The sequence below is a fragment of the Cyprinus carpio genome, chromosome A3, assembly GCF_018340385.1.
Source record: "Cyprinus carpio isolate SPL01 chromosome A3, ASM1834038v1, whole genome shotgun sequence".
NCBI classification, from domain to species: domain Eukaryota; kingdom Metazoa; phylum Chordata; class Actinopteri; order Cypriniformes; family Cyprinidae; genus Cyprinus; species Cyprinus carpio.
In genome coordinates, this window is record NC_056574.1 from 26,413,870 (window position 1) to 26,527,763 (window position 113,894).

The 113,894-nt window shown below is 36.6% G+C and overlaps 9 protein-coding genes and 1 long non-coding RNA gene across 17 annotated transcripts; 4 read left to right on the forward strand and 6 right to left on the reverse strand.

Moving 5' to 3' along the window:
* Window positions 1-787: 787 nt before the first annotated feature.
* On the reverse strand, window positions 788-3,191 carry LOC109048083 (lysoplasmalogenase-like). The gene is made up of 3 exons (XM_042726666.1): window positions 3,034-3,191; window positions 2,385-2,628; window positions 788-1,540 (listed from the first exon to the last, which is right to left on the reverse strand). Exons 1-3 carry the CDS (start codon window positions 3,082-3,084, stop codon window positions 1,086-1,088), a joined length of 750 nt encoding a protein of 249 aa, XP_042582600.1. The 5' UTR covers window positions 3,085-3,191; the 3' UTR covers window positions 788-1,085.
* A 620-nt stretch (window positions 3,192-3,811) lies between these two features.
* Window positions 3,812-6,174, forward strand: LOC109048094. Its single transcript, XR_002010891.2, has 4 exons — window positions 3,812-4,451; window positions 4,736-4,786; window positions 5,171-5,270; window positions 6,007-6,174. It is a non-coding gene; the product is annotated as an uncharacterized LOC109048094 (long non-coding RNA).
* Window positions 6,175-6,497: 323 nt separating this feature from the next.
* LOC109113598 (glycogen [starch] synthase, muscle-like) lies at window positions 6,498-16,641 on the reverse strand. Of its 2 annotated transcripts, none has more exons than XM_042726688.1 (16): window positions 16,488-16,641; window positions 15,269-15,387; window positions 14,216-14,397; window positions 12,852-13,043; window positions 11,974-12,159; window positions 11,584-11,728; window positions 11,195-11,312; window positions 10,984-11,104; window positions 10,775-10,881; window positions 9,955-10,014; window positions 9,677-9,869; window positions 9,422-9,548; window positions 8,814-8,909; window positions 8,536-8,699; window positions 8,308-8,388; window positions 6,498-7,727 (listed from the first exon to the last, which is right to left on the reverse strand). In XM_042726688.1, the coding sequence occupies exons 2-16, from the start codon at window positions 15,384-15,386 to the stop codon at window positions 7,515-7,517; spliced, it is 2,103 nt and encodes a 700-aa protein (XP_042582622.1). In that variant the 5' UTR covers window position 15,387; window positions 16,488-16,641; the 3' UTR covers window positions 6,498-7,514. The 2 variants fall into 2 exon arrangements, with proteins under 2 accessions (XP_042582622.1, XP_042582613.1); XM_042726679.1 differs by lacking the exon at window positions 16,488-16,641 and adding an exon at window positions 15,906-15,924.
* Window positions 16,642-17,602: 961 nt separating this feature from the next.
* On the forward strand, window positions 17,603-27,907 carry LOC109113606 (DNA polymerase delta catalytic subunit-like). Of its 2 annotated transcripts, none has more exons than XM_042726709.1 (27): window positions 17,603-17,756; window positions 18,610-18,797; window positions 18,982-19,095; window positions 19,188-19,328; window positions 19,421-19,546; window positions 20,051-20,219; window positions 20,333-20,447; window positions 20,539-20,668; window positions 21,174-21,340; window positions 21,431-21,535; window positions 21,699-21,839; window positions 21,928-22,038; window positions 22,167-22,358; window positions 22,447-22,535; window positions 22,980-23,096; window positions 23,250-23,363; window positions 23,531-23,678; window positions 23,766-23,861; window positions 23,932-24,069; window positions 24,158-24,333; window positions 24,538-24,690; window positions 25,443-25,545; window positions 25,629-25,761; window positions 27,132-27,245; window positions 27,327-27,379; window positions 27,463-27,560; window positions 27,679-27,907. In XM_042726709.1, the coding sequence occupies exons 2-27, from the start codon at window positions 18,611-18,613 to the stop codon at window positions 27,764-27,766; spliced, it is 3,318 nt and encodes a 1,105-aa protein (XP_042582643.1). In that variant the 5' UTR covers window positions 17,603-17,756; window position 18,610; the 3' UTR covers window positions 27,767-27,907. The 2 variants fall into 2 exon arrangements, with proteins under 2 accessions (XP_042582643.1, XP_042582638.1); XM_042726704.1 differs by having other exon boundaries at window positions 17,605-17,756; window positions 18,599-18,797.
* Window positions 27,908-28,867: 960 nt separating this feature from the next.
* On the reverse strand, window positions 28,868-33,015 carry LOC109048105 (GTPase HRas-like). The gene is made up of 5 exons (XM_042726711.1): window positions 32,693-33,015; window positions 32,091-32,202; window positions 31,447-31,625; window positions 30,729-30,888; window positions 28,868-30,254 (listed from the first exon to the last, which is right to left on the reverse strand). The coding sequence occupies exons 2-5, from the start codon at window positions 32,199-32,201 to the stop codon at window positions 30,141-30,143; spliced, it is 564 nt and encodes a 187-aa protein (XP_042582645.1). The 5' UTR covers window position 32,202; window positions 32,693-33,015; the 3' UTR covers window positions 28,868-30,140.
* Window positions 33,016-34,070: 1,055 nt separating this feature from the next.
* On the reverse strand, window positions 34,071-49,110 carry LOC109048116 (vesicular glutamate transporter 1-like). Its single transcript, XM_019065802.2, has 13 exons — window positions 48,954-49,110; window positions 41,601-41,853; window positions 41,268-41,386; window positions 38,755-38,869; window positions 38,520-38,607; window positions 38,250-38,336; window positions 37,435-37,577; window positions 37,134-37,283; window positions 36,516-36,648; window positions 35,892-36,002; window positions 35,638-35,765; window positions 35,454-35,523; window positions 34,071-35,325 (listed from the first exon to the last, which is right to left on the reverse strand). The coding sequence occupies exons 1-13, from the start codon at window positions 49,013-49,015 to the stop codon at window positions 35,012-35,014; spliced, it is 1,773 nt and encodes a 590-aa protein (XP_018921347.1). The 5' UTR covers window positions 49,016-49,110; the 3' UTR covers window positions 34,071-35,011.
* Window positions 49,111-51,926: 2,816 nt separating this feature from the next.
* On the reverse strand, window positions 51,927-65,464 carry LOC109113612 (sodium-dependent neutral amino acid transporter B(0)AT2-like). The gene is made up of 12 exons (XM_042726712.1): window positions 64,364-65,464; window positions 57,085-57,316; window positions 56,851-57,008; window positions 56,438-56,564; window positions 55,518-55,693; window positions 55,092-55,202; window positions 54,745-54,986; window positions 53,776-53,956; window positions 53,426-53,627; window positions 53,177-53,336; window positions 52,898-53,060; window positions 51,927-52,646 (listed from the first exon to the last, which is right to left on the reverse strand). The coding sequence occupies exons 2-12, from the start codon at window positions 57,314-57,316 to the stop codon at window positions 52,305-52,307; spliced, it is 2,094 nt and encodes a 697-aa protein (XP_042582646.1). The 5' UTR covers window positions 64,364-65,464; the 3' UTR covers window positions 51,927-52,304.
* A 947-nt stretch (window positions 65,465-66,411) lies between these two features.
* On the forward strand, window positions 66,412-75,583 carry LOC109048129 (epidermal growth factor receptor kinase substrate 8-like protein 1). Its single transcript, XM_019065817.2, has 16 exons — window positions 66,412-66,509; window positions 66,845-66,892; window positions 69,720-69,807; window positions 69,933-69,985; window positions 70,186-70,333; window positions 70,432-70,520; window positions 70,707-70,781; window positions 71,025-71,173; window positions 72,312-72,456; window positions 72,548-72,579; window positions 72,724-72,832; window positions 72,948-73,085; window positions 73,170-73,299; window positions 74,379-74,544; window positions 74,630-74,762; window positions 75,278-75,583. Exons 3-16 carry the CDS (start codon window positions 69,720-69,722, stop codon window positions 75,362-75,364), a joined length of 1,542 nt encoding a protein of 513 aa, XP_018921362.1. The 5' UTR covers window positions 66,412-66,509; window positions 66,845-66,892; the 3' UTR covers window positions 75,365-75,583.
* A 1,494-nt stretch (window positions 75,584-77,077) lies between these two features.
* On the forward strand, window positions 77,078-89,668 carry LOC109048137 (myosin phosphatase Rho-interacting protein-like). 5 transcript variants are annotated; one of them, XM_042726732.1, is made up of 24 exons: window positions 77,078-77,594; window positions 77,683-77,760; window positions 77,868-77,933; window positions 78,194-78,351; window positions 78,926-79,010; window positions 80,291-80,633; window positions 81,540-81,633; window positions 82,466-82,586; window positions 82,918-83,019; window positions 83,170-83,226; window positions 83,324-83,392; window positions 83,488-83,577; window positions 83,657-83,766; window positions 83,944-84,000; window positions 84,079-84,556; window positions 84,678-87,059; window positions 87,145-87,292; window positions 87,894-87,999; window positions 88,114-88,273; window positions 88,361-88,468; window positions 88,672-88,758; window positions 88,901-89,006; window positions 89,105-89,178; window positions 89,267-89,668. In XM_042726732.1, exons 1-24 carry the CDS (start codon window positions 77,472-77,474, stop codon window positions 89,336-89,338), a joined length of 5,274 nt encoding a protein of 1,757 aa, XP_042582666.1. In that variant the 5' UTR covers window positions 77,078-77,471; the 3' UTR covers window positions 89,339-89,668. The 5 variants fall into 5 exon arrangements, with proteins under 5 accessions (XP_042582666.1, XP_042582647.1, XP_018921370.1 ...); XM_042726713.1 differs by having other exon boundaries at window positions 77,079-77,594; window positions 80,291-80,717; XM_019065825.2 differs by having other exon boundaries at window positions 77,079-77,594; window positions 80,294-80,717.
* A 3,043-nt stretch (window positions 89,669-92,711) lies between these two features.
* On the reverse strand, window positions 92,712-101,754 carry LOC109048157 (ATP-sensitive inward rectifier potassium channel 12-like). 2 transcript variants are annotated; one of them, XM_019065848.2, is made up of 2 exons: window positions 101,167-101,754; window positions 92,712-97,926 (listed from the first exon to the last, which is right to left on the reverse strand). In XM_019065848.2, the coding sequence occupies exon 2, from the start codon at window positions 97,850-97,852 to the stop codon at window positions 96,584-96,586; it is 1,269 nt and encodes a 422-aa protein (XP_018921393.2). In that variant the 5' UTR covers window positions 97,853-97,926; window positions 101,167-101,754; the 3' UTR covers window positions 92,712-96,583. The 2 variants fall into 2 exon arrangements, with proteins under 2 accessions (XP_018921393.2, XP_018921401.2); XM_019065856.2 differs by lacking the exon at window positions 101,167-101,754 and adding an exon at window positions 99,223-100,724.
* Between the last annotated feature and the right edge of the window lie 12,140 nt (window positions 101,755-113,894).

Below are 113,894 nucleotides of genomic sequence, written 5' to 3' on the forward strand. Positions count from 1 at the left end.
ATGCTGTTGAATGCTTTTTTAGCCTCTTTTAAACTTAAATTCAGTATTTGCTTGCATTCATTGTGTGTAATTCTGCGAGTCTCATTAAAAAAGGATGTAAGTTATTAACTTTTTTTAAATTTCTCATTTAAAAATCTGTTTAATCATGTCTAAATATTTATTCAAATTAACTTATAAAGAACTTAAAAATAAGTAAGCAGGTATGACCTGCAATATTCTAGATATATTTAGTAAAGAGCCATACAGGTACCTAGTGGTTAAACCATGTCATTACAAATGAAAATGATTTTTTTTCTGACCACAAAATTAATCTAATTTGCCTCTTTGCATTAGAATTTAAAACCCTTTTCTCTATTTTAACCTTAAATACACTAATTGTAATATAAGTAGCAAATAGAAATATTAGAAAAATATATTTAAAGTCATTAGGCTAATAATTATTGTACAAATAGTATTTAGTACCAAAAGATCTCCTTAAAATATTAAATAAATATTATTGAACTAAAATATACAACACTTATTTAACCGAAAAATAGATGTACTATACGGTCACATTATAAGCAATACCTGAGGGTGAAAGAAAACCATATTAATGTTGCATCTCCTTCACTCTCCAGAATAAAATGATACAGTAAATGTCATCGACGTAATAATCATGTATGCTGTAATGTTTACCAAAAATTGCTGCAAATACCTGTATACTGAAGCTGTCGTCTATTCTACTTAAAACAGATGTATTGTGTGCTGGTTTGGAGGCTCCAAAGTTGTAAAAATATGCAAAACTACATATAGTTGTTTTAAATTTAATCAAATCAAATCAGTTCAGCAAAGAGTCTGTTCATCTGCTTTAGTGAAGTTGGAATAAAGTCTAAGTTGATAGGTCAGACTGTGTAATATTTTTTATATTTAGGGATATAGGCTACAGTAAGTCATGTCCACACAGTAGTTGTGCATTTACTGTGAAACAGACACAGGTTTATCCAAAGTGGCCCCATTTTATACAGTGTTCAACTCTTCTCAGTGATGATGATACACAACGTAGTGTTTGTGTAGCATCACTGAACCAATGTCCATCAACAGCAGTCTTATGATCTCTTCCACTTGTGGATATCATCAGCTTCCTCCTCCAGCGCTGCCTTCACGTCACCCAGCGCAATCATCAGCTGTGCCAGGTAGTATGTTGTCATAATAATGTGCTTTTTGTATTCGACATCAAAGACATTGAACTTTGTCAGTGCAATCGTGAGGTCAGAAGCCATGAAGACCAGGCTGCCCAGCAGGATGAGAGGCCGCCGTGTACGAGCAGCCAGTGTGGCCATGATGACAATGAGCAGTATGTAACCCCCTATAGCTGGGACCAAAACGTCAGCTTCTGGATCAAGCCGTAGAAAGGGCACCAGGTAAGCATACATTCCAATGCCGAACAACCACAGGATGAGGTAGAGGATAAAGAATGAGACAGACGAAGATGTTGCAGAAAATCGAGAGGACAGGAAGGAAATAGAGTAAACCAAGTGGGCCAGAGCAAAACAGCCCATTCCTAAAAAAAAAAAAATACAGAGATAAGACTGTGAGGCAGAGTTATTATAGTTAACTAAGACTACAACCATAACAAAAACTATGTATGTATAAATGTATTTTATGTCAGATAGGTGCCAGTGAAACATTTCTCTTTTTTATTTGGTTTACCTTGATGTACAAAAATAACTAAAACTAAAATAAAAATTTATATATATTATATATATATATATATATATATATATATATATTATTTATATATATATACTATAATATATATATATATATATATATAATATATATATATAATACTATATCTATATATCTCATATATATCAAACAAAATTAAATTACAAAAACACGACAAAATTATCAAAACTAAAATTAAAATGGAAAATATAAAAATAAAAACTAATTCAGACTCAATAAAAACTACTACGACAAACAATGCTATGAAGAAATTTGTAATTAACAAGTAATCAGTTGTTATGTGAATATTAAAAAAAAATAAAGTAAACCAAAAAGAAAATATAACAAATATGAATATAAATTAATCTTATTATTTTTTTTATTATTAACAATTTTATGGCAAATTCCATTATTCTGAAAGATGATTCTCATTGTATTCTTATTACTGCAATACTGTACACACACACACAGGCTTAAAAAAAAATTAAAAGATAATAACAATAATAATATATTATTGTGCTTTATGGTCTTAAAATAGTTATAAAGTAAGAAAAGTAGGAAAGTTTTTTCCCCCTTGACTTTATAGTGAAATATGACCAGGAGGTTTTGGTAGGCTTTGTGTCAGTAACCCTGATAGTCTTAAATAAAGATATGGGACAGGAAAAAATAACCTTTACCATGGATAAAAAGTTCTGGCCAAATAAGGCAAAAGTCTCCGCCCGCTGAGAGCAGCAACCCTCCAGCCACGCCCACTAGACTCCGCCCTCCATTATAGCTGAGCACCAGAAGAACCAGACAGAGGATGGGAGCAGCCTTAATGCCTGCAGCCAGAAGAGAGGGGGTGGAGTCTGGGATCCACAGGTAGAAGTATATTGCACAGGATGTGAAAAAAGGGAGGAGATACAGAAACAGTACACAGGTCTGGAAATAAAGAAATGGAGAAAATAATGAAAACAATACAGGCATGATTTATATATATATATATATATATATATATATATATTACATACAATATATATATACATTATCTTTTATATATATATATATATTTTATATACATACATATATATATAAAATACACAGTCTGCACTCATTGCGCTCTAAACAAAATTCAACATTAAATGCAAATATCTTTATTATAAAAGAAAATCACACAGTATACAAGTGTGATGCCAAGCTAAAAAAATTACTTTGACTTAATTGTGACTAAATGTGGATCTAAATGAGTAAACTGGATGTGATAGAAGTGCACAGATAAGCCCACAAGAGCAGAACACAGGTGTCTGTATTTGTGCGCAGGTGTGTGTGTGCGTTTGCTGTGATTACCGTGTTCCTGCGTTGTCTGCGATCATAAGCACTTGTTTCTAGGATGTCCATCTCTCTCTTCTGGCCTAAACAGTCACACACGCAGCCTTCTCAGATGCGGGCCACCTATTCCACAGCTGGGTGATCTGTAATGCCTCTGTGAACTATGTGTGCCAGGGTGTTTCATTGGCTGGGGTAGGTCTGGACTTTGGCCCATTATGAGTGATGCGTTATCTGTCAGATTGTTCTGTCATAAACAACTTACACCCCTCACTCTCTCTCCCTGTTTCTGTGCCTGTCTCTCTCTCTCTCTGCCGGTTTCTCTCTGCATCATGGCCTGTTACCCTGAAGTGACATCATCGCTAAGAGCAAAGGTTTAATGATTGAGACACAAGGTCAGGGAGATAAAACTTTTTTTTTTTTTTTTTTTTTTATTAATTAATGATAGAAAATTATCTTTCTCAGTGTGTTTTACAGTTTGTCTTTTCAGCATCGTTTATTAACTTTATCAGCTTTTCTGATGTATGTGTAGGTGTCAGTAAGGATAGACAACACAAGCAACTTTTATGCAAGTTATATATATATATATATATATATATATTATATATATATATATATATATATAATTTAGGGCTGTCAAGTGATTATCATGATTAATCACATCCAAAATAAAAGTTTATGTATGTGTACTGTGTACATTTATTATGTATATATGCACACATACATATATATATAATTAATATTATATATAACGTGTGTGTACTTTCGATTAATCGTTCCAGCCCCAATTATTATAATTCCTATTTGTTTGAATTCCTATTGATCATTGGCTTCTCAGTGGTTTTAACAGCATGGTTGTACAAACTGTTGCAATTCTGGAGATATTTCCGTTATTCCCCCACTTGAGGGCACCACTGAGCTGCAGTATAATGATATGAAGGGGGGGAATTATTGTCATTGAATGTATAATATAATAATATAACATTCTTGTCATACATTTGTTAAGTGTGATTTGAGACTTGTAAATATGTAGATTTTTGTTACTGGAAATAAAGTAAACACCAACCAAAATTAATTAAAAAAACTTAATTTAAAACAATTTTACTAAACTTCTAAAAAAAAATTAAATGATAACAGAAAATATAAAAATTGAAAAGCTTATTCAAAAACCTATTAATAAAACCTATAATTGTATCTCAAAGATACTAAAATAGCTGTTTCAAGATCACTGTTTCCACCATGAATAATACTCCAGTACTCCTTTAAAATATCCAAAAGCCAGTGGACTCACACAGTCTCTAATCATTAACAATCCCGGCCGACATGCACTTTAACCTGCTCTATCCCAGTCTCTCAAGCTCAAACAGTGAAGGGAGAGATCGACGGACATCGAAAAGAAAAAGAGAGTGAGAAGTAGAGAAGAGGTGAGGAATTAGGAGGTAAGTGAAGGATGTGGGGACAGATAGTGTCAGTGAGATCAGTGGGACAGTGAGGTGGAGACATTGAAAAGGGGGAGGAGCCAATGATTGAACCATGAGCAAGTGTGGGGAATATAAAAGCAAATCTACTACATGCTGGTTTGATGTTATAGAGTTTACAAAAATATAGTTGTTGTTGTATAGATGTGTATAATAATAAGGTCTCTTGAACTACTTTAGCAGACCAACCAATTAAAAAAATTATTTCATGGTTCATCTGCTGAATCCCTTTTCTCACTTTGTAGATATGACTGATAGAGCCTTAAAGGTTGGAATTGTGGGATATGGACATTCAAGTGAGTTCTTCAACGAAAACCTGTTACAACTTTCTCTGCTTTGATTAAATTTGCACTTTATTACAACCTGTAATCCTGCCTGCTATAGTATTTACATTTATTTCATGATCATGTTTTCTCCTTCTTCAGGATTATAATTATTATTATTATTAATTATTATAATTATTTTTAAACACAAGAAATTAAAGCACTGTTCAAAATCTGACTGTCCATAAAAAATATTTGTCTCCAAGAGGTGGTCTGCCAAAATGAAAATACTAAATATTAAGTTAGCATAGCTAAAACTAAAGTTCAACATAAGTTTCATTGTCCCTGGCACATGAAAACATAAATTACATTTCAAATGTTTTCCATCCGAATGTCTCAACATCCCTCTTGCTCTAGGCTGACTGGTGGTCTGCTCTCTGATTGGACGGAGGGAGAGGGGAGGCGGGTCTTGTACCAAGGCTCAGTAGCAGAGCTCTGCCTCATCACCCCAAATAATGTGAGCACTATGGCAGCTGCAGCCATAGCAGCATCTAAACTAGGCTTCCATGCGGTTAGCGGAGAAATCATCTCAGACACTGCGTGAGACACAAACTAAACCTCAAAACTCTGACATTAACACTCAAAACCTTTCTTTTCCGTCACACACACACACGAACTCCAGAAAACTGCCTCCATACAGACCAGGCCACTTTTAAATTCAGCATAAAATTCAATTGTATGGATGATTCATTCATTAACGTTTCTTTTTCTTTTTCTAGTCAAATTAACTTTGCCCCTTTCTTACAATCAACTGCAAACTTGCATTCAGATCTGCCTCCATCCAGTCAACAAACATTGGATGGTACCAAGTCCCGACCCTATAATTTTTATTTTTTGTTGATCTTTCACTGATATATGTCACAATTCAGAAGAAAAGCTACTTCCGTTGGTTTTGATCTAGTTTCTGTGATGAAGCTGTAAATAAACCGACACTATGACAGGGTTATTTTTTTTTTGGGGGGGGGGTGTTGTTAGGGCGTTGCTATGTTCTGTAATTGCTAAGGGGTTCAGAGTGATTTTTAGCATGTTGCTAGGTGGTTGCTCACTTGCACAAGTAAAAAATGTAATGTGCCCGAGTCCCAGGTCTGGGTTTTCATTCAAACCCCTAACCGTTAATATAAGCTATAGGATTTGTAACTTGAGCATTAGCAATATAAGAACGATTATTGCAATCTCTTTCTCCTTCTCTCCAGATTATCAGACTACCATATTGTGGAGAGTAATGTAACTAGTCCAGATGGGTTCACAGTGAAAACGGTGTGACAAAAACCTGCCAAACTGAGAGCTGTAACAGGAAATGCCACATACAATTCCTTCTGGAGCGGCTTACTTGGTATGAGTGTGTAAGAAAGACTGACGGAGTGCATAGCCAAAAACCACAGTATGAACATCCTTAGCCAAATCTGGATTTACAGAGAATGCAGGCATAAACTGCTTTTGGAACTGTCCTCTTTGCTTCTGTCCTGCTAAAATTAAATGAAAAGTCCAAAAAATGGTACATGAATATGCTGTTACATATCCCTCTGTCTTATTATATATTTTATCTGAATTTCTGTTTGTCTTTTATCAGTCTGCAAGGGTCATGGAGGGAGGGTATATCAGTGTTGATAACAGTGGATTGCTGCAGAAAGTTAACCGAAGAAAAACACACAATGTAGCACATGAAGAATTAATAAAACAAGTGTCATGGTAACAATATTGTAGACTTTAATTTCAGTTTTACAGCCATGACAGACATGACAAACTCTAACAGTGCTGGTTTATATTTGTATTACAGTCCTAATGATGTTCCAGTGTATTAATTTGGCTGGTTAGCTTTACCTACATCACTTCCTTGTCATTTAAACCATTTTCGATGTATGATTTTTTTTTTTTGCTTTCGTGAAACACAAAAGGAAAAGTTTAGCTCTTTGAAATAAGCACAATGAAAATAATGACTATGACTGTCAAAACATTATTTAAAGTAAAGTATTTAAAGGGTGCTGTACTTCATACAAAGATATTGTATGACATTAAAAGACTTACAGTGCGAGTCTTAAGGATTATTTGTATGATATTTTTATTGTATTTCTTTTGGCCTTGACAGCCCCTGGTCACCCTCTGTGTTTATTTTGTATATAAAAATATAACATGAACATTCTTCAAAACCTCTTCTTTTGTGTTCCATGGAAGAACGAAAGTCATACAGCTTTGGAAAAAGTGCATAAATAATTTTTCTCTTAAACTATTCATGTAAAGAGTTTCTAATAAAATTCTCTTTAAAATAAATGTTTGTAACATTTCTTTTTATCGTCTCACTTTTAACAGTGGCCATTTGCATGTCAGCTTTAGATGGCACCACTGGTACACAGCTGGATATCAATTTCATATGAATCCGTATGAATTGTCATATGAATAACTCTAGCTGCAATTTAACCCTTTGCTCTCTGTTGTTGTTTTTTTTACTAGGCTTCGTATGGAAGACACCAGAGAAATCTTTCAAAATAAAGTCTTAAAATCACATACTTTGGCTCACCACATACTTAAATATCTTATTTATTTCTCTTCAGAAAACCAACATGCAGACATACTGTTTGCAGGCGTTACGTTCACTTTTAGGGGAGTGTTATATGTATAATGTGTGTAAAGTGTGTGTGTCACAGTGTATATAAGTGCCTTACAGTATAAGCAGTGTGTGTATGTATGCACGTAGGGGTGTGTTTTAGTTTTTCTCAGGAAGACCAACTGTATGATTCTTGTTTCGGTTCGGCAAGTTGAACGGTTGGCGGATGTTGACCCGGTCTTTCTCTGCCTCCAGATCTTCATCATACGGTTCCTCTTCATCTTCAGCCTCACTGTGATGAGGAGACGAGTGAAGCGAGTGGGCGGGAGACGGGGGAACTGAGGCGGGCCGCGGGTAACGGAAGCCTGTGGCCTGAATTATGTAAAAAAAAATAATAATAATAAATGTCAACAAATATTTACATCTAGTTTGAGACAGCTTTCTAGAGCTGTCAGAGATTCTCAAACTTTTTGACTTCAAGGCCCCACATTGTCCACAACGATATTCAAAGGCCCCATGACTTGTCAAAGTGTTTTTTTACTTTCAAAATATTTTAAAAGTATTTCACATTTTCTACCTGATAAATTAAGTAGAAAAATGTATATTGTAAATGTAAATATATTAAAATTACAATGGAAATTGAGACTTACTGTAAGTAATGTACATGACTATTCCTTGACTAGAAATCACATTTGTAAAATATTCATATTCATATTCAGGTTTTTCATTGAGGAGGTGAATTAAAACAAGCCATGTCTTGATTTATAGATTTTTTTTAGCTTAACTCGTTTTTTCGAATTTGAAAAAAATTTAAGTCATCTTGAGGCCCCCTTTGAGGTCTGATGAGGACCCTGGTTGAGAATCACTTTTCTAGATAATTAAACTTCAGATTTTTATTAAAATAAAACTAATAAACTCAATTTCAATAGCATGCGTCATCATTTTAACTTACGGAAGTGGGTTCTTGAGGTTCATAGATAAAGGTGTCCGGGAAAGCTTTCGCTAAAGCCATATGGCGGGCAGAAACATAATACTAAGAAACAGAAACATTCTATATTAGTTCATGAATAATAAGCTGCTAGCTTTGTTTTGATGCACATGAAGTTAATTGGACACATCTTGTGGCTGACAGTCCCGGATGATAATTCACTGTTCATTTTGTGTGTGTGTGTTATCTGACCCTGCCCAAATATCTCCAATCTAGCAAGTCACTGAGGCGCTCTGTTCGGTTCCTCTGAATGATCCTCTGCCTGCGGCTCTGCTGACAGAACTGAAACAGGAAAGACGTCAGCTGGTTACAGGACTCATCCACCCCACGATACCGCCGATCCAGAATATAGATACCTGAAAGAGAATGTGCGTTACACATAATGAAATGAAATAAATCTGATTCAAACAAAAATGAGAGAATTTCGTAGGTAATGTTCATCATTTCTATCATATATGTACAACTCTCACCGTAAGCTGATGGGTCGGCAATGTGCTCCTCCATGAAACAGCCAAACCCAGACAAGTTAGTGGAGATCGATGGGATGCCCATCACTGTACACTCAGCTGAGAAAAAGATGTGTGCATTGTGTTGAGTGGACGTTATTAATACATTATCATTCAAAAGTTCAGGGTCAGTATTCTTTTTTCACCAAACTGCATTTATTTTATATAAAAAAAATATTACTTTATAACTTTAAAATACTTTATTACAGTTTAAAATTTCACGTGATCCTTCAGCTCAAGAAACATTTCTTATTATCATCAATGTTGAAATACAGTTGTGCTGCTTAATATTTTTGCTGCTTTTTTATATTTTTGTGGAAACTGAGATACATTTTTTTTCCAGAGTTCTTTGATGAATAGGAAAAAAAAACTATAAAAAATGTATTTACTGTCACTTTTGGTAAATGTATTCATTCTGAATGAAAATTATCTCTTGTTACTATAACAGAATATATAATTTCTTGTTTATGTACTTAAAAAATGTTACAATATTACTGACCAAAGTTTTGAATGGATCATGTATTTACATAAATATGTACACCATGGTACACTGGTAGTGTGTGCAGTTTTACCTGGTGTGTATCCCCAGGGCTCATAGTAAGATGGAAATACTCCAAGATGGCAGCCTCTCACAAACTCTTCATAGTCCATCGGCAGGAGAGGAGAAGTTGAGGAGAGAAACTCTGGATGGAAGATCACCTAGTGAAGAATATGAGGCATTAAAGTGCATTCAGTGGTTTTTCTACATAATGAATAGGTGCACCTTTAATTACATTATCCATTTTAGTATAGTTATCTGAGTGTGTGTGTGCGCTACATGTACGTACCTTGACTCTGTCCTGAGCACTGTTGAAGAGGCCGATTCGGCGGATGCAGTTGAGGATGGGGTCACTGCTGTCCTCCAGCATGTTGTGAGAGCAGATGGGGGGCAGGCACTGGCGCTGGGTGGCGAAGATGGCACGTTTCATCATGGTGAAGTCCTCTTTATCTAACATCTTAGACACATCAGGCAGCTGCCCTCTAACAACAAGAAAGCAAGCAATGTCACTCCTCAGACGAGATTCATAAATTTTCTAAAAACAGTTAAACACAAAAACCAACTCACACTAAAAGTGATTCGTAGAGTTTCTTCCCAAAGCGCTCCTTCACAGTCTGTGCAGTGTCCCTGGCAATACAACAAAGACGGAATTTCACAACAAAATTCATTCACTTTTTCAACAGTCCCTGTGTCCAAGTAAAAATTTTGAAAAAAATGTATATGGGTTTTTGAAAAACATGAGTGTGAGTAAATAAAAACAGTTAGTTTTAATCATTTTAACTACTCTTTTTTTAATCAGGTGACTTAATGACTACTGTTTATTTTAAGTAAATCTATAAATAAACAAATATATTCCTTTCTACATCATCACACATCCATCACTGCAGAATGGCAACAGAAAACAGGAAGATGTGTTAGGATGCTCTAGACCATTGTTGTTATTGTTAAGTAAAACTAAAATGATTAAATATTGTTTTCATTAGTTTCATTAAAAAAAAAAAAAAAGCTGAAATACATCAAATATAAATATTACATGAGATGGTTAAACTTAAAAACATGGCAACTAACTGAAAAAAAAGTTGAAGCTTAAGTACTAAAATTACAAAAACTAAAATAGAGATAAACTGAATTTAAATAAAATAATTAAATTAAAGAACATTTTAAAAACAAACTAATAAAAATGACAAAAGCATATAGCAAAATTACTAAAACAAACTAAAATTAAAATGAATAATAAGAGCTAATGCAAAATATTAATAAATACAATAACAGCACTGTATATAAATAATACTAAAATAAAACTGCCTTCTAGACAACTTGGTTGTTTATATTAAGTCGGTTGAGCTAAACGAGTCATTCATGTTAGCAGTCCTCACAGTGCAGTTACCAGAGCTGTTTCCGTACGGCTTGGCCCTTCAGGGTCTCCACGTTGAAGTTGTTGGTACGAGCAGGCATGATGAAGAATGCTATTATGGTCACTTCGCTGTGATTCACCTGGACATCAAGATCAAATTTAAACCTTTTCTAACAAAGATTCTTCATCTTTATAACATTTTGTGTTTGAATGGACATACACCTTAAAACACAAATACTTACCCTCAACAGGTAATTAAGTCTAGCCAAAGCTTCAAGAAAGATATCAGCTCCTTTATTTGAGAATTCATAGCGTCCAGCAATGAAGAGAAACACTGTCTTGTCAAGGTTAAAATCTAAATGCCTGCACACAAAACAATAAGAGAAAACACGCATGACAGAGTGTTTTGCTTCCAGACACATGAATATGATTGCGTGTCTCATGAGCTCTGACCCGTAGAAATGTCCCCTGACAAACTCCTGGATGCGCGCTTTACTCTGAGCGTGGAGGTTCTGGAACTCGTGCATGGCTGAGAACTTCTTCACATTCAAGCCATTTGGAGTCACGATATCTGACAGAGAAAGATAAATGTGGATCTCTTTGGCAAATAGACCAAATAGGTTAAAAAAGCAGCAGCTTCCTGGCCAAAGTCCAGTTCTGAACTACAGGAAGCATCCACAGTGATGAAATGAAGCCAGAATCCTTTTCTAATATCAGATCAATCCGCACATGATGACATCTTACATGATGTCATCTGACTGATTCATGACTGCTTTTTGTTGCCATTAGGATGTTGTGTTACAATCTCTTGGGAAAACAGTACAAGCAGAAACTTAAGGCACCTGGTTTCCGCTTTAGTAAGTGCTCGGCTTCAATGGCGGTGATCTGAGAGACGGTGGTGAAGACGTGTGCACAGCGGGCTGCTGCGCGCTCCAGACAGTACCGGTGATAGATCTGCCTGTCACCTGCCTCTTTATCCACGTTGAACTACACATGGAGAAATAACCACAGACACTTCAGGAAGCTTTTTTAAATGAATTCCGTGAACTTCTCTCTCTCGCTATGTGTTTATCCATTTAGATCATCATCTTGGTCTCAAACCTTTATGTGCTTAAAAATAGGGAACATTTTCTAAAGAAATCTGATTAATTCTGGATATGAGGTGTGGCTTATAATAAACAGTAACAGAGGACGTATCATTTATCCACAACAACACATTCTCTCGCACAAACCTCAGCGAGTTTGTTGTAGAAGTCAACGTTCCCAGCACACAGGTATCGGCCGAGCAGCGTGGCGTGTGTGGTGAAGATGGTTGCTACGGGTAACTGCCGCTGCCTGCATAAGACGAGTCCTAAACCCGCCAGCCACTCGTGAAAATGCGCTACAATGTGAGGAGGTTCGTCACACTGAGCTGCAAACTGAAAAACACATATTCAAATTATAATTAATGAGAACTGTGTGTGTGTGTGGCGGGGGGGGGGAGGGATCGTGTCCAGGTTCCAATAAAAAAAAAAAAAAAAAAAAAGTGATGTATCTTTTATTAAAAATAAATAAATAAATAATTCACTGAATAACCAAAAACAGGAAATAGGCATATGAACATAGATATTTAATTTCTATTCAATAACTACTAACTATAACCCATTGAATTTTGTTGGGAACATACCAAGTGCATTTGCACTCACAAAATTAATATTAACATAGATATCATATAAAGACAGAATGACACACACCTCCTGTGTTGTTATAGTTAACTAAAATTAAAACTATTAAAAAGGTTTTGTAAATTAAAATAAAGCTCAGATAAAACACAACATAAATATTAGATCAGAAGTGTAAACTTAAAAAAAAAACTAGCAACTAACTGAAATAAATAACGTTGATGTTAAAGTACTAAAATTACTACAACTAAAACTCAATTAAAAATAAATTGAAGCTAAATAGAAATATAAAAAAACTATAATAACAAAAAGACATAAAAAATTACTAAAACTTAAACTAAAATTAAGATGAAACTGAAGATACCAAAATAAGATGAAGATTTCAAAATATTTATAAATACTATAATATAGTATGATTATATAAGTAATACTAAAACAACACTGCACACCTCTCCCAGTAGCCATGCAGTGAGGAAGCCAAAGAGAACAGCATCGTTAGCCTCTCTGTCGAACCAGGGCACACCAATACTGCAATTCTCCCACAATTCACTCTTCCAGCGGTCCAGAGACCAGGCGGTGAAGCCCACGTCTAGCAGAATCACATATGGAGAGCCTTCAATCAGCCATCGGCCAAAATATACCTAGAGTAGAAGGGAAAGGAAGGAAAGAAATTAAAAACTTTGTCACTTTGCTAGACATTAAAAATGATACCATTCAACAGAAATAGTATTCTGATAACAAAGATCTCACTTGTTCATAAGATCTTTATACAGTTTTGCCCCAAATTTTCAATGATCACAGCTCACACCATTCGGGAGGCAACTCCCGGTTTGTTAGTCTTAAGACATCATTGTGTATCAACAACAGATGAAGCCACATAGACAAGCTAGCAAACATTTTTAGTTAATACACACTATGAGATAGGGCTGCAGAATCAATTGAATTTCTAATCATGATTACAATTACGGATGCCACAATTATGTAATCATTCAAAGCAGCAATTAATCATTCAATCAAGTCCACTTAAATTATTCTGTGAGCTTAAGATGCTTTTTTTTCCTACATGTTATCTTAAGGGTTTTTCCATTGTTTTAATTTTAGTTTTAGTATAACACTATAAAACCATTCATATTTTTACTTTTTTATAATTTAAAGAAAAAACCAATCTGATGTATAGTTGACATTTGAGGCTTAACTCTATAGAAAAAGCACTAAAAGTTTTTCATTTAGAGGGTTTTCAGCTTGTTTATTTTCAAATAAAAATACGGCATGCAGTTGCATCAAACAATGGTATAAACATCATTCAATGTAAATTGTGATAATCGTAATTAATAATCGCAATTACAATTTCAAGGGAATAATCGACAATTATGATTTTTGTCATGATCGTGCAGTCCTACTATGAGAAACCTGGATGCTTGACTTCGATTTATACAAATTCATTTCTGTTCATACTGATGGCAAAGTGACTCTGCAATAACACTGATGCCAATTTACACTGTATCACTCAGGGGAACATTTCCTCAAAGAACTGAAATAGACCTCAGTCTGACTGTCATACACTGATATAGCCTTTAACCTTTAACGCACACACACACCAGAGAGATGTCACACAAACATTCTCCAGAATGAAGGTTTAGGGTTTCACTGTGGATAAGAGCAGATTAAAACGGGCTGCGTGGTGTGTGTGTGTGCACATATTAGTGTGGATAAACAGAGAGGTGAACAAACCTAAAGCTAGAAACTGCCTTCTTTTTCGATATCTATCGAATCACCTAACTAGCAAAGTATGAAAGTGTGTGAATGTGTATACCTTGCACCCACTGCTGTTCATTTTATCAATGGTTCTCCTGAGTGTCGCATTGCAGGGTTCGATCAGCTCCACTTGCGTCCTGACACTGGACTCCATATACGGGCCCACCAGAAAGTAGTTCTCACCCCATTCCTCGCAGGTCAGGCGCGCCTTGGTCTGGATCACTGTGTAAATGCCACCAACTGCCACAAAACATGGTTAGTGGTTAGTTAACCTTTAACAGATGTTTAGGTCCAGGAAAGAGAAGGCCACCCAACCCTTTGAACTCGATATTGTCGACAGGTCCCCTTGACCCCTCCTTGACCTTTATCTAATCTAGCTGTCAATCATATATAATATTCACTCACACAGTGCAGCAAATTCCAACACCAAAGTCACATGACTCTTGCGCACCTGAGTATGTGGATACAGTATCTGTGAACGCTTGGCAGTGGAGTCATGTGGCGTATAGGTTTTTGTGTTGTGAAAACAACAACAGTATCAGGTTTCTGGTAGATGACTGTCTCTCATAAAGTGCTTCAAAATAATTAGTGGACAAAACAAACTGGACATATACTTTCAATACAATCTTACATGTTATTCTTCCTATAGTCCTATTTGTTTTTTGTGACTCATGACATTTGAATGGAACAATGCGATAAATATCTTAAAACTAAATTTACACTACTGCTCAAAAGTTCAGGATCAGTAAGATTTTTTAAAGGAAATGAATACTTATATTCTTTTATTTAGCAAAAGAACATTAAATGGATCAAAAGTGACAGCAAAGGCATTTACAATGTTAGAGAAGAGATCCATTTCGAATAAATGCTGAACTCTATTTATCAAAGAATCCTTTTTTTTTTATCTAAGTTTACATTAAAACTAATCTAATTAACAAATCTAAGTTACCACTGACAATAATAATGAATGTTTCTTGAGCAGCAAATCAGCATACTAGAATGATTTCTGAAGGTTCATGTGACACTGAAGACTGGAGGAATGATGCGTGTAAATGTGTTCAATGATACATTTGCATTGAAATATCATATCCAAGAAAAGAAACATGCACACCTTTATTAGCGACCTCCCATGCGATCTCGAACAGGACTGCATCCTCCCGATCAAACTCTTCATCCCATTCCTCCAGACCGGACAGGGAGGTGACCGACAAACTGCGCGCCAGTGGCATGCTGGGTAATAAAATACAACAATAAAATCAATCAATCGATCCATGTTTTTAGATTAATCTAATTTGTACGGAACTCCTGACATTAAAAGTAATATGCAACTTATATCCATCATATAAATGTGAACCTTATATGACGTTCCAAAAGCTGTTGACATCAGTATATGACCTTCAAGCAAGCACCACACACACACACACACACACACACACACACACACATCCTCATTCTCTCCTGACACAAAATTATATCAACAGCAGTTCTTTAAAATGACTCATCTTCTAGCATGGCTCACTGGCTCTTCCTCTCTTGGATTTGCACACACAAACACATTTGAAAAAGCCTCTTTAGTACTATAAACAAGTGCGTGTTCAAATCATATCATATGTTGAGATGTCTACAAATAAATTATTGTGACACTGTGCCTTAATCTCAAGTCTAGGCATGACCTTTTATACGGTCTATGATTATAACACATTTAACCGTTCAGACCATTACTTACACACCCTCTACTTTCAACATACCTTGAGCAACATAGAAAGTGACTGAGAGATGGCATTTATAGTCCCTGTAAACCCAGACAGGCATCATGAAGGACATAACGGTACTTTAAGGTCCTCCATACAATATAAACACACCTTCACGCACTTGCTACATGGGTTCTGAAACCACTATGTAGTGTTCTTAAGTGTTACTGAAGTGTCATTCAAAACTGAGCCACAATTTTTAACTGTTTCGACGCAGACACGCGGGTGCGCGCGCGCGCGCTGACATGGTACGTGCGCTTTGACACAGTCGAACGCAGAACGTCACAGTCACCATAACAACAGAGCAAGTAAAGCGTTTCGTGGACATAAACATAAAAGTGCATAAAATACAATGTTGCACACGATCAAAATAAGTCGCAAGCTTCTCCTCTGCACGCTAGAGGAAGGACGGACTGGCCAGTCGAACGCGGGCTGTACGAGTGGGTTTGCCCCTGGTAAACGCGTGACAGGAATCACGGGCTTCGCAGATGGATGGTAACGTTCCTCTGCAGGTTTTAAAACACACGGACATCTAATTTCAGACTGACAACACATAAAAGCAGTTAGTTATGCCCTCACCCTGCGGTAACGTCTTCTCCTCGCTCAGCCGTGTAGACCTCACATCTGCTGGAGTCAATCACCAGAAGGATGTTTGACAGTGGGCGGGGTCTTCTGCGCAAATCATCCTTGTATTATACGGCAATTTGGCTGTCCGTCAGGGTGACAGCTTGCACGCGACAAGGTACGTCATCAAATATGGGCGTGCCTTATCTGACGCTGACTCCTCCTCCTCGATCTCTCAGTACACGGAGCAGCAGCGTCTCCTCGTCACCGCTCACTTCCCCAAAGATATAGGCGTTTACCTCTATGAAAAATTTGATTGGCTAAACATAATGTTGGGGGAAAATGTGCATCCCTGCTACTTTCCTCTGGCAACTCGCAAGGATAGTAAACCGCTGGCTTTTGCGTTTTGTGCGCACTTTAAGCTGCACACCCTCAAGAAACTAACTTCTGCCTTGATCATTATGTCATACGTACAGTACATTTACTACAGATTTTTTGTTTTAATAACTTGATAAATGTTTATTTATATGTAATGTATACAGATATTCTACTGTTTTTTTCTATTACTTATTTTATTCATGAATTAGCACTTATAGTATACAGTTTTATTGTTATTTTTGTTATTTTAATATTGTATATTTATCTTTCTTGTCATTGCTTGTTTTGTGAGTAGTGCTTTGGCAGTATTATATATGTAAACACAAGCATAAAAGTAAAGTACTTTAAAATTTAAAGTGACAACTATTGATGTATATAATAAAGTACTTTGGTTTAAAAATATGACTTGCATGTAAGAGTATTTTTTTATTTTTTTCACTTTTATGTATGACATATTATTTCTGTATTGCTCTTTATAAAATAGAATGTTACATTTAACCATATCCGAAATAAGTTATACATTTTCAAGTACTTATTTAAGTAAACATTTCAGTATAACAGTATACGTATAACAGCAGCATCAAGTATTTCAATAAATATCTAGATATGGGTAAAGTACAAAGAGATCTTTGACTGCAGTTATTTAAACTGTAAGCGCTAATTTGTGGCTTGTGATTTGTCTAATTCTGACACACATTCGATTATCTATTTATGTATTAAACCATTGTTTTTAATCGCTCTTCTCAAACACGACCCTCTCAACATGGCAGTAATCGTCACTTCCTACATTTCCCGGCAAATCGGATGTTGTTCTGGTTCTGTGGCAACTGACACTCAACACTGTGAAGTGGCGGGAGATTTGTCAAGCACATATGCGGAGTAACAGCGATCGAGCTGGAATAAAAGGTGAAAGACTATGAATTTATTCAGTGGCTAGAGTTCACCTCAATGTATAAGACTGCCCGATGCAGCTCGCGTGAGTTTGCTGCGCCTCTTCGTTGTTTTGCGTGTTGCTAGCATGTCATGCTAAGTTTCTTGTTTGTCCAGTTCGCCTACTGTAGTATTTAATAATACGCAGTGTGAACGTAAACATTATGAGCCTGAATCTTGTTTATGTGATCTTACTGTTGCTGAATAAATGTTTATTTTGTTTTCTGAATTACCGGTCAAGATTAATTGTACGTTAGTTGAAAGAATACTTGTGTGCAAAACGTAAACAATGTGTACGTTGTGTATGTTGCATGTTAAATGATATATTGCTAATTATGCACAGTACTTAATAACGATGTTGACCCAACCTAAAGACATCCAGATCATCAATAACAATAGCTTCTACATAGTTCTAAGTGGGATCAGTGAAAGAGTACGTTTTGCAAATCACTATAGTTTTATTCGTAACGTGTCTGTCCAACTCCAGAAAATTATGAACAATTAAGCAGCTTAATTTGAAAGACTCCTTTACTTATTTGTACGCCTGTTTCATAAGCCCCGCCCCTTTTATGCAAATGACGCTGAAGGGCAGTCATATCATTATTAATATTATTCCTCCAGGTTGTTTTGATGTTATTCTTTATTTTTGAGATGTTTAATCGTGTGACGTGCACTGTGTCTTCACTTTGTTATATCCTTTATGAATTGTATGCTTCGTTACTCATACCTGTGTTCAACACATATTCGGCTTGCAAGACAGAAGTGACAGTTTGTAAGTGTTTGATGTGCTCATAAAAAAGCGGACATTGTTTTTTCACGGCTGCTTTAGAATGGACTTTAAAAGGCGCAATGGAGGCCCTGCAATGGGCGGGACTTCACAGGCCAAGAAGGGGAAAATGAACACCGAATGGGAGGATAGTCCCTCCCAGTTTGAAGAGGAACTTGCTCTATTTGATGAAATGGAAATGGAGGCGGAGTCAGGGGAGGGGCAGGCAGGTCACGATGTCATTCCCGTGGGTAAGTATGTTTTGTCTGTTACTTTGTAATGCATTAAACTGCATTCATTATACTCACTAAAACTGTTTGTCTGCGAGATATTCAAAACAACTTGCCAACCCATGAATACAAAAAAATAAAAATTAAGCCAATCCCATAACAATCTTTAAAAACTTCCATACATGATCTACCCTCTTTTGCTCAGGTGACTTATTCTCTGCTGATCTTAATCCACGTTGGAAACGACCTCATGCACCTCCTCTTCAGCCAAACTCAGACACACTAATATTCCAGCAGATAGACCTGGATTACTACTTGGGTGAGAGACACATACTCTCTCACAAATGCACACATAAAAAAACATAATTTCATTTAGATGTTTTCCTCAATGGGTTGTTGTCTGGTGTTTAGGATCTGCGGTGGCGGGAATGCCCGGGCAGGTACAGGGTAAAGTGCCCATAGTGCGCATGTTTGGTGTGACAGACAGCGGTAATAGCGTGTGCTGCCATATTCATGGATTTGCCCCGTATTTCTATGTTCCTGCTCCCAACGGTGAGCTGGCAATTACAGCAAACTGCTCAGTGTCATTGAGACAAATTAAACACATCTTTCATGAGTTCACGGTATGTCTGTGTCTTTCTCAGGTTTTACAAGTGCACACTTGGCTGAGTTTCAGAGAGAGCTGAACTCTGCTGTGTTGAAGGATATGCGGTCCAATAAAGACAACATAGCGGTCACTGTGCTGGCAGTGGACATCACTAGGAAGGAAAGTAAGTCATTTTAGTGTAAGTTTGTGTGTGTATACACTACCATTCAAAAGTTTGAGGTCGTTACGTTTTTTTTTCTTAAGAGTAAAAATTGTAATATTGTGATATATTATTATTAGTTAAAATAACTGTTTTTTATTTTAATTCATTACTCCAGTCTTCAGTGTCACTTGATCCTTAAGAAATCACTCTAGTATGATGATTTGCTGAAACATTTCTTATTATGATCAATGTTGAAAAAAGTTATGCCGCTTAATATTTTTATAGTTAATTTTCACATTATTAAAACATTAAAAATTAGTCTAATTCTGGATCAAAAGAACAGCATTTTATTAAAACATTAGAAATGTGTTTACTGTTGCTTTTTATCCATTTAATGCATCCTCTTAATTCATTTTTACATTTATTTCTTTCAAACTAAGATTACTGACCTCAGCTAACAATATTGTACGTGGAACTGTTTTTATCATGTATTATAGTTGACTGACTTTTCCCTATCTGTGCTAGGTATGTATAATTACCATGGAAACAAACCTCATGACTTCCTGCGCATCACTATGGCAATGCCACGTCTGATTGCCCCAGCGAAGCGTCTTCTTGAGCAGGGCTTTAAATTTGCAAACTTCGCCACCCAGAGCTACCAGGCTTATGAAGCCAACATTGACTTTGAGATCAGGTGTGTGTTCTGTGTACTTGAAAGTTTCTGAAACCGGTGGTGGTGTGTGGTGGACATTGTTTGCTTGACCCGACAAAGCATGTGAGATTTGCTGTATGTACGTGTGATGGCAGGTTCATGGTGGACAGTGATGTGGTCGGTTGCTGCTGGATTGAGCTTCCTAAAGGGAAGTACAGGCTGAGGGAGGAGAGAAGTGAAGGACAGACAGACTCAAAATATCCAGGAAAGGTAAAAAAACAACAACTGTCACATAAGGCATTAGAGTGATGTATTAAACTGACACAATAACTGATGTGTCTTTAATCTCTCTCTCTGTCAGGTGTCCCTGTGTCAGTACGAGGTGGATGTGGCGTGGAATGACTTGGTCAGTCATCCAGCTGAAGGAGAATGGCAGAGGATCGCTCCACTCCGAGTGCTGAGCTTTGATATTGAGTGTGCTGGCAGAAAAGGTGTGTGTGTGTGTGTGTTTAACTTGTTTAGGCTGTTTTAGTTAACTTATTCTGGTTTCAGTGGCAGCCCATAAAACCATCTGGAGGAACGTTGGGCATCTGACACACTGATTGTGTTTGACCTCAATATTTCTGGTGGAAATTTTTAGAAAAACTTTTTAATGCATATTTATTGTTCAATTATTTAATGTTACAAGTACTTTTTTCCCCCGAATCAAATAATCTAAACACTCATTTCATACCATTGAAAATTTTACACCACTGATTTATAGTTTCCAGCCAACTACTTTTCTACCAAATTGGGTTTTTATCACTCTTTTTTTTTTTTTTAACAGCTTTTTATTTTTTACATATACCAACTCATCTGTCGATGTAACACATTACTGAGCTAGCATTAACAAGTAGCTTAATTCTAAGTAGTAAGTAGTAGCCACAATGTGCCGCTTGTGCTTTTGTATTATATCCTGGTGTGTAAATAACTGAACTGTTTGTGTGTGTGTTACAGGCGTGTTTCCAGAGCCAGAGATTGATCCTGTGATTCAGATTGCCTCTATGGTGCAGCGTCAGGGAGAGAAGGAGCCGTTTATCCGGACGGTCTTCACCTTACAGAGCTGTGCCAGTATAGTGGGCTCCCAGATTCTCTGCTTTACTCAAGAGAAACAGCTACTGCAGGTTCATACTCACAGGTTCTCAGAACTATACTTCAAATGTAAATGTACATGGTGCAATAATAATAAAAATGAATATGTGTGATTATCTCAGAGTTGGGCTGAGTTTGTAAGGACAGTGGATCCTGACATCATCACTGGCTACAATATCCAGAACTTTGACCTTCCGTACCTCCTCAACAGAGCTGCAACCTTAAAGGCAACTTGTTTTTATATGTTTTCATTTTTACTGTTTTTTGTCTTTTGTGATGGGAAGTGAACACGAACCCAGATGGATTAGTTGTGGCACATGTCAGAAAGGCTTTTTATTTTAATTCAGGCAGGGGTGATGATATATTTGAGTCAATCATCTCTCTCCGTAGGTGAATTTGTTCCCATATCTGGGCCGTGTGTGGGGCAGTAAATCAGTCCTGAAAGACTCCAGCTTCCAGAGCAAGCAGATGGGCCGCAGAGAGAACAAAACTGTCAATATGGAGGGACGTGTGCAGTTTGACCTACTACAGGTACGCACACTTAAACTCTCAAATTGTGCCATCATATTGATTCATGACTGCACGTGCTGTGACTCACCCAATTTTTTCTGTGTTGCAGGTGTTGCTGAGGGATTATAAACTGCGCTCTTACACACTAAACGCTGTCAGTTTCCATTTTCTGCAGGAGCAGAAGGAGGATGTGCAGCATTCTATCATCACAGACCTACAGGTGCAGCCAATCAGATCTCTGTCCCATTCTTATAGCCAATCAGATCCCTCACCTCCATCTAAAACATTTGGTGTCCACTAAACCATCAAAAAACTGTCTTTCCTCTCTCTTATTTTTTTTTCGATTAGAATGGGAATGAGCAGACACGGAGGCGTTTGGCTGTGTACTGTCTGAAGGATGCGTATCTGCCCCTGCGCTTGCTGCAGAAGTTAATGTGCGTCATTAATTACATGGAAATGGCCAGAGTTACCGGGGTGCCCCTGACATACCTGCTCTCTCGTGGACAGCAGATTAAAGTGGTTTCACAGCTCCTGAGACAGGTCTGTGCATGTCTCTATGTAACATGTTAATTTAACAAACCTAGCAAACGTTATGCTTAAATGGTTTTTTTCAATGTCTTAATTCTAGGCTATGAAGCAGGATCTGGTGATGCCAGTGGTGAGGACAGAGGGTGGGGAGGACTACACTGGAGCCACTGTCATAGAACCAGAGAAAGGGTTTGTACCTGCTTCCCTTGTGATCATATTTCCTACGTACTAAAATAAAAACTGGTCATATAAAAGCACATAAATTCACTACCGTTTAAAAGTATGGTAACGGTAAATGGATAAAAAGTGACAGACATAAAAAGACATTAATAAAGTAACATTTTGTATGTTGAATTTTTTATTCATCAAAGAGTCCTGAAAAAATTGTATCACCATTTCCAAAAGTGCTTAAGAGAGACTGATTTATTTATTCCAAACACTTTCTAGTGTGTGACAACAGATTCTTGCAGTCTTTTCATTCTGATAGTTAAAAAAAAAAGACCTTAACTAATATTTTGAGTACTATGTAATGATGTGAAAATGCAGTAATTATGTGGGAAAGTTGAAGCAGATGATTTGCTTTGTAGATGATTCGCCAGAGTGGAAACTGTGTGTGTGTGTGTGTGTTTACAGGTATTACAGTGTTCCTATAACGACTCTGGATTTCTCCTCGCTGTATCCCTCCATCATGATGGCTCATAATTTATGTTACACTACCCTCCTGCAGAAAAACCAGGTGGAGAAACTCTGGTGAGAAGAGTGTGTGCGTATGTGTGTTATGTACTGTGAAATGTTAAAGTGATAGTTTCTTCAAATTGCCTTGATTTTTTAAAATTTATTTTAATTGTGATGTACTTCCTTTTGTGAATTATTAAAGTTTTGTAATTGTGTGTCTATTTTTAGTCTGTCTCCAGAAGATTTCATCAAGACCCCCACAGGTGATCTGTTTGTGAAGAGCTCTGTGAGGAAGGGCCTTCTCCCTGAGATCCTGGAAAACCTGCTGAGTGCCAGGAAAAGGTGATTTCAAGCATTAAAAGTAATAAAGAATGTTAAATAAACTATTCCCACCTGATGACAAATAGTTCAGTGTCATTAAAAATGTATTATTTTGCCCCCAATTATTTGCGTTCTGTATTTTTCGGTTATTCAAATCTTGACTCTTGTCTATTTTGATGTGCCTCTAGAGCAAAGGCAGAGCTGAAGAAAGAGACAGACCCCTTTAAAAAGCAGGTGCTGGATGGAAGGCAGTTGGCTTTGAAGATCAGTGCAAACTCTGTGTACGGCTTCACCGGGGCTCAGGTGGGCAAACTGCCCTGTCTGGAGATCTCACAGGTCCGTTTCAGCACTCACACATGGATGAATACCATCAGGTGGTTTTAAACAGAGATGCTTTAAGAGATGCATGTCTTTCGTCTGTAGAGCGTCACAGGTTTTGGTAGGCAGATGATTGAACAGACCAAACAGCTTGTGGAATCAACATACACGATCGCTAATGGTTACCAGGCAGATGCAAAGGTATTTAATCACATAAACATGTTTTTAATGCACTAAAACCATGCAGTGATGCAAGTCAAATGTGTTTCAGGTCATCTATGGAGACACAGACTCTGTGATGGTGAAACTAGGTGTGGCCACAGTGCAGGAAGCAATGAATCTGGGAAAGCAGGCAGCTGATTGGGTCTCCTCCCACTTCATTCCACCAATCAAATTAGAGTTTGAGAAGGTATAGAAAATACTCCAGGATTTCACAACAGAAGCCATTAAATATTATTCGTAATAAGCTTAATAATCTCTCTTTCACACTTTTTCAGGTGTATTACCCATATCTGCTGATCAATAAGAAGCGGTACGCCGGGTTGTATTTCTCTTCTAATGCTGAACATCATGATAAGATGGATTGCAAAGGAATTGAGACAGTCAGACGAGACAACTGCCCTCTAGTGGCAAACCTCATCAACACATGCCTCCAAAACATCCTCATTGACAGGTACCAACATTGCCACACTCAGAAAACTCCCATGTGCTCAGAAACGCAACAGTGACGCACAAACTAGCAAGTGTAAGAGTGAAGACATGACTCTACAAGCCTTAATAAAAGAAATTTTTTCATTATGTTCCAGTTGCAACACACCTTGCAAATACCAACACGCACATTCATTCACATGGCATGACGATGTGTTTTGTGTTTCAGAGACCCTGATGGGGCAGTAGCTCATGCTAAAGAGGTGATCTCTGACCTTCTGTGCAACCGCATTGACATCAGTCAGCTGGTCATTACTAAAGAGCTCACACGCACCGCACAGGAGTATGCCGGCAAACAGGCCCACGTCGAGCTAGCTGAGAGGTGTGTGTTTGGTTTTATTATCTTGACTATCTTGAATTTTGTAAAATATTATACACCACTGAAATCATTTTCATTTTCATTTTTGTTTTGTGTGTTACATTGTATTTCTGTAAACAGATTCTCAAAAATGTTACACACTGCACCTTTAACTAAAACTAAAACCAATTAAGAAAACAATTTTGTTTAAATAAAACAAGCATTAACTGAAATTAAATAATATATTTTTTAAAAGTACATTTATTTTTATTTCAGCTAGCTGCCAAGGCGACATTTCATTTTTAGTTTAACTAGAAGTACTAGAATAGCTAAAACTAAATTAATAAATAAAAACTATATTTATATATAAAAAAAATAATAAAAATGACAAAAAAAGCAAATTACTAAAAAAATGTCAAATTAAAGTGAAAACAGAAAATATAAAATAAAATTCAAAATATTAACAAAAACTTATAATATATCAATAATTTTAAAATAACACTGGTTTGTTTTTGTTTAAATTGTGAAGTTAAACTGTGAAGTTGTTTAAATCTTTTTAAAAGTTTTTATGGTGATTTTACACTTTAGGATGTTATCATAGACATTGGTGTTTTTTCAAATGAATGTTGTTACCTAGACAACATGTAGTTCTATTCTAATATGAAAATATTGCGAAATTATTTCATCTGCTTATTCCAAGAAATTTTAGAGCAAAAATCCAGAGTTTGCAGGTATGGATTTAGCATTTAATCACTTTCCGCAAACGTGGGTTTCAGGATGCGGAAGCGTGATGCAGGTAGTGCTCCAAACCTCGGAGACAGAGTCCCGTACGTCATCATCAAAGCAACAAAGGGAGTGGCGGCATATATGAAATCAGAGGTCAGTGTTGTGTGCTGTCTGTTTGTATGAGGCAGATTTTCTGTACTGTACTGTAGATGTTCATATTGAGTCATATCTCTCAGGACCCCATCTATGTGCTGGAGAACAACATCCCTATAGACACACAGTACTACCTGGAGCAGCAGCTGTCCAAACCTTTACTGCGCATCTTTGAACCCATACTGGGCGAGAGCAAAGCTGAGAGTGTGTTGCTGAGTGAGTATCGTCTATTCAGCTTGCAAACATAGCATGTTTAAAGTTGGCATGAAATGAAAGTGATCTGTTTTTTAATTGCATGTTATAGATCTTATTGTGAATGATTCTGTCATATATGTATTGTATATATTCATTTCATATATTTTATTTAAATTTTTTTACCTTATAATGTTTCAGATGTCTAGTGAAACGATAGACTTTTCCTTGTTGACTGATTTAAGTTCCACAAACCTTAAGTACACCAAACAGTTCTTGCTTCATTTCAAGTTAGACATCACTGAAAGTAATGGCTTGCAGTTTCATGAAAGATGTGTTTCATTCAGGTGAAATTTTGTGTGAAAAAAAAGGTCCATTGTTCATTGCCAGTAGTGTAGTAATGCTCACACAGAAGTCACTTTCAATCCAAGCAGCTTTCTTTGAACCACTTGAACCCACTGCAAAATCTGTTTCAGAAACTGTTTGCCCTTCGTTCGAAATTCTCAATCATATGGAATCCTATTGAAAGGACTGGACTTTGCCGGCAAAAATTCACCGAACAACAGTAAATGTGTGACCTCACTTTAATTCTGTTACCGCTCTGGGCAATTCAGCGAGTTTGTTTAGGGGCTGTTTACACGACAACGCTTTCAGCCAAAAACAGGAAACGTTTTATGCATTTTGCCTTTTCGTTTACGTGAAAACTGGGGACTGAAAAATGCAGATTTTTGAAAATGGCACCATTGTCGTTTCCATGTAAACAACCAAAACGGGAATCTTTGAAAACGGTGACGTCATGCGTGTTCGTAGTACGTGTTAGGTATGCAGACATGCGCAGTATGTGTCAATTTTAAAGGCAAGCGCGAACAAACATAACAACAATGGCGGAGTATATGGTACTGTTGTTGCTGCTTTAGAGTTTGCTTATACTTCTTCAGGAAAGTGTGGATTTACTGCACCAATATTACAACCAACAGCAGAGATGCATCATATACAACATATAATCATCACTTCCCTACAGGAACTGTTTACTAACATGGTGACAGCGCCAACTACTGGCCTGGCATACGTAAACAGCGTTTTTGGCTGTTTTCACAGATATGTGTAAATGCTAATTGTTTTAAAAACGTTGTGTATACGTGAAACTTTTTAAAAACGCTTTCAGTCTGATTCAAACTCTTCACTCTTCTGAGTCTTTATGAATGATTCATTGAAACAGCCAGCTCATAAGAGTATTTGTGAAACTACACTGTTCGTTCATATGTTTTTGAGTGCAGCCAACAAGAAACCCTTTTATCTCATCAAAATTCATTTCAAACTGCAAACTCTGATAAAATAGGATTTCTTTCAGAAATGAATCCGCTAATACATCTGCTTTTGCTGTGTTGTTTCAGAGGGCGATCACACACGCTGTAAGACGGTCTTGACATCTAGAGTTGGTGGTCTCATGGCTTTTGCTCAGAAACGAAGCACTTGCATTGGCTGCCGAGCTGTGCTCAAAACTGACGGTATGTATTAGGTGTGTGTAGGTCTCAGTACCGCAACAAATCACAAAACTGATGTACTTCTGATGGTTTACCTCTCAACAGGGGCTGTATGCGACTTCTGCAAAAAGAGAGAGTCGGAGCTTTATCAGAAGGAGGTGTGTTTTGTGTTTTTATATGAACAAATCTTGGCAAACTTGTCTTCATAAGTGGGGCTGAAGATTGTTTATCTGTCTTTTAGATCGCTTATCTGTCAACTCTAGAGGAGAAATTCTCTCGTCTGTGGACTCAGTGTCAGCGCTGTCAAGGTTCACTGCATGAAGACGTGCTGTGTACCAGGTATCTGCACACCAGGCCTGGACAGTTTATCAAATATTCACTACATATTTAATTACTTTGTTGGTGATAGTGAATATACCAGTGAATAGAACAAATTTTTGTTTTCTTTCTTTTTCAGTCGCGACTGCCCCATCTTTTACATGAGGAAGAAGGTGCAGAAGGATTTAGATGATCAGGAGAAGCTCATCTCCCGTTTCGCCTGGTGATGGACAATCTTTTCTTTTGCCATCAGTTTTCTCAACATTCATTCATCATCTTACCTCAGTGAAGGAGAGCCTGTCTCACTCCATTTTGTAAAGAATCATTTTCTAGTGGCTGAATAAATAAAAAAGTGAATTTTTATAAAATGGCCTTCTATTTTCTTCTGTTGGTTCATTATACATTATACTTAAATATATTTTGATCATAGTTTTTTTTTTTTCAAAATCCTTATACATTACAGGCTTAAAGTGTGAAATAAAGGTATAACAGCTGTTTCCATAGACATGAAAAAATACATTTAAGTTGTTTAAAGTCATGAACAATTATTATAATGCTATCATCAGATAGAAATTGATTTTTTATGAGTGAAATTTCTGATTTTTATTTCTGAGTTGCTTGTCCAGTAATCACAGTAATGGTGACCAGGTTGGGGCTTTAAGTAAATCGTAAATCTACAGTTCAGGAGTTAGCTGACATTCAACCCATAGCTTTTGTCTTAAAAGCGATCCTTTACCATTAAGCTACTTTTGTAATTTTATTTTTTTCAGTTCAACAGGGTTCAGAAAACAAAAAGAAAAAAATTCAAATGTCATAATAGGGAATATTTTATATATCCCACATATTGCATTCATGCATGGTTTGGTTTCGGTCACATCCAAGCTATATCAAGTGTTGCATATGGGTTTTTGAAATCCCACATGAATCATACTAAAACAAGAATCTTTCTCATGCAACCTGGAAAAATATTTTATATATACATATATGTATATTTCTTGTTCCTCGTTTTAAATTAAGCAACTGTATTTTAACAAAGCTACTTTTGGCCAAAAACTTGTATTACCCACTTACTATTGTATATGTGGCCATTTATAGCACATATCTGATTTTAATGAGATTTTGAGAATGACAAACTACACACAGGCTAAAATTATTATACTCACTGGATTAACTTTTCTGATAATATTCAGAAAAACTGATGCAACTACCCTGGTAATAGCATAACACATGATATACCTCTTGTAACACTTTATAAATCAGATATAATAACTGAAAAGTTAGTTTCAAATACAATTGGAGGTTTGAATATTGAGGAATTCACAGTCATCTAGCCAAAAATCTCTTTATTCACAAAACATAACTACAGTTATCAATGTGGCAAAGGGAATGCATCAATCACAAGCTTTGGTCACATGTTTACCCTTAACCAAAACTATTACCGTCTCTCCTGTCAATCTAAAAAAATTAATAATAATAAAAATAAAATAGAGAAACGAGAAAAAATATATTGCCCTCCCTAACCAAGCCTCATCGCAGGTAGGGACGACTGGCATTTTACACAATTCATCATAATACATGAAATGTTAATGTCCAATACGATGCTGGTATGTGTACTGAAACGGTTCAATATTAAAAATACAGGATTTTACCATAAAATACTGCTGGGAAAAATAAAAAAGCAAGCTTGATTTTTCAGAATTTTATAATTATAGAAGGGCTACATTAGGTGCAGGACAGCTAAGTTTAGTCCAAGCTATGAGAACAATAAAAACCTAGGGAGAAATGGATTCTGGGATGGTGACAAATGCTAAGAAAAACCGGGTGAAAACTACAGAAACCCCCTTTGATGGTCAAATTACATTTTTAGCAAGTACTAAAACAATTTTCTAGATAAATCCCACGAAGCATGAGGTGGAAACACTTCTTAAGGAGTACAAGACACCATATCAGTGGTTTTGAAAGAGGTGACCACTTGTTCTACTGTGCTTTCCCACAGGCCACAAAAACTTCAGGGGACTTCTGAGCTTCCTCATTCCCAACCACTGTTAACAGAACCAAGCAGATGTTCTGATTGGCTCACAAAGTTTTAAGCAGATGAGACATGATCAGGCTTATTTAAAAAGAGTTACCCATTACCAACTTAAAGTATATCCCTTCACCACCTCATTAATTTGTTATAAACATCAAAGTTCCTTGCTGCTGTGATTCTAAAGTAAGGCTGTAAAACTATGACACACACCAGGTCCTTTTAGCACAGAAGGGGAAGCAGCAGCATAAGGTCGATGAGTCCACTCGAGACTATTTTATCCATGTTTGATAGTCACATCAAGAAATGTCTTTTCCAAATCAATTCCACAGTTGCTCGATTCTCACTGAGGTCTCATGCTCACATCCATACAAACACATACAATAGCCAGTCAGGTTCCTATTCCTCAAAGGCTGGTGGCGTAAGAGAGAGTGGTAAGAAAAGGAAATGGGGTGTGTATGTGTGTGTAATGCTACAGTAGTGCGTGTGTGTGTGTGTGTGTGTGTGTGTGTGTGTGTGTCCTTGAGTGCATTGCTATCACGGGGGGTGCAGTGCGAGGCTGTACGCATGTATCGCTATAAAAGAGTGCAACGTCTCTGTGTGTGCTTTTTGCTCTTCTTATTGCTGCGGTTCGTCTCCTTGTATCTTCGGATCTCCCGCACGAGGGAGTAAAACGCCTCTTCAACTCCCTGCAGACAGAAAAAGACAAGACAGATTTAGAACTAATGGTGCTTTTTAGCAACATGCTGAAGAGAAATCACAAAAGTTTTGGTTTTCTCAAAAAGTTTAATGCACATTATGAAATCCCCCCCCCTAAGTTGTTCTGGATGACATGATGGTATTCAGACCAACAGCATGAACTGTAAGTGTGATATTGCTTTTATACACTAATTCAATATCAAGTTAAAGCCTCTCTGTCAATCACAACCTGCTTTCCGTAAGAATCCTGCATGGAACAGATGTCAAATGTCTAGGATAAACATGTTTTATGAACTTATTTTAACATGAGCACTGTTTTTAGAATGGTGCGTCATGTGCGAGATGCTGCAAAAGACCAAAAACATGAGTGCAATGGTCAAATACCCCCGTCTAGCAGAAGTTTACACAGAAAAGCAGAGCAGTGGAATGCAAAAATCTGTTTTGTGTAAATCAGTGCCAGCCACCTGTCGCGTCTTGGCAGATGTTTCGACAAACGGGACCCCGTAACTTCTGGCGAGCTCTTGGGCTTGACGCGTCTCTACAGTACGAGAGGCCAGGTCACTTTTGTTCCCCACCAGCACCATCGGGACATTGTCACTGTCTTTGACACGGTTTATTTGCTCCCTGCACAGAAACAAAACACAACACGGTTGATTTTTTTCACACAGACTGATTAGTGAATTTCTGCTAGGACTTTCTGTAATCACACACTGGTTTCCTTGCTCATCAATTTCAAATCACTGAGCTGACGTCTCATATTTAGCTCAAAATCAGTCTAGAAACTTTTCCATTTGATCACATTTGAATTTTTTAGGAAGTGAAAAGCTTTATTTGCCATTAGTCGACACAGACCCAACACACACATCTTGAGATCCACAAATCAAAACTATAATTTAAGGTTATTAAAAAGATAGTCCATCCCAAAATGTTTCCATTCCCATTGACTTCAATTGTATTTTTTGTCCATACAATGGAAGTCAAAGTGACCGGAAACTGTTTGGTTACCAGCACTCTTCAAAATCCACAGAAGAAAAGTCATGTGGTTTTGGAATGACACAAGGGTGAGTAAATAATGTCAATCTTCATTTTTGGGTGGATTATCCCTTCAAGTCTGGAAGAATATTTTTGATGGTGAATATCCTTTACATATATCGGTCTATTCTAATGTGTTTGGCTGTATACCTGTAAAGATGTACGTCCTCAAAGGACTTTGCGTTGTTGATGGCAAACACACACAGAAAGCCCTCTCCTGTCCTCATATACTGGTCTCTCATGGCACTGTACTCCTCCTGACCTGCAGTGTCCAGAATGTCCAGCAAACATGTCTCTCCGTCAATTACAACCTGCTTTCTGTAAGAATCCTGCACGGAATAGACGTAAAAAGAACACGAATCTGAGTTTTTATACACTAATCTGATCAACAAGGAATTCACATGTTAAACTCTGAATACATTATTCATTTTAAGAAAAACAATAACAACAACAAAAGACTATCTTGAAGGGATAGTCCACCCGTCATTATTTACTCCCCCCTCACGTCATTTCAAACCTGCATGCATTTATTTCTTCTGGGGTACATGAAAGAAGATATTTTGAAGAATGCTGATAATCAAACAGTTTTGGGTCCCTTTGACTCCCAAACTATTTTTGAAATGAAAGTCAATGGGACACAAAACTGTTTGATTACCAGCATTCTTGAAAATATCTTGTTTTGTGATCCACAGAAGAAAGGAATTCCTACATGTTTGAAACGAAATGAGAAGGAAGTAAATGATACAAATTTCATTTTGTGGTGGACCATCCCTTCAAAGAAGGTGACCTCGTACCTCAATAGTGGGGTCATACTCGTCCACAAAGTGGTTCTGAATAAGCTGGATGGTCAGTGCACTTTTCCCAACGCCACCAGCCCCAACAACTACCAGCTTGTATTCTGTCATTCTGGACGGAGGAGAGAGAGAAGGTGAATGAGGAGAGGGTTACAAACAAAACATTTAACAAGCTTCTTCCTCTGCCTCACACTATTTTGCCAGCGTTAAAAGACAAGTTCACGTTCACTGTAAGGGAAACAAATGCACTGAAAGTGAAAGGTGACCGAGGCTGTCATTCTTCATAACATTTCCTTTTGTGTTCCACGGAAGAAAGAAAAGTCATATGGGCTTGGATCAACATGAGGGTGGGTAAATGACGACACAATTTTCGCTTTCTGGGCGAACTGTCGCTTTAATAACCGGAAAAGAACATACATATTAAAAGTCAGCAAATCATATTTGAAGACATTTAAGACTAAGGTTTTTGATAAGGTTTACTCAGTTCCTATCACATTTACTTAGCCGGCAAGAAGCACACCGAAACAACAGCTCCTTGTCGCTTTATTTCAACTTATATCAACAGGTAAGAAGTTAGTTATGGGCTTATTTGTGGATTTTACCTCGCGTGTGGATGGTAAATCAGGTCGGCTCGCCCAAACGAAGCGCCTCGAGATGAATTAGTATTGAATGAAGTCCAAGGATTAGCCCCTGAGCCACATTACGATCGAGCAGACAAACTAAACTCTCCCGAGAGTCGAAGACAGGCTGGAAGTATTCGGGCTGATGATAATCCACCCGTAAAAAAACACACAGAAAAACTTCTTATTTTAACTGTTTTCTCTACGTTGTACAAATTTCACGATAACCCAAATAAATCCGCCCGTAGAGGCATTAGCTCCTCTCGGCTAAGACGCTCCCAGATTCATTGAGGGCGAGGAGGGGGCGGGATCAGTGGAGGAGATGACCAATGAGATTTAGCCGGCCCGTCGGATTTTTGAATTCTATTGGGCGAGGAATAAACGGAAGGAAGAATTGACCAATGGTAGTGCAATGCCTCTTTCCAATTTCTCTCTCATGTCCCGCCCCGTGAATATGGACCAATGGGATACTTTTTACATATTAAAAGGCCAGAGATGAACACCATCGAAGGTGGTCTCACTTCATACGTTTCACCTCCTAGCCCTTAAAAGAATACCTCAGAAAATACCTTTAGTGCTAGTTTCTTAAACCTAAATGCATTTACAAATAATGCATTTCGCAAATAATAATTTTTATTATTATTTAGTTGTTACTAAATGCAGTCTGCAGAGGGCTTACAGTGATTAAGGAATTAACCATGAAAGGGAATTGCTAAGGTCTAATAAATAATCTAAGAAATAATAATAAAAATGATCCCAATTAAAAAAAATTGTGTAGAGTATTTAACCAAATTGCGTAATGCTTTTGCCTTTTCCTTCTTCTTATTATACATTCTTATTATTTAATGTTTAGCATGTGTAAATGTGTATGTCTATAATTTAATGTTAAATGTGCTTTTGCAATGTAATGCCTTTGACCAAATCTACTTGAAGCTAAATCTGGTCAAATCTTAAACGCTATTATTTTAGTTTATTTTCATTTACTCCTTGTGTCCACTAGATGTCACTGACAACACAACAAAAACTCTCTGGCGCAAAGATGCTTTCTCTCTCTCTGAATGACAGATGGATAGAGGGATTATCTTGGTGATTTAAGGCAAAGATTAGAAGACAGCAGATGCCCTCTGTGGGTGGAGAGGAGCATTATGGAGGGCAGAATGGAGAGATGAATAAAGGTATAAGCAGAAAAAACTGACGCACGTGGGCAAGTACTCAGAGTGATGCTGGAAAAAAATGGAATTTGGCTTTTGTAATGCAGATTCATACAAACACCTCGCCTACCACACGTCTGCTGTCTCCAACAGTTTCTTGTGCCTGTTTGATCAGCTATTATTGCAGAGAATAAATGCTACACACTTAATACATTTAAGTAGTTTTATTATACACAGGGAATTTTCACATATACAATTTGTACAGTTTTTTTATTATTATTGTTATTATATTATTATTATTATTTAATTTTTTTCTCCAAAGGGAAACATTTTTAGTTTTTTTTTTTTTATATATAGTTTAGTTCATATTGTGCTGACAAGTCAAGTTACATTTAGGAAAACAAAATAAGAAAGAAACAAATTAAATGTTCTGGAAAGTAGTGCAAAAAAATTATAACACATGAAGCAGAATAACATCAAATTATGGGGCAGGACCAGACTGATTGGTTCCCTAAATTCATACTGCACTCATTGACTAAATGTACATGATGAGGAGAAATCTGCATATGCTGAGATTACAACCCATCAACTTCCCACACTGATCTAGAATCTCAGAATTTCGGCATTTACTCCTTGTAATTCACCTGGCATTTTATTTATTTCTGTGTTTGTGTGTGTAAGTGCACAAACTTATGATCAAATGAATATCTACACAGCCACAGATTTGCTTGAACCCTTTTAAACCATTTAAAGCACTGGATAAAACAAAAGGAACTGAGCATAGTACACACACACACACACTCACCATGAGCACACACACAAAAGCTCATATACTGTATACTCGTACACCACAACCATAAACATGTCTAACACCACTGTGTCGTTTTAAGTGCATTACAGTGATTTTGGCAGGAAGCCTATAATACTGAACATATAATTCACGGAGCACCACTGTATTCTCAATCTGACACACAAATGACTCACGTCTACACACACACACACACACACTTCAGCGTGTATGTTTATAGAACAATCATCACATAATCTGATCATCAGTTTGGAAACTCATTTGTATATTTACACACTCACATATTCGCTCACTCGCTGTGTCTATTTACTTACTCTGCATTGATCTTTATTCCTCTAACTCTTAAATATCGACTTTGTTTCTTCCCACTATGTGAGCTCTCTTTCTCTCTCCCTCTCCGGCATATAAATAACTATTTGTCCCGACTGGGTGAACATATTCTTCTGTTTTATCCCAGTCTGATACCCATCCTGCCCCAGAACCTCCTCCATTCGGACCACCAGCATGGGGATTGTTTATAGCTCCATACTGTCCACCAGTCCTGTACAGCTCTTCCGTTTCGTTGGCCAGTTCGTCCTCTCCCAGAATGCCACACTTCTCTTCACTGGTATTCTCAGCATCCGCCCATGGCTGCTTCTCACCGGATGCAAAGATCCCTGAGAACATATTCAAATCCAGCATTTCAGGAGCGAAATTACAAAAATCATTTAGAATATCCATTATTTGTGAAATAAAAAGAGATTTAAACATGTTTGCATGATTAGCTGAACACAACATAACATACCATAAAAGATCACACCCCCATAATGCACCAGTGCTGCAATGAGGAAGACATATTGCCACTCTTCACGTGTCTACAGGCAAAAAAAAATGAATAAGTAAATAAATAAAATCAATTAACAACAACAACAATAAACAATAGAAATCAATTATTTGACATGTGAAGTTTGTGTGCAGTTAGTATGTACCTTATGTTTGGTCATAGCTCCAACTATGAGAGGACACACCATTCCTGACAAAGTTCCCACTCCATTAGAGATTCCCATCAGGATACTGGCATAACGTGGAGCAATATCAAGATGATTCACATTAAACCCTGAAAGGGAAAGAATGTAAGAGGAATGTATTTGTCATACATGCATCCTACTGACCCCAAACTTTTGAATGGTAGTGTCCACAAAAGCTAAATTAACTCTTTAGTGTGTTCTTATCTTTTACTAACCTGATATTGCAAATCCACTGAAGCCAACAGCTAGTACAAGGAAGGAGATGGCTATTCCTTTGGTATGTGAGAAACCAACAACCAAGAGTAGAGTGGCTTCCATTCCAAACCCTAAAACACACACAACAGTACAGTCTCTTGGATAAAACATACAAGGTTTACTGTGGGTCAAGGTGTACCTGTGTCTGAATATACCAATGTCACCAATTTCCTGCATGCTCTTATTCATGTGTCTCTGTGTTGTGCGTGTTTGTATGTTGTGTGTGCAGATGATTGTTAGAGAGCGAGTGTGTCATGCATCAGTGGTTAATGCCCCAGCTGCCATTGCAGGACTAGACAGAGCAAAAATAGCCATATACTGTAATTGGACTTGCATCTCACACACATATGCAGTTTTTAACTCTGCACACCCTCTGTTAATTAAAACACTTTGTGTGCTGGCTTTCATATTTATGACCTTTATTAAAGGGGAAGTTTACCAAAAAAAAAATAATAATAATAATAATTATGTCATATTATGGGTATTTATTCAGGCTCATATCATTCTGTTGGTCCTATAATAGTGCTAAAAAAAAAACTTAAGGGTGAGTAAATAAAGACAGATTTGTTTTATCTACATCTTACCTCCACAGTTCATGAGTTTACGGACATTCGTTGTGGTCATTATATTATGTGTTCTCAGGTAGTCGGCAAGTTGTCCTCCGATTGGCACAATGATGGTCATCACTAAATGAGGAAGTGCAGACACCATCCCCACCTGAGTGACAGAAGGAACAAAAAATATCTTCATCCAGCTGCAGAATACTCCATTATATGTGTGCATACTGTGTTTCTCAACTGATTTGTTTTAGGATCAATTTAACTTATAAACACTTTACTGTCTATCAAAGGTAAATTAAATTTTCTTAAAATCAAACATTAAAATCTGTTAATATTACCTACATAGGTCCAACAGTATGCTACATTTTTATTAGCATGACACAGCAGCCATTCAACAGTTTTAGTTTATAAATGAACACAAAAACCATGTTTATTCTGATTATAAAATTTATATTTAATGTAGTCTAGGTTGTTTTCTTATATATGCAGTTGCATTTTATTGTTTTCCTGCTGTCTGGAACCCGTCATAACAGACCTGTAATTTATTTTTGGGTTGTAACCTGCCAGTTAAAAAGCACTGTTGCAGAGCATCATGAACACTTCGTTAATTTAAGTGTGTGTGTGTGTGTGTGTGTGTTTCACCTTGCTGATTTCAAAGCCAAACACCTCCTCAAAGTAAGCGGGCTGGCTGATGAGGAGCAGGTAGAATGTCCAGCTTCTGCAAAAGTTGGCCACAATGATGGCATACACCGGCATTGAGGTAAAGAAGTGTCGCCAGGGAGTGTTAAATTTCTGCAGGGTAGCAAAAAAGCAGAGGTCGAACATATCCAGAACATTGCAGCATGTAGCAATTGAAAAATGAGAGAAGATTTAGTGTGTGTGTATGACAGGGAGAGGGAAAACGTGTGAACGAGAGATTCAGAGAGAAAAATAATGCCTGTACCTGCAGAGGGTTGACCAGGCCAGTGCTTTCCCCGATGGCATCCTCAATATACTTCCTCTCCTCTGGTGAGATGGTTGGATGAGCAGCTGGACTCTCATAGGAAACCAAAATCCAGAAAAGATACCAGAATATCCCAACAGTCCCTGTGAAAAGAGAAAAAGACGATAAGAATTATTATATATAATGAAAATTATGCATTATATATACACTAAAGTATAAGTTTGGGGTTGTTGGATATTTTAAATATTTTTAAAAGATGTTTCTTACGCTCACCAAGGCTGCATTTATTTGATCAAAAACAGTCAAATCAATAATATTGTGAAATTTTGCTTTTTCAAAATATATTTTAAAATGTAATTTATTCAAAGCTGAATTTTCAGCCTCATTTCTCCAGTCTTCAGTGTTACATGATCCTTCAGAAATCATTCTAATAACATGCTGATTTGATATTATCGATTTTGCAAAAAGTTGTGCTACTTGATATTTTTGTGGAAATGGTGATAACTCTTTCAGGATTCTTTGATGAATATAAAGTGCAGTATAAAAGAGCAGCATTTATCTGAGAAAGAAATGTTTTTTATCATTATAAACATCTTTACTGTCATATTTGACCAATTTAATGCATACTTTCTGAATAAAAATATTAGAAAAATAAATCAAAATCTTACTGACCCTCAACCTTTGAGCGATAGTGTATATTATATATTATGTATTAAAATGTTTGGTTTTACTTGGTTTATTAAGCAAACAAACGTTTTATATTAAATAGTGTTGTATAGAATTAAAATAACATGCTGTATGTATATGCTACTTACCATACACATAAAACACTGAGGACCATCCGGTGTATTGGACTAAGACTCCAGCCAAAGGCATTGCAACAACAGCTCCGGCATATGAACCTATAACATACAGTTTCTTAGTATGCTTCCTCTTACTAGTGCTATCCACTAACATTATCATTAATTTCAGTGTTTTACAAAATCATTGATTCAAGGTTCCAATAATGACAAAAACTCAATTCTATTGATTATATCAGCAGGTGTATATAATTTATGGATTAAAATGATTGACAGATATCTTACCACAGAATGCTGTTGTTGCCAATCGACTTCTTTCAAGAGGCGGAGCCCATTTGGCCCAGATGCCGTGACATGCAGGATATGACACGCCTCCAGTAGAGAAATAAACTGATTTAATGTGTATGCAACCATGATGGTAACCAAAGATTGTGATCCTATGCATTTGGATGAATAAAACATTAATATTTCAGACTACTTCAGATCCACACAAATCCACGCATGCACACAGATGGCATACCTCCACAAGCCCCTGGCAAACCCTGACCATGATAACACACCCATAGTGAACTCTTGCTGCTGCTGGGATCAGCATATTCAGCGTTGACGTGGCCACAATGGCAAAGCCAAACACCCTGAGACCAAACACACATGCAGTGCAGTCAACTGAGGCGAAATCCCAATATAATACCATGCTAATATCTCAGCAATTGGGGCTGGTTGTCTTTTTCAGTTCATTGAATATTTATCAGGTTTATTTCTGAAAGTCAATCTCTGTATATTAGCAAACCTTAAAGTCCACCAGAGTCAAAAATGTTGCATTTTTGGCTTTTGCTAAACGCACACTGACATTTTTTACAACCCCAATTCCAGAAAAGTTTGGACATTTTGTGAAATACCATAAAATCAAGAATATGTTATTTGTTCATTCTCTTCAACCTTTATTTAATTGACTAAAGTACAAAGAAAAAATTTCCAATTTTTCATCCAATCTCGCTTGATACAAGTCTTCAGATGCTCAGCAGTCTATGATCATTGTTGTCTAATTCCCCTTTTCATGATGGGTCATACACTTTTAATTGAAAACAGATCAGGGGTCTCATTTATAAAACTCGCCGTAGATTTTATCCTAAAAGTGTACATTGTGCACTAGATTTTATAGATTTCTAGATTTTGCATACACACAAAAGTTTTCAGTTTTATAAAACCATGCATATGCCAAAACCTGCGCAAAAATCCCTTTATAAATCCCTGCCAGGGGAAGATTGTGCGTACGTGCATCTCCTCCCCGACTCCTCCCCGAAATCACCATATATGGAGCTTTCAACACGTAGTTTTACTATGCATAACCTCATCTGCATATCATTTCCATGCGTATTGCCATTCATGTGACACCATGTTTAACACCATCAAAGGTACAAGACATTAAGAGAATATGAGATACGGACTACAAATGTCATTTGGCCCATACACAATTTTAATTGCTAAAAATCATCCAGTATGTTCCATCCTTGTTATGTTTTAGAATAAATATATCAAAATAGTTCTCAGATAGCCTAAATATTTTATAATATAACTGAGCTCATGACTCGCACGTCACTGACAAAGTATTTTAAAAAAAGGAAATGTGCAAATCTTACCATTTTCTTCAAGCTGTATCCTTCAAATACAGTGTTATTTTCATAATGTTGTGGAGATGCCTTCACACGCCATCATCACCTCTGTGCAGCTGTGGTTGTACAGTAAGCTATTATCATTGGACCTATTCAAACTGGACTGTTAGGCTGTCTAAATTCATATAATTTTGGTTTAACTTCTACGTAATGACTTTATGTAATTCCAGTGCTTATCTCCATTAATGAGAGTGGAATAATGTAAATGTGTATATCGACATGAAAACAGAGTTTAAAATAATTGTTTACTTCATTACTTTTCTCTCTCCAGTTAAAAAAGGTCAGCATGCATGGGTTAGAGTTTGTGTGCAGGTGCGCAAATTTTCCCGTCAAGCTTGTTTTTATAAATCCCAACTTTTGCATCTGTCACTAATGAAAGTCTGGATGGTCCCTTTGCTCTTTGGGACTGAGAACTCTACATCCGTTTTTCCCAGAAATAAAAGTTTCCACTGTCTTTTTGACTATCTGAGATGAGCTCTGGACCAGAGAACCCCGCGGCATCACTACAGAGATTCAAGTTGCATTCATTGATGCAGCGGCAGACTGTTAAGTGACAGTAGTTTTCCGAAGTTTTCCTGAGCCTATGTGGCTATATTTAGCACCGCAGCATGACGGTTTGTTATGAAATGCCATCTAAGGGCTCAAAGGTCATGCACATTCAACTGAGGTTTCCTTCCTTGCCCTGCACAGACTGAGATCTCTCTGGATTCCCTGAATATTTTCATAATATTATGTATGGCAGCTTGTGAAAAACCTAAACTCTTTGCGATTTTGCATCGAGAAATGTGATTCTTCTTATTGTTATTATTTGTTTGACAATTAAAAATTTGGCACAAAGTGATGAACCATAATCCAGCTTTGCTTGCAAAGATTGAGATGCTCCTTGATACCCAAACATGATACCCTCACCTATTACCAATCCAAAACCTACTTGTGAACTGTTTAAAAAAAAAAATAAATTATATTCTTTAACCTTTTCACTTTTATTTAGCCTCTGTCCCAACTTTTTTGGAGAGTGTTGCAGCCATCAAAACCAAAATTTGTTTATATTTACAAAATACATTTAAGTTGGTCAGTGAAAACTTTGGAAATATTTTCTTTGTACTTTTGTCAATTAAATGAAAGTCAAGGAATTTATTGCATTTTACAAAATGTCCCAACATTTCTGGAATTGGGGTTGTAATTATATATGGGGTGAGTTGCCACAATGCAACAACAGCCAGTGCAAAAGATAACACATATTTGCATAACTGGACGTTTAACTCAATCCGACTCCTCACACTTAAATAACAAATTTTCATTCATAAAACTCTTGAGGTAAAGAACACTTGAGAAAACATCAATTCGCTGATCACATTACCTGTTAGCGGCAAACTTTTGGCATATGAATCCCCCGGGGATTTGCGTAACGATGTAACCCCAGAAGAATGAGCCATGTATCATCCCTACTGTCTCGGGGTCCCATGTGAACTGAGCCTCCTGTCAGGGAAAAGACAGAGTCATACTCTTTGCATGATTGCATCCAACTTATATTTGACACCTTTCGGTTTGTGCCCATAATAGACCCAAAAATGCCCAAACAACTATTTCTTTGTTCTGTTTCCAAGTAACTTTTCTGACTCCTGTCCACCCTGTTTTTTACTCAAGTGAATGCACTTTATTGATGAAGTTGAATGCCAGCAGTGACACTGACCACTATGACAGGTTTCTTTCCGTAGTACACCGTGTGGTCGTTGACCATGCTGACGATGGCCACACCCAGGTTACAGCGGATGCCGAACGAGATGCAGAAGCCCAGGCCTGACAGGATGGCGATGATGTAACGACGAGGCATCCCGAAACACGTGCAGTCCACGATGGGAAGCTCCTTCTCCTCCACCAGCTCCGGACGGCCCTCAGCTGACAGCTCGATAGTCTCACCATTCTGCTGCCGTTTCTCGAGGAGTCTGGATGTGGACACAGAAAGTATAATGCCAACGTAAGTTGAGTACATATAAAGAGCATAACAGTGTGTAAAGATTTTCTCAATTCATGTAAAATATTAAGCCCTGTCACAGGGCTTAATATTTTACATGAATACAGGGCCCCTGTGTTTAAGTAAAGGATAATGTACATCCAGCCGGTTGTTTTATTTGAGATAACAACCAGCTGGATGTACATTATCCTGCTTATTACACGGCTACTTGCCACATAAGTTAATAATTAGACGCAAAATATTGAAACGAGAGCGAGTCCGCAATACCAGGATGACATAATTAAACAATTGTACACCATTTTGAATCTAGTTTTAATATTTTATTAGCTAAACAAATACAAAGCTTCCACCAAGAAAAAAAAATAGTTCAAGCAAGAGTACAGTGCCGTCTGCTGTTACCCGGATGAGCCTGTGTTATTAGCTATTACCGGTTGTTATCGAGGGATAACATACCTCAGAATCAAGTATTCCATAGAGCTGTGTAATAACCCCGGGTAAAGAACATTTCACGCTTGTAATTTAAAAGTGGAGTTAGCACCGATTTTTATACCAATTCCAAAGCAGGCTTAGAGCTGCTTAGCAGTTTAACCCCCACATTGTGTTGACCATCCTGTAGAGTTTGAAATGCAACAGACATCTAATCGCATCCCTCATATTGACATGCTGGACATGGGATATTCAGGGAAACACAGCGCATTGTATAAACAGTCGTTTCAGCATTTGAAGGGTAAATTGTCAAATTTTGAAGGGAAACACGTAAATTGGAGTGAAGAAGACACTGTACAGGTTGCAAAATACCACAAATATGCAAGTAAGAACATGAAACCAGGGTCTAGGAATGTACGGTGTGAAACGTCAGATTATGAATATGAATACCCTTTACCCAGGGTTTAGAATGACCCATTGTTAAATATTTAAAGTGAGAAAAGCCCTTTAAAGGGTCAAAAGGTCAAAAATACTTTAATCCAGAGCAACCTTTAGGCCACATACTATGAGGAGAGTCTTGGATTAATCTGAGGTTAAGTGTCTTGCTCCTTGTGGGGTCAAACCAGGTCAATTTTTGTTACCAGTCCTGAGAGAGATGTACTCTACATCTCCCCCTGAAAGTTACTGATAGGAAAAATGTTCCCACCAGTTTAGGTGTTTATGCACCATATGCTTAGCTTTTGTAAATTAAAATATTTTATGAGCCAGATGACCTATACACTTAACATGTATGGAGCTAGGATATGAAGTCACATACACTAGGGAACCCTCATAGGTCATAAAACTACATCACAAACACACCTAAAAGCAGGTGGGATGCAGAGGGAAGACACAGAGGGAGAGAGGACATGGAACAAGAATGAGGCGTCTCACTGGATAGCAGAACATGGGAGTCCAGCAGAGACCTAAAGAGAGACCATCTGGGTATGCAACCTGTCTGCAGCGTTTACAGCCAATAAAAACATGCTTACATAGAAGCACGCAAGCAAACATTTTTACAGACATATGCTCTGAAGCTTACAATAAGTATATGATTTTAATGTGCAGACAAAATGGACGCAGATCTTATCTAATGCTTACCATTAAATCTGTCCTATATATATATGTATGTGTGTGTGATCTTCAAAAGTTTGAGATCAGTAAGACATTTTTTTAAAAGAAATGAATACTTTTATTCAACAAGAATGCAATTAATTGATCAAAAGTCAAATTTTTGATTTCTATTTCAAATTAATGTTGCATGGTTTTCAGATAAAGTAATAAAACAGCTTTACTTCACAGGAATAAATTACATTTTAAAACATATGAAAAAGTGTTTAGAAAGTGTTATTTTGAATTATAATAATATTTGGCAATAATACAGATTTTATTGTATTTATTATCAAATAAATGCAGCCTTAGAATGTAATATATTATATAAAAAATAGAGAGAGACTGAAAGTGACTTTCACTTTTTCAGTTTCACTTTCATATATATATATATATATATATATATATATATACGTATATATATATATATATATATATATATATATATATATATATATACATATATATATATATATATATATATATATATCATTCTGTCACAGTTCCTACAAAAGCAGATCTCTTTATAATCTCCTCAACCTCAAACAACACACAATCAGACACAAGTGAAGAGAAATGAGAGGGAGATGATTGCGCGTGTGCTTGTATGTTGAGGAGCAGATTAATTCTGCAGCAATGACACTAAAAAGGCGTCTCATGGACATTAGAAAATAGCAATGCATTTCAATTATAACTAAAACCTCTGCCTCCCATGACTCATGTATGTCCCTCCCCTTCACTTTCCCCATTCTACATCTTATCCACTGATAATCTGTGGCCCCACCCCCAGATCAGGATTAAAGAAATTAAAGACTTCCAGAGATAAATAAAAAAAATGACTGAGTGGAATGAGAGAGAAATAGAGAAAGAAAGGAGAAAAGTGAGTGTTTGTCTGCAATATAACACACGCATTCACTTAGGAAGATGTTTAATTAAGGTTAAAGCTAGTTAAAAACAGATTGCTGCCAACAGCAGCACATATGCTACCTACTAATGAGAATGACTGTTGGCTGTAATTAATATTTATTTTACAGTGTATTTTACCTCTTTAAACCATGTGAATATTGCAAAAATAAATATAAATCTAGGATTACAGATCATGCACTTCTGCATCTTGTTCCATGGTTCATGACGCACCCGCTGACCTGTAAATGTCTGTGTGTGTGTGTGTGTGTGTGTGTGTGTGTGTGTGTGTGTGTGTGTGTGTGTGTGTGTGTGTGTGTGTGTGTGTGTGTGTGTGTGTGTGTGTGTGTGTGTGTGTGTGTGTGTTTAGCCTAGGCTATCTAATAAGAGACAGGTGTACCGCAGAAGAAGGTGGTATGAGGACCTTGCCATGACAAACACTTTATATTGCCAAAAGACATGCTGACAGAATCCTGTCCAATAGCATCTACATCTATGTCAGCATATTATAAATACATGTACCAAAGTTGGATCAGATACAAACACATCTGCATACTCATTATAACAGCACTATTCAGCAAATGGACAATAGTTTTTATTGATCTCATATGCATATTGTAGATTCATCAAATGTCAGTATCAAGGCCAACATGCTCAGTCATACAATTCCCAAATACACATGCATCTCTTTCTCTTTCTTATCAGCATTGCCACTTTTTTTTTCATAATAAAGAATGTTCTATGGTTATTTTTAACTAAAACTAAAATGTATCTATTTATTTATTTTACTTAAACTATTTGCCAAAGGAACATTTCTCATTTTTGTTTAGTTAAAATTAGTTAACTAAAGAAAATAATTAGTTTGTACTAAAACAAACTAAATCAATTAAAACTAAGAAATTAATTTTTTACAAATATATTGACATTTTGTCCCCCCAAAAAATATAATAATAATATTAATGATAATTACAAATACACACAACAAAACTAACAAATAAAAATTAAACTATAAATAAATGTGAAAACAGAAAATATAAAGATTAAATTAAATTCAAAATATTAACAAAAACGAAGTACAACGACTACTCTCCCACTCTCCCAATCTCAGCAAAAGTAGTATATCATCAACAACAACTATACAAGATTTTATTTATTTACTTTATTTTTAACTACTTTACATTTAAATGTTTTAAGTAATATCGTAGCATCTTAATAAATTGGCTATAATTACAATTATTACAAGAATTATTCATTATTAAATATAATAATTATAAAAAATAATAATTTTAAAAATGATCATAATTAAAGTTTTATCATCTTTTATTATCTTTTGTGCAGCATGTTCACCTTGCAAAATATACATAATTTTCAACAAAAAAAAAAAAAGTCCATGACAATTTTACAATATTTGCATGTTGGAGGACAGCATTATGATTATTCACGATGAACATGTATTACACCATGTGACCATCACAGAAAAAAAAAAAAAAAAAAACACAATCCAAAATTGCAAATCATGCTCTACTGCATCTCATATCATGCAAGATCACGTTCCATGGTTCATTACTGTTGCAAAATTGTATTTAAGTTCAGAGGTGAGATGTGTAAGGTCTTCTACCCACACAAACACATCAAACATACATTGACACACATGCACTCTTTCTCATTTAATCTTGCTGTAAGAGGATGAAGGCACAACAGCAAAAAAAATTACATAATCCTACACTTCTCTCTGCAACCCCCCCCCCCCCCCTCTCTCTCTGACCATCACTTCATCTATGTTCTGTTCAGCCTTTTATCATCTTAGCTCACTATTCTCCAGCCGTTTCTTGTACAGAGAGAGGTGTTCTGAATCTATTCGCCTCTCCTTGTTTGGTTAATTTCATGAAAAATTCTGATGATATTGTATAAAGACAACACAAATCCACAAATCTCTTCATCCCCTCCCCTACACATTTCTGTTGTACCATCAGTGTTGTTCTATGGTTTTTATGCCAAACTCCTCTGACCCTCCCCTGTGTCTATAGAACAGATTGGGTCTCAGTGGGACCGTGTCACCTGGGGAGATACTTCCCCCCCTCCTGACACACACACACACATGCAAACTTATACACATCCCAGCAGCCTGACCTTCACATGCTTTCAGATAAGCAGTAATCAACACGTAAAACAGGAATGACAAACAAGAATAAAAATCTGTGCAAAATAGTACCTGGCACATCTAGGAAACATTACATAGCACCATTAGCACCATTAGCTGACCACATCATATTTGTGAATGTGAGTTTTTTTGAAAGTAGTGTCATCAAAAATAACATTTTTATAAAAAAGTTAGCATACTTGGTTACAAAAGAGAAATAAAGAGCCTGCTTTGAAATATAAGACATCTGATGTAAAAATAAATAAATAAATAAATAAATAAAAATCACTGAAGTACATATCATTTTTAAACAAAAATTACTTTACAATAAATCATAGAATAAATCTCAGGTTATAATTCATCAAGCTGCAATTTTGTCAAATTATTTACTATGTGTGAAAATAGCATTTAGGTTGTGTATTTAGGATCATAAAGCTATGAAATTATCCTTTGCAAAACAAAAGAGTCAACCTTTTACTGTTTACAATATCATTTCCATCACAGACTGTCATTAACTCAATGTCGGTGGATAAAACGTTAATTATTTTAAAGAAAAATTACAGTTCTTCTGTGAGGCATATGTTGGTCATTGTCAATAAACAGTGAAAAGTGTGTTTTAAGACCATTTACTTAATTAAAACCAGAATGTCACAGGTCTGTAGCATAGCATCTATTGCTCACTGAAGAATGACTGAATGTGAAGAGTGCAGTGGAGAGATGGAGCAGGGGTGACAGAGGCAAAACTGCAGGTGTGAGGTGTGTGTTTGCTAGCCTGCCAGGCTGAAGCAGTAGGAGAAGGAGACGCATTGCTGAGCTTTAAATGATTAATCAGCTGCTGATGCTTTCTCTAGAATATTATCAGGAACTCAGGGTCTCACAGCTAAAGATGAAAGGCAGAAATCCAAATCAGCAGTTTACTTTTAAAACAAACTTTTCCACAGATACCATTCCTTTAGTTACACACCACACTTAAAAGGCACAGATTTAAGATTTCTAGTATGCGGACAAAACCACGTTTTATTTTAAAAGTTCTATTAAATTCACTCCCAGAGGGTCACCACAGCACACGTGCGGCATCGCTAAAGAACGGGAGTCGCGTGCTGCCCTTCACTTAATCCTGCGAGCTCGCGAGAGACGAGGAAGAGATGGGGAGGGGGCGATCGGGGATTTGTAGGGCCGACAGCTGTGTGTGGGCGTGTATTGGTTTCTCATGGGCTATTTTCGAACTGGATTTAAACGTTTCGTTTCTACCTAAAATCCATTGGAAAAGTATGCGAAAAAGCGCACGGTCACTGAAATACATACTATATTGATGACCCTCTGAGGACATCGCACATAATCTACAAAATGTTGTATTTATTTAGAGAATTAAAAAAAAAAAAACAAGACACTGATGATAGTGGTTGTCAAACATTTTTCCTGGCATTAGATAAACTTAGTCGAAAGGGATGTACTTTGACCTTTGGGCAGTCCATCCTGTCAGAATTTGCGCCTAAAACAGATATAGCCTATCGAATTAACAAGATTTAACAAGGTATTTAAAACGCTCCTCCTGCCAGCCAAATGTGCTCAACACCAAATCTGTCATGACAAAATACTTCCTTCCTTCCTAATTAGTTTTAAAACATAATACAGTTTAGTTGATTAAATAAATTAGGCTACTTCATTAATCATTAATTCTTACACGTTTTTTTTTTGTTTTGTTTTGTTATTAGTATAAAATACTTGTTCTTTTCTGGATGAAACGTTTGTATTGTGTTTAGTACTCATGGCGTATTTGGTCAACGACTTCCTGATCTCTGAGCGCAGTCTGCTTTGACAACTAGCGCGTGGAATCAGACCGTGTGTGTGTCCCGGCCGGGACGCGCGAGCTGTGCAGTGATGCGCGGGACTACCTGACGCTCAGGTGGAATAAAAAGGTTGATTTGAAATATGAGCTCGCTCAGGCGCACAGATAGTGCTAGTAGAGAGAGCGAGCCACCAATGCCTTGACTCGGATGTCTGGCAGCGGGTTAGCCGCGAACTAATCTGATCCATCTGGACAGTCTTCTCAATCGGAAAGAGTGGACACATTACGTGCTCAAACAGGTTACATAAGAACACCTTTGACTGAGATTCAATCACGACAAGGGTTTGCACCTGACATCTTGAAGCAGATATACACACGTACATAGAGAAGCGCATAGAATCACTTTTTGGGTGTAGTGAACCTGATACGGTTTCACTAGCACGTTTTCTCAGTAAATGAGCTGTCAGATCCGGTCACTGTCATTAACTCACCGCCTTTGAATTCCAGATGTTTTCTCAACACCACGATTTCGACATAAATCACTTTTAAGCACTATGTTTCGTCTTTAAACAAGAATACAGAGAAACCGAGAAAATATAAAACAATTAAATGTCAACTTTTCAAAGAACCAAAATGCTTTGATGATAGTAAGATACTTACTCACCTGTGTATTTTTCCCAAAGTTTTTCCTGCCTGAGCCTTAAAACGGTCCGGACGGATCTCCATCCTCGCGACTTCCGAGTCCGACCGGTATGCTCCTGTCCCGTGCGCCTCTCTCTCTCTCTCTCTCTCTCTCTCTCTCTCTCTCTCTCTCTCTCTCTCTCTCTCTCTCAGATTTCTCTCACGATCTGTGGTTATCCATCTAACATCCCCTGCTGGCCCGCACTTTCTTTTCGTCTCTGTCCGAGGTCCTGAATATATATATATATATATATATATATATATATATATATATATATATATATATATATATATATATAGTTTTGTTGGATATATTTATTTTAATTTTACTAGGGTAAAACTTTTTTCATTTTATTTTTGCTTTTTGAACTTGTGAACAATACACAATAACATTTACAAAACTGCACATTACATAAAACACGTAAAATACGTATAATTGCAAATTATACGTAAAAACACGTATAATTGCAAACACACACGCATAAGAAAATGATAAAACAGATGTGTGCATAAAATAGATGTCTCATAAAGCATAAAGACATATTGACATATTTTTATATAATCTATAAAAGTTTTTTAGTTATACCTTGATCATGTTACTAGCCCGTAACAGTCTAGCTACAGTAAATATCACACAATTTGTCACCTGGCTGTAAATAAAAGTTGTGTTTGGGCAATAGTTTCTCAGCATGCTGTGATGGTGCTGGAGGTGAACTGTGTGAAAGTTAATGTGCAGTATATCGCCACCTTGCGTTTACTACAGAGATATTTGCAGATTTAAACAATAATTTTCACAATTCATTAACGGTAGGCTTATTAATAGCTTACACAATTTAAATATAACTGTTTGCCAGATAACGTAAGATTAGATATGACCTAACATCTAAACCAACCGGTAGCCTATTCAGGTCAAATATTTATTTTCATAATAATAACATAAAACAGACTGAATCAACCTGTCTATATTTTTTGTATGGTTGCACGAATATACAGTGACTCTTTAGCATGGCACACAACTGCGAAGGAAATGACAAAATCTTGTTTTTAACAGGCATACATAAATTCTTACAAAGGAAGTAAACATGCAAGCACCCCCTATAATGGACATACACAAATCCAAGCATGAACAACAGCATAAACATTAAAAAAAAAAAAAAAAAAAAAGCTTTCATGTTTAGTCTTGACTAAAACTTCTTGGATCAGTCTAAAATATAGATTAAAATCTTTCTGGTCAGCCTGAAATGAACTAAAAGCACGCTGAGCTTTTCCACCCATAATAACCATCATGAACCAACATGAAATGAAGCTGCCTTCTGTATTTGTGTTTACACACCTGATTCAACCTGAGGATCCACATAGCAGTCATTTATTTTAACTGTTCTGCATTGTTCTTCTGATATCACAGTATAATTCAATGTTACTGCAAACTGTGCACTTTGAATGCAAAGCCTTTTCTTTCTGTGCAGTCTAAGTTTGGCATTATGGAGTCATGGTTTAAATTGCATTATATATTACCTTACCAGTGTGGTTGTACAAACCTGAAAATGAAAACATATATGTAGATATTCGGAGTGGCTGATGCTCTTCCATGAATTGTGCTTCCTGTTTGATAAAGTAGCTTTAAGCTAATACAGTATTTGTGCAATCTAAGGCAATTGATAGTCAGATTGTTTATACTATGATCTGTGGTTTTACTAAATACATTGTAGTATTTAACTGTCACTGAAAACTACAAAATGATTCTTGTACTTACACTGCTGTTTAAAAGTTTGGGATCTGTAAGATTTGTAATGTTTTTAAAGAAGTCTCTTCTGCTCATTATGACTGGATTTATCTGACCAAAAATACAGAAAAAAACAGTAATATTGTAAAAAATAAAAATGCAGGATTATTTGATACAGTTAAAAAGAACCATGATTTATTTAAAATATTTTTATTAACAATAAAACAATATGTCTTTATTATCACTTTTTATCAATTAAAGTCATCCTTGCTGAATAAAAGCATTCATTTCTTTAAAAAAAAAAAAGACAACAAACTTTTGAAAGTTAATTGTTACAAAAGATTCCTATTTTGAATAAATGCTGTTCTTTTTATTCTTCAACGAATCCTGAAAAAAAGGCACAGGTTCCAAAAAAATATTAAGCACGACAACAGTTTCCAGCACTGATATCAAATCAGCATGTGAGAATGAAGGATCTGTGGATCTGAAGGATCATGTGACACTGAAGACTGGAGTAATAATGCTGAAAATACAGTTTTCACAGGAATAAATTAAGCTTTAAAGTATATTAAAATAGAAAACCATTATTTTAAATTGCAATAATATTTCACAATATTACTGTTGTTTTCTGTATTTCTGATCAAATAAATACAGCCTTCATGAGCAGAAGATCCCAAAACTTTTGAATAGCAGTGTAATTTATGTCCAATATAACTATTGACATTTCATATAACTCTATTAATAATATTTAATACAATTTTCTCTTGATATTATAACGGATTCCAGGCTAGAACTAGCTTATTAATAAAGTTACTAATAGTTTCATAATCAAATAAACCTTTTACCTCTAAATACCATTTCTTTGCAGAAAAGTAAACAAAAACATTAGTATTCTATTAATATTGATTATTCTGATATATTTTTAAAAACTTCTTCCACCAGCATGAGTATAATATCATGATGTCCTTTGGAGAAGCTGTAATCTGATATATAATTCTAAGTGTGCACATATGTTAAAGGAATAGTTCTCCTAAAAATGAAGATTTACTGAAAATGTACTCACCATCAGGCCATCCAAGATGTAGATGAGATTGTTTATTGTTCTGAAAAGATTTGGAGAAATTTAGCATTACATCACTTGTTCACCAATGGATCCCCTGCAGTGAATGGGTGCCGTCAGAATGAGACTCCAAGCAGCTGATAAAATAAAATCACAATAATCCACAAGTAATCCACACAACGAAGCTGCGTGTTTGCAAGAAAGAAATTAATCAAGATGACTTTAGCTTCAAATCTGTTCCAAATGTATCTATGAGGGTGAGTACATTTTCAGCAAATTTGATTTTTCTTCCTTTAAGAGGCACCTTTGCAATTGAGCACATCACTAAGTACATGTAAGGATTCAAGTACAAACCAATTCAATGATTGGTGCACTCACAAAAAGCACCCCTCTCAAATAGGGCCTTGGTTGACACATAATTTTCATGAATGTGCATTAGCATAATGAGAATAAATGTAGTCCGTCTCCCTCCACTCCATTACTGATCAATTAACAGTCTTGTTGTTTTCTGCTCAAACACCTGTTTATCTCGATTTTGTCCCTGCATTTCCTTACAGCCCAGTGTCTTCCTCTTCCTCTTCCTCTTCCTCTCCATCTTCCTGTTGCGGGAGCAGCACGTAATGTTCAGCACCCAGATGAAGGAAGGTGGAGCGCGGCCGATTCCTGTCTTCATCCAGTGGGGAGTGATGGTTATTTGGCTCTGGCTCAGAAGAATTGTATTTAGAGTATCGTTCTCTTGGAGGCTGAACTTCGCCCTCCTCCACTGGTAGGCTCTGTCCACCTCTGAGGAAGGACAGCAGGTAGCCAACGGGGACGGGGAGAGATGCTACGATGATCAGCGTGGAGAGCATGACCAGAGCCCATCCAGGATACTCCAGGCTAGTTTCAGATCCCTGAAAGAGAGAAATACCATCACCAACCTTTATTAAAAAAACAAAAGCAATTTGATAAATATGTTTTTGTTCATACAATAAAAGTCAATGGGGTCCACAACAATTGACCTTCACTATTCACCACCGTTCAATTTCATTAAAGAAACTGATAGTTTTGTTTTTTGGCCCTTTAAAGGTATCTACAATCATCATTCCTTTTTTTCATAGAAGTTAATTTAAAATGTTCCATCTTATTTGAGAGTGTATAATACCGTGGTGTGGTTCCAAGCTGTGTAAGTGGGCCGTTTGAAGACCATGCGGAGAAGACTAGCAGCCAGCAATCCCACCATGCCAAGCAGACACACATACTTCCACAAATAGCAATAAACCACTGGAGGGCGCCAGCGCAGCATCACCTCCACATCATCCAAGAAACTGAAGAACAGCAAATACAGTGAGGATTAAAATAAGACTGCAACAGCTGATCACACAAACCGTATTTACTCCAGGATAATCACAATAGAAATCTATCATTTCACATTTCATCTCACCGATCAGCACCGTAAATCCACGCCACGCTGACAGTTTCAAAAACAACAACGATGATCAGTGGCAATGTGGCAGAATAGTCATCAAACATGGTCACAAAATAGTTGCCACTTCTCTGAGTGAATAGCAGGCCAATGAAGAAGCCCAGGATACAGCTACACACTGCAAATTATACAATCATACGGCCAAGTTATGTGACATTTACAGCCAGGGCATAATATCCTTTATTATTAGTGTCTATTTGTGTGTACCCGTCAACATGGTCTTGTGGCGCCCCAGCACTCGGAAGTTGTCCATGAGTGGGGTAAGAATCCCCTGCATGGTGCCAAACATGGTGGATAGGCCCAAATTCAGCAGCATGAGGAAGAACAAAGTCGACCAAAATGGACTTGCAGGAAACAATGCCATCGCCTCCGTAAATGCTATAAACGCCAAACCCGTGCCTTCCACACCCTGAGAGAAAAAGAAAGAGAAACAGGAACGGCGTAGAGCGACAGTTGAACTTCCACAAACAGAAAGCATTTAATTATGATAGTGATTTACATTTAATTGATTAGAAATTTAATATGAAATGAAGCTCATACATATCTGTGAACCTCACCTTGCTCATTTCTCTTTCCAGGTCACAGTCAGTGATATTTGACCCTAGCAGGCTTCCATAGTGGCTGTACCATTCTCTATAATCTTGAAGAGCCACTAATTTGGGGTCCGACATGTTGAACCATGGCCACCAATGTTGCGCTGAACCTGTTTTTGCCATTTCTGCCATCCTGACCACATTACTACAGAGTGATATTAACAAAATTAAGAAATTAGTAAATGATGTTTAGTAACAGGGAAAACTATTAGCTGGATTCGTTGTATGTAAATACATCTGAGGGGACAAAAAAGATGAAAATGAATAATGAGATGTATCGTTAAAAACAATGTATAACAATTAAATTGCATTGTAAATTTAATTATGCTACAGTTCAAAAGTTTGGGGTTTGTAAGTTTTTTTTTTTTTTTTAGAAATTAATACTTTTATTCGGTAAGGATGCATCAAATTAATCAAAAGTGACAGTAAAGATATAATGTTACAAATATATATTTCATATAAATGCTGCTCTTGACCTTACGTCTTTTCATCTATAAAAAAAAATGTATGTGCGGTTTTCATAAAAAATGTTAAGCAGCAAAAACATTGATAATGACAGGAAATTTTCTGAGAAGCAAATCAGTATATTAGAATGATTTCTGAAGGATCACGTGACACCGAAGACTGAAGTAATGATGCTGAAAATTCAACTTTGCATCACAGGAATAAATTACATTTTATAATATATTCAAAAAGAAAAAGTTATTTTAAATTGTAATAATATTTCAAAATATTACTGTTTTTACTCTGTCCAAATGCAGCTTTGGTGAGCATAAGAGACTTTGTTTAAAAAAAAACTTTAAAAAATATTACTGACTTTTGAACAGTAATGTGTGTCCTATGCACCTTTTCATAACACCTGCTTAAATTAAGGTAAGAAATTGAATACAATTGTATTTCAAGTTCAAAAAGTGAACACAGATTCTCACTTACGTTGCAACACAATTCAGAGCAATGTTCTTGGCTCTGAAACCGAGGACCACAAAGACAACCAGAGAGGCCAGTACTGAGGTCATAAAGTTGATGCCAGAGACCATGATGGCGTCCCGGTGGCAGTTGTTATGCACAGGGTTGTAGGACGAGTAAGCGATCACAGAGCCATAACCTAGACCCAGTGCAAAGAACACCTGTGTAGCAGCCTGACGCCACACCTGCACTTCCCCCCAGATCTCCAGCTAATAAAGAGAAATAGACTATGATTACACAATCACATTTAAATATTGCATTTGACGTGCCTTTGAATTGCACTTTATAGGAGTAGTGTGAGCTTTTGTTGTCACCTTAGGGTAAAACATATATTTGATGCCCTCTATTGCACCATCCAACATGAGCCCTCTGATGAGAAAACAGATCAGCACAGCGTAAGGAAACACTGAGGAGAAATACATCACCTGGAGAAAAGAAGAGACAGATCATTCAATGGATGAACTTTTTGTGTATTAACTTCAAGTTGATTCCATTCATTTACAAGTTTTTGCAACAATTTTTAATACACTGTGGGGATCAAATGTCTCAGGATACTAAAATCTCACAAAGATAGTGAAACACTAACATTGTAAGGAAAATGGCTTGATAAACGTAAAAAAAATTGAAAATAGGTTAGGGGATAGAAAATATCATTAGCTCAGTAACAAACAATGAATGTACAAGAAAAGTCCCCAGCATGATCGAGAAACAAACGTGTGTATGTTGTACGTATGTTGTACCTTGGCAGAAGACTTGATGCCCTTGATCATTGCAAGACACACGATAGCCCAAGCTGCAAGCAGGCAACCGGTCAGGATGGGGTTAAACTCTCCTGACTGATCTATGGAGTCTGAGATATCCAGAGCCTTCCTGAACCAGAAATATGAGGTAGGAGAGCTTGCTGCACATTCCTTCACTAAGACAGAAAGATGAGATGTGTTACAAAACAGCCGTACAAAAACCCTTTATATCAAAGTCACACAATATACAAAGAGTGTAATTATTAGGGATGTGCGTGAGTAACTGACTAGTATCTCAGTCATCATTAGTGAAATTCTATTTTAAATTTAATATTAAAATATAAAAAAATAATATTTTACATTTTTAACAAAATACATATTTCACATACATATTTTAGTACTATTTAAATGTTTGGGGTCAGCAAGTTTTTTTAAAATGTTTTTTTAATTAATTTATTTTTTAAGTATTTTGCTCACCAAAGCTACATTTATTTGATCAAGAATAAAGCAGTGAAATTAGAAATTAAAATAATTGATTTCTATTTTAATATATTTTCAAATGTGATGGTAAAACTGAATTTTCAGCAGCCATTGTCACATGATCCTTCAGAAATCATTCTAATATGCTGATTTGCTGCTCAAGAAACATTTCTTGTTATTATTAAGAAACTGTTTAACAGTTGTGATGCTTTAGTTTTTTTGTGGAAAATAATTTTATTTTCAGGATTTTATGATGAAAATATAGTTAATGTATCAATTTAATGTATTCTTGCTGAATAAAGGCATTCATTTATTAAAAAACTTACTGAGCCCAAACTTTTAAACATGTTAAGAAATGAATCATTCCTTTTATGTGTATATGACTACAAAATGAATCAAAATGGCCAGTTCACGTGTTTATGTGTTTGTGAACAACATACCTGTCTGGTTTGAGATCATATCTACAGGACACTGTTCCCATGGCAATGGATACTGGAATGAATTCCCCATATAGAACAGAGACCAGGCAATGATCACATTATAGTACAGGGCCACGAAGAAACAAACCTGCGAAAAACAAGAGCAGCATGGAAATGTATTTATCTTATGCCTGTGTAGATATATTATTTTAAACCAAACAGAAAGTCAGAAAATATTCATTGTCAATATCTTTACTATCTTTATATATATATATATATATATATATATATATATATATATATATATATATATATATATATATATATATATATATATGCATATGCGCCCAGTGTTAAAATGCAATAAAATAAAAAAAATAAAAATATTTTTCAAATATTAAAATATTTGTTATTCCCATATAGAGATATTTTACCATGCAACTGGAGTAACCGATGCCAGCAAGGCGAGGTGAGATGTGTTTCCAGACACCGATGCTGCCCTGACGGATGCTCTGCCCAGCGGCCAGCTCCATGAAGAACAGAGGAACCCCGATAATAAGCAACAGCATCACATACAGTAACATAAAGGCACCTGAAGACAGAGAGTGTGTAATTACATTAACAAACATTCGATTTCACAGACACATACAATGAACAAAAGTACCTACCTCCTCCATTTTGGTGGCAGAGATAGGGGAACCTCCAGACATTGCCTAGGCCAACGCTAAAGCCCACCTGGGCAAGCACGTACTGCAGCTTACTGTCCCACGCTGGCCTGTCATCCTCCTGCCCATGGGCACCCGCAGACCCTTCTTCATCAGCCGACACCAGAGCCACGTCTGATCGACTCTCAGCCAATACACTCCCATCCTCACCATCGAGCAACGGCGGCTTCTCCATCTAGAAAGGGCACAATATTTGTCACTAAATGTTGGACAATATTCTGTCCAATGTCCAGTGTTATTATACTATTATTTATATAATATTATAGCATTTCTTTATTCATATTTTGAATTAGATTTTAGTTTTCATTTTAATTTAAGTTTGTTTTAGTAATTTTGCTATGTGCTCATTGTCATTTTTTTTTTATTTCTATTTATCTTCAATTTAGTTTTATTTCAGTTCTATCTTTTATTTAAATCTTCTCTAAATCAATTTTTAATAGTTTTAGTTACCAATAACAACACCGCTTCCAGTGTAGCTCCTTGATTTAATCATTATGGATAAAATTATGAAGCGATTAATTTTTATAATGTTCCTTTCAGGTTCTTGGCAATTATATTGTCAACAGAAAGTCTAAAACAGTGACATACAAAAGAACATGTGTTCAACATGAGTTAACATGATGCTCACAGTATGTGAAGACACCTCCTTGGATGAGTACACCCTTTCACAGAAAACCACAGGGAACTGCTAACCTTTTATTTTTCTTTATCTATCTCTCCACTTCACTGTATTTACTTCTCTTGTTTCCCTCGGACTCTCTCCCTCTTTCCTGGAGAGAAGTGAATGGTTTCATTGTGCTCTTTATGTAAGTTGGAGCGAGAAAAGTCAAAAAGTCAAGTCCACCTTGCCATCTCCCGCTTTCCCTCCAGCTATCACTTTTCTTCTCACTTCAAGGTAAACAGTAGATTATGGTGTAAAATGTACAACACTGAGAGCAGAAAGCCAGAGTGAAGAGAATATAGAAAGAATAAATTATTGTATAATTATTGTATGTTATATAAATATTGTATATTGTATAATTATTTGTTTTATTTATTTATTTATTTTATTTTATTTTATTTTTTTGCATACTTTCACTCCTTTGTCACTAACCTGTACAGTGCATCTCTTTATCTTAGAAATAATCCAGACATTCTCCTCCAGTGGAGATAAAGAGCTCAGCTGAACAAACATGGAAGTGTGTATTTTAAAATGGTGGCTTAAAGTCTTGTTAATTTTACAAATAATAAATGTTTGCATACAGATCGGGCCAAATATTTAAAAGTTAACAGAGGGCAACCCCAACTACAGCCCACGAACATAATTCCGCTATCAGAGTCCCGCTGATTCAAAACCAGTTTTGCCAAAAACTGTATTTCACATGAGATTTATCAACATACAGAGGTTCTCCTTGTGATTGTGAAACACAACCAGTCCTGTACAAGAACCTTTTGGCCAGTTAATTGCTGTTTTCCCACTGTTAGAAAACAAAAAGCTCTTTGAGTTTAAGCTTGTTTTCTAGCTAAGGCTCCAGACAGATGGAAACTTACTTAATGTTTAAATTACAGTATGTAAAAAATGAACTAGTTTTTATGCAAAAACAAACAAACAAACAAACAAAAACCAAGAAAAAAAATATACTTTATAATATAAAAAAGTGGAAAGATTTTATATCATAGCACCATACAAAAACACTGTTTATTATATATTTAATTTATATTCTAATATATTTTACTGAAGATGTTATAGTAACTAATTTAGCTGGCTAATTTAAAGTGAAAAGCACTTCAAGTGCTGTACTATAAACTGTGAAATGTTCATGTAACCTCTAGTCCAGCCAGTGAAGTCATTCTACATCACAAGATCAGTATTTTGTGAGCAAGTGGTACTAAGTGTACATAGGTAATCTGATCTGTATACAGTTTTTTTCCTAAAATTTCTAAACCCCCCTTTCTTACAATGTCTTCTTAATTATATGACACTATTTTCACTATAACACTATTATTTACATTTAGTCATTTTGCAGACACTTTTATACATAAGGGATACATAAAGCGATTCTTCTTAAAGAGGCAAACAGACACAGGAAGTGCTTGTAATACCAAGTTTTAGGCATTGTTCAAGTAAGTATAAGATAAAAAGAGAATGAATAAATAAAGAGAAAGACAAAGTTTATTTATTTATTTATTTTTTATTTAGGATGAAGTCAAGTAGCCTCGAAAGAGATGAGTTTTCAGCTGTCGCTTGAAAATTGTCAGGGATTCCGCATTCCGGATAGGGGTGGGAAGATCATTCCACCAGCTAGGAATGGTGAACGAGAATGTGAAGTTTGAGCCTCTCTTTGATGGTACCACGAGGCGTCACTCACTAGCAGATCTCAGACTTCTGGAGGGGATGTAGATTCGTAGTAGTGAGTGGAAGTAAACGGGTGCTGAGCCTGTGGCTGTTCTACTGTATATGCAAGCATCAATGTCTTGAACTTGATGCGAGACGCAACCATAAGCCAGTGCAACGAGATAAAGAGAGGTGTAACATGGGCTTTTTTGGACTCGTTGAAGACCATTCGTGCCGCTGCATTCTGAATCATTTGTAGAGGTTTGATTGTGCTCGATGGAAGTCCAGCCAGAAGAGCATTGCAGTAGTCCAGCCTAGAAATGACAAAGGCCTGGACAAGACATTGTGCACCATGCTCAGAAAGGGCCTGATCTTTCTGATGTTGTGCAATGCAAAACTGCAAGATCAAGCAGTCTTTGCAATGTAGTCTTTGAAGGTCAGCTGGTCATCAAAGATTACACCAAGACTTCTGACTGAAGTTGATGGGGTAATGTAGAAGAACCTAGCTGGATGGAGAAATCATACTGTAGAGTTGGAGTGGCAGGGAAGACAAGAAGCTCAGTCTTTGCCAGGTTGAGCTGTAGGTGATGTTCTTTCATCCATGCCGAGATGTCCGACAGGCAGCCTGAGATCCATGCAGCTACGGCCATCTGGTTGAAATGAGAGATAGAGCTGTGTGTCATCACCATAGCAATGGTAGGAGAAGCCTTGTGCCTGTATGATGGGACCCAGTGATGTAGTGTATATGGAGAAGAGGAGGGGTCCAAGAACTGATCCCTGAGGAACCCCAGTGACCAGCTGAAGTGCTTTGGATACCTCCCCTCCCCAAGCCACCCTGAAAGACCTACCAGTGAGATAGGATTCATACCAGTGAAGTGGAATCCCTGTGATGCCCAGTGTTGTTGAGAGGGCAAACAGGAGGATCTGATGATTGACAGTGTCAAATTCAGTGTCAAATATTATGAAAAGTGCTATACATTACAAAGCATTTGGAAAATTAAATAATTTTATTTCCAGGATTGACAATATACATATCTGGTAACAAATTTGTATCCATATCAATGTTCTTGTTTATAGAAATAATCTTGGTTATTGTATGTGTTTTTCTTGTATAACGAACAAATAAAAAAAAAAAAGCCTAATGAAATTTAATTTTAACTGAATAAAAAAAAAAATCTCTAATATTGGATAAATATATTTTTCACATAAATTCTCAATAATTTTAGCTAAGTACAATGATAAATGGCAGACTTGTCATTATAATTCAGTGCTTTTCAAAGTACAAATGGGTCTGTATGCATGAAAACACATATGTATATAGCTGACTTTATTTTTCATGAAAGGGGATCTTCATATTTGCAGGTATTAAAAAGGTTTAAAAAGGTGGAAATCCCCTGAACTGAGGCATGACATAAAGTCATGCATCTGCATATTTTCACAGCTAAAAGGGCCATATGGGTAAATGTTGACTTGAAACAGTCAGGTATAGCAGTATTTACCAACTGTATGGAGAAGGGCCCAGCTCAGGGATCTAGTAGTAGTATAGATTTTAATGCCATGTCAGCATCTGAGGCTATCTTCATGGAAAAACTGAGTTACAAAATACAAGGGTTGCATAAATATAATAAAAACTAACAAAAATAAAAAATATACAAGATGTTTTACCTTTAAATATGATATAAAAAAAAAAGATCTGGTAAAATAATAAACAAGTCCTTAAGTGAGCTTACTACAGTACATAAAAATAATGTCTACTTGCATTAAAAGCGGGACAGTCCAATAAAATAGGTCAAAACAAAAAGACAGAGACTGGCAAAACACACACATATTTGTTTCCTCCACTGTGATAATTGAAAACTACACAGATATAAAGAAAAATCACAAACAAATACAGAAACCTTATATAAAAAAGAGAGCATGTGAGAGAAAGAGGTGTGTTACTGCGTCAGAGCTGGAGCCGCTTGTCATTCTGAGTTGACTGACAGGCGGACTTTGTGAGGTGGAAAGTTTTCAAAGTCCGATGCCTCTATGATGATCTCGTGATGGGAAAAATAAACATCTCATCTCTCTTTTGTCTTCATGTCCTTGCATGTCTAAGTAGTTGTTGTTTTTTTGCACTGCCAAATGATACAATAAAGAAAGACAAAAAGCCAAATGAACAAAGTGTGAAAGTGAACAGATTTCTTTGCCACTTTGTTAATCCTCCAGGTGCCTTTTCAGTAGTGCTAGTGACCTTCCCACTCAACTTGTTGTTTGATTGGATGTGCTACTTCTCTGTGCTAGTCTTATTTGATTTCATTTATGCCACTGTGCATGAGAACACATGACTATACCTGCAGACAGTATCAACAGTGTGTAAACCACAGATTATTTAATTGAAATATTGAAATTGACACCCTCTCCTTTGCTCTCACTGTCCATGTGGGTACCCACACTGTTTATATTCATGTCAGCTTGAGGGAAGCTGAAGTTTACTTGTGTTTCAGGGTAAGAAAGATAAAAAACACAACTTCACGTAAGAAACACAACTTCACGTATTACAACAATTCCCTAACTACAAGTCCAAAGTTATGATAAACAATATGTTTTTCTTTCTGCAACAAATACTGGCTGTTAATCTTTGTTTTTTTTTTTTGGTTTTGTTTTTTATATATATAATGATTTATGTTATTGAAACTGTGAACAGGTAATTATTTAATAATTATTTATTATTATTTGGCATTTATATGAAGATTTGCATATATTGTAAATATTTTTCTAAATTGTGCCTAAACTCCTTTCTGCTTTATATTTACTTGGAAAACAATACACATACAAAAATATATATAAATAAAAACATAAAAATGTCTTGACTTGAAGTTTGACTTAAGAAGCCAATGTATATTTTTGGCAAAATTTTTCTGCAACATCACCAGCTTGGTGCAAATTTGGCAGCTGACAGTATTTTAGAAACATACCATTCCAACCAACCTGGAATAATATATCACACACCACCAGTGTATTTACACTCATTGATTCAGCCTGTAAATAAACTGTAGCCTAAATACTGATTAAAGACCAAAACCACACAATTTGTCAGTTTCTTAATCGTTTTTTGGTAGAAACTGTTATATAGGAACTAATGCATACAACTCCTAACCACATATGCATGTTAAAGCAATAGTTCACCCAAAAATGAAAGTTTGATGTTTATCTTCTTACCCCCAGGGCATCCAAGATGTAGGTGACTTTGTTTTTTTGTTTTTTTCAGTAGAACACAAATTATGATTTTAAGCTTCAGGCGTTGCAGTCTCTAAGCTGTACAATGCTTGGCAATGGTCACAGAATCTGAGAGAATCTGAGGACCATAAACACTCTATCTACAATCTCAATCTGGAGTGTTAATGGTCCACTTGAGAGATAGGTGGTGGTAATGCACTTATAAGTCTGCGATCCACCATAAAGCAACAAGAAGAAGATGATGCAGGCTGTTGTGAAGCACATTCACAAGAGTTCAAACAGCTTCCCAAAGAATTCTCCATTGTCATGGATGCTATTCCTAAAGGAGCTGTTATGCTTTTAAGGGACTCAGCTAGATCATCCAGCACTTTATCTATTTCTTTAGACCCTTTTGAAATCCCAGTAGGAAAACCTCCTGAAATCCCAGTAGGAAAACCTTTATTTTTGTCACCTCCTTCATCACGTATCTATAGGATTAGATCACTTTTTCAAAAGGAGCTTGTACCAACTCCATATGTGGTGTCTTATTGGAATAATGTGGTTGATCATATTGATTGGAAAAAAGTATGGACTCTGTCTTTGAAATACATAATGACTAACAAGGTTAGAGAAATCTCATTCAAATTGTTACACAGATTTTACCGAGCTAAATTGTTTTTGAAAAGGTTTAAATCAGACACAGATACAAGCTTTTCTTTTTATGTTGACCCTAATGAAACTGATATGCATATCTTTTGGGATTGTCCTCACACACAGCTATTTTGGATTGAATTCTCTAATGTTATCAATCGCAGTGTGCTCCAGGGTTCCTCTCTGCTTTTTAAGGATGTACTGTTTGGCTTCTTTAATATACAAAAAGATAAAATGAATGAATATTTTATTATTAACCTATTATTACTTCTTGCAAAATTTAATATTCACCACAAAATCCTTTATATATTGTTTTTGAAAAAGAGGTTCAATCTCAGAGCTTTTAAAACAATTAATTTAATATTTTTAATTTATTTTGTTAAAGCTTTTGTTTATTATTATTTATTTACTGTTGCATATGTATATAAATGGTGCTTTGCATGTAATGTCACCTCTTTGCACGTAATGTTGATATTATCTGTATTTGTATCTTTGGTACCTTGGCATTAATAAAAAATAATAATAATAATAATAAAAAAATAAATAAAAAAAATACAAAGGGCCAAACTTCCGGATGCAACACGGATATACATAAAAAAAAAAGTTCTAAAAGTTCAGACATTGCATGAATCAGAGGTAATATATATATATATATATATATATATATAAATAAATAGTTCAGTTTCTTGCACAGACCGATCGTTTTGTGTCTTTACACATCAATGTATTGCAACGAGCGGCAGGGTTTAATGGATTTCTCTGTGCATGTTTTTTTCTCTCATAGATTCTGTTACCATTGCCAAGCATTGTACGACTGAGAGACTGCAGCGCCCGAAGCTTGCCCTGAGGGTAAGCAGATACTTGGGTGAAGTATCCCTTTAAAGAAACTCTTGAAATGCAGCTGAAAAGTACTTTTGGTTTTTTTAAAGAGCAAGATAAGAAGTGTGAAGTAAAAAAAAAAAAAAGTATCCCTTTAAAGAAACTCTTGAAATGCAGCTGAAAAGTTTTCTCTTGCAGCTTATGAGAAAACTTGCAGCAACAAAGTTATTTGACTCTTACCTTGCAGCCCGGATCAGGGGGAGTTGCCCTGTGTGTGAGTGTTTTTTTTTCTTTTCTTCTTCGACTGACTGACAGCCTCTGTGTTATCGATTCAGCTAAAAATCCAGTCGTTCAGACCCAGTGCAATATTTTTATCCCGCTCTTCTGGTGCTTGAGAGATCGCCACGTTGGACTGCTCGGCTCCGATTGTACAACTTTGGTAAAAAGGCAAATAAACGCCAGCCCCTGAAGTTGTGTCGGGTGTTCTGTCATTGGAGAACAACTCATGAGCTTTTTTATTTCTGTTGTAAGGTGCCCTCCCCCTTCTTGACAGCTCTTTGTGTCACATTACAGAACACGCGGTACCTCCGTTTTGGGGTCTGCACTCTTCTCTTTAATATCAAAATACCTACTTATATAAATACCTACAAAGTATTTAGTCAGTGTATAAAGTCCCTTAGACTGATATTATATCACGTAGGTAGCTGCTCTGGACAGTAAAACGAGAGTTATGCATGGTAGTAGCCTTCATGACAGCTAACTCCACCTCGCGCCACGCCTCTTGTTTATGTTTTGAATAAGCACACTGTTCTTCACGTGCGCTGAGAGCCTATAAGAAGGGCTGTGGGTTCGTATAGATACTATATTTGCCACAAGAGCAGAAGTGAAGTAGTGAGTTCTTGTGAGAAGGGGCGCGTTGACAGGCGTTACATAACATCACTCATTCTGCCAACGAGGCCCATTACAGTTTTTAACACACGAGGGCGCTAGTGCCTTACCTGAGGCTTTCTAAAATTCTTACATTCAGAACATCCTCGGTTTTATTATTATTATCACGTTTCTTTACTGAAAGGCCTTGGATTTATACGTATATGGGCATTATTCGGTATTATTTTGGGACGGGAGAATAATAGGCTGGGATGAAACTGTGAAAGTCTGACAGCGTTGGAGTTTTAAATTGAACTCAGTGAGTCGAATCTTTTGAATCCTTCACTGATTCGTTCAGTTTTACGTTCATTAGCGTGTGACATTGGAAGACCAGAAACGCAAGCTCATTCAAAGAAACATAGTTTGGTTAAGCTGTATGCAGTGTCATTATGAGGAGAGGATGACGTCACAAAGATGCTGGTGTGCAGTGTTGTAAAAAACGATGTAATTGTAATCAATAACTTTACAAATGTACATTCAAAAATCCAAAAAATTTTAATAATTGTTATCTATTACTTGATAAAACAAAAGCCATAAAGGGTGACATCACGTCCTGTTTGGTGTCCTAATAAATTTCGCATGTTTCTGCAATAGGTGGAAAAAAACTATTCTTTATGACAAAACAATTGAAACAATTAACCAAACCTGTTCCCCTAAATCAAATAAACAGAACATTTAAATAAACTATTCCCATTCCAAACTTAACTTTATTAAAAGTTGCACGTCAACAGATCTTAGAGGCTCCAGAGTGTTTAATTAATCCTTAACTTTAAAGATTCAAAATGCAGATTAATTCACTAAGGTACAGTGTAGCACTGTGAATGAGAGGAAAGAGGAAATGCAGGTACAAAAAGCGTCATGCGAAACTTGATTCACAGTTCCTGGTAGGATAAACAGCATTTGTGCTTTACTTGGCAATAGACAGAATTCATATCAAAATGACACGATCACTGCAAGTGGGAGGTTTTGTAAGTGTGGGAGCGAATGTTAACTTGAGAAATTCTTCTAATAATAGTTGTCCTTATTTTGAAGAGAAACAATCAATAGATAGTTTTGCACAATTTCCAACAACTGAGCAAGCTACATAGTTTCATAAGAATAACAAATATTTAATAACAATGAGAAATAATTGTTTTTAAAAAGGCAAGCAACAACAATACATCACTAAAACAATCTACATATCAAAAGCTTTGCGATAAGAAAATATCACTCTAAATGTATTGGGTGCTGACAGCACACACCACATAAATTGACCCAGATTCACGAAAGTACTTCAAATAGATTAAACACTTAGGTAACAGCATTTCTTTACACCTATGAATGACAGAGGAACAGTGGAAGAGAAATAAAATAAAGAAAGAAAGAGAAGAATGACAGATCTAGACAAACAAGCTTAACCTGAACACACTGAACTGAAGCAGTGACTGATGCAGTTCTTTGCCGAAGACTTTGTGGCTGTGTGAGTACTGAATTTTTTCCACTTGTCATTATGTGTGAATACATATGTTTATGTGGTGTTTTACACATTTCTTTTAATATATTCTATTATCTAGTTTGGACCCCTCAAAGTTTCTTATAAAAATCTTAGCTCTCTGAAGATCTTTATTGTATAGTAATTCATACAAAAGAATTCATCAAAACATGTTTCTATGCTCTTCATATCCTGAAACACGAGAGAGAGAGAGAGAGAGAGAGAGAGAGAGAGAGAGAGAGAGAGAGAGAGAGAGGAAGTCCAGATTTTCTTAAAGTTAAACAGATCAACTTGTTTTTCTTGTTCTTGCATTTCTCTATTAGGTGTAAACAGAAGATGTGACAGAAGGAGGTGCACACATCTAACACACGGTAAGACTCTTCATTCAGCCAATTAAATCTTTATAATAATGTCTTGGAAACTGACACTTTATATTAATACAGTACTAGCAATTTTGGCAACAGGTGTATTATGTTTTTATAGTCACATACAGATCCTAGTTGCGATGCACACAAATGCTTTCCCCTGAAGGACTGGAAAGTATTACTTCATCTATTGCAATGTTCAATGCGTTGTAATCACATATCTAAGAGCTATATTTTTTGTCTTGTACCTATTCTTTGGCGACACAATGACATGACAGTGTGAATTCAAGCAAGTCATTGAATAGATATCTGCGAATAATAGCAGTTGTGTTAAAAATCCTGGGCATAGATGCTGCCACTCCTCCTAAACAACACAAGAGTGTTTAGCCAACACAGTGATTTTGACATGGTGATTGTGTTGAGTTTTTAATATGGTTCTTGGAGATTTCTACTTGCAATTTTCATGAATATAGTGGGTGTCCAAGAATCTGAAAACCAGGTATTCAAAATCTAATCTAAACCTTGAAATAAAAAAGATTAGGATTTTGAAACATTTTAAACATTAAATTAAGAAGTATTATGACATAAAATGAAGATCAAATGTTTTAGATTCTGCACTATTTCTAGGTCACTTACGTAAGTACATTTGTGGCATTGATAATGACTTATTGTATAGACATTCAGATATTCCTGCTTCCACTGAAGCACAAGATGCTCTATGGATCATCTCAAATCAAGCTGGAGAAAATGTTCACTCAACTTGTTATGCAGTCTATTGCCAATATTATTTAATTTATTTATTTCCAACCATCCATACATTTTCCTAACTGCTTGTCCTACGTACAGTGATATAGAAAAGAATCACCCCCTTTAAAATACTACATTTTGTTGCTTTGCAGCCTAAAATGAAGATGGATACAGTTTTGTTTTATCCAGCTGAATTTACTCAGTGCAACTTCTAACATCCAAGTTAAAGATATAACACCAACATGTCAGAAAAAAAACAGAATCACTGAATTGGAAAAAGAGCTTTCCTGGAGCATTTCAGTCTTTGGTAGTGCAACTGAAGGGATAAAGTTGTGGACAGGCACAAATTAGGAAATGGATACGAAAAATATAAAAGGCTTTATTAATGCCTAGAAGCTCAGTGAAGTCTATCATTAAGAAGATGAAGGTATTTGGTACAACAGACCCTCCCTGTATCAGAACGTTGCTCCAAACTGGATGAAAGAGCAGGAGGAAACTGCTCAGAGAGGCGACCAAGAGGCCTACAGCAACTCTGAAGCAGCTGCAGGAATTTATTACAAAGAGTGGTCATTGTGTGCATGTGACAACAATATCACAAATTCTCACAAATGTGGCTTGTATGGGAGGGTTGTAAGAAAAAAGCCACTCTTCAAGAAAGGCCTCATGCAGTCACGACTGAGCTTTGCCAAAACGCACCTTGAAGATTCTGAGCCAGATAAGACAAAAAATGAATTATCTGTCCTCGACACCAAACAAAATGTCTGGCGGAAATCCAATACAGCTCACCGTCCAAATAACAGCATTCCTCCAGTAAAGCATGGAGGTGGTAAGATCCTGTTCTGGGAGTTTCTCTGCAGCAGGGACTGGAGCACTTGTCAGGACAGAAGAAAAAAATGGATGGGGAAAAATACTGTCAAATTCTTGAGGAAAATCTGCTGGCCTCTGCCAGAAAGCTGTCAATGGGAAGAAGGTCTACTTTCCAACACGACAATGACCCAAAGCACACAGCAGAACTGAGCACACAGTGGTTGAAGGAGAAAAAGATGAATGTCTTTGCATGGCCTGATCAGAGCCCAGACTTAAACCCCACTGAAAATCTGTGCAATGACTTGAAGCCTGCAGCCCACAAACAGTCACCATCAAATCTGGTGTTAAATCTTTCACTTGGATGTTATACGTTACACTGAGTAAATACAGCTGGATAAAACAAAAATTGTGTCTATCTTCATTTTAGGATGCAAAGCAACAAAATGTGGTTATTTTAAAGGGGGGTGATTCTTTTCTATACCCACTGTATATAGGGCTGTGGAGATGTAAGGCTGGTATGTATTTATTTATTTATTTAAAACAAGAGAATAAACATGAGAAAAAACTTTTCAACAAGTGGTCTTTCAAATCCATCTGTAAAAATTGAGTTGTACATTTTTAATGACTATTATTATTGTTTTTTTTTAACTGTTAACATCCTGAAAAGAAATGTTCAGAGACTCTGTAACAGCTCTGGTGTGACCCCACAACTAAGAAGCTCATTGATCATAAAGATCTGACAAAGGTTTATTGGTTTCTGCTGGTCGGAAGTTTTAAACAACACTTTTGAAAAATCTGAACAGGCGTGTCTTAATTATAGGGAGTTGTGGTAGCCCAAGTCCCGAAGCTTAGTTTATTAAACCATTTAAAGAGATTCTCTCAGGCCCCTTGGCATAGTCTTCTCACTTTTTTGTCTCCCTGCCAGCTCAACTGAATGAAATTCTGTCTTCAGTTTCTAATGTTTTCTCCCCAATAGTCCACTACCCAATAATCCTCTTTGATAATTGGGTTCTGGTAGCATAATGCTGTTTAACTAAATGTTTAGTCCTACATAAAGTAATGACCACGGAACTGTAAACATAATTTAAGTAGATTTCAAAATTCAGACATTGTTTGTTCTCTTAAATGCATTTGAAAAGCAACAAATGTGCCCATGCCATGACTTTGTGAGCAGGTGACCAGGTAAAGATTTCAATACGATGATATATAATTTTATCACTGTCTATATAACTTTCTATGTTTTTTTGTCTTTTCTATTTTCATGCTTTTGCTTTCTAAGATGGCTGCTCCTCCAGTTATCCCTAGGAGACAGTCTAAGTCTACAAACGACACAGCTGCTAATTTACATCCCATAGGTGTAAATGCATGTGCGTATATGTCTATTTTCTGTATGTCTATTTGATCAAATATATACATAATGACAGTATATACATTTTTGATAATATATGTAAATTTGTGTATTTCATTGCTCTATACTTGTATATTTTCTTAGTAAATGGAGGAAACAGAGTGAAAACAGATCTGATGCATGCACAGAGAGAAGTTGTAAGTATGACTGTTAAATAGGACACTGCCTGTTGTATAGAATGCAGACCTAAAAAAAAAAAATCCAATTTAGTTTGTAATAAAGGAGACCAGGGCTAGTTGTCACACTTTTTACACCTGTGAAAATCTCCGAAGGTTATTTATTTAAAAAGAGATTAAAAAGAGGGTGTATAATACTTTTTTATATCCCCCTCTCTTAGGAGTTGGTGAATCGCTGTTTTGCTGATGTGGAGCATTTCATGGCCCGTCTGCAGGAGACAGCAGAGGCTAAGAACATTCTAGAGCAACAGAGCATTAAGAAGAATAGCAAAAAGAATAAGAAGAAAAGCAAGAAGAAACAGCAGGATGGTGAGAGAGATGCCCCCAATGACCTCCATAATTCTCAAGCATATCTGAGACCTTCAGAAACATAATAAATCATAAATCTTAAACATATTTGTTTGTAGATGGCCCTCTCACACAAAGGGTGACCCCACCATCAGAACAAGAATTTGTGGATATTTTTCAGAAGATTAAATATTCTGTCTGTCTACTGGTAAGGTGACGAATTAGACAAATCTTTCTAAATATTGCCTTGTATCCCCCCCAAAAGGGAGGTGTTTTTTCTTCAGTTATTTTTTTTCCCATTTTGTTTGGTTGCTTGAGTAGTAGAGCATAAATGACAGCTTTAAGAGCTTCATAAAACTGCTGTGCTTGACCAGTGTGTGTGTCTGTGTTGTAGGATCGCCTGAAGATGAAAATCTCAGAGCCAACAGCAGAAGAACTCTTGCACCATGTCTTCATCCCTTTGCAATTGGTAAGAGTATTACACACACACATATACACAGCAGACATTACAGAGAAACACACCCAAACACTAACATTCACATGCCTAATTCAAAATCTATTATACATAGAATTGGCAACATAGCTATTCTTCCTATAACTTCCGCTAACTTTAATTTAAAAGAGAACAGAGGTTAAGTTTTTCCAAAAATTAAGGAAAGAATTTGTGATTGCCATATGGTGTACAGTATATGGTTTGTTATATGTTCACCAGATGGTAAAGACCACAGGTGGTCCTGAGTTGGCAGCAACAGTCTCCAGCCCCGCTATGACCAGTGGAGCAATCTCTCTACTACAGCAGAACCTCAATGAACAAGAGAAACAACTGTGGAATTCACTCGGGTCAAACTGGACCATGCCAAAGTCAGTAACAAAACTGTAGAATGGATATCATACTATCAGAATGCACAACCAAATAGATATCTACTTTGAGTTTGAACCTTGCTTAAATGGATAGTTCACCCAAAAACACATTCTGTTTATTTACTCATCCTAATGTTATTCCAAACCTGTATATGACTTTCTTTTGCTTTGCACAAAAAAGAACATAACATAAGTTCTAGTTGTTCTTCTCTACAACAAAGCCCTGTATCTTAAAAAAAACAAAAATAGCTGATTGGCAAAAAAGGCTTTATATTACTTATTTTGATTATACTGAGTTCAAAAATATCTATAAAAACTTTTCATTACATACAAAAATATTACATATATACACAATTATATATATATATATACAGTGTATATATATATATATATATATATATTATATATATATATATATATATATATATATATATATATATATATTATATACTTTAATGCACTTATTAAAATAACAAAAGCAGTTGAATGTTTTAGTTTAATAGAAAAAAGAAGTATTCAAAATATATAATTAAAATTTAAAGTCTGCAAAGGAGTGAATTTTTTTTTCAGATTACCCATTAATATCAAATAATTTTTATGTAAACATAAGTTGTAACCAAATAAGCTTTTTTCACAAAATATATAATTTTCTGTTTCTGTCACAGGCCATAATTCTAACCTTGAAATCAGGATTAGGCATAAAGTAATGTCTTCATAATCATTCATACATGTGAAAATCGCCTGAGAATTGAACAAAATAGTAACGTGACTCAGAGGAAGATATGTATCGTATCTTTGTGGCATTTTTTTTCTTCTGGTTATTATTGGATAAGACTTATTTACCTTACAAATTGCTATCAAAAGCAAAATGCTGTGAAAATAAAATTATATTTTATGAGAAAGTGAGGCACTATTTGTGGAATCAACACCCCAAAATTAGTAAGACACAAGGAAATATGATGCAGGGTGGTGTAGTGTTATATTTAACAGGGAAAGGAGGGCTTGAGCTTCAAAAAGGAAGCAAAAGCACATTATAAAAAGTGTAAATTCTCTATTAAGGGCTCTATTTTCAAAATAAAGGCATTGAAGTAATGAAGTAATGAAGATTGGTTAGTTAACTCCAGTTTGTGTTTGTCAGCCCTCAACTCGGCAAGACTGTGAATCAATACACACCTGTCTTTCTGGATGGTTGGCAGCCAATGACCATAGACGCGTACGGACAACCCATCGAGGACCCCGTAGAGTCCCAGCACAAACATGAAGCCCTGATGCAGATTCAGCAGGTCTGAAACCTCACACTCACTGATATAAACACAGTCACAATACAAACCACCTTCAATTTCTTCCTTTCTCTTTCCACATGTCATTGATCAGGCACATCTCTCTGTATACCAGGAACTTGACGGGTAAGTATTGACCAGTCAGCTGTGTGTGTGTGTGTGTGTGTGTGTGTGTGTGTGTGTGTGTGTGTGTGTGTGTGTGTGTGTGTGTGTGTGTGTGCGGTGTCTTTGTGATGCCACTTTGTTTCATTGTGTGTGATTTCGGTTTAGGATGGAAGACTCCTTGCCTCTTCATGAAGAAAGGCTGTACTGTTGCAGTTATGACTTTGTGGCACGAAACAGTAGTGAACTCTCAGTATTACATGGAGAAACTCTGGAGGTATCTTGCATAGACATACACACAAGCAAGGCTTCCCTTTTTGTACTTGTTTTAATTCACACTCCACTAACTCTTACTTTGTCTCTCTCTGTGTCTCTTATCCTCTCTGTCTTAGGTGTTAGAGTCATCAAAGCGATGGTGGAAATGTAGGAATGAATACGGCCAGATCGGTTTTGTTCCACATAATATCCTCGAGCCAATCAATCACGCAGAAGTTGATTCTCCCAACGTAGTGATGCGCAAGCAGTCCATGGTAAAGGCATCATGTGCTCACATATGTAATCAGCAACACACTCACATGCTAAGTCACAAACTAATTCCTAACATATTTTCATAGAAAGCTCCTATTGCTCCCCCGGGAGGAGGGAGGGTCTCCTGTGTTCTGCCCAGTTCCACAGGCAAAAATTCATTTCACCCTGATCCACGCCCCCACAGTATGCCATCGATTGGAGACAACGGAGATAAAGGTGATGTTTATAAGTGCATTAGTTGTAAATTAGTGACTTCTAACTATTTAACAAATGCCTTTTATTCAAAGTATGATTACAAGGACAGTACTTCTGGAGTAGAAGTTAAATACCTTGAGGTTATGAAGGATGGTGAAGTCTTTATTTATCGCTGTTGTATGCACAAAAATGAATGGCTTAATGTCATTTCGAAATAATTTTGCATTTTATTCATAAACATCTTACTGATTTTTTCTCCAGTATTAGTATTTGACTCTTAGGAATACTTGATTTTGATTGGTCATCTGTGACATTCTGCAGTCAAATATGTTTGTATAATGCCAGCAAAACTGTATGTTTGACCATTTATCCTTTAACACTAGGCCAGTTTCATTCTGGGTATTCTTTTTTCTTCACATAATTAAATTCAAATCAATATTTGTTTTATAGTAAATAATAATAAATATTGATTTAAATAATAATTGTTATTTATATGTATGGATTTATTCTTTTGGTAAATAGTTGTTTAAGAAGCTGGATACTGTAGAGTCATATGATCAGTATCATAAAACAAAACAAACCCTTTCAGAATTATACTAGTGTAATTTTATTATTATTTATATACTATTATATATACAATTTTTATTAATATTTTAAATTAGCTTTTTATATGTTTTTTTGTAATATTTTCAGTTTCATTAAATAACTTTTTGCCATTTAATCAGTTTTTGTTTTTAAGTTATTTACATATAGCTTTAATTAATTGTTATTTCTATTTTAGTTTTGGAATTGTAGTCCTTAAACTTGAACATACTTACTGAAGTTAGTTGCCAAGGCAACAGTTTTAAGGTTAAGGTTTACAGTTAATACATATGTTTTAATTTATTACAGCTCATTTCAATTACCAAAAGCATTTTTTATAGTTTAAGTGAAAAATAACAAAACTGAACGAAACAAAACCGCCCTGGGATTTTTTTTTTTTATAATGGCATTTTATACATTATCACTTATATATCATATCAGAGGATGTCATAAATGTCCACTTTTAAAAATGTGTATTTTATTTGATTTCTTACTGTAATATGTATATGTGTTAACAGTGTTTTTGATGAATGATGAGCTCTCCCGGCGATTGGCTAATGGTAAATCAGCATCAGTACGTCCAGTGGTAATTAACAAAGCAAATGAGACAACCGCACCGCTGTACTATCACTCCTCTCAAGCTGAGGTTCAGGGGTGGCTCACGGCAAAAGGCTTCAATGAGTAGTGAGTAAAATACACACATCACAATCTGGAGCTGAAACTGATCTAAGACCCTTGCTCATGTGTTTAATCTCTATCTGTGTCTCAGCACTGTACATAGTCTGGGTGTCCTAACAGGAGCTCAGCTCTTCTCTCTGAATAAGGAGGAGCTGCGTGCCGTTTGTCCAGAAGAGGGGACCAGAGTCTACAGCCAGATCATGGTGCAGAAAGCACTGCTGGAGGTAAATCACTCACTCTCACAAAATACCTCTCATGCCTTCTCATTTTCCCTTCTGGCAGTTTCAGTTGTCAGACCTCAGCTAATAGAAAAGGGATCTTCTGTCAGTCTCCTTCGACTGGGGATAGTTACTGTGAACATTTATGGAGATCTCAGACAAAAAAAAAAAAAATTTTATACTCTTTTATATTTCTACAAAAAAAAAAGCATAATATAATAACATGACAAATTAAAATATCAAAAAAAAAAAAAAACATTATGACTTAAAATGAAGAATATTTCATTTGAATTAAATCTTTAACTTGGTTTTTCAAGCAAAAGCATTTCAAAATGCTGCATTAATAGGTCAATAGTTAAATAGTTATAATGTAGTTAAAAAGAAGCATTTCGCTTGCAGTATAGAAGTCATTTGTTGGAACATTTCAAAGTTGATGTTTAAGGTTACTGGAAATTACTGAACAAACAGGAGGGAGATTAGCAGAAATAAATGATGATTGTCTTCTCATCACTCTGTTTCAGGATGAGCGGAAGGCCACTGAGTTGGAGGCCATAATGAAGAGACAGAAGTTGAAAGTTGATGAGAAAGCCGAGGGTGGAGAATTTTAATGGATATCGCTTTCACTCACACATTCAGACAAGCATTTATGTTAATGCTTTTACAGACAGGTGTGGCATGAATTAAGATCTTTTTAACCATAATGATCTTTATTGGTTTTGTCTTTGATGATAGATATATTTCATCATTTCCGCTCATCATATAGAAATCAAACCTGTATATTCCTTTATGTATTGTTTTTTAACTATAAATAAAATTCATGAAAAATACTGACGGTATGCATATTTTAATGGTATTCATATTTTATCATATGATTTTTTTTTTTTACACAATAAAACCAGAGCACACTGGGTACTATATCCCATAATGCAACTGTACACGGTTTGACCTTTCCATTGTTAATTCAGTGAATTGAAAGTGATTTAAACATCTACTTTTTAATGTATCGTTTGATTACACTACAAGTCCAGGGCATTTTCACGAAAAAAAAAGGGTAAAAATGAAAATGGTAAAAGGAATTCATTTTTTTTCCTGAAATAAATATAAAATGTAGTGAGGTCATGTGGCACATGTAGCAGCATACCACACTGTAAAAATTAAAAATTTGAAAACATTAAAAACCTGCCTCTATCTGTCTTGTACGCCTTTAGGAAGTCAAAACAAAAATATACACTTATAAGGCATGTTATTTTTACACAAAATAATATGTGTAAAGTACAGGTCAAAAGTTTGGAAACATTACTATTTTTAATGTTTTTGAAAGAAGTTTCTTCTGCTCATCAAGCCTGCATTTATTTGATCAAAAATACAGAAAAAAAATGTAATATTGTGATATATTATTACAATTTAAAATAATTGTTTTTTAAATGTATTATACTTTAAATTATCATTTATTTCTGTGATGCAAAGCTGAAGTTTTAGGATCATTATCACATGATCCTTTAGAAATCATTCTAATATGATGATTCATTATCAAAGTTGGAAACAGTTCTGCTGCTTAATATTTTTTCAGAAACATGTGATCCTTTTTTAGGATACTTTGTGAATAAAATTTAAAAAAAAAAAAAAAAAAAGAAGCTATGTTTTTAAAATATAAATATTTTGTAATAACAAAATACACTACTGGTCAGTAATTTGGGGTCAGTAATTTTTTTTTCTTTCTTTTTTTTAAATGAAATCAATACTTTTATTCAGCAAGAATGTGTTAAATTGATAAAAAGTGACAGTAAAGAAAATATATTATTAGAATATATATTATTAGAATTTTTTTTTTTTTTTTTTAATAAATGCAGTTCTTTTTAACCTTTTATTCATCAAAATATATTAGACAGCAGAAACCTGTTTCCAACACTCATAATAAATCAGAATATTAGAATGATTTCTAAATGATCATGTGATAGACTGGATGTTTACATGTGACACTGAAGGCTGGAGTAATGATGCTGAAAAATTCAGCTTTGCATCACAGGAATAAATTATTTTTTTAAAGTATATTCAAATAGAAAAACTATTATTTAAGTTGTAATAATATTTCACAATATTACTGTTTTTTCTGTATTGTTGATCAAATAAATGCAGGCTTGATGAGCAGAAGAGACTTCTTTCAAAAACATTAAAAATAGTAATGTTTCCAAACTTTTGACCTGTACTGTATTTCTACACGTAGGCTTACGGGGTTTTAAACCTTTCAATATCAACAAAAGTTAGATTACAAGTTTTTACAATTTGTACAGTAGAAAGGACCCCTGAAGGAATCATTGAACGAATCTGAATGAATCTTTCCGGTGAACGGGTTCAAAATAATCGAATCACTGGAATGAATCAAAATCGACAGCCACGCTCTGTGGTTTGTTTGTCTCGGCGTCTCTTTCTACAAGAGCTGAACTCTACAGCATATGTTAATGTCGCGTTAACCGCGTTTAGATTCTTGCATCACTAAGGTATACCTCTACTTAGACTCCACAAATCTGCAACTATCAGTGAAGTGACTGAAAGACGGGAAGATAAGACACGTGAAAGCCACGGACACCATTAATAAAAGAAGACAACAAGCTCACCTTACCTTTTTTTTTAAAGAGAGTAAAACCACAATCGTCACTTTAAATGAGTTAATCATTTTACTTTACTAAAAAAAAAAAAAAAAGTAACGAATGAACGATGTTTTCTGCACGCGAGAATCGGTGTCATCGCTTTCAGGCCAACATCTTTAATAAAAGTAAATGTCAAAACTGCTTCAAAACCGTGGATTCGCACAAACTCGGCGAAGCAGATCTGTTTCAGGTGAGGGTATAATTTCTTAGCTTTTTATTTGTTTTTAAAGTGACTTTTATTTTATTTTAAAGATAAAGAATGTCTTTCTCTGTCACAGACTAAGCCTGTTCAGGTGGGCTGGCTCCTCCTGGCCCCAGAGGACCCTGACTTCAGCAGTCCTGGCCACAGGAAACGGGTGATGGCACTGGCATTTACAGACATTCTTTCCATCAGATACAGGCCATTGATATGTAACTATGTTTTAACTGTAGCCTTAATCTTTCTTTGCCATCTCTGCTATAGAAATGGCAGAGGAGATATTTTGTGCTTTACGAGAATGGGCTTCTACGATACTCTCTGGATGAGATGGTGAGGTTTTACCCATTTTTCATGGTCATTCAATGTCATTTAGCATTATTATTAATGGAGCACTGCAATAATGATGCATTTTTGAAGGCTAATTAACTTCCGGGCTGGCCTAGAATAACATGTCTTCACCTTGGTTCCTTTGACATAAACCCAACAGGATTTTCCATTGACTTTTAGATTATTGCAGTGACCAACAAAAGTTTATGATTATTAAAATCTTTCCTTCTTTGTGCATTGACAGAGTGACTGTTTTCATCTAGGCAGGTACATTGCCCCACGGGAGTGTAAATATGACCAAGTGCTGTGAGGTTGTTGACGTTTCATCTCAAACTGGCTTCCAGAACTGTCTGAGGCTGTGCTTCACTGACAGAGACTACTACATCCGAACAGAGAGCGCAGACAGCTTCAGCATCAGTAGGTAATACACTCGCTGACCTGTGGTGTGAACTTGGCCACACGTTACAGCTACTTTGTCATTAGTTGTTTTTTAATCCTAATTGATATGAATGATACAATACAACCAGTGTAATGGACCAAAAGAGGTGAAGTCAAGTTGATACATTTTTTGTTTGTTTGTGACAAGTGCCAAAACCAAAGCTTGGTTCACAAGTTCAGCTGAAATCTTCTCTTTCTTTCTGTCTTCAGTCTCATCTCTGTGTTTCTACTTGAGTGTTATAAGTCACTAAATCTCAGCAAAGCTGATCTAATTCCTTAAGAGTGTAAGAGAAGGCGTCAAGGAGTCTTGGATTAGTGTGTGCTTGTGTTTCTGTCTGTGCTGAGAACACCAGCTTTAGAACTGGCTCTTTTGGGGTTGTTCTTTCATTGCTTGTAATTCTCTGTTTCCTTGCAACTGGAGGTTTTTAGTCTAGAAGAGTGATGTACAGAAAGCAGAAGTAAGAGAAATCTGAAAGCTTGCTTGAGTTTGCGGATGCGTCTGATTTCTAGTCTGGGTCTGCCATGTATATGAATTTGAGGTTTGTTGTTTCATTTAGGTGGCAGGAAAATCTGATTGTTTACCCCAAAGCTGCTAAATCAAATCAGAAGAAGAAGGGGAAGGATCCAGCCCACCCACCGCAAGTGAGTCTTGTTCATATTTAATGCTATTTCATGCAATCTTGTTCTGTGACAGACAATGCCAGTATCCTATCTAATAACCTTTGCAGGTTATTTCCTTTGGTAAAATATGAACGTGGAAAAGTGGAACATTTAATGTAGCATTCCTGTGGATTTTAAGTTTTTTCCTCAGTGTTTTATCCCAGAATTTTATTTTAGTACAGTTTTTAGATGCAACAGATCTTTCTAAATACAGTTTTTAGATGCAAAAGATCTATCTAATTTACAGTTTGGTGCATGTTTTGTATTCTGCTATGTCAGTATTTCATTTGTGATCTACAAAGTTTAGTTGCACTAATCATTTAGTGGGATTTAGTACTATTATTCAGTGTTGTTGTGTGTGTGTGTGTGTGTGTGTGTGTGTATATGTAATATATATATATATATAAATTATTTTTTAAATATTCAGGATGACTCAGAACCAACTTCTTCTATAAATGGATTACATATCGAGATTTGGAGATCATAATATCACGCTTGGAATACTATTTTTAGTAAATGATACATTTCTTTTACCTAACTGATTATATATATATATATATATATATATATATATATTATATATATATATATATATATATATATATATATTATATTATATATGTATATATGTGTGTGTGTGTATGTATGTATGTGTGTTATAATGACATAATTTGTTACACCAGATTAGTACACTTGAATAACTGCAAAAAGTGTAGTTAGTTTGTCATTTTTTCCTGAAGAGGTTTGTTTTTAGATGGTCACAGTAATGTTGAAATAATACAAAGAATAATGCTGCTTTGGGATACTGCTCCTTTAAATGCTCTCCTCCACCCCTATTCTTTACTTTAATTACATTTCTAAGTGCTGTGGCCGTCTTTCTGTCCGGTTGATTTACCAATCCCTCCTTATCTCCCTTCTGCATATTATTTCTGCTGACAACAGACCAAATTGATCTAGTGTGTGAAAATGCCTTTCCGCTGTGCTGCAACAATTAACAGCATGTAAATGAAATGCTGTGTTCCTGTTTTTTGTTTGTTTGTTTTTGTGTATTTTGAAGCGTTAGTCAGATAGAATTAACTTAAGTGATCTGGACAGGATTATGGAGCATCCCTACAGGGAGGGTGAAGAGTCTGCAGAGTGCAAAAGACATGTGGCCGAGGATTTCGCTGGCCGAGGGTTTGTGTGCAGCCTGTCAATCTCTAATTTACTCACCTATATTCTCTTTCCCTCTCTCCCTCTCTCTCTCTCTCTCTCTCTCTCGGCAGACAACAGAAAACCAAGCCTCCAGCAGCAGCAGTGGTAGTGCTGCTAAGAAAAGTAGCACTTCTGGAAATAGTTTCACCAGCAACGTTAAAAGACAAGCCAGCATCAGTTCTAGTAATAATAGCGGTGGTAAAGTGTATATCAGTGACAATGCTGGCACTAGTACTAGCAGTGCCACTAAAGGCAGTTGCAGAAGTGGCAGCAGTAGTACTAAAGGGGCCACCAAAAATGACAGAAGAGGTAGCGTGGTGAGCACGTTGGAGGAGGTCTCGGTGCTTTCCTCAGAGAAGGAGCTGGAGGAGGAGTCACGCAGTGGTGGAGTCGGGGTTCCTTCCAGCAGTGGTAATGCTTCATCTCTCAATACCATGCTTGGGTCCTCTCTCTCTTCATCGCTTAGTCAGTCCTCGGGCTGCTCCGACACAGATGGTATGACCTCAGAGTGGCCTTTGTGTGTGGACTTGTGACTAACTGGATATACTTGTTTATGGTTGTAATGGTTACTGATTTGTCAGCTTAAGAACTAAAGGTAGGTAGTAGCTAAAACCTTTAAAACTTGTGATCAGATCATTCTTTTGAGTCATATTTTTAATGCATCTGTCGACCAGGTTTAGAAAACCAGTTCAAATTAATCTCTTATAAATTTAATATCTGATGACTTCTGTTTAAAGGACAGCAAAGGTAGATTTTAATCTGTTTCTCAGCCATAGCTATATTCATACAGATCTTTGGGCCACTTGATAGGACTTGTCCTTTGTGGGACCATAAAACTCAGAGGCTCTAATATTTATTCACTGTTTTTGCAAAGACCTTAGTCAGTGTAGCACAATATTTAAATTTGGACAGGAATGAAAATAAGGCTGTGAGGGTTAGAAGTACAATGTTTAATTACATGGCAATTGTTGAGCTGACCAAAAAAAACAAAAATTTCTGTAAACATTTTTCAAAATGGAGTTTCTAAACTATTTTGAATGTTTTGATCTTTAAAAAATCACTGTGGTGTCTGCTCTGACTAAGGTCTGCTCTTTAGAAGTTCTTGTTTCCATGGAAGAAAGCCGTAAGAGGTAATGAGTAAATGATGACAGAACGTAGTTTTTGTGTGTAGTGTCAAACTAGGTTTACTTCTATGCTACTGCACATACTTTCACTAGGCATGACAAATATATTTACTGCTTTAGTTTTTTTTTTCTTAGCCCATTTGGCTAAGAATGGGAAGTAAAGAGTTTGCTTTGCTTTTATTTGCTCTCTCAGGTACTAAGAATCGATTGGGCACTGAAAGCGGCTATTCCTCTCTGGAGAAGACAAGTCCTCGTGTTGTGGATGCACAAGCACACACTGACTCCAGGTGTGACTGTGAAACTGTTTCTTCACCTGCTTCACATCCTTGTATGTTTCCTACCCCAATGTCCCTTAGCCCCTCCCCCTTCTCTCCACCAATCAATCACAGTTCACATTGGGCATGGGTGGGTGATCCTGAAGATGTGGTAGGTTGTTCTTGGGAGAGAAGTTTGGAGTCCAGTGGGGAGAGGCAATCACACACACACACACACACACACACACACTCAGACATGAAGCACATCAAGCACCCAGCCCAAGAAGAAAAGAATGCCAGCTATTTGGAAATCGGAACAGGAAAGACAGGTTAATTTTGCTCCTGATTCCCTCATTGCATCAGTTGTAGAGTTGTTTTTATGTATAATGTTTATGGATCCCTCTAGTGTTCATCATTTTATTGCCATTTCTTCAAAAGCATGTTAAAAGCACTCTTCTGTGTTTGTCTTTCAGGAGACTTCATCCCATCTCCATCAGTCAAATCAAACCGGGCTGCTTGCATTTGCCATTTTAGTCCAAATATATTCATGCTACGTTTGTCAATGTTATAATGTCTTTAAGTGTTCAAATGTTTGGCAGCACTGCATTGATGCACCTCAAAGATTCTTTTAAATTATTCTCAACAAACAGTTTTGTAGATAATTTCGTTACATGCATAGCGAATTTCAAATGGCCTGTATTGCATATTACACTGTTTCTGTCTTACCCATTCATGTCTCTTTTTTGCATATTTGGGTTCAGAACTTTTGATTTTTTGGGGGGGGATTTTATAGAGCTGTAAGTAGAATCTAAAAGTGATATCCACTGTTTAAGACTGTCTTATATGTTTGCATGTTTGTTTCTAGGAGATCTCAGAAAGCTGATCAACAGGAGGGTTCATTTCTGAATGCGGAGTTTCCCCCCTCAACCGTCACTTCCTCTTCAACTAAACAAAATGATCATAAGACAACTGTCAGTACATCTCAGGTGAAAACACATGCTGGATTAATGGAACCAAGTTCACCAAAGTTAAAAAGATTGTGGTTGTTAAGATTTTTTTAAAATGCTTTTGAAAGATTGTCAATTTGTTATCAATGCTGCTTAATGTTTTTGTGGAAAGCAGGGCATTTTTTTTTATTAAATTTAATGCATCCTTGCTGAATAAAAGTATAAAAAAATCTTACTGATTCCAAATATTTGAAAGGTGAAAGGATTTTTACTGATATATGGTAAAAATGACTTTTAGTAGTTTAATATAATACACATTTATGTGAATTATTTTCTGATTCTGTAACTTTGCTGTTTTGGTTCTGAGTAGGATTCCTTCCCTAAAGATATTCCTGATCACTTGCAACACTTCACTTCATGTAGTCTCCGTTCCAAATCCCTGGAGCGCAGACCGCTTGATCCTACACCCACAGTAAATATGACCAATACGAATCAATTTGATACTAATGTGTATTTTTATTATCACTGTGAATTGACAAAATTTAATCAAATGAATTATGGGATGTAGCAAAATTGGTCTTTCATATCACATATGACATTGCTAATTCTCTTTTCCTTTCAGCCTGACCTCCTTAATTTCAAAAAGGGATGGATGTCTAGATTGGGAGAAGATGGAAAGGTGATTTTGAGATTTGAGTGCATGTATTTGAATGACGTCAGTCTATTTGTTCACGATCTTTTAATGTGTGAAGTGGTCTGAAGTTCTCGGTCTCTAGTGGCAGAAACACTGGTTTGTTCTTACTGACCAGACATTGAGATTCTATCGTGACTCCGCAGCAGAAGAGGTAAAGTGATTTGTGATGTTCAGTCTAAAAAGAATCATCATTATAACTGATTTGCCATTTTCAGTAAAGAGGTCTTTCTGTGTTTTGTGTCTTAGGCAGCTGATGTGGATGGTGAGATCAACTTGTCTACTTGTTACGATGTTACAGATTACCCTGCTCAGAGGAACTATGGCTTTCAGATTCATGTGAGTGTATATTAGCTAAACTTTGCATATTTATGTATTTTTCTGTTGCATTGAATTTTTCATCAAACTTTTCATACAGACAAAAGATGGAGTCTTCACCCTCTGTGCAATGACTTATGGGATACGACGGAACTGGGTCCAGGCAGTAATGAAAAACATTCGTCCCACCGTTGCCCCTGATGTAACATGGTACAACATCAAAGCTAGCTGCCGTTCCCAAAATATATTTATCCACTACGCATATTTCATACAAAGATATTACACCCTAATGCATTTATTGCTCGATTTTTCTCACAAAACAGCATCACATGTTAGTGGGTTGACTCTTCCACTCTGCCTTTTTTCTTTTTCCCCATGCTATGCAAGGAAAAGTCCTGCTATAAAATCGAGGTTTGAATGTGTTTTCATGACCATGAGTGTATGGTAAAACACACACAACTACAATATCAGAGATACATAATTTTAATAACTTAATAAAAGCCACTTCTTTTCTTCCTGTAGTTCAATTCCTCAAAAGGTGCCAATGACTTGTGCACATGCTCGTACAAGCTGTACAGTTCCCCAGGAGGCAGAGCAAAGGAGTCGCATCCGTGAGGGGCGTTACAAAACCTTTGATTGGGCAGAATTAAGTTGCAAACAGCACAAGGAGGAGTTGTCAAATGATCTGTCTGGAAGGCAGTGGAACCTTAACAATGAGTGCTCTGTGCCTCCTGCATCATCCCCTGAAGAGCAGATCATACGTTCTGCTTCTGAGGCATCAAAGAATGAATATCTTCAGAAAAATAGACTCTCACAGGGGCAAAGCTTGAATATTATGTCCACTGTTATGAAATCGCACTTGTCACATATGGCAGTGTCCAGTAACATCTCACCGGAATCAGTTAGCCCAGGCAGCTTAGAGGTTGATGCAGGGACAGTACGTGTCCACTTTGACAGCCCTGGTGAACTACTGGAAGCTAAACCCAAAACAGAAAATCAGGTAGCATAACAAGCAAATATGACTGTAGTATTTGGGTGTCCACATACTTCATATTTTACTGTTTGCACTGTTTACATATAATTTGTCATAGTTGTAAACAAAGTCTCGCAATTCATTACAGGTTGATCGCTCCACATCTCCATTGCCAGTCGCCTTCTCTTCATCCTCAGCGCAGACAGAATGGCAGTGGGATGTGGAGCTTCAGAGCCTGCGTAGAGAATTGAAGGCTGAGCACGAGAGGAATCAAACTCAAGAAAGGGAGTTAAGACTTAGTGAAGCCAGACTCCAAGCTGAGCTTAACGACAGCCAGGAATGTCTTCAGAGGGCAGAGTTAAAGATTCAAGAGGCAGAAGCTCTTCTGAAGGAGCGTGAGGAGGTGCTGGAGAATCTGCGTGGACAGTTGGAGGAGGTAACAGGTCGTCTTAAAGACACCGAAGAGGCACAAGCCTTGAAAGAGGTCAGGCTACAGAGGCACCTGCACCTCCTGCAAGAGAGCCAGGAACGAGAAAGGAGGAGCTTCAGTGACAGCCTCGACCAATCAGAACAACGATCGAAGGAACTAGAGGAGCGACTGATGCAGAAAGAGGCTGAGCTGCAAAAAAGGCCAACAGGGGACATTACTGATGAACTTCTGCGAAGGTGCCAGGAGTTACAAAACCAGCTGGAAGAGTCAGACAGTGAGGTCTGTCGTCTGCAGACACGCCTCCAAACCGTAGAGACTCTTTATTATGACATGGAGCATGATTATGAAAGAGCTTGTGAGGAGATACAGAGTTTGCAAGGTGCTCTGCTGGACTGTGAGAGGGTAGGTGAGGAGCGCTTTCAAACCCAGCTGGTGCAGCAACAGCGAGAGTTAGACTGGAAGGAACGTGAACTCCAGGAAGTGCTTCTTAAGATGGCCATCCTGGGCAGTAGTCTAGAGGAGACTGAACAAAGACTCAAGGAAGCTCAAACCCATCCTTCTGAAGGTAATGTTCTTTGTGAGACATTGATGGAGCCACAACAATGCAGACAGAAAGGGCAGAGTGATTTTGAAATGCAACCTACTACTCAGGGAGACGAGTCACATAGAGTGATCTCTGTGATCCAGGCATTAGAGCGCAAGTTATGTGACACCGAAGAGCGACTCCGGGAGCTTACCATGCATCTTCAGCAACAACCCAACACTGGACTGCATGCACGTCTTTCGGTGGATTCTCGGCCGAGTTTTACTGGAGCTTTGCATAGCCTGGAGGGAACAGCTTTAGACAGAACCTCAGATAAAACTAAAGTCTCCATTTATGATGATGGAAAAACTGGAAGCTGGAGGTTGGTTGGCGAGAGTTCAGGGAGAAATCAAGCTCTGGAGATGGTCAGCAGAGTTTTGTCACTGGAGGCACTGATTATCCAAAAGATTGCCTCTGCACTTGAGCATCCCAGCTCAAAGTTGCTTAATAGACTGTCAGAGGTAAATGTCCACGTGCTTAGGATGGCTCAAGGAGGCAGTCATGATGGGGCTGTGGAACCTAGATACTCTCAAATCTTCTTGGACCCTCTCGAACAAGATCTGGTAGACAATATGCTGAGTGAAAGTGCAATCCATAGACTGTGTGTAAGAGCAGAGATGACATACCTCATACATACTCTCAGTACTTATCCCTCGCAGGAGCCAAAGGGATCTGAACTTTTTTATGACTTGCCATGGCCAGAGAGTTCCTCATCTAGAACCAAAATGGAAAACTGTTCAAAGCAGGGGTCCAGACTTGCTGACATTAGCCCGCCAGAACTTGCACCTTACAGTGAGCAAACGGAGGATGAACTAGTGACCGATCTTCTCATTGAGGGCTCTGAGGTACAGCTTGCTTGCAGAAAGAGTCTGGTGGTAGAGCTCCGTGCTCAGGCCCAGTCACTCCAGAACCTCTCAACACAGATACAGTTTAATGTTAGAGAGGTTGACTTTCCTGGTGATCTACCCTCAGCCATCGTAAGGGCTGCAGCGTGTCAGGCCACTTTAGCATACATGGCCTGTCGTCTCCGTTCGGCCCTGCAGCAGGAGATGAGTGCCCTACGCAAGCAGAGAGAGCAGGCTAAGTGTGAGTGTCGTGCTGTGTGCCGTAGTATGGAGGCTATGTTCCAGGAACAGACAGAACATTACGAAGAGAAGCTGCGTGAGGAGCGTCTTGTTGTCAAAAAGGCAGAACAGGAGCGTGTTTCAGCAGAGACCAATGCTCAACTTGGGAGGGAAGAAGCAGAAAAATTGCAGTTGGAGTTTGAGGAGAAGCTCCAGGAGCTCCAGAGGATCCATGAAGAGGAGATGAGCCGTCTCCATGAATACTACATTCAAAACTTGTCAAAGCCTAAAGCTGCAACCCCCTCAGAACGAGAGGGGAGTGAAGAGACTGAGCAGGTTTCTGTGACTGCTCTGCAAGACCGAATCAGAGAGCTTGAGACTGAGATGAGTCGTTTGAGGGATCTTAGCAACCAGGATGTCAAGGCCTTCCAGCTTGACCTGGAAACCATCAAGGTACGCACTGCTTTCTTGTTACAGCATGAGATTAAAATGTAATTATAGACAAAAATGAAGGTACTCCATATCTTTTGTGTCTTAGGCCACGTATGAGCATGGTTTCAGCATTATGGAGGACAGCCACCAGCGAGTGATTGAGGAGATGCAGAGGCAGCATCAGAGAGAGGTGGAGAGACTGACAGAGGAGAGAGAAAGAGTACTGCAGGAAGAGACAAATGCCACCATTGCAGGTGCTACTCTTAACAAAAGCTACCATTCATTCAGCTCAAACAGCACAAAACAGCAGGCCATATAAGTACTCTTGAGCTACAGCAAAGACTACAGTAGAGTACATGGCACTAAACTGAACACAATTAAAGACGTAGTTAACCCAAAAATGTTTATCATTTATTTTCATTACAAATCTTTCAAATGTGCATTCCTGCTCTTTTGTAATGCTATAAAAGTGAGAGGGAAACAAGGTCAGCTGTGGTCACCATTAAATTTTATTGTGAGAAAAAGAGCAGCTTGGACATTCTGCGAAGTAACTTCTTTTGAGTTCCTTGTAAAAAATCAAACAGATCTGAAAGTCATGAGGTTAAGTAAATGACAATTTTATTTTAAAGTAAACTGTCCTTTTAAGCATTCATGCACCATACAAATAAAGAGCAGAAAGATGCATTAGAAAACTATACAAAGCTAAATACATGGGTTTGTTCTAAATATGTGCTACTCTCTTGTATTTAGCTATGGATAAAAGCATCTGCTAAATGAACACATTTGTTCTCTGCATGCTTAGAAATACAAATGGCAGTTCTGTCGGACTGTTTAATATTATTTGTTGTTTTCCAGCCATTGAGGCTATGAGGAAAGCTCACAAAGCGGAAATGGACAAGACTCAGAAAGCACTGCAAAATGGAGCCGGTGTGGACATCCGTCAGCTTCAAGCACAATACAAGTGCGTGTGTGATGTCTATCATTAATCTGAGAACTGTCAGCCACACCATCAAAAATCAATTTAAGGGTGCAGAACTATATATTAACCATATGCCTCTTTGTGCATTTTCTGCAGTGAGGAGCTAGAAACAGTGCACAGGGAGCTGGAAGTGTTGTCAGAGCAGTATTCTCAGAAATGCTTGGAAAATACTAATTTGACTCGGAGTATAGAAACAGAAAGGGAAGCATTGAGTACAACACATAGAGAGAACCAGGAGCTTCGCATTCACAACCAGGTACATCCACATGCACACAAAACATTTGCATATTCACACTGCCATTGCTTTACTGCTTACCTTACATCTGGCCACATATGTTTCTAAGAATTAAATGAGTTTTTGGCTGCTGAATTATCCCTGATGCATTCACACATGAATGGGGAGGTGAAGCATTCCCAGTCTTCTCAGGAGAAAGACATGTATCAGCTGGAGGTAAAACTTGACACCCTTTCATATGGCAAAGTGCCCAAATTTGACTTGTGCTACTAAAATTAGCAGGGGATGGTTGACTGAACACAGATTAAAGTTATCTGCACTCTCGGTTGACTACATTTAATCGGCTTCCACAAAAGAAGCCTTCATGGGTTTACATGTGTAAAAACAGATGTGCTCTGTCTCATTCTTTGATGATGTAGGTGAATCTCAGAGTAAAGGAATCAGAGAATAAGTGTCTGAAACAGAAGATCAACTCACTTAAATTGGAGCTGCAGGCAGGAAATACGGTAACACTTTTCAGTGTAAACAAATCAGTAGTTTGAGGCATTGATATTAGGGATGGGAATGTTGAGTAATTCTGTAGTATAATAATAGATTATTATTTTTTTATAAGTAAAAGAAATTTTAAATGTTTTTTTTTTTTTTTAGTATTTTAAAGAGCTAGACTCTGAGCTGGGTGCTTCAGAAATCAAAACTAAAAGTGACTTCGCTAAACTGAGGATGGTGCCAGCAGGACAGCAGGGTTTAAAATATGGTAAGCAAATCTACAACAACAGACATGTTACTGTGAAGGCAAACAGATAAAAGTGCATAAGCATGCGCTTATTCACAATTTGTAAATGTCTGTTGCAGATCTGACGAAATCCAGGAGCAACCCGGACTTCCTGAAGGACCATGCTACACTTCCGCAGCCTGACAGATCCAAGGTGGGATCATCTGTGCCATCACATGGTACAAAATACTAATGTTCCCTAAAATTTAAGCTTTCTCACTATCTCTCATTTTAATTCTCAGAGTCTTAAAGATGGACTCACTGTTCTGGAGAGGATGAAGCTTTTTGAATTATCTAGCACACAAAAGATTTAAACGTGTGTGTGTGTGTATGTGTCTGTGTGAGAGTGGGAGAGAAAAAGAAGCATTTTAATGTCTTACCTGGGGTAAATTATTTAATTGTATATCTTTATATCACAATGAATTCTAACTATACCTTTAGTCACAGGTGTGTTTGTGTGTGTCAGTCATTTTAATTTTTGCTTCGTTACTACTTTAGACCGTAGAGTTAATTTTTTATATGAGGTTGTCTCTCTAAATCTTAATTAAAACCATCTTTGTTTTTATTTACATGTTTATGCCTGATTGAGCATCATTTGATTTGCTTCATCTCTAATTATGAATAAAGTCAAGATTTTCTACATCTTGTTTGTGTAACTTTTCAACCCATATGTGCAGATTTTAAATACTAAAAAGCAATTTTATCATTATTTTTAAGATCAGATTTTTTTTTTCTTTAAGGCATCTGATAAACAGTCCTCATAATGTAAATGACACTGTATCTTCCTTTACCAAGCTTTTCCTGAATTGTTTGTTTTTAGCGAGAGTAAAGGTGAACTATTCATAGCACATATAAAAGCTCATTTAGTATGTAACTTAAAAGTGCTACGTCGCAATTGCTTCAAACTAAAATCAATGCGATGACACTTGGCTGCTACAAATCTCTTTAATGCCTTTTTTAACCACTAGATGTCGTGCTTCGCCTGGAAACCCGTCGGTCCAGTTCGTTATAAGGATGCCAGCGCAAAGAGACTTTACTTGGGTTAAGGCTAGATGGCATACAGCAAAAACTACTGGGCATGCGCACATCAATATAGCGTCATTTTTCTGACACTGTACAACAATATTGACTATTTTTGCTTTATTGTAAGGGGTAGGTTTAAGGTAGGGTAGGTGTAGACGTTAATAAAACACAATCTAATAGGTAGAAAATTCAATTTATTGTTAGCTTCTGGTCATATTTTGCAGAATCCCTTTTAGCCACGGCCCTTTACTTGCTGCTTTTTTTATGTTCATATGTTAATAATCAGATACCACTATTTATATTTAATGAGTTTTTTGTCTGAGATTTAAGAAGTCCTGTTTGAGCCAGGTATTTGATATGTTTCATTATGTGCTACTGAATCTGCATGTAGCCAAAAAAAAAAAAAAAAAACAATTAACCGGTAGCATCTGACCATGAGGAGTAGTAGCTATCGCTATTTTCCTTATTTAATACAGGCTCGATATAATTTCTCATCCTTTATGGGTCTTAAAATGTATTGCTTGCTTAAGTCTCAGTAAAGCTGTGTTTCATGTCTGGGGTCTGTGTAAGCTACAGAAAGGGAGAGAAGAGCACGGCAGGTGTGCGCGCTTGCTTATTAAATTTCTGACGGCTTCTTTGTCAGTAATTACTTATGAATAATGCATGTTGCTTTGAAGCGGTGATCTCTTCATTGTGTTAAATTTTCAAAACACTGATTAATTTTCAAAATGACAATCCCTAATTCTCTCTCTCTTCTCCCTCGAGCCAAAAGTGTGTGCGAATGTCCAGTCTATTTAGCTCATGTCAGAGCATTTGTGTTTCCTTGGAAGCAGATTGACAATTGCATGTCACTCACTGAAGTTTCTAAGGCCTCTGCTCCTCCACCTGAACCATGTTTTCATCATTTTACAGGAATGGAAAGAGAAGGCCTATTTTTATAATGGGTAAATTGATGTTTTAATTTGAAATTTTGAAAACACTTATCAAGTACTGACTTGCTTAAAATAAATCTCAAAGACTGAATCGTCCCGTAATGCAATATTATGAATGCAAAGCTTACCTTTGATGTTTTGATGTTCTTTAATGTTTTGTGCATTTTATTTGTGTGACGTCATCATATATGTTTGTTACATCCTTTTAGTCTGGCCAGGTCTCGGAGCAAAGAAAAAAAAGGAGGATCTTCTCAGCATAGAGTCTGTACAGTAGTAGTAGTTGTGGAAAAGGAATATTTCTGTCTGGCTCTTAGAAAACTTATGTATGGATATTACACGTTTTAATCTTTGTAGACAATGAATATATAATGCAATAGTGGGTTGATTATGTAATATCTCAGCGCATAGATAAGAAGACCAGAATATCTCCAACAGCCAGCAGTACTTATGAGAAAACATGTTTAATAAACATACTATCAGTGGTATCACTAGACTAGGGAGTCACAGCATGACTTAAAATGATGTTATATTAATTAAATGCTAAAAAAAAAAAAAAATGAACAATGTATATTTTAAAAATTTAATTTAAAATAAAAGATTATTATTATTATTATTATTAACTTTTTTTTCCCCAAAGACTACACAGTTCTCAAAACTTCTGGAGTTATAATATTGACATTCCATAAATACAAATTTTATTAATTATATTAAAGGGGTCATCGGATGCCCATTTTCCACAAGTTGATATGATTCTTTAGGTTCTTAATGAAGTCTATAACATACTTGGGTTAAAATTTCTCAGTGGTAGTGTAATAAACACCCTTTTTACCCTGTCAAAAACAAGCTCTGCAGAAATGAACCCATTTTTTGCATGTTGCTTTAAATGCTAATGAGCTCTGCTGACCCCGCCCCTCTCTTCTGTGGGGTGATGAACCATACTCTGAGGGACTGTTTACTTTAGCTGCATTTAGCCGTGAAACTTGCTAACTAGCACGTTGTTAGGAACCGTGATTGCAAAGATTCATAAAATCCCTTATACTCACTTCTGCTGTAAGTGAAGCTGGTTCATGATTCGCGCGAACAAACACATTTATGTAGATCAGAGGCACATTCCCTTCAGAAACAAACGTAATCCACTGTGTCTTCAGCGGCTCAGATGTCGGGAGTAAATGATGACTGCTATGTTCATTATTACATCCAACAACAAAACACCTCAATCGCTATGGTGCCATTCTCGTCTACATCTGCTCTGGCAGTCGGACTGTTACAGCTCACTCAGGGCGGGTCTACGGGAAGACAGCCGTGTCAATCAACAATCGTGGGAGCGGCCTTCTTCCATGTGACGTCACACAGACAAGAAGCTCAGAAAGGCCTGATTTGAAAAGGGATATTATTTTTAGGGATTAAATAAAAACCACAGTGGATTTTTATCATTATAGGGTAGATATGTACACACATTGCCAACACATATTTATGTTTAAACAACATGTAAAAGTGAATTTAGCATCCGATGACCCCTTTAATAAACCTTTTTGGAAAACAAGCATAGTATTTTATCATATTTTTGAGCAAAATATAATAAAACAAATATTGTAGCTTAGCCTATATGAGGAATAAGGAATCGAAGCAATGAAAGGAAATATAAATGTGTGTTTTGTGTTTTTGTTGTGTGTAATTCAAAAAGAGAGTTCTTTATCAGTAACACGTGAGTAAACGACACACACACGCACAGTACAGGAATCACATAATTTAATACTTCATGCAGGTGAAGGTGAGATTTGATACAGATTTAATGGTTGTAAAATTAAGAAAATTGTCCATGTCATGGTGTGCTGTTTTGCTGCTATGTACATGTTGATTGCTTTGTCTTACCTAAAGTCTTGGTCTCAATATTAAAACTTAATGCTCACATTTCTTAGAATGATAGTCGAACATTCAGTACTCAGAACTAGATTTTAAATCGTTGCTATTTTTATGGATTATGTAAGGAGTGCTTGAGAAGACATGTAAATGCTGAACCCGTGGTTCCATGTTCCCCTCCTGGTTTAATGTAATAATAAAAAAAATTATGTTCTAAGAACAAGGCAAATGTACATGATCTCTTTGATCTTTGTATGTTACCAATATTCTCAAAGCTTTTAGGCTTGAACCTATAGGGCACACGTTTCTGGCTCCCATAGTTATAATGTACTAAAAGAGAGACGGCAATCAGAGACATTCCCTGGGGTGGAACACAAAGCACAGAAGCTGACCGGTGATACTGGGGCGTGTGGACTTCCTCTCCTGCCCGCTGGCCATATGAACGGTGTTTGAAGCCTATATTGGAAATTCAATTAATTAGTCTTTAAATTACAATTCATAATTCTTATGTTGTTTACAGATCAAACAGTGATTGTTAAATGGAATTTAAGTCTGTCATCTGAATGTTGGATTTACATTATTCAGTTCAATTGAATTTAGGGTAAATTAATGAAATATTGTTGGAAAATAAATGGTGTAATTTTAAAGTGCATGATGGTGCAACAGTGAGACATGAGAGAAACAATTCTATAGATAGGCCTATACATCCAGTAATTATATAGATAGACCGTTACCGTGGTTACAGTTATCACCATGATTATGTATTATGATTCCCTTCCGATAACAGACAGCAGGATACCCGTAGCTCAATGGTAAGATTTGTTATATAACAGCATTTGAATATTTTACAATTGTAAAGTCATATATGAACTTCATCTATTCCCCAAATTATGTTTCGCTCTTATTTCTTTCTTAGTAATTTTTGTGCTTAAATACAGTTCAGTATTAGAGTGTGGAGATATTAATAATTGAATACTCACACTTCACTCCCTCACATTACAGTGACATTTGTTTCATGCTAGATTACACAGCTTCTGACAGAAAATGATTCATCTATTTGTACTAACTGTTGTTTGATCGTTTGTTTTTCTTAATTGTATCCTCATTGCCAGTGTAGAATTGTTTTCCTTATTCTCCCTCTCCATGTATAAATGAGCTAATTTAAAAACTTCATGCAGCTGATGGTGAGATTTAATGGTTATACAATGCACCTATTTACCTAGAACTTATTGGTGCAATGCAAACATCCTCAAATATCCTTTACTCTAACATCCATGTGCACAAACTTACACATCACCACTTGCGTTTATGTATTTTGGTTTAATATTAGAATTTAAATCCTGTATTTTATGCAGGCAGTTCTAATTCTGTAAGGTACACTTCTGGATCCTATTGCTGAGAAGAATGTTTTTATTGTTTCAGAATTTTAATTTCTCTGTTGTCTTTAATTCCAGATCAAAATCCAGATCTTGTCATAGGTTTACATGGTTTCTGGTCCCAGCTGATCATTTAAGGTCTTTAAATCACTCAAGCTGCTTGGTTGATCAGGTGGAAAATTGGTTTTGATATGTAGACATAATTGGTCAAGCTGATTAAAGCTGGTTACCTCTTTGGACCAGCAAAAAACAGCTAGCACAAACCAAAAATCAGCTTGAGCACCTTAAACTGGTTCTTCCTGCAGGGCTAAGCTCATTTGCTACAAAGTACCTCACTGTTTTATATCTGTCTTGCCACCTTTTCTGAAGAGCTGAAATCACCATGAGCTGACTCACTAAGTTTCACCCTCAGAAACCCGTCTGAAGAGGTTATGAGGACGTGACCTGAAAACAGCCGTGCTGCTGCATAAAATAGTGTGAATAATGACTCCATGTTCCTTTCATAACCAGACAGCATTTTAAAAACAATAAACTGTTCAACTTTAGGTTATATGATGGTTTCATGATGTAGTTTAGTGTAGTACTGTATTTTTGGAAAGGATTATATGGAGAGGATCATCTCTTCTCTGCAAAAGAGGATGACTTTTGCTATAATCTACCTTGATGAAACGTTTAATTTATTTAAATCATCTTATATAATGCATTCTTTATTTAATCAGGCACACTTATTTGCCCCCACAGAGCAAAGTGATGGATGAGGTGAGTGGGTGAACGCTCTCTTCTTTGTTTCTTCATTGTCTCTGGCTCTCGTTCTCACCTCTCCTATTCCCTTTGCTCTGATTTTGAAAAGGAGGGAGACTGTCAAGACGATCACTAATTATGACGTAAGATACCAGAGGTGGGTGGTTAGTGTTGGTCTGTTGTTGAAATTGATTTCTACAAGCTCTAAGGTTAGTTTATGAGTGGAAAAACTACTTGTATAATTAAAAGAACTTCAAATTTAGTTTCAACCGTGTGAGACGAACAATGCATGGCTAATTGCTTATAAGACGTATTTATCTTACTAAATTTATGCTTTAAAAAATATTACTACTGAGATAAGAAAAATAAACATTTAAATATATTCATAATTTTACACAATTTTACTTTACAAGTATATTCTTAACTGGAAAACAAGATGAAAATACTGATGAAGAAAATGTTTTTTTTCGCAGTGTGCCCTAAATCTGATACTGACTTTTCTTTCTTTAGCTTCTACCATAGAAGTAGCTTTTAGTATTGATCATTTTCTTTCACATTCGCAAGTGGGCAGCTGTTTTGATTCTGAGGAAAGAAACACCAATAAAGAAAGGTCATATTAAAGTTCATACCTCATAAAACACACACACACACACACTAGCACAATGTAACTGTTGCTTTAGCAAAACATGTAATGTTGTAAATATCTTGTCTCAGAGCTTCAAAATTTGGCTACAACATGTAGAAACCACAACTTATAAGTTTGATTATGCCACTAAAGCAACGTGAAAGTTGTTTTTCCTCTGGCTGTCATTGTAAGTAAAGTAGACAAGCAGTTTTATTCAAGGGTGTGTGGCCTGAGCATGAATGTGAATGGTGTGGTATGTTGTGAAAACAACAACAACAAAAAAAGTTTAACTGTCTCCTATCATGCCTTATCTTTCATTCATCAACTCTCATACTCATACAATATATTTTTCTACTCACTTTCTAATACTGAATAAATAGCTTTGTGTCTTTGCTTTTTACTAGCCTGGGAACCATTTTGCTCATTAAATCAGCGTCTACGTAGGTGTTAATTATCTTTCACACACCTCTAAACTAGTACCTCATTACATGTTAAAAATAAAACTATCAGACATTGCAGTCTTTGCTTTGACGTAAAGGGGGGAAAAATCAGTGGAATATGAAGAGCATAGATAAATGTTTTCAAGTCTCTTTATTGCTGTAAATCACACCAAAACAAGAGTGTATCATGTTCTACTCTATATCCAAGCAAACACACTAGTGGTTAATAACCTATTTTGTGCAAATTTTCTTTACAAGAGAGAGATTTAGTCAATATGGCACCCAGGCTAGCTTAGTATTGCATAATGATACTACTTAAAGCTATCACTTCAAACTACATTATGAAACATGTAATCAGATTTCAAGTTTTCCTACAGGAAGGCCTCGCATTTCCAACAACTACAAAAAGCACTTTCTTTTCCTGACCTGCCCCCAACTACAGCATGGCTCTAGGACAGTGGGTCAAGGTTTCATATGGCACTTACATTGCTCTGTAGCTAACCGTTACAACCGACACTAGAAGAATAGGGTGAGTCTACGATAAAGCAAAGTTTTTAAAGGGTCATATTTCGGATTCTTTGTGATATGACCTCTGATCGAAGTTCAGATTGGCTGAAAGGGTCTCTAGCTCAGTCCCCCTCTCACCCCTGTCCTCTTCTTGCTCCTCTTCATCCCTACTAATAAAGGCTAACTCATTCTCATAGCAGAAGTTGGCTCCGGACTCCAAGGACTTATTCTCCTCCATGTCTTTGGCACTGCAACGTGGCGTCGAGGGAACCTCGTAGGTCTTATGAAAGTGCGAATAGTCCACCTTATACTGGCTGCGTTCCTCAAACACCACAGGCTCAAAGCGATGGCCCCATAAGATCTCGCTGGCTAGGTAGGAGCTGCGCACCTGAGCCGTCATCGCAGTCGCCTCGACCATCCCTTCCAGTATGACCACGATCTCAAAATCAGATGTTTCCAGGTCCTGCTTGCTGATTCCATACAGAGGACTCTCCTCGTTTATCTCGTGGAGGATGGTGAGAGGAGCAACCAAGAAGATGCGGTCGAGACCTTGGTCGTAACCCACATTGATGTCGATCTGATCGAGAGGTATGTACTCGCCCTCTTCTGTGATTCGGGGCTTAATAAGTTGCGCCCGCACGTGGGCCTCTACAATGTGACTTTTCCTCAAGTTCCCGACCCGCCACATGAGACACAGTTTCCCGTCGCGCATAGCGATGACAGCATTGTGCGAGAACAGTATCGTTTCTGCACGTTTCTTAGGTCGTGCCATTTTGGCCATGATGGAACCGATCATGAAAGAGTCAATGATGCAGCCCACGATGGACTGGAAGACGACCATGAACACCGCTAAGGGACACTCCTCGGTTACGCAGCGGAATCCGTAGCCGATCGTTGTTTGCGTCTCAACTGAGAACAGAAACGCTGCAACGAAGCTGTTGACCTGCATGACACATGGTGTGAAGTCATCTTTAGTGGGCCGGTCTAAGTCACCGTGGACAAGAGCAATAAGCCAGAAGGCGAAACCAAACGCGAGCCACGACAGGACAAATGCAAGGGAGAAAAGGACAAACATCCAGCGCCAACGAATGTCCACGCAGGTTGTAAAGATATCAGCGAGGTAGCGCTGCGATTGCTGGTCCATATGAGCGAAACTGACGTTGCACTGGCCTGTCTTGTTTACAAAGCGGCTCCGCACCTTTCGGCGTGTCTGGATTTTGCCGTTACCAAAGCCATTGCCGAGGGCGGGCATGTTGCCGTGCCGGAACACGTCCTCCTCTGACGATGACACGATATTGTAGCGGTGGGGCTTGCCCACACTCATGCCAATCTGCCCAACCAGAACCAATCCGTAAGTGAGAGAGAGTACCAAAGCAGCTCTGGATCAGTTTGTGTTGCCTGAAGATGAAGCAAAACATAAGATCAGTCATGTAGTCTTTATTCATTGCATATCATATGTCATACCGTTACGCTCATATGTTTACATACCCCTTGCAGAATTGTTTTTTAAAAATAAAACAAGATGGATAAAATCTTCTCTTATTTAGTAGTGCCCTAAAAAGGTTGCATAACACATATATAAGTATATTCCACAAGATAAAATACATTTGCACAAATTAAAAGAAACTTTTTTCACAAATTATTCTGTTAAAAAGTTTGTTCTGAATATTGTATTTGTAGAATATTTTATGTTTGTGATAGTGGCAAAGCTTGATCACAACATCATACAGAAACTGTGAGGAAGTATTAAACTGTGCAGAACATGCTGGGAAACCAAAGAACTTACCTGACTGAAATTTGTCAAGAATGTGTCAAGAATTTGTCATAATGGCAATATTTAAAAACCAAATGTATGTAAACTTTTAAACAGAATTACGTAAATAATGTAAATTGAGTAATTTTGTCTGTATAGGTAGATATATACTACCATTCAAAAGATTGGTGGTCGGTAAGATTTTATTTTTGTAAGAAATTAATAATATTTTTATTCATTTGACTGATCAAAAGTGACAGTAATGGCATTTACAAAAAAAAATCAGAAGGATCGTGTAACATTGAAGACTGGAGTAACGGCTGATAACAATCCAGCTTTGCCAACAGAAGAATAAATTACATTTTAAAATATATTAAAATAGAAAACAGTTATTTTAACTTATAAAAATATTTCACAATACTACTGTTTTTACTGTCTGATCAAATAAATGCAGCCTTAGTGAGTATAAGAGACCTTTCAAATACATTCTGCAAAGTTTTTCTCATTATGTAAATCAAAGTGTATGTAAACTTTTGAGCACAACTGTGTAATTATTTAAATAAAATTTAAAACTAAAGCAATAAGCCATGGGAGGTGGTTAGAGGTGCTCTAAAGCCTCCATGGAAAAATTACTGTAACATGGCCTCAGGTGGCTTAATGCTTTTAGAAAATGGCAACAGCAGTATGATGAAAGACACATGGTAATAAATATCAGGATCTATTTATAATAATTAAAAGCAATTTAGTTGATTACACTAACTGTAGATAGTTTATGGTATCCTAACAATTTTGTGCATTAATGTAAAACATGCAGTTACAGGAGGCTGTTGCATTTTTTTAAGCTTTGAATGTGTCTCATCCAATCAGAATTTAGTCCGAACTCTCCATTTTATAAACAGATTTTCTAGTATTTAAACATTGAAAGTCAATGAAAGGGAAACCTGAGTGATGCAGGCCCAAAATAGATCTCATGAATTCTCACTGCAGCTGAAATCATGTGTTACTCCACTGCGTGAGTGTGTGCAAAAGTGCTACTCTGGAACTGTGAGTGAGGAAAGAGCAGATGTGCAGATCCGTCCGTCCGGTTTTTTTTTTTTTTTTTTTTTTTTTTTTTTTTTTGTTTTTTTTGGTTGTTGTTTTTTTTTCACAGCAGATGTAGCAAATTAAAGTAATTTTGCACTTTTCCTGCGAAACTCCGCACCTTTGCGCAGTGAAGTGCGCACACCTCATAGTCTGTATGCGGGGTTTATTGTTATGGTTATCGTAATTATCATTATCCGAATTTTCTCACTGCTATTTTTTTGACAGAGCTCTGAACCAGGAGCTGCCGGTGGGGTCCAGATTTAGGCGTCTAGCCAGTGCCTGAGTCAAGTGATCTGTCTTTCTAATAATAGATGCCTGTCTCAGTGCGACTACTGCACGCACACACACACTTGCAAGAATCTGTGCTCCAAGACATACTGTACTGACAGAGAGACATCAAAACACACAAACTTCACATGCATGCACACACTTGGGGCTGGGTAGTGTGAGGTGCTGCTATATTGGTGAGTGTGAATAGCTAAGAAGCCACAGATTCAACAGTGATAATGAGAAAAATGTCATTTTCTTCATGCATACACATGATTGCAGAAAAATGCAGCATAGTTCTACAATACTCTAAACTAAAAGAATCACATGAAAAACTGGGATATAGAGGTTTCCATGGAAACCTGTCTGGTAGAAATTTTGTGTGTGTGTGTATGTAGGTGTGCGTGTTTGTTTGAGGGGTGACTGTCGGCTTTATGCAGTGGTATTTTAGTCATCATCCAGGTGGCCAATCACTCAAAATTGAGAGAAGAGATGAGAAAGAGACAGTCGAGCATTTAATAAGTTTATCAATGATAGCCGTGAGAATACAAAGTAGATTTCCAGTCGAGGGGAGAGAGTGGGGTCGGAATCTTCACTACGTCCTGATGTGATGTCTGCTAATTCATCTAAAGAGAACATTCTGTTTCCTTTTTGCTTTTCATGCATACTTGGAATCAAAAGCGACAGCTGTCATTTTAATCCTCGAACACAATTAACATATTCTACCCATCCCACAGCTCTTCCAGTCCCCAAATGGCAAATATGATAAGGAATTAAAGTGATGACAGATTGTAAGAACTTTGAAAGGCAGTTGACAGGCTTCAGATATTACTCCACACTGCTCCTTCAAAACATTTCCACAGCCCCTGAAGAGCTGCATTAGTCTCCTTTAATAAACTTTATGAACTGAGACTCGTATCACCCTGGCCATATGTGCAATGCTGAAATGGAAGTGTAGAGTTGCGACTGGGGACTTTTTTGCCAATGAAATTAAGTCTGGTTTTCAAAAGCCAGAATGTTTGCATGATTTGATTTGTTTTAGCATGCTATATCAATCCAAACAGGTGCCTGTGTGTTGAACGTATAGCGTTTACACAGTCAGGAATTGGATTACGCTGACCATATCTATATTTAGACTTGATTTGAATTTATATTTCAGTTATAATGCATGCATGATTTTGCTCATAGAGTTTTCAAATCAAGGGAGAGCTCAACATGTGCAGACATTCCAGCATTAAGGAGACATCTGTTGTTGTGGGAATGCTGTATTGGGTGTGACAGTCCCCTCAATGATTTGATGACACACAGTGGAAAGTACAGAATATGTGATGTTGCTGACCATCACCTACTCATTATGACTCTATTCATGTGAGGCACATTAAAAGCACCAGAACACTCGAACACTCATATAAAAAATACCTACAGGTTGCAAAAAATACCTGTAGACTCTCCATTTAAGTGAGACAGAACTGATAGAAGCTGAAAGAATATGTACAGTCAAGAGACACTTAAGACACAACAAAACACATGCTTACCTTTTTTCTTCCCTTTGTGTGCATGGAAATATGTAAGAAAGAGATCTGAAATTGAGCTAAAGCATGATTCCATTGAGTTCCTCACAGTTCCCCTACAGGAAAAATCACTGTTTCAAAGAAGAAAAAGGGATCCTGGCTGTCCAACGAGGTCCTCATCTTTAGCATTACATACACAGATGGAAGCTCGCACACATGTACGCATGTATTCGAAGGAGGTTCTTATCTAAAGGCTGCTGATTATATGCTAACAACCTCAGAATGTTCCAATAATGTTCCCCAGTGTTGTTCTGATGTTCCAGTAATCTTCCTTGGTCATCCCTGAGGGTCTTGCACGTCCAGTGATTCCCTAATTTTTCGGTGCAACACCTCGCCAATGATTCTCGCTTTGAACGTTTAAAACACAGCTCACTCTCTCTCTCTCTCTCTCTCTCTCTCTCTCTCTCTCTCACCCTTGTCTGCTCTCTGATCTTTACTGCAGTTTTTCACACTCTCTCTCTCTCTCTCTCGTTTGCTCCCTCTCTCTCTGAAGTTGGCATTTGCAGGGACCACAGTCTCACCGATGCTACCTCAAACGCAGAGCTCTTGAAAGCAGCCTGGTGTTCATGCTCAAAACCAAAATAAGTCCATTTTACTGCCCTCTATGTTGGCTGAATACATTACAGACTGACAAATGTGTTCTAGTGACTGTGAAATTAGCAATTGCTTTTTGTTTGAAGGTTTTTGTGTGGTTTCTGTTGGTTGGGAACGGGGATTTGTGCGCACTGTTTTTCATAGTGTTTGCATAAGGTTAGTGTATGTGTGTGTGAACATGTTCTCGGATGAATAATCATTTAAAAGAGGCTGGCTCTTTGGTTTGGGTTGCACACGCAAGCATGGTGACAGAACCAGGACATTTGGCTCTACAAATAAACGCAAAAGAGCACACATATACGCTCATCTGTCATGCTAGCTAATTAATCCGACTCCTACCTGTGTATACGTGGTGTGGTATTATAAGTCTCTATGTGAAAGATTCTGCCAACTACTGGGATAGATAGATAGATAGATAGATAGATAGATAGATAGATAGATAGATAGATAGATAGATAGATAGATAGATAGATAGATAGATAGATAGATAGATAGATAGATAGATAGATAGATAGATCTAGCCATGTGTTGACCTCTCATCGTAAACATTCTAAGGCTCTCTGGCTGGGATGTCAGCTTGGGTTGCAGAGGCTTGTCCTGATACTGTTTCAAGTTTTGCGTTGGTTGCTATGTTTGGAACTGTTCTACAAGGACTGCTATTGATCTGTTATTGAGTAAAGAGTTGACTGAAGTTTACTGTAAACAACAAACACATTCCAAATGAACCTGTGTTGAGTAATGAATGGAATGTAAAGGAATTACTTTAAGGCAAGATTTTTTAATGTTTTTGGAAGAAATCACTTATGCTCACTAAGGCTCCATTTGTTTGATTGAAAATAAAGTTAAAAACTGTAAAGTTGTGAAATATTATTACAATTTAAAATAAGTGTTTTCTATTTTAATGTATTTTTAAATGTGATTTATTCCTGTGATGGTAAAGCTGAATTTTCAGCATTATTAATCTAGTCTTCAGTGTCACATGATCCTTCAGAAATCATTCTAATATACTGATTTGCTGCTCAAGAAACATTTCTTATTATTATCAATGTTGTCTGCTGCTTAATATTTTTGTGGAAACCCTGATACAGTAAATTCTTTCAGGATTCTTTGATGAATATAAAGTAAAAAACAGCATTCATTTAAAAAATCATTTGTAACATTACAAATGACTTTATTGTTACTTTTGACCAATTACAAACCCGATTTCAAAAAAGTTGGGACACTGTACAAATTGTGAGTAAAAAAGGAATGGAATAATTTACAAATCTCATAAACTTATATTTTATTTACAATAGAATATAGATAACATATCAAATGTTGAAAGTGAGACATTTTGAAATGTCATTTTGGATTTCATGAGAGCTACACATTCCAAAAAATTTGGGACAGGTAGCAATAAGAGGCCTTATATGTTAAATGTACATATAAGGAATAGCTGGAGAACCAATTTGCAACTTATTAGGTCAATTGGCAACATGATTGGGTATAAAAAGAGCCTCTCAGAGTGGCAGTGTCTCTCAGAAGTCAAGATGGGCAGAGGATCACCAATTCCCCCAATGCTGCGGCGAAAAAATAGTGGAGCAATATCAGAAAGGAGTTTTTCAGAGAAAAATTGCAAAGAGTTTGAAGTTATCATCATCTACAGTGCATAATATCATCCAAAGATTCAGATAATCTGGAACAATCACTGTGCATAAGGGTCAAGGCCGGAAAACCATACTGGATGGCCGTGATCTTCGTGCCCTTTGACGGCACTACATCACATACAGGAATGCTACTGTAATGGAAATCACAACATGGGCTCAGGAATACTTCCAGAAAACATTGTCGGTGAACACAATCCACCGTGCCATTCACCGTTGCCGGCTTAAACTCTATAGGTCAAGAAAGAAGCTATATCTAAACATGATCCAGAAGCGCGGGCGTTTTCTCTGGGCCAAGGCTCATTTAAAATGGACTGTGGCAAAGTGGAAAACTGTTCTGTGGTCAGACGACTCAAAATTTGAAGTTCTTTTTGGAAAACTGGGACGCCATGTCATCCGGACTAAAGAGGACAAGGACAACCCAAGTTGTTATCAGCGCTCAGTTCAGAAGCCTTGCATCTCTGATGGAATGGGGTTGCATGAGTGCGTGTGGCATGGGCAGCTTACACATCTGGAAAGGCATCTTCAATGCTGAAAGGTATATCCAAGTTCTAGAACAACATATGCTCCCATCCAGACGTCGTCTCTTTCAGGGAAGACCTTGCATTTTCCAACATGACAATGCCAGACCACATACTGCATCAATGACAACATCATGGCTGCGTAGAAGAAGGAGCCGGGTACTGAAATGGCCAGCCTGCAGACCAGATCTTTCACCCATAGAAAACATTTGGCGTATCATAAAGAGGAAGATGCGACAAAGAAGACCTAAGACAGTGGAGCAACTAGAAGCCTGTATTAGACAAGAATGGGACAACATTCCTATTCCTAAACTTGAGCAACTTGTCTCCTCAGTCCCCAGACGTTTGCAGACTGTTATAAAAAGAAGAGGGGATGCCACACAGTGGTAAACATGGCCTTGTCCCCAAAAAAATGTGTTGATGCCATGAAATTTAAAATCAACTTATTTTTCCCTTAAAATGATACATTTTCTCAGTTTAAACATTTGACATGTCATCTATGTTGTATTCTGAATAAAATATTGACATTTGAAACTTCCACATCATTGCATTCTGTTTTTATTCACAATTTGTACAGTGTCCCAACTTTTTTGGAATTGGGTTTGTAAATGCATCCTTCCTGAATCCAAAAAACTTCCTGAATCCAAACATTTGAATGGTGTATGACTGAAAGGAGTTGTCTTTGATCTTGAGAAATAAATTAATCCTGAAAATAATGCAACTATAGTAAAAAAAAAAAAAAAAAAAAAAAAAGAATATTTTTAAGACAAAAACAAGGTTCTGACATTATTTCATAGAACTACAGTACATAATTTGCAAGTTCTTTTAGATTTGAAAGTTTTTTAACAATCCCGTGGTCTGTGACATCATAATATTTTTTACATGCTTCCTAATTGAGTTTTATTAAGTACCATTAGTCTAGCATGTCAGCCTCTTAATTATTCCTGTACGTTTAATTGAATACTGATAATTATAACTAATGGGTTTGGACAGTAAAAGCCTTGTGTATTGTTTGCATTACATTTGCATCATAAATTATTTCCCCTAGTTTTTCTTTTTTTTTTTTGGCCTTTGATCAGGCATTGGCTCCCAGAGTTCTTGGGCTTAGAGCCTGTGTGATTATTGAGAAATAGTGGCATTATTTACCCATCCTCATGTTGTTCTAAACCTTTCTTTTAAAGTCTTTCTTCTGTTGAGCAGAAAAGGTGAATATTTTAGGAATATCCAGGATGTTATTTTTCAATACAATAAAAAAGAAAGATGACTAGATATGTCACACTCTAAATCAGCATCATAAAAGTACACTGTAAAAAGGTTATTTTTCAAGGTTGTAAAACAAACATTATTGGAGTATGTTTTACAGGAAAATATTATTTCATGCTTTCTACTTCAAAATTGTATGTTTAATTCAAGTTTTACTTAATTGTCTTTATGATTATTTGTAAAATTCACCAGATGTTTCTACATCAAGTATTTTTCAGTGTATTATAAAAGTTGGTCATACAAAGTGTGCACTATATTCCAAGCCCTCTAAAGTCATTCAATAGCTTTGTGTGAGGCACAAACCAAAATTTAAGTAATTAAAATCTTCACAACTACTTTTAAATGACCGTCAATGGAGAAACACACTTTTTGCATGCAGAATGGTATAGTTAACCAATCTCAGAGAATAAATTATAAATGCTCATTTATCTCCACACCAGTGAGCAAGCCAATGCTCAGTGTGTGAACACGACACATTAAAGCACACCTAATTGGGACCCATTCAGTCATTGCATAATTGCTCATTTATTCTGCATAAAGCTATGAAGACTTTTGTCATTCCAGGGTGTCAAGTGTTTGTGTGCATGTCATTTTGTTGTAATATTTATTAGGAAATATGTCTGTGTGTTGGCCTTGAGGCAGAGGAACAGATGTCTGTTGTGGAAATTCAAGGGTCCATATGGACTAGAGATTAATTATTACTGTAGAGACACAAACACAAACTCACTCATGTCAGTGTGTCCTTTTTTATCAATGAAGTAACACTGTGAATGTTTTCCCGCTGTGAAGATAATCTTGGCCTTATGCAGATGTGAAAGAAGTAGGCTATCACTTTTATATATTGTGTTTCTTAAGCTCTGTGCAACTAAACACTGACAGTTATTAAGTGTGTGTGTGTGTGTGTGTGTGTGTGTGTGTGTGTGTGTGTGTGTGTGTGTGTGTGTGTGTGTGTGTGTGTGTGTGTGTGTGTGCCCTTTTATAACTTTATGCCATATGGAGCATGAAAATAAGATGAGTGGAAAAATAGGCTGATTGAAAGAGATATGAGCAAAAGTGAGTGTGTACTGTATGTAGTTATGGGTTCAGTGTATTAGTACTTCTGACCTTTCACTAAGCCCTCCCTTAAAATAAGCTATTGACCAGTCATACCTTAAAGCAGTTGCTGTCTGCCTGATTATTCCTGCTTTTGCTGTTTTGTATTGTAAATATACACTTTTAGAAAAAAGGCACAAAACTGTCACTGGGGCGGTAACATTTGAAAAGGTACTAATATGTACCATTTATGGGTAAATAAGGTACAAAGATGTATCTTTTAACTTTTGCACCACCCAAGTGACAGATGTGTACCTTTTTTCTGAAAGTATATGAAGTATATTTTAAAAACAATTATCCATCAGTATGCATAAACATTGCTGCACAGTATTTTTCCCCCATTTCATTTTTTTTAAATAAATTTTGAAACCTTCTTGCTTTGTATTAAACTATGTGTCTGCCTTCATTACCAAATTAACGTGTGACATCGCCCCTACACTTTCTTAAAGGTAAATTGTTAATTAAGCTCTAAGATAATGTTAATGTTAATGTTAATTTACATAAATTCAGGTCACTTACATGAATGTTATTGCTATTAAACAAGGCTTCAAATAACCATTTGCTTAAATTTTGATTCACATCCACCTCTGTTTTTAATCATGTTACTGTGGATTCTAACAATTTCTTTAAAGAATAACAGCAAAAAAAAAAAAAAAAAAGATGCTTTGCAATATCACACTTTATTCCAGCCCACATAAAAATATCTATTAAATTTTTTTCCACTTCATGAGCAAATTTTTAGCTCTTTTAACAGACATTTAGAGTTTATTCCTATGGGACGTTCTGTAAAGCTTGTCTGAACTAGCAACAGTAGAGGGTCAGTTGAATCAGCTGTTTGCCTTTTCATGAGAGCTTGTGTGATTTTACTGCGTATTCAATATATTGGTGCTTATTCAATACTCAAACACAACACACGTTCATGCCATATTTAGGTCACAGACTCTCTTGCTATGCCATTTACACTATTTTTTGTTCTCTGTTTGTTTTATAACCATAGCCCTGTCTGAGAAGTTCTCACACATTTCTTTTTAAAGATAAATGGAGTACAGTAGGTATGCATCACACAGGGAATGATACCAAATTTAAAGAGCACACAGACCAATTTATACAATGTGAATTTGATAAATATCATACACACACCCAGTGATGCACTGAGCATGATCTACTTAGAGCAGAGAATTGTGTGAGTGTGTGACCTCAAATATGCTGTGCTGTTTCTCTACCTTCCTGTAAACTAGTTTCGCACCATTCATCTTTCTCTCCATCTTTCTGACAGACCTGCATTTATCCTGCTTAATCAGAAGTAAAAAATTACACCTGCAGGAATTACAACTGAAAATGTGCAACATAAACGGAAAACACTAAGTGCAACAAAGTCTCTAACTTTCTTTATCTCTACTAAAAATGAAGGTCATTGTTTCACTGCTACTGTTTTAATACATGTACTGTATACAGTACGATTAAAAAGTTTAGAGTTGTCATTTTTTTTTAATGTTTTTGAAAGAAGTCTCTTATGCTCACCAAGACTGCATTTGTTTGATCAAAACATAATATTAAAAACACAGTAAAAAACATGATATTGTGAAATATTATCACAGTGTAAAATAAATGTTTTCTAACTGAATATATTTTAAAAAGTAATGACTTCTTGTAATGGCAGAATTTTCAGCATCATTACTCCAGTCTTCAGTGTCACATGATTCTTCAGAAATCATCCTAATATTCTAATAGTTGGTCTTTAAGAAACATTTCTTATTATTGTCAATGTTGAAAAACAGGTGTACTGCTTAATATTTTTATACAAACCGTGATATATCTTTTCAGGACTCTTGTCAAAAATATAAAATAGCATTTTAGAAACCTTTTGTAACATTTACAGAAATTAGTCATTCAGTTTTAAACATCAATCCACCCTTGCTGAATAAAATGTCTTTAAGGGAAAAAAAATTACATTTAGTATTGTGTATTGTATGACTAAAAACACTACACACACACACACACACACACACACACACACATATATATATATATGTAGTGTTTTTAGTCATACTATACACAATACTAAATTGAATTTTTAAATTTAGGGAAGAAATTATCTTTAGCACTTCTATATATATATATACACATATACATATATGTTTGTCTGTCTGTGTGTGTGTGTGTGTGTGTGTGTGTGTGTGTGTGTGTGTGTGTGTGTGTGTGTGTGTGTGTGTGTGTGTGTCTGTGTGTGTTTAGGAAAACTGACAAAAAGGTATCTTTTGAGCTTCTGTTTGGAACATACACATCATAAATTATTTCCCTCTTAGTTACAAAATACACAAAATAGCTTTATGTAATGCCTGAGTTTCACAAAAGAATTAAATAACAAGCAATAATTGAGCCTCTTGTTGTGTTTTCATTATGTAAATGGGGTTGACGAGCTCTTCTGCTATTTTCTCTTCTCTCTCTACCGACAATCAAGAGACTCATCAACTACAGCACAAGGACCAACTGCTGATTAACAGGTGTGTGTGTCCAGTAATGGAGTAGATACAGCACAGACATAAGTAATCATTCCTGATACAGTAGATGGAGTGATCTGAGATATAGACCCAAATCTACTGTAGCCTGTATACATAATGTTAGAGATGAGGTTGTACTGAAGACAGACAGAAGCAACAGAAAATAAGCATGCAGCTGTAATGGAGCAAACATTAGTGTTTGATGCAGAACAGAAGAGTGGGATTGCGCACGGCGGAAAGTGTGTCGTTTATTTTCGCCGCTGCCCAGGTGTGCTGATCAAGATGAGTAATGAGAGAGTTAGTAGAGCAGCACCTCAGAGAATACACTCACACACCACGCATACATGCAAACAAAACTCAAAAGAGAATTATAAAACAAAATATAATAATTCTCCAAAGAAGGAAAGAGTATCAGTTATTTTTTTTTTGGTATGGCAAATACTTTAATTAAGGTGTTCTATAATACATTTGCATATTTTATGGGAATTGAACCCATGAACTTGCTGTTGCAGCGCCATCTCATACCAGCTGAGCTACAGTAACCCTGTTTGTCTGTTATGTCTGCTACAGTATTTCTAGGCCGCAATAAATTTCTTCTTTATGCCAGAGTTTCTAAACTCATGATACATGGTGTGTGCAATTGGCACCGTCCTGCTTGCATTTGTGACCTCTGGCATCGAGCCTCTGGAAAATGGATCTCTTGCACCCAAGAGGTCTTGAGGCCTCACCATTTCCTCAGATAGATTTTAGATGGTGCACATAAGCCCTGCTGCAAGCATGGGTGCTTCCTTACTTACACACGTTTCAGCACCATCCCATAACAAAACCTCTGCACGAATAGATCAGGTGGAAAACATCATCTGTTATTCCATCTGTGCACTTAGAATGATTTATTTCATCCAGAGATCTATTTGTGATGATATGAGGGTTCACATGCGATCACGTAAACACATACAGTATTATATTGCACGGATGATGTCATCACATAACAATAGCTTAATTAAGATACACTGCTGATGTGTGGTAGTTTTTAATACAGTATGAGAATAAAGTATAACCACTCCATGCCGTGTCAAATAATGTTGATGACTACATGATAAACTCTGGTTAATGCATTAGTCTACACATGCTGCTGATTCATAAAGACATGCACTCATACAGAAGTGGGTTCTGTGAATTTCTTTCTTTCTCCTGCATTTTGTAAGTGATGCAACAACGTGGAAGAGATGATGTTCAGTTTGATTTTCTCAGAAAACATGGACAGTAAGGTGCTTTATACCTCACTGAGACCAGCTGCTATCATTAGAAACACTTTGGGCCTCATTCATGAAACACGATCAGAACAAATTTCTGCGTAGGCTTGTCTCTCTCTCTCTCTCTCTCTCTCTCTCCCTCTGCCTCTCTCATCCTTCACTGTAAAAGAGGTCCTGTTAAATGTACACTGGCAAATATGCCAGAAATTCACTGGGGTGGCATTTTGGTGCCTGCATACTTTACAGAATAAATGTATTTATTTAACTGTTACGAGTTAATACATCAACATTTCAATTACAAAAAAGCTGCTCTGTATAATAAAATATATTGATAACCACCATAATAATACAGGTGGTAAAATGGAACATAACATGATTGATTAAAGTTCTTAAAAATTGGCATTGCCATGAACAAAAACTAATGAACACATGATGCAGTAATGCACTGCAAAGCTAATTGACCTTATCAAATATGATTAGTCACAATTTACTGTCAATTATAAATGACAAAAAATTTAACAATTTTTACATTGTTTAATTGTAAAAGTACATGAATTGTCTTGAATATACTATACACTAAGATTTTTTAATGTTTTTATAAGAAGTCTCTTATGCGCACCAAGGCTGCATTTACTTCATCAAAAATACAGTAAATCAGTAATGCTGTTAAATATCATTAAATTTTAACGTAACTTTTCTATTTTAATTATGTTAAAAATGTAATTCATTACTGTGATGCAAAGCTGAATTTTCATTTAATTTTCAGTGTAATGAGCCTTCAGAAATCACTCTAATATGATGATTTGCTGCTTAAGAAACATAATCAGTGTTGAAAACAGGTGTGCTGCTTAATATCTTTTGTGAAAACCGTGTTACATTTTTAAGATTCATTGATGAATAAAAAGTTCAAAAGCATTTATTTGAAATCGAAAATCTTTTGTATAATTTTGAATTGTCTTTACTGTGTGTTTTCATCAATTTAATGCATCTGTGCTGAATAAAAGTGTCAGTTTTTTTTTAGAAAAGTATCTTCCTGACCCCAAATTCTTGAACAGTAGTGTTTATTTTCATTGATGTAATAATACATTTTACTGTCTAAAAATATGCAATTTCACAGTAAAATTCAATGCATTGTCATGAAATATAATCTTCCATTTTCTGAAGAGTAATGCTTTACTGTAACATTTTTACTGTAAATTACAAATATTTCTTAATCTTCTTCTCTCATTTCTCTTCTTATTCATCTTATTAATTAAACTCTACTGATAAAATGTTGTTTTCAGCAAGTGTTCGCCTCACGGCATCATGTTTGATTTCCCTTTTGTCTTTCTTTCTTCCACTATGTTCTCCTTGACTTTCTTTTACACACAGAAGAGATCACATTCAATTTTCTTTCAAGGTAAGAAGAGTGCTTTTAGAGCCTGTTGATATTACGTTCGGACTGATAAATAAAATCCCCTTCTTACCATAAACAAAGCCCTCTTCAAAGGGCTTTTGAGGCAACCATTTTAAAAGCACAGGAAATTGTGCGTCATATATAAGCTCTAAGTAAATGTTTGTGTCTCAATGTGAATAGTACCTATGCATTTCCTCAACTTGTCAGCACTGAATACAGTATGTTAGCAGTGTGAATACAACACTATTGTATATTTCAGTTGTATTAAAGGGGTCATACACTGCATTTTTGTTATATACTGTTGTCTGAGGTCCACTTACAGTATAATGTTATCAAGTTTTACATCAAAAAACATCATAATTTAGAATAGCTATTTTCTGTCCTGTTTTGACCCCCTCATCAGAACGCTCTGTTTGAACAGATGTGGCAGATTGTCAACTCTGAAGTAAACACCCACTGCTATGATTGGCTAACAGTTGTGTGTGTTTGGCAGCCTACATCCTTCACAGATGGACGCTGCTGTGATTTAGGTTTAAAGGGGTCATGAACTGAGAAATCAAAATTCCCTTGATCTTTTGACATATAACAGGTCAATGTACTAGAAAAACATCCTGCTTTTATTGAAACCAAGCTCAGAAAATGACTCAATAACCAACTTTAAAAACCATGACATAATAGTGTGGCTAAACCCCGCCTCCACAGGAGAAGATCAACGCCTGCTTCTACATCACTGCCTCTTTAGCCCCGCCCACCGATATGTGCCTGTAGTAGGAGGAGAGGAAATACTAGAGAGACTCAAACACAGGATTACTCCATCAACAGAACCATATAGATTACATTACAAGAATACAAGACACTGTGTAGTGTAAGCTGTGAAAAAATAGTCTTTGAATTGCCTTCATTGTGATCCTAACAAATTTAGTTCGGACGCGAGCACTGTTTGCGTCATATTGCGAATCAGTTTCTCTTTCAGGTCAGAAGCACGCAGATGCTTGTATGTCAGAAATAGAGCGCGATATTAGTTTACTGTTGGGGATATGTTGTTTCAATACGTGCCGCAACTCGTTTTGCTACTTAATATTGCAAACTAGTGTGTCCTACCATGTTTTTTAAATGTATTATCTCAATTATGAACACACTGGTTTGTAGTGCAAACAGTTTTACCGTTTACCGCACTTTGATATTCTTCTCGTTATTTCCCTACAGCGGTTAAAGGACCGGAAGTCTCTCACATTCACAGAAAACAGCTTACTTCCGTGTTTAAGAATAGGGTGGTGAGCGTTCGGCACGAATCTGCAGAGGCACAAAAACAGGATAGAAAATAACCTATTCTAAATTATTATGTTTTTTGATGTAAAATCATACTAACATTATCAGTGAACCTCAACATTATAAAATAATAACAAATACAGTTTATGACCCCTTTAAAACACATAAATACTCAGTTCATATCACACAATGATATCCACAACTTAGCACTGTACACAGTGTCTTATTATCTTCAAAGCCATCTTAATCATTTGATTTCTGCATTTGTCTCTCTCATTATTAACACTACATACATGAATCAGTGGGTGGAGCTAAACAGTGAGAAGTAGGCGTTTATCTTTTCCTGCGGAGGCGGGGTTTAGCCACACTGTTACGTCAAAAAGTGGCACATTCCTCAACCTGTCGTTTTGGCAGATTGGCTTCAATAAAAGCTGTTTTAAGACTAACGAGAAAGTTTTGAGTTCTGAAATTTAAAGGATGTTTTTACAGTACAATGACCGCTTATATGTCAAAAGATCAATGGAATTTTGATTTCTCAGTTCATGACCACTTTAAATTGGACATTAATGTGTTTTTTTCTTTGTTTGTTTTTTTACAATTGGAAAGTAACAGTGGATATTGACCTCTGGAGTCCTGCCAATGTTCAAGTGCCATATGAGATCCCCGTATCAACAAATGGAGCCTGAGTCATACTTGGATATTGTAAACTATGTGGGACTGAAAATATTAGAGATGCCCGATGCATGAAACCCAAAGAGGAACCAGCACACAACTGTTATGGTGCCATCTTCTGCTAGTACATTTTATTATTTGACTTGTTGGATAATCTTGAGAGGATATATCTTATTAATTGTAGAAAGATGAATTTGCCATTTTTAATGAAAGAAATACAGGTGCATCTCAATAAATTAAAATGTAGTGGAAAAGTTCATTTATTTCAGTTATTCAACTCAAATTGTGAAACTCGTGTATTAAATAAATTAAATGCGTACAGACTGAAGTAGTTTAAGTCTTTGGTTCTTTTAATTGTGATGATTTTGGGTCACATTTAACAAAAACCCACCAATTCACTTTCTCAGAAAATTAGAATACTTCATAAGACCAATAAAAAAAAAAAAAACATTTTTAGTGAATTGTTGGCCTTCTGGAAAGTATGTTCA

Bases quoted from the DNA above. Each gene is read 5' to 3' on its own strand.
- LOC109113598 (XM_042726688.1), bottom strand. From the start codon at position 15,386: ATGCCACTGGCGCGCAGTTTGTCGGTCACCTCCCTGTCCGGTCTGGAG. The intron at 9,870-9,954 runs GTGAGTTGGTTT...TCTTGTTGTTAG, and splicing joins CTCTACGAATCACTTTTAGT to AGGGCAGCTGCCTGATGTGT. The intron at 8,910-9,421 runs GTAAAACTGCAC...TCTTTTTCTCAG, and splicing joins GCCCTGGGGATACACACCAG to CTGAGTGTACAGTGATGGGC.
- LOC109113606 (XM_042726709.1), top strand. From the start codon at position 18,611: ATGGACTTTAAAAGGCGCAATGGAGGCCCTGCAATGGGCGGGACTTCA. The intron at 18,798-18,981 runs GTAAGTATGTTT...TCTTTTGCTCAG, and splicing joins TCACGATGTCATTCCCGTGG to GTGACTTATTCTCTGCTGAT. The intron at 24,691-25,442 runs GTGTGTGTTTGG...CGTGGGTTTCAG, and splicing joins CACGTCGAGCTAGCTGAGAG to GATGCGGAAGCGTGATGCAG.
- LOC109113612 (XM_042726712.1), bottom strand. From the start codon at position 57,316: ATGGAGAAGCCGCCGTTGCTCGATGGTGAGGATGGGAGTGTATTGGCT. The intron at 57,009-57,084 runs GTAGGTACTTTT...CTCTGTCTTCAG, and splicing joins CTGCCACCAAAATGGAGGAG to GTGCCTTTATGTTACTGTAT. The intron at 53,061-53,176 runs GTGAGATGAAAT...GCTGTTCTTCAG, and splicing joins TGGATTTACGGTGCTGATCG to TTTCTTGGATGATGTGGAGG.
- LOC109048157 (XM_019065848.2), bottom strand. From the start codon at position 97,852: ATGAGTGTGGGCAAGCCCCACCGCTACAATATCGTGTCATCGTCAGAG.
- LOC109048105 (XM_042726711.1), bottom strand. From the start codon at position 32,201: ATGACAGAATACAAGCTGGTAGTTGTTGGGGCTGGTGGCGTTGGGAAA. The intron at 31,626-32,090 runs GTACGAGGTCAC...TATTCCGTGCAG, and splicing joins AGTATGACCCCACTATTGAG to GATTCTTACAGAAAGCAGGT. The intron at 30,255-30,728 runs GTGGCTGGCACT...TTCTGTCTGCAG, and splicing joins CATCTGCCAAGACGCGACAG to GGAGTTGAAGAGGCGTTTTA.
- LOC109048116 (XM_019065802.2), bottom strand. From the start codon at position 49,015: ATGGAGATCCGTCCGGACCGTTTTAAGGCTCAGGCAGGAAAAACTTTG. The intron at 38,337-38,519 runs GTAAGATATCTG...TGTATGTTATAG, and splicing joins GGCAACAACAGCATTCTGTG to GTTCATATGCCGGAGCTGTT. The intron at 37,578-38,249 runs GTAAGTAGCATA...CTCTTTTCACAG, and splicing joins CTCAGTGTTTTATGTGTATG to GGACTGTTGGGATATTCTGG.
- LOC109048129 (XM_019065817.2), top strand. From the start codon at position 69,720: ATGGCTGCTCCTCCAGTTATCCCTAGGAGACAGTCTAAGTCTACAAAC. The intron at 72,580-72,723 runs GTAAGTATTGAC...ATTTCGGTTTAG, and splicing joins GTATACCAGGAACTTGACGG to GATGGAAGACTCCTTGCCTC. The intron at 74,545-74,629 runs GTGAGTAAAATA...TCTGTGTCTCAG, and splicing joins GCAAAAGGCTTCAATGAGTA to CACTGTACATAGTCTGGGTG.
- LOC109048137 (XM_042726713.1), top strand. From the start codon at position 77,472: ATGTTTTCTGCACGCGAGAATCGGTGTCATCGCTTTCAGGCCAACATC. The intron at 82,587-82,917 runs GTGAAAACACAT...GGTTCTGAGTAG, and splicing joins CAACTGTCAGTACATCTCAG to GATTCCTTCCCTAAAGATAT. The intron at 88,759-88,900 runs GTAACACTTTTC...TTTTTTTTTTAG, and splicing joins AGCTGCAGGCAGGAAATACG to TATTTTAAAGAGCTAGACTC.
- LOC109048083 (XM_042726666.1), bottom strand. From the start codon at position 3,084: ATGGACATCCTAGAAACAAGTGCTTATGATCGCAGACAACGCAGGAAC. The intron at 2,629-3,033 runs GTAATCACAGCA...CTTTATTTCCAG, and splicing joins GCAGACAACGCAGGAACACG to ACCTGTGTACTGTTTCTGTA. The intron at 1,541-2,384 runs GTAAAGGTTATT...TTTTTTTTTTAG, and splicing joins GCCAGAACTTTTTATCCATG to GAATGGGCTGTTTTGCTCTG.